At 39.0% G+C, this 143,324-nt stretch overlaps 1 protein-coding gene and 1 pseudogene across 1 annotated transcript; one reads left to right on the top strand and one right to left on the bottom strand.

Annotated features, from left to right (window-relative positions):
* Positions 1-56,532: 56,532 nt before the first annotated feature.
* Positions 56,533-141,044, bottom strand: ERICH1 (glutamate rich 1). The gene is made up of 7 exons (XM_063313895.1): positions 140,941-141,044; positions 126,381-126,539; positions 113,684-113,824; positions 74,765-75,130; positions 69,887-70,081; positions 60,403-60,504; positions 56,533-57,089 (listed from the first exon to the last, which is right to left on the bottom strand). The coding sequence occupies exons 1-6, from the start codon at positions 140,963-140,965 to the stop codon at positions 60,431-60,433; spliced, it is 960 nt and encodes a 319-aa protein (XP_063169965.1). The 5' UTR covers positions 140,966-141,044; the 3' UTR covers positions 56,533-57,089; positions 60,403-60,430.
* Positions 120,725-120,831, top strand: LOC134488734 (U2 spliceosomal RNA; annotated as a pseudogene).
* Positions 141,045-143,324: the final 2,280 nt, after the last annotated feature.

The raw sequence follows: 143,324 nt of genomic DNA, 5'->3' as shown, positions 1-143,324 counted from the left end.
TCCGTCCCGCCAATTAGCACCTCCTCGGGTATACTTCAGGCTTTAAAGAATGAGCCTCGCCTCGGCTTAAGCACGAGCCACGAAGACACACTTCAATATTTCGGAATGTATTTGCTTTGATAGCGGAGAGGAGCCACCTTGCCTTAGTTTTTAAAATGACACAGAATTTGGGAGTTGTGCTGCAAGAGGTTATAGTCCAATAAAGCTCATGCCATAATTTATTCGTAAAACTGAAATGCCACAAGACTTCTGTGTTGTTTTCGTGTGGATTGAGAGCCAGTTTGGTGTAGTGGTTTAAGGCACTAGGCTAGAAATTGTGAGTTCTAGTGCCTTGGGCACAAAGCCATCTGGGTAGCTTTGAGCCAGTCACTCTCTCTCAGCCCTAGGAAGAAGGTCATGGCAAACCACTTCCGAAAATGCTGCCAAGAAAACTGTGTGGATTTGCCTGGTCAGTTGCCAGGAGTCAAGACTGACTTGAGGACGCATGCATATATTTACTGTAATATGGTTTAAGGGGGCAGGGGTGGTGGTGTGAGATACACAGAAATTAAATATGTGCCTAGATGTAAGAGAAACTATACAGCTTGGGTTAGTTCCTCCAGTCATTGATAGCTATGGATTGTGTTTAGACCAAACTATGGTCATGTTATAACCATATTCTTTGAAGTTGTAATATTTCCATTAAAAAGTTTTAACAATTCTCAATGATACAAATACCATGGCAGAGGCCATTTCCTTACCAGTAATTGATAGCATCTTATATTGCCTTCCCAACACATGAGTTGAAGCACTCCTCACCTTTTTTGGATAGCAGAATACTATATAAGAATGAAATTTGCTGATCTCTATCCTGCCTCTGTTACCTCTCTTCTGACTTGCTGCCAAATTATATCCTGGTTCTCAGCTAGGGAAGCAGTTGGGCCACGAGCCCCCAAAGAAACAAAAGGGATGTTCAAGGAATGTAAGAAAATTGAATATGAACTGAAAGAATTCTTTGCATCGGTTCCTACTGCAGAAGATGTAGGACAGACACTTGAGCCAATTCCCTAATCAGGGAGGGAATTGGAACAAGTAAATCAAACTAAGGAAACAAGAGAAGATATTGTAGGACATCGTTACATTATATGCTGTTATATAACAAATCCCTGGGTCCTGATGGCATTCACTTGAGAATTCTTAACTCAAATGGGGAATGGCTGATCTAATGCATGCATACATACATACGTACATACATATGTATATTTACAAGTGCATTGCTGTTCCTTTTGAAACAAATTTACATGTACAGATACGATGGGGCTAAGAAAGTTACTTACTTACGACCCATCCTTGAAGTTACAACTGTCGTACCACTCCCACAGTCATGTGATTGCAATTTGGGTACTTGGCAACCGGCTCGCATTTATGACCGGTTGCAGCATCCTGCGGTCACATGATTGCAATTTGTGACCTTCCCAGCGGGCTTCTGACAAGCCAAATCAATAGGGAACCATAGATTCACTTAACAACCATAGTAAAGTGGTCATAACATCGGGTTCAGTCACAGGATGCCTCACTTAATGAATGCATCGCTTAGCTACCAAAATTCCAGTCCAAATTGCGGTCGTTAAGTGAACACTACATGTATAAAGTTAAACAGTACAGAGTTTAAAACACTAATAAAAATATAAGACAAAAAATACCAGTGTAATCATTACACTCCAAATTAAAGGAGACAGTAGCTCACAACATCCCCATCCCCAAGGCCTGCTGAAAAAGCTAGTTTTTTATGGCCTTTCTGAAACCCAGCAGGGTAGGGTCTCACTAGATCTTAGTGAAATGTTATTCCTAGGAATGGGGACAGCAATAGAAAGGCTCACTCCAAGGCATCTGAAGATGATAATCCTTAAACGAAGAGACCTGAAATTAGCTTTTTCTACAAGATCTTATCAGATGGACAGAGCCAACTGGGAGAAGGAGATCCCCAAAATATCCAGATTCTCTGATTCTTGAAATCTTGCTTCAACAATTTTATAGGTTTTTTTAAAAATATCAACAAGCACATGGATGGAGGACACCTGGATTCTCAAAAAAACTTTGATAAAATTTCTTGTCTAAAGCTCTTATGTAAATTTAGTGGTCACAGGATATTTTTAAAAATATTTTATTGATTTTTTTAAAAAACAGTAATAAAATACAAACTTATGAGAGAAAAATAAAAATAAAGAGAGAATAGAAAGCACAAAGAAAAAGAAATAAGAGGAAGAGGAAGAAATAAGAAAAGGAGAAAAGAAATAGTTAAAGAAGTGACTTCCTATCTTCATCACAACAAGTACAAACTTAGCAATTCTTCACCCCCCTTTAAGGTTTAATGCAAGTATCTCTTCTTCCCTTAAGTCATTCCTTATTCATATGCAAATCCATAAATCATTAACATTTCAGTCCTGTTGTCAGCAAAAAGTCCATGATGGGTTCCCAGAGCTTTATAGAAATATGTCTTGTTTTAACCTTGGTATAACAAACCAACTTTGTACTCCTTCCTTTTGCTTCTAACAGTCTTAGTCTTTAATTCATTCATATGTTGTAATCTCTCTTCAAATTTTCTTTTTCCCATTTCAAAGGCTTCTTCGAGGTTTAGCAAACCTCTTTTGTAAATCCAGGAAGAAGTCATTATCCAGGTTGTTCTCCTGGCTTATAATTTGTATTTCCACTTTAACCGTCATCTCTGTTTTATAATCTACACTTTTTTTTATTTTCCAGTATTTCAACAATTCATTTATATTCTAATATTTCTGCATCAGGTGAGGTTTGTTTCAGCTCTTTATCCAGTAGGTCTTCCAAGGTATTCTCTTTCACATCTGTCGTTTATTCTTTAACATCTTTCGAAAATAATCTATCCATAGAAGCAGACACCATTGCTGACATTATAGCTGCTGTTTTCTGACCGCATTCTTCAAAGATCTCCTGAAGTATTTCACATATCATACCATTTTCTGTCATTTTGTCCCAATGCTGACCAAAAACAAGAGGCAAGCCTTTCTCTCTCTTTTTTTTTTCTTTTTTCCTTTTCTGCCTGGAATCTTTAGTCCCCTCTAGTGTCCAATTTCTGAAATCACAAACTGTCAAATTTCTGTTATGATTTAAGATTAAACAATTTAGTTCCCACAAAGGTGCTATTTATTTATATAATTATTTCCAAAATCTTATAGCAAAAGTCCTAATATTCCAAATTTTTCTTATAACTTCTTAAGTTAAAATCTTATTTAACTTTTTGCCATTTATTTCAAATTCTTCAAATTCTTAAACTTATAGTTAATTTTTCTTTTATTCTGGAATGAAGGTAAACTCACCTGGTGGCCTTGCAGATTTGTCGTTTTGAAGTTCTCTACTAGCCTTAAGATAATTAAATAATTTCCGAAAATGATTAGAAGTGAGGTTAACAAACCCAGTATCCTTAAAAAGACTTGATGGCTTTTCTTTGTCTTCTCGGAGCTCAAACCTGCTGGAAACTGCTGTCCTGCAGTCTCCTCACAAGGAACAGCCATCTGGGGCACAAGTGGGCAATCTCCCATCCTTTCCTTTTCCAAAGAGGTTCTGTGGGACCGATTTACTCACCGGTCCTTCGGTCATGGCTGCAACGTCATCTCCACTCATTCAGAGATGTGTTAGTTTGCCATTTCTCACCAGGAGGTCATAGGATTTTATCTGTCCTTTAAAAACAGAAAGCAAATTGTAGAAATAAGTAGGCAATTTCCTAAGTGGACAGAAGTAAGAATTAGAATCCCTCAAGGATCTATATGGGGAATGGTGCTTTTTAACTTGTTTCATAAATGATCTTCACTTAATAGATAGTAGTATGCTGGCCACATTTGTGGAAGATGCTATGCAGAGTGTGAAAACCAAAAGCGATTGTGTAGAATCACTTTCAACTCTGAGCTGTGAAACTCCTCAACACTTTTAGCTTTTCAGAAGGCCATCAAGACCTGGAGTTGGCTGTGGAGCACCCAAGGGGATAATTGAGGTACTAGGTTTTATTTTGGTTTTATGTTTTATGATTTTTATAGTTCTAGGTTTAATTGTTGTTGTGAGCTGCCCAAAGTTGTATTTGTAGATGGGTAGCAATACTAATCTTTTAAACAAATAAATAAACACTGTGTGTGATGTGGACCCTTATGTAAGTGTACAGTGCTCTAGATGGCATGGCAGCATCTCTGCAAAGGCTGCTCCTGACAGAAGCTCACATTGAACATGGAAACATCCATGTATGGCCTATGTCATCAGTGCCACATTGGAGATAAACTTTATAGCCCCAGTTTATCTGTTCAGATTAATGAGAAGTCAAATACAGAACCGATCATCTTATTATCTCTATGCAGTGTATGTATGTATATGTATACTGTATACATGACATAAGTCTGTATCATTTATATGAGTCTGTATCATCTATAAGTATATATGTGTATATGTACTGTATATATACATGCACACATAAAATGCTTAAAGAATCTCCACAAAAATGTTACGTATGTAAGTCTTTAAAATGCTATAACTTAGTTATTTCTAATAGAACAGATTAACCTAACTATAATTCAGAAACTTTATTTTAAGGTATGCTTATTTATTCCTTTAAAAAAATTCCAAGAATTATCAGCTACTATTTTTCTATTGTGAAGTAATTAATTTTAAATGTATTTAACTCTGGCTGAGATTAATTCAGTGTTCATTATAGTAATTGTGTTTACATTAAACAGGTTGCTTCTCATGCTCTCATTAATGTAGACTTCAAAAGATTTTGATACTAATTACATTTTCACTTAGGATCATAAGAAAGTGACTTATACTGAGTTAGGCTATTGGTCTAACTCATTATTTACACTGTTCAGTTCCAGAATATTTCTGATTCTGATGGGGAGAGCACAGTGCAAGAGTTATTTTCACATTATGTAGATTACTTCCCAGTCTGCCCAGCATTTATACAGTGGGAGAGACAAGTGTATATGCCAGTCACATGGATTGCCACCTCAGCCATGCTCAGGAGCAGGCAATTCTCAGGATCTGCTCAATACTGTGTGTGGCTTTTTGGGACAAAACTTGCTTATCCCACTTACGCTGATGGTGAAATGGCATTCCAAGATTTTACACTGGAAACTTTCCCAACTCTAAACATATTAAGATTTGATATGTTGGGGACATTTTCCATACTTCAAGGAATGTATTCTGCCACAATTAATGGCCTTTATTTGTTCAGTATCAAATATAATATGGAAATATCTCACCATCTATTTGCTTTGATGAAATGGCCAGTTTTACTTATTATCATTATTATAGACTGCCTTAGTATTTTTTTTGCCTTGCTTGGGAATTGTCAGAATGGAGTCTGACTCTGACTTGGAGAAGGGGGAGTTGGAGTTGAACGTTGGTAATAATAAAGGTGGGAAATTTGAAGTGGAGCATGATTCAGCAAGGAGGCAGATCCACCATTGCCTAAGAGTACAAGAGAAAGGAGAGCTGAAAAGCGCGTCAAGCAGAGAGAAGCCTGATTGGTCTCTGATGAGAAACAGTGGGAAAGAAACAGAATAAAAGGGCACCAGCGCAACGAACGGGTTGCCAGAGGCAACCGTCCATTAGAATCGCCGTTGAAATCTGCATCCGTCGATCTCCAGTCTGCTCCTGAATCGGCGCCTTCAATCACCAAGACCCCGAACTCTGAGCTGGTCTGTACCGCTGAAGACTTAGAGCCTGTTGCTAAGCTCCACCTTCCTACACCGGACCACGTGCTTAGCACCACCTTGCTACATTCCTCAGCCAAGTCCTGTCCTGCTGTTTCACTGCTTTCTCCAGCCGAGCCTTGCCCTGCCGCTTCACTGTGTTCTTCCGCCGAGTCTTGTCTTGCTGCTTCACTGCGTTCTTCAGCCGAGTCTTGTTCTGCCACCTTGCCACAATCCACAGCCAAGCTTTGCCCTGCTGCCTTGCCACATTCTGCAGCCGAACCTTGCCTTGTTGCCTTGTCACAATCCGCAGCCGCACCTTGTCCTGCCACCTTGTTGCTATCTACAGCAGTCTCGCCTCATTGTCTTGCTGCATTCTGCAACAGAACCTAGCCTTGTCCAGTTTCCACGTGCTACAACAGAACTCTATCCATTGAGGCTCCAGAACCCTACAGTCAAGATCTGTTGTACCTTCTTGTCGGGGTGGAACCGATGGATTAAAAATACTGTTACCACTTGAATTAAGTTTTAACTGGTGTAAATAGTTGTAAATCTTGTAAATAAAACATTAAACTACCTCCTCCTGGTCGATTCACACTCAGAACAGTACAGGAATGGGCTTATGAAGCAGGGATTAGCGATCTTTGTACTGCTCCAGAATCAGCTCTGATACTTTCTCTTCTTGTGGCATTGTATATGTTAGGAACTAGATGGCTTATTTCTGGATGAGCTGTGGTATAATCCTAATTAAAAAAAAGAGACTTTTGTAGAACTTCTGGATAGGAGCTCTTACTTCAACTCATCTCCTGGCTCTTGAGCTTTAGCTGATGTTGCATTCTGTACTTAGCTCCTTAAATGGGAAAGATGCCATGATGGGTTGATAGTCATGCTCATAACAACCATTTGGATTGATTAAAAAAAGAAACTAGATAAATGCACACCACTCTCCAGAATTCACCTTCTCCTATGGGCAACCTGTGATGTGTGGGCCAAGTATAGTCCCTGCATCCCAAGGAATGAAAGGTAATTCCCAAGTAGTTAAAGCATTTAACTTGCTCAGTATTATTTATTTATTTATTTATTTATTTATTTATATATTCTTCAAATTTCTATCACTGCCCATCTCTCCCAAAAGGGGACTCTGGGCGATTAATATACCAATTATCAATTTTAGGTCTTTTGTTAAAGGTCAGAATTTTTTTTTTTTTTGGTAATTTATCATCAATTTTTCCTTTTCACAATATTGAGCAAGGGATCCAAGGGCTCTTTGCATCCCTACCATAGATAGTTTCAAAATAACCATGTTGTCATCATACAGGAGAACTGAAAGGTGTCTCTTGGCTAGTTTTGGTGGGTGAAAATTGCCTTTATTAAAGTGCTGTGTAACTGAGTTGATATAAAAATTAAAACACAATGGAGTAAGGATACAACCTTGCTTTATTCTTTATGCTGTTATAATTAGCTGCCCTTGGGGACCACATCTTAACCTCAGGTTGGTATTGTTGTAAAGTTTATATATTAATAAAAGTAATCATTTATCTATGTTGGTAGATAGCAGCTGCTTCCACAATAGTTCTCTCAATATGGAGTCAAATGCAGATTTGAGATCTACAAAACTGCATAATGAGAACCTTTAGATCCATAGATGTACTGTATTTCTCCACTAGGTGTTGTAATATTATCCCTTGGTCTATGGCAAATCTTCCTGGCCTAAAACCAGCCTGTTCTTCAGCTAGGATATTATTATCTTCAATCCAGTCATAGAATTCTCAAATAGGTGTTTACCATAGATTTTGCTAATTATAGTCAAAAGACTGATTGGACAGTAATTGGCCAGATTTTTCTTTTGTCCTTTTTTATAGATTGGAATTATGATGATTGTACCCCAATCTGCTGGGGTACAAGTGATGTTATCAATAAAACTGAAAAGTGCAGTGAGAACTTGGGCCCACCAGTCAATCTTATTTTTGAAGACTTCAGTGGGAGTAAAGCCACTACCTGAGGTTTTACTGGGCTTCAATTGCTCTATTAGTTGTCTTATTTCTCTAATCGATACAGAGGGCCAGTGTGGTAGCGCTTCAAGAACTATGACAGACTCCAGGAGACTGCTGGCATCTATGCCACTTTGTGGAGCATATAGAGACTGGAAATAGACTTCCCAGGTGGGGGCTGGAACATGGCATTCAAGCCTTATGCTTGGGTTTTGTGAGATATTGTGCCAGAAATGTATGTGAGTCGTTCAACCTCACTGCTTCAGTGACCTGAGGCCAGCTTTCTATGGTTGCTATCCCCTTTTTTATCTATGATTAAATGCTTCTATTGGCATTTTTTTTACAAGTGAATCTGGGGGTTCGTGGAGCTAATTTTATTCCCATATTAGTTGTAACTGTGGACAAGATCTATTTTTGCCTGTAAGCACTTTTTATTGAATCATGGTTTTGAGCTCTGTGTCCTAGGGTATCTACCTTTGCTCATTTGGTTCATTAGAACTCCCTGTAATTTGATGGTAAGATTTTCAAAGTCTAGCAATTTATTAGTCTCATTGGTCTCATCATCATAATTTTGCATCTAATTTGTTGCATCACTTCCAAATGTAATAATTGGGTAACAGCTTAGTTTATCTTATCAGCCCATTTTATTCTCCTGTTACATCTTTCATCTTCTAGGTCAGCTTAGTGTAATGTGCCATTGTGTATGTGAAGTTCAAACAGTTTTAAGTGTAAAGTTATTGGGAGATGGCCACTTTCTAGACTGCCAATCATCACCTGGAATGAAATTAACAAATCAATCATGTTATTTGACTATGATATAATCTATAGTGCTCATCCCTTTCTCCCAGTATATATAGGAGAGCCAGTTTGGTCTAGTGGTTAAGGTAATGGGTATCCTTTTTAGTTGATAGACTCTGAATTAGTTAATAACAATTCTTTATTAAGCTAATTTTACCTCAGTGGAAGGTCTAATAATAATTAACAGAAATTTATTATTTAAATTTTTGAAACTGAATTCAGTATGGAATTCTGAATAGGAAAAGAATGGATTCTACGTACAAGGTAATTAACTCTGAGGAAAATTGATTCTTAAAATTAAGGTATAAACAAAGAAAGTCATAGGCAACAGACAGAATACAATTGAGGAGTAAATGGATTGTTTCCACTGTACTGTTTTACCAATTGGTTGAAGATTGTAGAAGCCGTTGACTCTGAGGCATTAAACAGGGAGATTCCGAGGGAGTGGAATTAACACAGAAGCTGAGGTAGAGGAATCTGGTGATCTGAGTATTTAACAAGATGAATCGATGGTAGAACTGGAGAATTGAGACAGACTAAGGTGAGGCGGTGACAGTGGCTTTTCGAAGGAATCAAAGGTAAGTATACAATGCTGGGGCAAAAGGTATAGATATAATTACAACAGGGCTGAATTCAAGAGCTGACACTTGAATGATGATGTCAGAGGCCAACAGTTGAAGCCCCCCTGCACAAAGTGCTCTAAGGCAGAGAAACAGCAGTGACTGCTAAGGTAATTAAGTCCCTAAGTAAATGTGGAATTAGGAGCCAAGACAATTGGAGAGGCAGGCGGAAGAATGACAGACTCTGCAGGAAGATCAGGGTTATCAAGATCAAGGGTGCTTTCTGAATTCAAAGATGGCTCTGAACACACTAAGGAGAATTTGTGAGGCTGTAGAGAGGAACAGTTGTCTCTGACAACTGGCTTGGCTTCTGGTGCTCTTTATATCTTTGGCTTTCCCGCCTTTTTCGCGTACAGTAGGAGCCAATCGGGCTTCTCGTTGCTTGGCCCTCCTTGCTGCACACCAGTCTCGAGCGCTGATTGGTGGTGGCGAACTGGATTCACTTCCTGGCTCTTTCAGTTGTTCTGCTTCTTCCCACTCAAGGCTTTTCTTTAATTGTAAGTCTTCTTCACTCTTTTCCCTTGGCTTGGCTTAGCTGTTTTTCCCGGCTGTCCCCTTCATCTTCCGACTCAGTCTCTATTCTAACAACGGGCTAGAAACCAGGAGTCTGTGAATTCTAGTCCTGCCTTAGACATGAAAGCCAGCTGGGCGACCTTGGGCCAGTCACTCTCTCTCAGCCCAACTCACCTCACAGGGTTGTTGTGGGGAAAATAGGAGGAGGAAGAAGTACTAGGTATGTTCACCGCCTTGAGTTATTTATAAAAATAATAAAGGCAGGATAAAAAATTAAATAAATAAAATAAATGTATATTTTGCTGGACAGTGATTCAATATTGCCCCATTTAGGATATTCAGATTCAAACAATAAGTTAGCTGAGCTAGACAGTAGCCAATATAGTTAGTGATGTTATCTTTAAATTGATGCTGCAGCAATGAGGTCTCATCAATGTCAGGAGGGCACTGATTGATAACAGGTATGTATGTTAATATGTTTTCTACTACAGATTAAGGTTACTATGGTAACTAATCATTTTGGCCGGGTGAAGAGGTTGAATTAATTGTCCCCTTTTCATGTGTTAATGGTTGCATTGCCTAAGGGGAGGAACTTGCCTGGACTTGTTTTAGTTTCAGTTTGCCTTCTGTGTAGGCTTGCAGAGAATATGCAGCTGAGAGAAATCTCTCCTCTCAGCAAACAGCCTTTAAATACATTTGTTTTCTGTAAATAAAATTATTTTTATAGAAATGCCTGGTGTGTGACTTTTTTGATCTCTCCTGGGCCAAATGCTTTCTAGCACTCTGCCAACAATGTAACACCTTATCATTGGCATTGAAGTCCCCTCCAATTAGTGCATTTGCATTAAGGAAATTTAACATTCAGTCTCCAAGGACGTTTTTCAGTTTGTCATAGTTACCTTTACCTGAAGACTTGAATCACTGAGGCTGATGATAAATGTTAATAACTAAGAGCCTGGCGGTGCCCAGAGTGATAGATATGACCATTCCCAAATGGTCACAGGACTCCAGGGGTTGGATGGCAGCAGATAAGGAGATGGATAGCATAATAGCTAAACCATCCCTGGCTCTCCCTCCCTTTTGACTTGGTAGTGCACTTAATGTTTAAAAAGTTAATTAAAAATCTGTGAAGTCAGGATCAGTTCTCTTATTAGGCCAACCTGCAATGTTCCAGGTGTTGGAAATCCTGGCAAATCCAGCATGCCTCATTTGCATCTGAATTAACATGTAAATTAAGTTGTCCCACAATGCAACTTTGAGGAAGCTGTTTGTTGCCACTCCCACGTCTTCTCTCTCTCTTCCTTCTTCTCCACCAGAAGCAAGCACACGGATGTGTGCTGCTCTCCTCCATTCTGGGCACCATGCGGTGGGCCTGGAATTCCCCTTTCTTCCACACAGCTCTTGGCAGCTGTAGGGCTGAGAGTTTAGGGCAAAACTAAGTATTTAGAAAGGAAAGAAGAACAAAGGAACTTCATCTTTTCCACCAAGATGGATGTAACAGAAGCAACATTAAAGTCAGTAAGAAATTCTTTTGCTTATCTTAACCTAATATGTGTGTGATTCTTTATGCTTGGGAGGGCTGAGTGTGTAAGAGTAATAACCTTTGTTTCCCTGACATGCTCACTGAAGCTATCTAAGATAATAATCTTTTTCTGTGCCAGCTTCTCAGCTGGGTTATAAGCTCTGCTCCATTTCAGTGGTTCCAGCAGGCCACTGAATTGGCTTCATCAGGAAACAAGGAAGAGCACACTCTTTGAGGTAGATGTCCTTCTAACTGCCATGAGAACGCCTCAGCGGCTGGGACCTTTTCCTGAGTAAACCTGGTGAGTCTTATTATTTGTGGTGATCTCCTTGCTCTCTGAGTTATTATATATGTTTGGTAGTTGAGTAGTTTCCGGGAAGTTCCATAATTGGGATGCCACAGGTTAGCTTCAAATTGCTGCAAGAGGACCTGGGAAGTGGAAAAAATTCCATGTGAGGTTAAATTATTCTTCATTCTAGCTTATTACCCAGAATTAGAGAAACACAAAGTCAGCATTTAACTTTATTCTAAATTAAACCTTTACATTTTTAATGTTTTAATCCAAATATTAAGTTTTGTGTTTTTAGGGCTTCCTCTCATTTCTGCTCCCAGTGTTCCTTCTTCCCATACTGAATATTAGTCCTGTAAATGTCAAACATTCAGCATTCCTTCACATGGTCAAAGTTGTTTCACTGGGAGTGAAAATAATAGTGTTATATCTGGTTACAGTTTCATGTAAACTTACAAATTCTTTTCCCCTGTGTGTAAATATTTTGCCTTGGGAAATGCTTTTTGTTCTCTTGGATTTCACATACCTCTGGAGTGATGGCACAATCTAAGTAGCCGGATGTTTCCTCTCTGATGAATATCAGTGCTTCAGGCTGAGGAGATTCATGAGAGGAATGCATTTAAGGCAGGGTTGTTTTATTACCTTTCTACAAAGGATGAATGCAATTGAATGTTTGCCACTATTTTTCTTCACTGGAAGAGCTAACAGTCCAACTCCAGATTTCTTACTTTTTCACTATTAAAGGAAATAATAAATCTTAGGCATCACTCCAGTGGTGGAAGCCAAAACCCCTGCCAACTCTTTACTACCTTTGACAAGAACCATGTACTTCCATCACAAAAGATGGCTGAGACACCTCTCAATTCATAACATACATAACTAATAATAGTAAAACAATAAATTTTTCTGCTTCACCCTGGCTTACCAGTGGGACCCATGGCAGCTAGGAACTCACACTGCAGTTGGTCTACTGTCTCTGGACTCATCAACTGCCATACTCATCAGTACCTCCCACCACTATCCTCTTCTACATGGCCCAGTAATGGCAGCCCCCTCCCTACTTGGTCCTTCAGAGACAGACAGATAGACACCTCACCAGCTCTCTCTTTGACCATTTCTGCCTTGAGGCTGCTTATCACTATTCAGGGCTGCCTCATGATGTTTTCATACAGAGTCACTCTGGGCAGGCTCCCTCTGTAACTCACTGCCACACATCTTATTCCTTCCATTCATTTTCATCATCCTTCTTCTAGTTCCTCTCCCAATTTTTCTTTGACTTTCCTCCATATCTGATTCTACCCACTCCTTCTATTAGTCTCTTTGGCAGCTGCCTAAATTGAAAGTGATTATTTTCCAGTCACAATTTTCACAAAGTTCTCTTTATAGAGATTTATTGAGATGGATGGGATGGGGTTACTAGAATTCCAACAATTGGACTACTTCCCATTTTGAACTAAAATAAATAGGGCAGAAACTTTTTAATTTTCTTTCTAACATCCTTCCTATGATCCAGTGGGGAAGCAAGTCTTTTCACTGATAAGAAGCTTACAGCTGCCTGTTTACATCATAGCCTCCTGAATCAGTCCAGAAATTAACTATAATCCTTCCACTCTTCTACTGATTCTCTCCTTCAATGTCTTCCCAATTGTCCTTCCATGTTTTCCTCTTCCTTTATCTCCTTTTTCCATTACACTGCAGTCACCATCACCATCTGGCCTCTTGGTCAGTTCTCTTGGACCACCGCTGTGTGCAGTTCTGTTGCTCTGACAGTTGCCCAACACCTAAAGTGACTCTGCGTAAGCATAGCTCATAGTTCATGGCATAGTCCATGTACAATGGCTCCTTCCTCAATTGATTCAGTTTAATAATTCCTATCAATCACAGACCACAAAGTAACATGTTGCCATTTGGCATGTAGGGGCAAAATGATTAGGATAGCAAGATTATATCTGATTGGCAAGCTTTAGAAGCTCCCTTAGAAATGTTTCCTTGTTTATCACAAAACCTTTTTGATAATGCAGGCAAAGACAGCACAAATATTCTTTAGCTCAGGCGAGATTTGATTCTAGGAGAACTTCTTGGTACAAGTTAATATCATAACAACTGGAGCTGGTGATTGTTCATGGGACAGAGTTAATGAACTCATTTTAATGTTTAATTTCATGTAGATTGGAAATTTATCTAATCTCTCCCAAATAATCATTATTTTAACAATTCAAGGTAGAGCTAATTAAAAACCAGTTCAACTGAAAAATTATTGTCAAACAAAATATAAAGTTGGAATTCACACACATTTTAAAAGGAAATGAGGAATGGAATATGGAAAACTAGACAAGTCAGTTGAAGAAGCATCAGGAATGAATTGGAATTAGAATGAGGAATTGAAAAAAATCAGTTAGCAATTTACAGAAAGAACATGGTCACACACAGAACTACTCAAATTCTCAGTAAGTTTGGGTCATAAGCTCATGTTGATTAAACCCCTGTCCTTTGTATACACCACTCATCACTACTACCAATTGGATGGTTTAGTGAGGTTCTTAAATCAGCCTTGCTGGCATTGGCCTGAGTGGAGTGCCAAGAAGATGGTTGAACTTGACTATCTAGACTTGCAAGTGTTAGTCAGATTTGAGGACAGATTGTTGATTCCTGAAGCCCTACCTCTCATTCTCTCTCTCTCTCTTTTTCTCATTTTTTAAAAGCTACTTTTTTTTAAGGGTGTGTGTGTATAGCACTGTCCAGCACATTGAACCCTCAAATTACTTAACAGAAGTAGAGCTTTCTGGAGGAGTATGAACTAGAGTACGACATATTAGATTTCCTGCCCTTCCTTTAAAAATGCCCTGAATTTTATGAGCCCTTCCACATGATGTTTAGAATAATACTGAGTTGAAGCACAACAAAAATTTTGCTACATTTCCAAATTGAAGTTATTATTAATTGCCATCTGAGAAACATAGAAGAAGGAATAAATGTATGTTGTAGAACTGGGATCTGTCTCTTCTTCTTAGAGAAGAGTAGCAATGTGACAATCTATAGTGGCAGGATATCTGATTTCAAAGCCATAACATTTTTCTATACAGCAAAATGGTGGCTGGTAGAAGATTTACTCACACTCCACCTTAGCTTCAAATCAGTCTATATTTTTGAAAGATGTATAGAAAATGTGTTATCCTTTGAAATCTTGAAAAACTCAACAAAAACATTCAGAGATTTTAAATGCAATAATCTAAGACTGTGTATATTAATAGTCAGATGGCAAACATATATAGGACAAACTTACCTGTTTCTGAAAGATCTGGTTAGAGCAGTACAGTTTCTGATGTATTTGTTTTAAAATCCCAGATGGGGTTTGGAAGGTAAGTAGGATTCTCAGAGCTGGGATTTAAAGAAATATGAATATTGCCAAAGCCTTGAGGCAGAATCCTTTCTGGGATTCTGAATGAATTAAAAATTTAATGAATAAAAGCTATTTCTCATTGTTAGAAGAAAATCCAACTTAGCTATTCCTTTATTTAACATTTCTTATACCTGTAACACAGCAGAAAGAATAACTTACAAAAGTAAAATAAAACATGCCCCAAAGAGCTACAACTTCCTTTAGTCCCAACTAGCACAACCAGTAATCAGGAGTGATGGGATCTGGATTTTAGCATTGCCCATTCCTTACTTCTGCATTGAAGGAATTAAATCTATATGCACTTACAGCAAGAAGCCCCCGATTTACTTTAGGGAATATTCACATTATTATGATTAGCTGCTAATTGTGCCAGTTTATCACCACTGAAGAAAAGTAATTGAGCGCTGGGTCTTCATCACCACTGATGTAAAGTTTTCTCATCATGTCAGAATGATGGAGGCAATTTCACATATATCCATCAATGCTTATTAAAATAATAAACTGTAGCATATAAGCAATAAACTGTAGCATAGATTTCTATTTATAGTATTTTTATAGTATTTTATTGTATTTTATTTTTTGTATTATTCTGATGGTTTTAATCACTTGTTGTAAACCGCCCAGAGGCCTCCGATGGGAGGAGATGGGTGGGGATAAATTAGATAAATAAATAAATAAATAAAATATGGGATTGGCACAAAAATGATAAAATCTTACCAGGTTTATCAACAACGTGTGACACAAAGAGTTTTTGCTTTTGGGAAGAAGAGACTCGGCCTAAAAAACAGACTTAATATGGAATGCTGAGGACCTTGAAAGTATAATACAGTGTAATTTGCCAAAAGCCAACAATTGCAGTTAAAATTGGCATGCTCTTTTGTGTCATGATACTTTGACCCCTTCCTGAAAATCTCTACAGCTGGGAAATCATCACCTTATCTTCCAGCTACAGATTCAGACAACTTTCTACTCCAGATTTCTTTCTTTTTGGGAGGGTGGGTTGGGAGGATTGTATCCTGGGTGATGTTCCGTTTTTTAACTTGTGTTAAGATATATAATTTAAAGCAAAGGTTCCTATACTGCTTTTCCTGACAAAGGAAGCTGAAGTTAAAGCATGTGTTTTATACAACATAAATAGCAACACCACTAGTAATTACTAAGCCTACAAAGAACAAGAAACACACTCCAAGTATGGACTGTCAGCTCACAAATGTTTTGCACAGTGAACTTTTGTAAGGAAGCCATCTGCTAATAATGTTCAGCTTTATTTTTATCAAGTCAAAGTCAATGTCCAATACATAGTGTGTATGTATGTGTGTGTGTGTGTGTGTATACACATTTTGTGTATGTATACACACACACACAAACCTTAAATACTATACTTAACTGCCAGGCTCTGCTGAAAGTACTCATAGTGTTTTTGGAAGATTATTAGCAGAGCTAAAAAAGCTTGTGTGGAAAACTGTACATTGAATCAATTCACTTGTCATTTTTACTGCACAATAGTATGATAATTCAAACACAATGAAATGTGTTAGAACAGCTTCTTCTATGACAGCAGATGATTTTAACATGTGATAGCATTCTAAAGTCACATGAAAACATATAACAGTATTTAAGCTTGATTTGTGCTTCTTTCATGGCAATCTGCTTCACAGATAATTCAGTTTACTCTAACAGAATTGGAGAAGAGAGTACATATCCAGTTTTTCAATGTTTATTATACATAAGAAATAGTATCTGGTAAATCATCTCAGTTTCTTGTTACAATGAAGCATTCAGTTAAATACTACAGTAGTTGTACAGTATTTATACCACAAAACAAGGATTTTCCCCATTTTTAATGCGGAGCCTTTCCAAAAGATTATATTGGGGCAGAAGTTTCATTTCTTCCATAATCAAACTCTTTATAAAAGACAATGGGTTCCCTTCAGTACTGAACGCTTGGAAAAGTTCTGTAGAAAATCAAGCACAGAATTATTTGATCTGCATAAAGATCACTTTATGTAAATTAACTTTGTGCAGATTTGTTATTATGCAATTGATAATTTTTGTCCAAGAATTTGCTTTATGGGAAAAAAAAATCACTCTTATATGATTTGTGCCAGCATAGTCAATTTGCACCAAAGATCTGGAAACATGTCAAGACTTCTTCCTGCCAAAACCCCTTGAATGTTTCTTTTTGCCAAAACCCCTTTCTCTTCTTATTCATGCATTCACCATCATGTCATGCAGTTGCTCTAGTTGTGCATCCTGTCTCCCACTTACTTTTGTACCTGCAATAACTACTAAAGTTTCTATGAGGTCGAAATGGCCATCAATATCTTGTCCAACCATCTTATCCAAAAAGAAAAGGAAAAGGACCCTTCCAGTGTTAGAAACAAAGTTGGACAATCACATTGCAGTGACTCTAGTGAAGGATCCTCAGCTCTAGGAGGAGCTTTTAACCTGGGCAAATCTACTGTGTGCAACAATACAAAGAATGCTGATAAAATTCACAGTGCTGTGATGTATTCTACCACTTTGTCTGCCATGATAACCACACCATTAGAATTCCAGCTATAGAAAAGCTGGAAAAAATGCTTTCACTGTACATCAAACACAAGATAAGGAAAACATGTTGGAATAATATAGTGCTTAAGCATAAGGCTCTAAAAATTTATGAGCACATAAATGCATTTAGGCTACAAAATTTGACACCATACCCCACACTTCCTTTTCTGCCACTGGTTCAGCATCTTACATTATGTGAATTTGCTTTATGCAAGTTTTTGGGGGATGTAACTGTAGCATACAGTAAGGGAAGCCAATACTTCAATAAACTAAAGGCAATCCAAGATGCCAATAGCTGTGCATGCTTATAAACAAAAGTAATTGAAGAAGCAATAATGGGTGATATATTACCAGATCTATGATTAAGATATCAAATTCCAACCAAATGGCTGGCTACATAAAGTAAGTTCAAAGACATATGGAGAGAAAAAAAACATATTGAAATACTTTAACTTGGTACTGCACATAGGGAGGAAGAAAGAAATAACAACTGAAGTTCTTGGGTTTCAGGAATGTAGATGTTCTCTATCCCCCTGTACCCCATTCATTTATGTAACCAAAATAGACATGACTAAGTTAACATCAAAGTACAAAAGTCAACAAGGTGCTCATGAAAAAGAATGAATGGGGAATATCACTGAGAGAGAAAAAAAATAACAGTGTATATAATCAGATGGGAAATGGGGAAGAAACATGCCAACAGCCAAGACAGCAAAAGAGAAGCAAGAGAGATTCCATCAAAGCCAACAGTATCACATCCTGTTGTACAAAACTAAAGGAAGAAACCAAATGACCAACTAGAATCTACTTGTTTTACTTTCAAACCTTGCTAAAAATATACTGGAAAAGGTCTACTACATGAGGACTAGAGAATTCACAATTCCTTTATCTGAAGGTATATATTTTATTTAGTCTGCGGTCAGCCATTTAAAAGAGAAGAAATTGTTTTAGTTTTAATCAGATTTTATTTGAATTTTATCGTATATTTATTTGAATTTTTATTGTATATTTGTTCTATATTGTAAACCGCCCAGAGTCCCTCCAGTCGGAGGAGGTAGGCGGTGACAAATTTGATAAATAAATTAAATAAATAAATAAATAATGCAGTGAGCCATCATCTTTGGATAAATATATTTTCTGTTCTGATTATAATTCTGTAGGCCCTTGAAATGTGCTACATGTCACTTTATAGATCAATGCAATATAATTAACACAATTGAATTGTATTTTTTACTTTTGCGGTCTGGATCCCTATTCCATAGTCTCCTGAATCTTGGTAAATGTCTGTGCTACTGATTAGCATCAGCTTTTCCAATACCTAATTCATTTTCAAAGTGAAAAAAAAAATCAATAATACTTTACACTAAGTAGCTTGTCACTAATTAGCTTCTTACACTTTCAGAAGTATTTTGTAGATGGATAAAGTTACTTGAGAAGAGGATAACAAACTACAATCCCATGAGGCTGTAGAACAAATAGAGTATTGAATTACTTAGTGATCTTAATTCTGAGCTTATTTAGTCTGCGGTCAGCCATTTAAAGGAGAAGACAATAGTTTTCATAAAACAGCATTCTGCTTTTTGATTTTACATAGAATGGTACTTACCGTGTATGTTCTTTCCTATATTTATCTGAAAATCCAGGAATAAGAGAGTATAATTAACCTTGAAATAATTAACTAAACACCCTGGAAAGATATCACTTGTCACTGATGAAAATAATACTAGCTATAAATAACTGATGAAAATTAATGAATTGTTAGAGTACCTGAAGCTATAATTTACAACAAGGAAAGCCATTCTTGATTTTGGAATGTGATTCTATTTCCTTTAGGGTATTTGTTGTTGATAGTTACTTCTTTAAGTCTGATTCCCCTCTGCCCAACTTGTTGCTTTCCTGGCTACGACTACTGTGCACACTCTCTACCTAAATATATGAAAAATTAATTTTGTTTGCCTTTCTTCAAAAGTGGAATCCTATAGGTAAGTACTGAACCTAGCAAGGATATAGTGGTTAGAAAAGCCTTTCCTAAATTGTTGTCGTGTGTTAGATTATGCTGTCTGGAAATGATGGGAGCTGTAATCCAATATCTGGAGGGCCAAAGACAGCTGACTATTTAAATAAATAGCCATAAATCCTAAGCAGTGATTGAGGGTCAGTTACTCATGACCTAACCTCTCATATTGTTTGCAGATGAAGAATCACATTGCTTACTATATCAAGCATGATATGCTAAAAATTAAGGGTAGTAATGGCCAAAAACTCATGAGTTTGCCAAAGCATGCAAGATTTCAGTGATGATTCTCTCTTAAAAAATCTTGTAATCTCACACTCAAATCTTGACCATCTCATGCAAGAATATGGAGATTGTGTGGAACCTGGTATCTAGGAATTTGGCCACTTAAAAAATGGTTCATTAAAAGAAGGATTTCAAGCACCACTTAAAGAAGTGTCACAGGTACGTTGGCAGCTGCAAGCATGGATGTACATTGTCCTGAGGTTATCCTTGTATTGTGCTAAAGCCCAGGAGGCAATTATCTGTAACTGAAATATGTATGTTGCAAAACTCACAGATATAGTTTAGCTCCCCAAAAAAGAGTCCACCCAGTTCAGTTCACTGTGTTCCTGAAACACATGACTCTCTTTTCATCTTCACCGGAAACCCTGGTCCTGGGACAGGATAAAGGGAAGCAGTCTATTATAGGACAGCACCAAAGCCCCTGTTTACTTAAACTTTCCTAAAAGTTTGGAAATTTTAAAATAGAGCCTTTCCTGCATTTTTAAAATTAAAAGCCCTTACTGGCAGGATGAGCTGCAATCTGCTTGGCTAATACTGAAGGAAATTGGAACTGTAGTTTGCTATGGTTTATTTTAATTAAACAAAGCTCTGCCTTGAATTTGAATGATTTCCTTCTTTGTAGTAGAAAACAGTCCTGGTGAGCTTCTTGTACATGTTTGATTTTAAAGGGCAACTCTTGTTTTAGCATACTTGCAATGAACAGAGCAGCTATTGCTTCAGTCCAATCCAGCTCCACAAAACTATAATGAACAAAAGGAAATGTTTTGATGTTTTCCTTGACTTTGATATCTTGGCCTGGTGACCTGGTGCATGAAGATCGCACAAGGTTCCTTCAGACTGCACAGCATTCGAACTGCATCAGGAAAGCCAGCAGATAATGTGGTCTCTGTAGTAAGCATTTGTTTTTATATAATCAGCTCTCATATGTATTATTGGGAACACAAAGCACTGTGTACAAAATAGAACTTCTGCAGAATTGCTGGATGATCTCAGAACAAAATAGCTATATACTATTTTGTAATCTCTTGATTACAAAAACTTTAATTCACCTCACCAGATCTTAGTTCCAAAGTCTTAGTGAGATAGCCCTGATCAATTTCCTATTGATACACAAGGGTTTTGAACTTGTATATTGAAACAGCAAATGCCATGTTTAAAACAAAGATTTTACTCCTCACTGGTATATTATAATACAGAAGTATATTATAATACTGATCATTATGCCAGAGCTTTCTTCCCATAATCTTACTGCTCAGGAAACAGACTGAAGGGATATAATATAGTTGAAAGTTAGCAATGTTTTAGATGGACAATATAAGGCCACCGAAGAAACTCATGCAATCAAGCTTAAGGAGTGGCAAGAATTATTATAATTATTATAAAAGAATTATAATAAAAATTTAGACACACAGACATAGATTATAAAGAAATACTTCTCCTGCTCCTCCTCCTTTTTGATGCTTTGTGTTTGAAGTTCTAAACCAAAAATATAATTGTTTTTTACTTAAAACTTGACAGCCCAATTTCTAGGGCAATGAACAACTGTTTGGGAAATTGCTTGTTACCTTGACTATCCATCCCTGATATACAGTAATGTAATCAAGAATGTCTTAGGGTTCTTAATTGGAAATACTACTTTTATGCATTTCCACTGATTCCATATGGTATTTGAAATTTTTCTTACCAACTGCTTTCCTAATATAAAGAATGAAGGTAATTCCTTTTTAATGACACCTGTGATGGTATGGAATAAAATTACACCATCCATTTGTGCCATACCTAAAGCATCTTGTTTTATTTTCACACAAAAATATGAGTATTTTAAAGTCTGCCAGTAGGCATTCCCTACAATGCTTCTCAACATTGGTTGTGAGGAACCATTAAGAGGTGCTTTTGTGCTCCTGTCCTTGTTGTGGGCTCCTTTTAATGTAGGCTTCTGATTGGTCATGTGGGAATGCAGGACTGAGTCTGATCCACCAGTGCTCCTCTCATGCTTGTATGACTTATGGGTTATTTTCACTCCCCTGTTGCCCCATTGCCTGAATGGGCTGGCAACATCACTCTCTCTTAATCCCCATTTATCTTCAAAATGACTTCCAGGCATGTTTTTCTGTTCCACTTCCAAAGTATGTTTTTCTATGTTATGCCACCTCCAGTGCTTACGTCTGTTTCAGATAGTGCACTTCCAGTGGTTTCAGGCTAATCCCAGTAATTCATTACCTACTTCACAATGATAGGAATGACCACTCAACTAAGTCAATGGTTACCATGGTCTTTAATATTTTTTAGAGCTATCTTTACCATGAACTCTGTAATAGCATTCCTTGCTATTTATCTGATGTAAATAGAAGACTGCTGGTTTAACCACCCTCCCCGCAAAAAAGCACAGAAAAAGTAGGAAACTCAGGGAAAGAAAAAATAGTATTTTTAAAAAAGGTTCTGACAGGTTTCAACCAACCTTTTTATAAGATACGCTATAACCATTATACTATTATAGCATTCCTGGTAAAAGACTTTAGAGACCAACAGGGCAGTAAGAAAGGAACATTCATTTTAAAGCTGTCTGTTGTGCCCGCATGTATGTGCATATTGATGTTTTATATTTGCATATACTGTATACTTTCAGTTTAACCAGAGAGATAGATCAGAGAGATAGATGTCTATGTAGGTATATCCAGGAAGATCTGCCCATAGGAAGAAAATTGACTGGCAAATGATTTCCTGGAACAGAAAGATGGGAGGCCATAGTAACACGGGAATTATTCAATGGAAGGACATGGCAGCCTCCTTTCCCAAACCTTGCAAGCTATTGCTCTAGTTTCTCAGCCCAGAATTCTCTTAAACTGACTTAGAGTCAAGTCACCATGAGCATAAGAGCAGCTTAAGCTTGTGATAATTATGAATGGCTGTCAAAGAACTTACCTTCTTTTTCAGAAAGAATGTGTGAGTGCTGTCTGAAGTGGTAGTGGGGTTAATGAACACATCTAAAAGTTGTTATCTAGAAATTCATTCAGATAAGCTAGTTCTTTTAATGGGATATTAGTATTTAATAGGGGTCTGAGTTCCCAGAACCAGGTTCATAGCACAGTAACAAGGTTCATGCTTCTCCTTTCCCAGGAATATCAGCATAATCAAACTATTTGGCAGATAAAGTGGGGAAATGTCCTGCTGATACAAGAGGAGCAGAGAAGGGGCTTCAGACTCTGCAAGCAGTGATTTGGAATTTCTGAGAGTCAAATGTAATACCTTCTCAGTCCCAGGGGATAGGTGGATTGTAGACCTGAAGTCAAACCACCCCTAATGCATTTTTAAAAAAATAATTGTATTTTCTGCACCTTCTATTTTTTTCTTTTTATTCTTTTCTTTTTTAGTTTGTATTCATTTTTATTGTTGCAATTGTAATTTTTAATAAAATTAGTATAAAAAAATAAAAAAATAAAAACAGTAATAAAGGACAATACAAAGTAAACTCAGAAAAGAAAAGAAAAAGAGAGAATAGGAAGTACAAGAGAAAAGAAAAACAGGGGAAGAGAAAAAATAAGGAAAAGAGAAAAGAAATATTTAAAGAAGTGACTTCCTATCTTCATCACAACAAATACAAACTTAGTAATTCTTCACCCCCTACAAGGTTACATGCAAGTATCCCTTCTTCCCATAACTCATCCCTTATCCATACACAAATCCATAAATCATTAACATTTCAGAAACCACTCCTAATGCTAAGGGTCAGGTAGAAAAAAAGCTAACTAGAGATACAAGGATTTTTGATGGTGAAAAATGATGAGATAAAGAAGGGCTGTATATTCAGAAGCACAAGAATCTGCCATCAGCCACATTCATCCATACTCTTTTGAATGGGACAGGTAGTTTCCTTGTTATGATAACAGACTATTCTGGTTTCAGCCTGCTTACAGCTCACTTTGCCAGAGCTGCTCAACCATTAATACTTTATCAATTAATTGTTTGGATTTATGTCCCACTGTAATGGTATGTGGGAATGACCCTGGGAGACAGGTGGAAGAGCTGCAGACTAGACAATGGCAGCTGAGTTTGGAGAAGGAATGTGGGTGTGGCAAATATCTCAGAAGGGATCCTCCCTAGTTTCTGTATAGGCAAAGGGGGGAAAGATGTACATTCAGACTTGCAAGATTCTGTTAATGTAACCTTACAATAAAGTTAGAGCTAATACTTCTGGGTGTGCTTCTTTTTCTGGACTACCTGCAAGGCTGACATCAGCCTTTCATTCAGAAGCTCCTGGTAGCATCTATAAGCATTCCTTCCACCCATTTCCCTTCTGAGGTGGGCTGGTTTGGGAAAGAGTGACTGGCCCCAAATCACCCAGTGAGCTTTCATGGTTGAGGGAAGACTTAAATTGGACTTCCACCCATTAACCACGGCTGTAGTCCATACTACCCTTTAACCAGAGCAGCAGCAGGAATGGCAATGGAGCTCTGCTCTGCATTTCCCACAAAAATTTCAAATGAAGCAGCTACACTAGCAGCCCTCTTTTTTACCCCAGAATTAGCCATATGGTAATAATCAAGATGAAGAGGAGCCTTTCATTTGCCTTGGCATTTTCTATGCTGATGCCAGTCACGATGATAGCATGGAATTTCATTTAACAGGAAAATGTGAGGACAAATGATTGATGGTCATTTCAGTCTCCTTTCAGGATAATGCATAGTACAGTCCAGCTGTTTGTGTAGATGTCAGCCATAGAACAAATTGGTTGACTTCAAAAATATATATATTGCAGTATTTTCATGCTTCTATTTGTGTGTTTATCAAATAAAAAATGAAAAGGTAATGTATATTGCTGTAAAATTGTAATTATGCTGACATTTTACCACTGAGTTTCATAATAATATAATCACATGGCATAGCACATAGCATTCAGTTATTTGAATGCTATATTTAATAATAGAATTAAACTATAAAGTATAACATACATATCACTATGTTATTTCTTCCAGCTTCTTCTGATAAATCTCTGTAGCAATTTTACTGAAGGAGGGGAAGGGAGGGTTGCTGGTGGACCTAGTTTATTCTCATTCTCATAAAGCTACTGCTTTTCCTAAGTGAAGTTCTGTTGTAAGATCTGTATTACAGTTGATGTGCAGCATGCATTTATAATAATAAAAGAATAAGATAAAATAATTTAAAAATCAGTACATTTAAAAAAATACTTTTGTGAATCACTAACTCTGATACTTTAGTTTTAATGTTATTGCTCTCTTTGGAAAATACACTAATTTGTTAATCAAAAGACTGAGATTAAAGACCAATAACCAGGCTGTAGTCTAGACTGGGACGTTTAAAAAAATCCAGAAGAAGGTAATGACAAACCACTTCCATACTGTTACCAAGAAAACTTGGTAACTTCATGGAGTTATCCAAGAAGTCACCAAGCACTGAGGAGCTGCTGCTGCTGCTGCTGCTGCTGCTGCTGCTGCTGCTGCTGCTGCTGCTGCTGCTGCTGCTGCTGCTCCTCCTCCTCCTCCTCCTCCTCTTAATGCGAGGCTGGACCATTCCCCAACTACCAGCATCCATCTAAAGTCATCAGAAATTTATTATGAATCAAGGTGAATTTGTTTACACAGTGATGCTTACTAGTTCACTACTACCTGGGACAAAACTGATTTTGTTCTATTTTGGTGCAGACAAATGGCAATACCATTCTGAAATGTTGACACCTAGCCGTATTTCATTGTAAGATTTCTGAGGATAATTATAGCTACATTACAAGCCTCACCCAAAAGGTAGGATTTACAATAATTCTGAGTAAAGTTATTTATAATCTGGCTGTCAGAGCAGCTTGTGTCATTGGAAACAACATGCTTCTCTGCTTAAGAAAAGAACCATTTGAGTTTTCAAGTTAGACTAAAGTTCATGGCACCTATGATGTGAGGTTTAGCAAAGGCAATCAGTATTCAGTAAATATACTAGAACTGGATCAAGGATCTTATGAAAGGAAAAGCAAGTACACTGAAATTAAAACTAGGACCACTGGCAAAATCATTTTTGACAAGTTCTAATGTTTTCCAATCCTAGGAGTGAGGGTAATTATTCATCAAATAAAAGGCTTTAGAATCAACAAAAATGACCAAAACTAAGCTGTTTGTGCCAATTCCTTTTGTTGAAGCAATCAAGGTATGAGTTTTGGCAAACAGTGGAAGGTGATTGAAGCCTAACAAACAAGTCACATGTGGTAAGTGGTGGGTGGCTGGCTGGGTGGGGAATAAAGAACAAAGCTGCTGCTAAATTTGAGTTTGAAAAAATCCTCTATATTCCTCATATTTGGTGACTATTTGATCTACGAGCACAATCCAAATCTCCCAAGGAGCATTTAACTGAATGAATCACATTTTTTGTAAGAAGAAACCAAGCCACCGAAAACTTTATGTACTGGTTTCCTTTATGTGTATGGCTTACTTTTTTCCCTCAGCTGCTATAAATGCACATGAGAAAGAATTCACTGGGCAAAAGTCCTGCCTTTCATTTGCTGTTGCAACTTCTGACAGTCAACACAAATACAGAATGTGATTCATAACAAAATCTGCCTATTTACAGAACAGAGAAAATCTGAACAGGTTGACAAGTATATACTTAACATGTTTTAACATTTTGGCAGAGCTATTTTTGAAGGATGAATTTTAAACCTGCTTATTTCATGGGCTCAGACCTTGCAAGTAATTGTTTTATAAGGTCATATGAGAAATAGGTAATGTTTTCTTCTCTCATATACAGTATTTCTATCTCCACATGGAGAGGGCTTGAAACTTGGCATGCATCTGAAAAAAATCAACAATTTAAATGTCCCATATTCTCTGTTATATGATCTGCTTTGGAAAGTCAAAAAATTTATGGTTCTTTTCCTTTCATCTTTCAAGAAAACCCAAAATTCATTTATCTACGTAGTATAGCATCACTATTATTGAACAAGAAAGTAGATTTGGGGTGCAGAATTTTTGGCCTTTCATACACCATTGGATTACAATTCTATTAACGCTGATCACTTATTATATTGGCTAAGGCTAGTAGGAGCTGGAAAGGAAACAAAACCACATGTTCTCCACTCCTGCTACACGTGTGCGCACACGTGTACACACACACACATAAAGAATAAAAACAATACAATTTTTTTAAAAAGTAAGGAAAGTAAAGAAATAATAAATAAGTGAAAAAAGTACAAGGGAAGGGAAGAGAAGGGAAGGAAAGGGAAGGAAAGGGAACGGAAGATTACAAAGAAGCAGCTTCCAGTCTTCTTAACAGCAATTAGAAATACATTTATATTTTACTCTCTCTCTGTGAGGTTACGACATAATTTCCTTCTTTCCATAGTCTACCCTTTCTAAACATCAAACCCATAAATCACAAGTTCATTTTTTTTCTTTTTTCAGCAAAAAGTCCATAAAAAGTTTCCAGTCAGCAATAAATGTAGTTATTGTCCTTTCTCTAATCAAAGAAGTCAATTTTGCCATTCTCCACTCCTGCTATAAAAGAGTAGAAGATGAGACTAGAGAAGACTCAGGCCAACAGCATCCTATCAAATATAGAGCAGAATGAAAGTAAGCATCCATTTTCCATCTTCTTCATGGAATAGAAAACAGGAGGAATGGAGCAAAACATCCCTTCCTGCTCTGTCTCAAATTAGGTAAGAACCAGGCATTCCTTTCTCCTCACCTTTGTCCATAAAAGTTTGTGAAAGAGGGCAGCAGTTTTGATTGGGGAGTGTAACCCAAGCCACTTAGTCATTGAAGGTTACTATATGTTTACATTAAGATATTATTCTGAATATATGGAGAAAAGACTGTGATTCTTTGTCCCAAACTAACATACATTCAGTACTGCAACTGCAGATCAAAATAGATTCTGTAATATTTTACAAACAAGACTGCATATTAATTTGAAAGTGAGTAAAAAGATTCATTAAAGTGCCCACATGTACGTATGTACAGTATATACAAGGTGTATCAAAAGTCAGGCCCCACAGGCCAATCATAATGTGTTTTTTTTTTCCCAGAGACAATGTTACTATACTTAGGAATGTTCAAAGGTTATGCATCAAATGAGTAAGGAAGTGTTTAGAAGAAAATGGCAACCGATTCTAATATTTAATATGGTGTATGTAATGAATTGTCTCTCTAGGGACGTGGTGGCACTGTGGGTTAAACCGCTGAGCTGCTGAGCTTGCCGATCGGAAGGTTGGCGGTTCGAATCCGCGTGATGGGGTGAGCTCCCGTTGCTAGTCCCAACTCCTGCCAACCTAGCAGTTCGAAAACATGCAAATGTGAGTAGATTAATAGGTACCGCTTCGGCGGGAAGGTAACGGCGTTCTGTGTAGTCATGCCAGCCACATGACCACGGAAGTGTCTACGGACAAACGCCGACTCTTCGGCTTTGAAACGGAGATGAGCACCGCCCCCTAGAGTCGGACACGACTGGACTTAAGGTCAAGGGAAACCTTTACCTTTACCTAATGAATTGTCTATGAGGTGTGACTTTTGGTACATCCTGTGTAGATGTAGATGTAGATATTTTTGCTTTTTTTTTTTTTTATTGTATGGCATAGCAGTTCGGTGTTCATGCTGCTTTTTCTTGCTGGGAAATCCTTTTTGAGGTCCAGCAGCCAGATGTGTAGATGTGTAGACCAGATGTGCTGGTCCAAAAGTAGTGGGCTAACAGAAATTATTAGCGTTAGTTTCACTGTATTTTTGCTGTAATGTGGCAACACTGAGTTTTTATGAAATGTCTGAGACTAAATACAAAATATTTCCATTGACAGTGCCGTACAGATTGAATTCTTTCACTCTGCTAATGTTAGAATATTTACGAGCATTCTATAGCCTCAGAACAGATGGCTACCTGTATTTAGGTCACAATTTCTTTCCAAGGTCACTTTGTCCCCTCCCTATCCCTAGTTCAGTAGCAAAATGAAAACTCTCCCCAAAATTCTGCTCTCAACATTTTTTAGAACTCTATTGTGGGGACCACAGTAGAACTTCAGGTGAGGGAGAAACCTTGTAATATCCTTGGCAGTTTATCTGAGAAGTAGCAAAAGACTTACAGAAGCCTTTACTTCTCCTTTGCTGCTGCCATCTTCTTTTTCTGTAGAAGAACAACCTTTTCAGAACAGCAGGAGGGGAAGCCTGGATACCTGCTTGTCTTCTCCAGAATGATTTTTCCCTGCCACTCTGAAAATTGCAGAAAATGCCCTTTCTCACTTCCATGACCCACAAACAACCATGTGAAAATGGTAGAATATTTTCTGCAAAGAACTAAGTCAAACTTTTTACCCCTGAAAACCTAGGTTTTCTGTGTTTTGATTTGAAACTTAAGGGATATATCTAGATACAGCATAGACCATTTAATTCTGAAACCTACTTTATCTCCAGCATATGGAGCACACTGTAAGATCTAAAAAGGGAAGGGGAAAAAAAGATTATTTTAGAACATCTGCTCATACCAGCTTGACATTTCTTAAGAATCAAAACAGAGACATATCTCATCTGCACTTTGAATAAATGAATTGCTTGAGTGACAAGTTTAGCAGATGCTAAATCATCTAAGTTATGAATGTTGTAAAGAATTCCAAAAACAATTTCCAGAACTTCATATTGTTGCTGTTCAGTCACTCAGTCACTCCCAACTCTTCATTACAAATGGATATCATTTTACTAGGACTAGAAATTGCTTTTCTGTGCTCTTGTAAGTTCATGCTTGGATCATCAGTGATGATATCTAACCACCTTGTCTTATTTGAAATTGCCTTTAATTTTTCAAGCATCAGAGTCTTCTCCAATGACTCTTATTTTCACATTATGTGTAAAAAAGATTTAAGCTTTAGCTTCATTACTGGTGCTTCCAGTGAGCAGTCTACATTTGTTGGTTTGCTTGTTTAGTTATGGTTTTGCTTCATTTATGAATTATTTGTTGTTCTTATGGTCCAAGATATTTTCCACAGTTTTATCCAGGACCCCAAATCTAAGACATCAAGTTTTCGTCACTCATCCTTTCTTATAGCCCAGATTTCACAGCTATATATTACAACTGGGAAAACTACAAGAATAAAATAGAACTTAAGACATGAAAACATATTTCATTTTTATTGCTTGGCAGAATAGCAGCAGTTAAAATGACTGTTCAACCCAAAACACAAACAGTATTTCAAACAATTAAAATTTCATTGCCTATTATTTGATTTCATATAGGACAAAATTATTTCTTCATTTATAGATACTTATTAAACAAGATAGGCATGTATCTAGACAAGATTAATGTATGTGGAGATCCTGGCATATCATATTGTAACATTTTAATATTTTAAATTGACAATTAATCCATATTATTAAACATTCAATTAATACAGTATATGGTAGGCACTGATTGACAGTATTATCCTCATCTTCAAATTAGAACAATACCTGAAAATAAGAAATTAATAGCTGATATTTCTATTCTATATTTCAAATCCTTGTTAGAGTTTTGAAAAAAGTACAAACAATTTTTGGCTCCTGATGCATCTCCTTTTTTCCATTTCTATGATCATTTACATTCTGAGTAGGATAGGTTTGTTGAAAACAAGGAAACTCTAAAATTATTTATGGAACATAGTTTCTTTTAAATTTATGTTGGCAAGCCATCAAGAGCAATAAAAATAATCCATATGGGATTTATATTCTACTAATAACTATATACCTTGGGCCAGTCACTCTCTCTCAGCCCTAGGAAGAAGGCAGTGGCATACCGCTTCTGAAAAACCTTGCCAAGAAAACTGCAGGGACTTGTCCAGGTAGTCTCTGAGAATCGGACACTATTGAATGGATTAAAAAAAAAACTATATAAATTGTAACTCTTCTAGATTGTGGTGTTGGAGTGTAAACAAAGTGTTACATATTATCATCTTTGCCTAATTAGTCTTTTCCAAATAGTGCTTTTGTTTACAAGTTTTTGAAGAAACTTAGAAAATTGTCCAAAATCTTTTACAATGAATTCTGAGTTTTACTTACTATATATTTTAATGAATATAAATAAATTCAAATTGTTAGTCACTAGATTTGTTATTGCAAAATACTGGAAAATTACATTATTTATTTAATTGAATCACTGCTATTTAAAAGTGGGGGCAATTGCTTTAGGTGAAAAATTAACACAGCAGCAAAAATCTTTTTAAAACCATACAATGGAAGACAAATTAATGTCAGATTTGATCTTCATACTATACAAATATTGTAATTAATTTAATTCATATTATACATATTATTACACTATTACTATATTACTATATTATTATATATTAACCTATTCTCCAAATAGATTGTCCATGCAAATTTTGTTTTGCATAGAATATTGCATATGATTGTATAAATTGATTATAATTCTCCTCAGGAATACAGAAGTATGTCTCCCAATTAGATTTTACTTCAAATATGCTTTTTAGTTTGTCAGCTGTCTTCTTTTGTATTACTATTATTATAGGTTTTAGTATTCTTTTCTTGCAAATAAAAGGAAAAGATAAATAATACAAATAGTCAAATAAAATAGATGATTTCTACATACAGTTACAGCGAATTTCAAAACAGTATTTAAGTCTGACACCTACTTTTTGTTCAACATATGTAGCACACTATATATTTTTTAAAAAATATTATTACTTTAGAAGATCTACATATACAGGCTTGACATTTCAATTGGAATTTACATTGGTATTATAATCCCCATTAAGTCTCTGGTACTATAATGACTTCAACAGATCTAGTCTCAATATTTATGCTCTATAGTTTAATTAGTATTCAGATGCTTCATACATTATTGAAGATGGTTTCTGGTTCCAAACCACTCTACGCTGTCCCTCCAGATTCAGAAAACATTCCTATTGTATTTGCTTAACTCTTCCAGAATAATGTTTATTTTAAGGCAGACTACACATTTTAATATCCAAACTGGATTCTCTTTTGGGTCCAATACTAAACTAAAAGAAATAATAATATTGTGATGGGCTACATGCATGAGTTTGAGGATTCTGACTGAAAGAGTCAGGGCTATATGGCTTTCCAGTTTTTTTCCTTTTTCATTCATTTAAACGACAATGAGAAGCAACTTCAGCCAAACTTCACCAAAGAAGTCAAGTAATTTCCCTTTTCCAGCTTTGCATTTTTTTACAGACAGTCCCCTCTACAAACTGGATAGCCTGGCACAGCTTGATGAAAAATACAAAACAAGCATTTTCCCCCTCTGGTTTCCAACTTTTAGCCTCAGAACAACTCCAAGCAAGAATATCTTAGCAAGATATGATATGAGCTTAATACGTGTGTGTACCTAGTACATATGCACTGCTCTGTGTTGCTAAAAACTAGAACTGCTCCTATATAAATTTAAGAAAATTGCTTATAAGAAGCTAGTGGCAAGCTTTCCATCTCTCTCAGTCAGATGAATTAGCAGCTGATCTGGGTGTAGCTGAGGGTTGTCAGACAGATACATCCTTGATCTTTCTTTTGTCTGTTGTCTGGCATACCCCCTATCATCTGTATTGGTATCTCAAGTCCTATGGAACTTTTCCCCTTTGGTGGGTCTTTTTCTTCCTTCTTTGGTGGGTGTTGGTGGACTTCCCCCCACTCAGGAACAGAAGAGCCTTCAGCACAACAAAAACTGTCCAAACCATTTTAGGGTCACTAGCTACTCTTTCTCTGAATTAAGATTAATGGACCATAGTCAATAGCCACTAGAACCGTATGTCCATTCTAGCCACTGTAGCACCTCCCATCAGCTCCTTGACCAACCTAATTTTTTCCAGAATTCTCTCTGATGTTAACATGGATGTTCTGAGACTTCTCCCTTTTTTTCCAACCCCTTATTGGCTGCCCCTTCCTTCCTCTATGTCACAATGGAGTCTAACTCTGATTTGGAGGAGGGGGAGTTGGAGTTGAACATTGGTAATAATGACAAAGGCGGGAAATTTGAAATAAAGCATGATTCAGCAAGGCAGGAAAGTCCAGAGCTGCAGATTGGTGAGAGCCAGGAGGCAGATTCGCCACCACCTATGAGTACATGAGAAAGGTGAGCTGAAAAGCACACCAAGCAGAAAGAAGCTTGATTGGCCACTGATGAGAAATGGTGGGAAGGCAACAGAATAAAAGGGCACCAGTGCCAGGAATGGGTTGCCAGAGACAACCATTCGCTAGAAGCTCTGTTGAAGCCTGCATCCATCAATCTTCAGTCTGATCCTGCGCCTTCAACCTCCAAGTGCACGAACTCCAAGCTGGTCCGTATCTGCGAAGACTCGGGGGCTGCAACTGGGTCCTGCCTCCTGAATCCAGACTCTGTGCTTGGGGCCGCTTTGCTGCATTCTTCAGTCAAGATGCATCCTGTTGCTTCGCTATGTTCTTCAACCCAGTCTTGTCCTGCCGCTTCACTGCATTCTTCAATCAAGCTGCGTCCTGCTGCTTCGCTGCATCCCTCAGCCAAGTTTTGTCCTGTCACTTCATTGTGCTCTTCAGCCAAGTCGTGTCCTGCAACTTCGTTGCATTCTTCAGCCAAGTCTTGCCTTGCCGCTCCATTACATTCCTCAGCCGAGTCTTGCCATGTCGTCTTGCCTTGTTCCACAGCCGAGCTGAGCCTTGCAGTCTCATTGCGACCTCTAGCAGAATCTATTATTGCCACCTTGCCACGTTCTACAACTGAACCTAGCCTTGCCCAGTTACCGTGTGCTATGCCAGAACTTTATCCAGCGAGACTCCCAAACTCTGCAGCCCAGATCTGTGCTGCCTCCTTGCTGGGATGGAACTGAGAGATGAGTAATACTGTTGTTACCTGAATTAAGTTCTAACTGGTGTAAATAGTTGTGAATTTGTAAATAAAAAACAGTATTTTACCTCCTCCTGGTCAATTCATATTCAGAACAGAACACTCTATGACCACTATGTCCTATGACAATCTAAATTATCTTATATTCCCAGCTGCTTATCAGCAAAGCATAGTCCCAAAAGCTAATACAGATCTTGCTTGGGTGCTGGCATGGGTGAAGGATTATGTAAGGAGCCAGCAAGATAATATGGGAGAGAACAAGCTCATCACATGTCTCTGCAAGGAAGGAATTAAAACATTAAACTCAACATCTGCTCAACTAGTCTGCATCCTCATTCTTATTTCTGAAATCTTCTGAAGCTATTATCTTTCTTTTGCTTTTTTATTGATTCCCCTAGTATTCCATTTCCATTGATAGATTATTCAGGGACTTATACATGAACCACAGTACATTTTCATTCATTGGATAATTCTTTTGTGATTGTGGAATTGCCTACTTTAATTAATTCAACAGAAAAACCCTTTCAGGTCAGGAAATCCTGGAATGCTTATGGTACTGATGAGGAGCTAATGGAGTTAGGATCCAGGGTGCCAAGCAGGGCTAGGTCAAGACTTCCAACTTCTTGCTTATCTGTTTTACATTCAGCACTAAGATTTGGAATGGAATTTTGAATGATTGGATTTATTTACTTACTTACTTACTTACCTATCATGCTAAATTGCATGCTGTTTATTTTTCTTATTTAAACAAATTCCTAGAAAAGAATCATGTAGGAACACCTAATTTTAACATTTGCAAAAACCTATTGAATAGAAAGAGGGGAAAATAAATGCAAGAGGTATCTCTTTAGTACATATGCCAAGCTTATGTGCTGCATGTGTATGGATGTTTTAAAAGGGAATTTTATGAGAGGTAATGGGAAGTAAATTAAGCTGAAATTATAGTTTCTTCAGAAGCAGTGCCAGAAAAGTTATGAGTAACTTCAGCTTCTATTCTTCCAGGAAAAAGAGACACTGCTTGTAAAATAATGAATATTCCACTACTTGTTCTATCTAGCACTTACTTTGGGCTTCTCTCCTTCAAAATGAAGCATCAGGTGCACTAATTATGGTTTTCTGGAAACTTTATGCGAGGAAGCATCCTCTAATCCCTCTGTTTAGAATAGCTCATCTCCATAAAAATGAGCACTTTGGTAACTTAGCCAGGATGTATGAAATTCCATAGAACAGGTGGTGTCTTTGAATCATTCATGAACTTGGGTTTGTAGCATAGAGACCTTTTCAAAAATAAGGAGACTCCTGAATGACTTTGAACTACCATCAGAAACTGGATAATAAAGAGATTCACAAGTGCAGTAATACAACTTCAATAGAAAAAGTCATTATATGATTAGTTCTTAAAATAGGAAATATTCCCTCCTGAATAAGATCTGCACAAATACAGGATGCTGTCATTTTATACTAATGCAGCCTATAGGCTAGGAATATGCAAGATCCACATCATTAGAAATGTGTTCTTTGATATCTTATTTCTTTGCTATATTTATATAAAGCTACCCAGTAATATTGACCTGTGGGTGGCTTATATATTAAATGATTCAATATACTTAAGCACTCACTATCATTGAATAACAATTTGGAGCAAAGGGAATTCCAGCAATAACAACAAAAGTCAATCAATAACAAATATATACCACATAGAGTGGTCCAGAAATTTATTTATTTATTTATCTATTTATTGGATTTATATAGCCTCCCATCTCATAAATGTGACTCTTGGTGACATACAGTAAACAACCAGTTAAAACAATTAAAACAGCAGTTAAACACAGTTAAACACAAATACAAATAAAACCATGTGAGAATGGACCAGTATCTTACATACAGTGTAACCATCTTGCGGGGTCCCCATTTCTCTGGGATCCCATGTTTTTTCAAACATGTGTGATCTCTCCCCCCAAGGTTTTCCATTGGGAATGCAGTGATAATTTTAAAAAGCACCAGGAAGTGTGTTCCAAGTAATTCAATTGTCAGTCTTCCAAAAGAAGTTGGAGCCATTCTCTCCCTCAAAGAGGCATTTATTCCTTCTTCAGTCCAACTAACAATTTCCCCTTCTGTGCCAGGTTTCAGAAACCAGTAAGTGTTCAGAATCATCTAGAACATCATACCTAATCTCAACTCTGGCAACTAAAAGTGATTAATAAAACCTCACCTGTATTTTGTTTTGGATACTTTCACTGATGATAATGCTATAATTGAAGAGCTCAGGTCCTATTATATGTAAATATGTGATTTTATTCTTGTCATGACAAATGTGTCACTTCTAATTCCATTCAGTTTTTGGCTAGTACACCAAAGGCCTTGATACCTTGGTACAGTTTCACTAGGCAACACGGAGGGAAGTTGTGGGGGGGAACCCTTCATTGCCTTCATAATAAAAATCTCCATGAGTTTTTCTCCTTCCTAGTTGTCTGGGACAGATACTTGCTTCAGTGACTTTAGTTCAAGAGAATACTAAAGAATCACATAATTTATGGGTTACAGAAAGAGTACAATGGGGATTGCGATGGTTGCCTGAGTAATTTCTCCATACTAGACTATAGCTTTGACTTCAGTGACATTCATATTACCCAGAATCCATTCATACCTGAGCACAGACTATTTCAAGACATCCTCTGTCCTTGCAGAAGAATAAAGCCACTGAAAGCCCAAACCTCAGTGATCCAATAATGACAAAGGAAATGGAATAAGGTCCACCATTATCTGATTACCATCCTCTTATGGATGATAAAATCAGATCAACACTATGCTCTAATGAATGAGAAATTATGGCAGACCCATCATCATCATGGGAATCATGAAGTCTTACACGATTCCAGTTGGTATGATCTCCATTTGGATGCTGAAGCTTCCCAGGACATTTATCCAGGGTCCTTAAATTGGCTTAAAGATCAGTTCAAATATCTCAGGTTGGTCTGATTTCTTTGTTAACCACATCCAATGGCAGAATTCTGGCTTACATTTTTTGTGTAAATATAGCCATAGTCAACAGCCTGTTTCACACAACCTATGAAGCCAGAACACAATTTGTTTGATTTTGGCTTAGCATGTATGAACCTGGCCATTGTAAAGTGTAAACTACAGTGTGAACTAAATCAGCTATGCCTTATTTGTTATAACCTGGTTAAACAAGTTGATCCAGCAGACGTGAAACAAATATCTAAAAGTTGTTTGTTTTGTTGTTTATTTGTTTAGTCGCTTCCGACTCTTCGTGACTTCATGGACCAGCCCACGCCAGAACTTCCTGTCAGTCGTCGACACCCCCAGCTCCCCCAGGGACGAGTCCGTCACCTCTAGAATATCATCCATCCACCTTGCCCTTGGTCAGCCCCTCTTCCTTTTGCCTTCCACTCTCCCTAGCATCAGCACCTTCTCCAGGGTGTCCTGTCTTCTCATTATGGCAACATCTTTGTTTCTCTAAATATAGTTTTTAGTCTTAACCTTTCCCACAAAACCAAACTTGAAGGAAGACAGGGTTATCCCTGCATCTGATTTATGCCTGAATGACTAACATAAAAATAAAAACTGTATCAGATAAGAGAGTTATAGCTAGAAATGATGACCCCTTTCAGAATTGAAAGAAAGCACTTGCCAGTAATTGCAAACAAATCTGACAGATTTAGACCAATCATCTAACTTGCTGTAAGACCAGCTCCTAAGAAGAATGACTGAATTGGGTTCCAGCTTTGCTTATTCTTCAGTTCCATGCAATTTAAGGAAAAGTACAGAATAGTCATAAAACACGGTATCTGCCTTTCTTGATTCTTTCTTAAGAGTACAATATTGTTAGCCCCTTTATTATAAAAATATGCTTGAAAACATGAATAATATTTCCTGGGATCTTACAAGCCTGAGGGATTTCTAGCTTTTTTATTGAAGAGAGACTGTCTTTGAGAAAAACAAATACTGCATAGAACTGAACATTGCAACATCAATTTTATGAAAGAAAATCATTACACATTTGCTTATCTTATATAAGCTGCAGCATTCCCACTTTGCTTAGCACAGAATTTTCAGTTGTTGTGCCACAGAACTGTGTTTTCTGGTTTGCTTGCCTTTTAGCATAACACAAATAAAGCATAAAATGTGCTTCTTTATTAGACTTGGGGTTCCAATATTTTATGGCCCACAGACAATAATTCAGTGATTTTATAAGTCAGGGTCCTATTTGCATTGTCCACCATGGCTCTGCTGAATTACAATCTAATGGATGAGTTAACTGTGAATTATTTTTTTATATGCAACTGACCCTTCAATTCCTCCTCCTGTCTTTTTGCTTGGACTAGAATAAAGCATGCTGGAGGCCTGTGCTTAGCATCTAGCCAGGGGCTTCAGAAAAAGTCAAGTTAATAAGCTTGTAATACGCAGCCTATATTCAGAAGTGCAGCAACATTTAACAGATAACCTAATAATCAGATAGGAGGTGTTTCATACTGTAAAGAACGCTTGTTCCAGATTTAACTCTCTGAACTACACTATTACCTTCCAAAAGTTCCTTGTCCTTGTCCTTATTACGTGGATTCATTTATTTTCATAGATTTCCATAATAATGTTTGAATGCTCTTAAACTTCTGATAACTGCATATGTTCCTTCTTTATAACCTGGGGCTTAGTGTATAACTAAATATACAAACTTACAGCCCTCAAACATCTTCTATTAGAAAGGGCACCCCCACTTCTCTCTTTTGGGGTTCTTTGCCATATAAGGTATTGATTCTTCCTTCTCCTGTTCACTGATTAGGATCACAATTCACTATAATAAGAATATAAGGAAAATTGGGCCCCAATTTCCTGCTATCAGGCCTGTGCTCTTAAGAATGTAATAACAATCTGAGTCCTAATACCCCTTGGAAGGGGGAAAGATGAGTATGGGGAAGGGTGGAAATATCTGGCATTTTATTCATTCAGCTATCACATACCATGCTTCTGAATATTATCAGATTAAGAATCAAATTCTAAAAAAAAAAAAAAGGAGGGGGGAACCCTACAGGAAAGTTCAAGGCCCGTGGTTATGTTTTTAATCAGTAAGTAAATTAAAAGAGAAAAGAGAATCTGTGTTTGTTCAGTGTGAGATATGCCATGCTGCAGCTCAAATAAGAAAACAAACGGGCCTTTTGTTTTCAGAGTTAAGGATCTGCAGTGGACTAGGATTACAATTGTGACATTCTTCTCCTCACTTCTTCATCACCTATAATCTGATAGTCAAATGCTCTTTTGAACTTGGACTGAGCAAGCCTTCCTTCCTTTTTTTGGATTGATAACCCAGATCTGAACTTCATAGATACAGCCTCTTTCTGCACTAATGGCCAATGAATTATCACTGCACTATTCCCTTAAGGAGGACTAATTGTCCCTACTCCTCTGTCACTGATCTCTCTTGAATACGGAGACATCCAGCTGCAACCCTGTGTGTAGCAACCTACCAGAACAATATATATTCCTCCCCTGATTTAATAAAATTGCTCTAGTGTCAACATCTGTGCTGAATATGAGTCAGAAGTGAAGATTCAGCTGTGTTCAAATTGCATGAGATAATACAGCATTAATCTTTGAAGGGGGAAGCACGTGTGCAAGTACAGAAAGTTGTCAGGAATAGATAGGAAATGCCCAATGTTAAAGTTTTTTTAAGCCCTCGTTATTGACCTTTCCAACTTCCCCTTTCGTGTCCATCTTCCTCTAATTGCATCTCAAATATTAATCTTGTATTGCATAAACACACACACAGAGATTGATATTGCAAGAAGCTTATACATCATTCCATTGATAAACTTTGTGAATTATGTAATTAAGGACATGGGAAAAAAATCTTATGACCTAAAGAATATGAGCAGGTTTGCAAGGCAGATATTCATTATAGCAGGGGTCCCCAACCCCCAGGCCACGGACCAGTACCGGTCTTGGCCTATTAGGAACCAGACTGCACAGCAGGACGTGAGTGGTGGGCGAGCGAGCGAATTTACAGCCTGAGCATTTACAGCCGCTCCCCATCGCTTGCATTACCGCCTGAGCTCCGCCTCCTGTCAGAGAAAGCAAGCCCATTGGCTGCTATCTCCAAATGGTGTGAAGAAAAAAGAATAAAAGGTTGGGAAAAAGAGGAAGCGCTTGAATCATCCTGAAACCATCCCCCACCCCTGGTCTGTGGAAAAATTGTCTTCCATGAAACCGGTCTCTGGTGCCAAAAACATTGGGAACCTCTGTTTTATAGAACGGCCTCACCTATCTGGGCTTCAAAATGCAGACATCAAAGCAGGGTTAACCCAGATTTTTGTAATTTAAATATACGGTAGCTCTATTTTACTGTAATTTTTAAAATTAATATTATTTCACTCGTTTTTGAAAGCCTGTTACCTTTTGCTATTTTTATTTTGCTTTGCTTTTATCAACTCTATTGGTTTATTGTTTTGATAGCATTATTGCTTTCATGGTTATCCACTTTTTCCTTCAGAAAAACAAGATATTAATGCTTCAAAATAAATAAAATAAATATAAATAAAACTCCGTACAAATACAAAAATTCTTGGGCCACAAATGTAAATCTTGACACCACATGATTTTGCTGGTTCAGTTAGCTTTGGATAAAAATAAAAACAGCTTTTTTTGTGGGGTGGTGGTGGGGGAAGATGCATACTATGGCTCTGTCCTAAAATAATGCTGGACAAACTTCCAAAGTCTGTATAGTTTTGGCTTCTTTCTTGTACCAGTAAGATGCTTGTAACAATCCAACTGAGGGATTAGATAACACACATTCTATTAATTTATCACAGCCAGGTGCTGAGGAGGAAAGAAGAAAAACAGGGCAACAACTTGCGACAATCCTAATTAAAATCTGGTCCCTTTTAGGATGTCCAATTAAACACTCATCCTAAAGTTACCAGATTTCAGCTGCAAAATTCCACTTGACTACCATATGGCAACAAAGAGGGGCAGGGCTATAGAAAGGAATCCTCTCTTAGATTTTTGCAGCACAGTTCTGTATTCTTTTGAGCTTTATGTGAGCTTTATCAAGATTAAGCAAAATTTTAGCTGGACTTGGTGGGTGCTTCCATTTTCTGAGCAGTATCAATGAAATAACACAGAGAAGAAGTGAAAGGGTTGCTCTTTTCCTTTATTTCTTTAATGTGTTGTTTTGCTGCTGCTTTCTATTCTACACTTTAGCTTTTCACCCTGCAGCCCATAAAAACAGAAAAAGGTACAGATTCACAGTAGGAAACAAAGAGCTATAAAAACTTTCTACTTCTAAAGAGAGAATTATTTCAATAATTGGATGGAAGCAGCACACCCAAGGCCAGCCCAGAGGACAACCACAAAGCTAATTTTTCACAAGCCATACTCTGATTCTTCAATGGTGATGTAAATATCCTCAGCTTCAAGGATGATATTCCTCTAAAGCAGAGGCTCTCAGACAGTCATTTCAGAGACTGTGCAAGACAGCTGAAAAACAGTGACGCCAGCAAAATGCAGCCAGTTCCAGAGGATATGAATTATGAGACCACTGGCTTTAACAACAGTAACATTCAGAGTGAGTAATAAATATCAGCCTTTCAGTGCCTTTCTAACTTCTTCAGTACAACTTCAGATCATTTGCACTAACCAGTCCTTTGTCGTTAGATAGAATGCACCATGCATATAAATATAAATATAGAATTTATCAAAAAGGAGTATTATGCCTCTATTGTATATTCATCCGAATCTGTTTCCATTTTAGGTTAAATGATCTGGTTAAAAAAAAATCCTCCAATCTTCCATTCAGGTAAATGACATATTTGTCCCTTTTGGACAATTAGGCAATAAATGCCCTGGCAATTTGATCCATGCACTACTGATGTAAAACAACTCATTGTCCTGAATTCAGCAGAGCTTTCTATGGAAGTGACAAGGCCCAGGAAGGGAGATTCTCCTGCAGTAGAACTCCAGTAAATGTACAAACTCTGTGCCCAACTAAACAGGTCTCTGGGAAACATCAACATGTTCAGTGAATTGTTTCAAACCTCCCAAGCACGGAGAGGCGACGCTTGTACTTCATGTTAAATTATTGATGCGTTGCCAAGGATTTCAGAGTTAAACTAATGTCAGCTAAAAGGAAGAGGGTATTTCAGGTAAACATATTTCTAGCTCAAATTAGACAGGAAGTAAAACACACATACCGCCCACTGCATGCATGCATTTATTTATTTATTTGTTTGTTTGTTTGTTTGGCCATCCATCTCACTGAACCATGTAACTCTGGGTCGTGTACAACCAACAATTAAAAATAATGTTGAACTATTAAAACACTAAAAAAAATAAAAGAAAGATTGCAGGAGAAGAACACCCATCCAAACACAATAAAATCATCGTGCAGGCTCCCCATAGGATCCCCGGTGTTGCTGGAAGAACCACATTTTCAAGGCTAACAGGGATGGGGCTAACCTTACCTTGGGGGAGTGGGGAAATGTTCCAGGGGCAGGAGGCACAGCAGAAAAGGAATGTTGTCTGGGTCCCATCAGATGGAATTCTTGTAGGTAATAAGGCACACAACACACCTCTCTTGCTGGATCTGATGGGATGGGTAGATGTGATTGGGAAGAGACAGTCCATCAAATTTAGAGAGTGATAGGTTTGGATTTCTAAAGATCTTAGGTAATATTGTAATTCTTCTCTTTATTTCTGATATCCAGGCTATGAGTAATATGCCCCATGTGGTGAAAACTGCACATGCACAAGAGCGGAATCAGCAAGCTGAGGGGAGGAAGGTATATTTACTGGCTAGTGGGAGTAAATGCAGTGGTATACTTTTCTGCTTATTACTGTTACAACATTGGGTAAAATACATATACAGTATTCTATTCAGAAAACAAAAGTATATGTGTGTAGGATGATACTGCGTGAAGCACACTATTGGGAAATGAAGTGCCCCTGCAGATATCACTGTCATTTTTTTCCAATAAAGGACTGATTTGCAGCAGTCTACACCTGATGCCAGAGGGACAAGGTGGTGCTGCGGGTTAAACCGCTGAGCTGCTGAGCCTGCCAATCGGAAGGTCGGCGGTTCGAATCCGCGTGACGGGGTGAGCTCCCGTTGCTAGTCCCAGCTCCTGCCAACCTAGCAGGAGCAAACATGCAAATGTGAGTAGATTAATAGGTACCACTTTGGCAGGCAGGTAACGGCGTTCCGTTTAGTCATGCCGGCCACATGACCATGGAAGTGTCTATGGACAAACGCCAGCTCTTTGGCTTTGAAATGGAGATGAGCACCGCCCCCTAGAGTCGGACATGACTGGACTTAATGTCAAGGGAAACCTTTACCTGTACCTTACATTTGATGCCAGAATTATTGCATGGTGACCATACACTTGTACAGTTAACAAATACAATGAATATCCTCCCTTTATTGCCGAGCCCAGTGGACTTCTAAATGAATTTTCTAAGTCTTGTATAATGAAGCTGCTTGTTACCTACATTTAGGTGGCACGGAAGTAGGGACTTCTGGGGGCCACATTACAGCCTCAAGGGAGGCGATATGTTACCCATCCACACCCATTCAATCAGATGTCAGGTGCATGCTGAAGGCACTTTGATATAGTCTGAGGCCTACAGCTGCCGACAAGTCAAGGACTGTACAACTAGTGGCCAGTTGTAAGAACTGTAGATCAACTAATTATTAAATGTGATTATTTTTATATTTGGTTTTTGTGACTTCACCTGTCACTTATTCATCTGATGGTTCCTTTGCCTCATTGCCTTCCTTACCCTTTGCCCACCCTTGCTGAATAAATCATAATATTTAGTTATTAACATCCCAATTCCTACCATATGGGTATTTCTCCTACCCACTTTCAGAAAACTAGGGACCTGGTAGATTGGAGGTGGCTTGTGCTATTTTGAGGCATAGCATTTTTCCCATGACAATGAAGGTTCCATAATTTTGGTATTACTGTCAGATACATTATTGTCACTTCATGTCCAAAGGCAAAGTGTTACTTTAAGAAGAATGGAATGAGAATGTCTCTCATTCTCTTTGTGGGTGCTTTTGAATATGGTTCAAGAATGCTTGCTAGTTGCAGAATATAAAAGGAGATTAAGAATGCCAGTAATAGCTCCAATTTATTGGTGTAGCCAAGGCTGCAGAGTGCTTTGGATTTACTTCTAAAAAGATTTGGGGTTTAGTTTCTTTTTTAGTTGTAGGGGTATAAACAGCACACCTGTTGGCAGCTCTTTAAAGCAGCCATATCTTTTCCCAGGATTGCAGGATTATCTACTGCTATAAGGAATTGTTGGCAGAAAAAGTTGGGTTAAGTATACACTGATATGAAGCATAATTAAAGAAAGATTAGAAATAAAGACATTTATCATCCTTTTTAGGATCACAGGCATGCAAAAGGGCATCCCTCTTAAGCCATGTATAACCCAACTGTGTAATAGTCACAAAAGGTACCAGCCTGGGAAGAAAAATAATTGCTTATTTTCTAGGAATGATAAATGATTGACAGGGAGCGCCTCTGTGTTGAGTGCTTAGGGAGGGACTGTCCTTCTCTATCATCCTGCTTGTTTTCTAAGTGGAGCTCAGAGGGAGAAGGCTCATCCTATCCCTCCTCCACGAGGCACCTCATTTGCTTGCATGGGATTGTTCCATATATGCCCTACATGCCATACCTTGATCTCTATGGAGAGTACTCAACTACGGGTAATCCTCATTTAGTAACTGTACAGACTCGTACAGCGACCATTCGCAATTATGACAGTGATGGAAAACTAACTTTGCAAGCAATCCTTGCATGTATGACCTTCTCAGGTCTATAAAGCAAAGGAAAGCTGAGGTAAGATCATAAGCACAGTCACAGTTTCACTTAGTGACTGCTTTGCTTAATGAGCAAGTTGCCAGTTCCAATTGTTGTCGCTAAACAAGGACTACCTGTATAAAGTACATTACAAGAACCTGGGTTTATAAAAATGCACATACAGTGTTAAGCTGCTATCATGTTAGAGCATTTAGATTCTGGGCCCAATTCTCTGCTGATTTTGAGGATGAGACACGTGCTTCCATCTCTGTACTTCCCTTGCTGAATATAGAGTCAGAATAATTTTAAAACTATAATCATAACAATGTTGTTAATCAGTATCCTTAGTACATTTAATTATTCATCTACCAAGCTTCAGTCAAAATATCAGACCTATTCTGTAATTAGGAACTTTGTCCCAAAGGATTAGAACTTTAACTAAGTGAAACAAGTATACATTACCACAAGTCAACCTGCCACATGATGAAATATTAATTTGATTGCCTCTGAGGCTTGGAAGCAGATGAGGTGCAGAATTTGCTTCACCTACAGAAAATGTGTCTCTGTTCTAAATAAGAAATGACATTTCATGACTTCTTAAATCTTCACTTTTGCACCATTAAAATGTACATTAAATAAGACCCAACACAATGTAAGATCTGATCATCCTAATTCCAGACTGCAGGACACGAAGTAAGGAATTGAAGTTACAGGAAGGCAGATTCTGCTTGAATGATAGGGAAAAACTTCCTAACAAAATTTCACAGTGGAGCCAATGACCCAGAGAAATGATGTGCACTTCTTTCCAGTGGATGTGTTCAAATGGAACCCAAACAGCCATCTGTCTGAAATGCAAGCTAGGCACATGTGCAAGCACTTGGATTCTAGAACTGAGCAGGGGCTGAATCGATGGCCTAAATGGCCCCTGAGATTCTGACCAATTTGTAAAATCTGTGTACATTTGTTTAAGGAATAATAACGATCTGTCTCATATAACAAGATGCATTATTTCTCATTGTAAAGTATTCCAATATCCCCAGAAGATTTATTTACAGTTTGCTAACTTCCCTAAGAATGAAGGTTGAATAAAGAATTATTTGGCAAAGAATTACACATTGTAAACTGTGGCTTGGATGGGGAATTAAATTTAATGCATTAGATAATTTTCTTGAGAAGACTCTCTTAAAAACTTATTTTGTAATTTCTCTGAGTCCCCACAATTGTTCTCAGAAACGAAGAAAAAAATACTGCAGTGTGTAATGTCAAACCTGTTTATGATTTATAATAGTGCATTAAGCAATCCTATTTTTTTAAGAAAGAAAGATGTATACAGTGCCTCACAGTGGTTGAACATAAATGCTGTTTACAGAGAAATAATTTGTACCATTAACAGAGAAAAAGTTATTGTTGATCTGAGTACAACAATAAAGTACAAAAAACAATGCTTTTTTTTTCAGAAATCTTGTGATTAATCAAACTTTGCACAAGATATCTGATTGCTATCCTGCTTTGTTTCATATTGTAGTAAATGGGATGCAAAGAAAGGCTACTCCATTTCTCATTGACTCAAGACAAATGGTTAATTCTGCAGGTTACCTCAAAGGATGGTTATCTATCAAGCATGCTGCTCTCTTTGTTCTAAAGTAGAATCCTGAAACTAAATCATAACACCAACTTTCAGTTACAATTATCCCCAATCTTCCACATATCTGTTTGTGTCCATGGAAGGCTCTTCTTGTAGGGCAGCAGGCTGGATGAGCATGTTAGAGATGCACTCATGGATCCTGCACTGAGAAGGTGTAATGGGATATGAGAATAACCTTGGGAGACAGGAGGAAGAGCCACAGCCTAGACAATGGTTTCATAAACGAAATCTGAGTCCAAAGGATTGATGGGGTGGAGAAAGCATCTCAGAATGGACCCTCCCTAGTTCTCTAGAATGTAAAGGCAAGAGACGGGGGAAGTGCTTTTAGAATTGCAAGATTCTTACAATAAAGGTATTAGCACTCATGGTTTTGGTTTCCTGTCTGGACTACCTCAAAGAACTGGACTAGATGACCTCTAAGGTTTAGTCAACCCTATGCTTTCAACTCTCACAAAATGATTTTGCACTGGGAGTAGGGACAAGTTTTATGTCTGAGAACTATTATATATATGCCTGCGCAGCAGAGATGGTGTCAAAAACATATAGCACCGATTGACAATCCTGCCTTGAAGGCAATGTGTTTGCCAAAGCGTGGGGCCAACTATCTATTTGCATAGAACTGCCTGTTAGCTTATGGCCGTTCATTTGCGCAGAATGTTACACACGCATCCACCCATTTCACTACCCTCTGGCATTTGAGGTCTAGGCACACAGCTGAGCTGATACTGCCAAATCTGCAATTCATGTGTGCGGGGGGAGGGGGCATTCTTATCTGTCTTCAGACTTGAAGCTTTCCCCTTTTTCCTCCGTTAGTCTTTCTGCCTGAAATGATTTGGTGAAGTAATAACAAGGTGGCTCTACTTGGCAATCTTTCCATTTGCTCCAGCTCAGATTTTAATTAGTCTCTTTATATACAAATAGCTTTCTATATGTATTATGCTCAGCAAAAGAAATCGCCTTTTGTAGGAGCTCCACCTTGCCATAAAGTGTGATGCCTCCCTCCCTCCTTCTTTTAGCAGTCTTTTTTTTTTCTTTTCCTGAGGGGGGGGGATATTGAGGTTCTTCTTCCATCTTTGGCACCTTCCAAGAAATACTGTGGAATACAAAGCTAGAGGATTTGTATGCAGCGCAGAGGTTGACACGCTGCCCACCTCCACCCCTCTTTCAGCTGGTGGATTTGCCTCCTCGACGGAGCTCACTCTGAGGGTGACAGTGAAAATAAATGGGTGCTTCTCAGCCTTAGTCCTTTGGCCTGAAATCCAAAGTCTGATTAAAAAACCAGAGGCTGTCTTGTCTTCTGAGCGAGCTGAAGTGTGCTGTATGTAGAGAGGCTGGTTCCAAACACACCCAGGAACAAGGCTGCCTGATGCATTAGCGTGTCCACGGGGTTGATTGCTAACTTTCCAGCCACCTGGTTCTGCAAGAAAGCAAAGCAAATTCCCCACTGAAGCATTAAAGTGGGAGATGAAGCTAACAGATTAACTTGGAATACACAAACAGCCCCTGCAGGAGGTGGTTACGGACAATCCAGCCTCCTAACCCTCTGCTCGGGAATTCCTGCCAACAGGCCCTCCCAACAGCCACTTCTTCCCGCCAGTTTTCTATTTATCTTTTCCAATTAATATGCCATATTCCATGGCTACTGAGCATGCTCAGTCCTACCTCAGTTCCCAGTTTCAAAAAGAGAGGCATTGCCTCACCGGCTTTCCCCAAGCCCTGTGCAGATCGCTCCCTTTTAGTTTTCTGAGGTCCCAGTCTGTTCACTACATAATTCTTTGCTTCGGGAAGTGATTATTTCTACATAATCTGCTTTCAATGGCAGGAGCAGAATGGATTGCTTGTGACTTCAGTCTAATTTAAAGGGTGCCTTTAAATCACTGGACAAGAATGCATTGCCACAGATTAAGGTCAGCATCCTTTTTTTAAAAAAAAAAATCCCCATTATTGATGCAATCATATGAACATTATGGAATATCAGCTTTATTCCGATTTTCCAGGTGAGAAGCTGGACTGAATTTCCAGCATCACCAAGTGTTATAGCTGTGTTGCTGAGGTTTTAAGCTTTGCATTTTAAGATGCCCCCATCGCTTCGGTGCCGGGAAGGGCTTCTTCTTGTAAAGAGCTCTTTCTCCAGTTCATTCTTATTATTCCGGGTAAGCATAAGGAAGGAGAGTTCATGACTATAGCCTTGGTGAATGCCACTGATGCTTTAATATATTATAAACAGAAATTCATACAGACATTCAGAACAGAGACAACAGCATGAGAATTCCAGTTAATAAGAGACAGAGGCGTGCAAGGTGACCAGAAAGTCATTCTATATTAAATTGCCATAGAAACCACCGCTCTGCCATTTTGAGCATATGATCAACTCTCCTACTGGCACCTGTGGGACTTCCTGATTAAGAAATGGTAGGTGCCCTAAATGCCATGAAATGTACTGAATCACAATAAAAGCTGTCTTCATTCAAATTGTTCATGCTCCTATTATATTCTCCTGCATTGTTGTAGAACCGTATCTGTGGGAAACCTATAAAAATCAAGGATTTTCTCCGAGTCTCTGATTTTGTATATATTTTTAAATATTCAGATCATACTCCATTAAGACTGGAATATTTTACTACTTGTCTGTGTTAATGATTTAGGAGCCTCACCATATTAACATTATTAATATTTCCTTCACATTCTAATGGCACAGTGTTGCGTGTCATGGATATTGCTGAATAGATAATAGTATATGTTCTTGTACTCAGAACTAATTCCTATTAAATTTAATGGGGTTTATTCAGGGGTAAGTAGGTATCAGATTCAGCCTAAAAAAACATTTTACCATTTAAAACCTATAAGAAGGATAGATTTTTTTTAAAAAAATCTGAAAACACAGTAACAAAATACACATTTTTGCTGTGGGTAATGTAGAATGATGTCAATTATCCAGATTGATAACAAAAGCACTCCCCCTATAAATTTAATTAGACTCCCATGGATGGCTGGGAAATCAGCTGTACCAAATTTAATATTCTCTTGTTCTCTGAGCAAAACAGTAGCATTGCAGAAGTGTAAGTAAAAGCAAAAGATGAAAAATATCTTACCTGCAATAATCTTATATAACCTGGTGTGATCTTCCACAGGTAGATAACCATTTTTATCCAAGTTTTTCAGAGACTTTCAATTTCCAATTTCCTTTTTTTTAAGATGAGCTGGTAGACAACAACTTAATGAAAACAAAAGCCTACAAGAGAGGCCTATATTATTAGCTATCTGAACTCACTTTGCCTAGACTGTTCTGTACTGTATTGGGCCAACATGGATTTTGTTCAGATTGGAGCATGTTGTTCCCATTAAGATTTTTACATGCCAGTGTCCTACAAATATATAAAGCCCAAGCCTATTATATAAGCTGCCACATGTGATTTATCTGCAAAGCTTAAGTATTGGCAGAAGACCTTAACTCCCCAGCCTAGAGCAAGTTATGTCTACAATATCAGAAAACTCTTTTGGTATGTTCCAGGCTTATTGAGAAAGCAAATCAAGAGGTAGCTTGCTTTACAACAAAGGGATCTAAATCTTGCTTACTCTATACATAGGAAAAAAAAAAACCCAAATACAGACTATACTGAAAAAGACAGACTATACTGAAGTTGAAGAATGGAAGAGGACAGGGAAATTAGATTATTGAGAGGCTGTGATTATATTTTATTTCAATAAAATAAATTCATAATATATTTTATTGATTTAATACAGCTTCTGAGCATTGCAATTGTCTACCTATATGAGGAGCTAAGATGGATATTGGACACACATGGCTAGGTCTAGAAAGTTAAACATTTTCATTTCTGTTGGCTACACATATAGAAGATGCCAGTTTTCCTTTCTTCCTCCTTAGGTATTAATATCCTTGTGAGGCTGAGTGTTCCCTTGTGTTATCACTTCCCCAGCTCTTCTTCTGAAAAAGGAAGAGCAGCAAGGTAGACCCTCTCTTCCTTGAGTAATATCTTGCCACTTTGATATGCTCCCCCCTCATGAATCTGGCAACACCCACCATCAAAGAGACCATCTAAAGCCTATTCTCATGATAGTTACTTCAAAACAATAGTGGAAGGATGACTCGTCATTGGTTATGCCCTGAGAGGCACAACCAGATCCCCAAATCATGGCCAAAACTATAGAACATGCAAAGATATCTGGTTTCTAGTATAGCCTTCCATTAGGTGGCATGTTGCACTAAAGAATATGGCCAGTAGGCTTTAGCTGCCATGTCCCTGACTCTAATTCATGTCAGGACACAAAATAGAAAATTGCCACCAAGAATTGATTTCACTAAATTTACATATAAATAAAATTAATATCAGATGTAATTAAATATAGTTAACTTGAGTTCTCTCCTTATATTTAATAATTTCCCTCTTCCAGGTGGAAGGAAAGAGAAGACGATGACCACCAGCAAAGTGGATGGATTCAGTTACAGTGATGATGAGTGCACTGTTGGGGGACCTAAAAGACCCAGTTAGGGACAGATCATTATGGAGGAAATCTATCTATGTGGTAGCTAAGCGTCAACACCAACTTGATGACATATGCTCAGTCAAAGGCAGTTCTGGGGCCTTAAGCTGTGGTGTATTAGAGGTCCTCTTAAACAGGATTGTCATTTTATGATTTCAAACATTCTGGTATCTCTGGGACAACTCAGGGAGATGTAGGACTCTGGTAGGAACAGAGCCAAGAGCCAATAGTTGTTTTTTTTTCCTTTGATATTTCAGTGGCATTTGCTGGTAGATATAAGGTCTAAAATTGTACATGGCTTCCAGAATGGGAGAATAAAGCTCATAAGAATGGAAATATAAGAACCAGCCTCACCATGGCTCATTAGGGGAAGACACGTGTTGTATGCCCAGAGAGGCTTGAGAAAAAATGCTGTCTGACAACCCCAAGGATTTGTTTTAGATGGGCCTATGATCTTTTTTTCTTCCTATACTGAATTCCTGCATTGAGGTAAAACACTTTCTCTTTGGTCACAAAGCTCAAATGGTGACTCCCAATTACCAACTCTTGTTTAGCAAGCGGAGGTGTTGTTGTTGTTTTGACTACTGTAAAGTCTCTGCAGTTCAGACATTTATTTATTAGATTTCTATCCCTATTTATTTATTAATTTATGTACAGTTCAAGGTGGCATTCACAGCACTCTCTCCTACTTTCCTCACAATAACAACCCTGTGAAGTAAGTTGGGTTCAGCGGGAATGGCTGGCCCAAGGCTAGAACTCAGAGTTTTCTGGTTTCTCATCCAGCAACTTAACCAGTCAACCAAACTGGCCCTCTCTCATAGACTGGCCCTCCCTAAATTAAGCCAAGGTGGTTAGTTCTATTTTACTCAAAAAAAAAATCTGGCAAGCCGAACTTCAAATGTTGACTTACGTATTCAGGAACCATCACAACAATAACTCATGTATAGAACCTTTGTTAAGATTTTTATAGAAATAGAATATGCATTTAATTCTAAGCGATGGACTTCCTAAGACAGTAGTCATTTTTTTTCAGTTATATTCTGTCTTTGAACCTGACCCTTCAAAAAATATTGACATACTTAAATATTAACTATGCAAACTACAAAATTGCTTCTATAAAAGGAAATTATGCGTACACAACAAAGAAAGCAATAATACCTGGATGGCATTGCCTATCTAGTATATGGCAGGGATAGGCAGCATATTTATTTGCTTATGAATACATACATAGGAAGATTTATATACCACAACCACCCTTCCCACTCCAAGGACTCTGGGTGGCATATGTGAAATGCTCATTTATTTTGGAAGTAAGCGCCCCAGATTTTAACGGGAATCATTCCAAGATACTATTCCATCCAAGGGGAGACTACATTATTCCCCTTCAATAAGGATGACAGCAAGATATTCATTTTCTAATTCCAAGGGTAATATAATAGTCAGGTTGTCTGAATTAACTATTAATTTAACAGTATTGTGCCTGTGGCAGGCACAGCACATAGCTATGATGTATTGCTGTTTATCATCAGAGGGTAGAGTGGCACAACATAGAACCAGCATAATTCAGCACCATCCGGTGAAAACAGGAGGGCTTAGAAATATTTACAGATTATGCCCTCATTACAGGAAAGTCTTTTTTTTTTTCCTCTTCAAAAGATGGTGGAAAGAACATTCTGTTCTCTTAGCTTCAGGGTGACAACTTAACTTCCTTTGCTTTCCTTTTTTTTTTCTGGAACAACTTTCCTGATGCATTTTTTAAGATTTATGGCATGAAAAGGTAGCCTAGGTGATTCATTTTCCTTAAATGCTCAGTGATATAATGGCTACATGGCTGGAGCCCAAATATGATACCAGGTGGGGATACCAGCTTAATGTAGGTCATTTGTTAAGTGCCTTCTGGAACCTGAGTTAAAAGACACCATGTGAATAGCAATCAAAATTGCCAGCAGCTGTGGTGGGGTGGCTAAAAACTAATGAGTTGATAGATTTTCTTCTGGCTGTCTTATCAGAGCTATTCTGATAAGGCATGGTGCCTATAATGATAGTATTGGGTCTGTATTTTAAAGTGCCCTCCCAACTTCAGGACATCATTCAGCAAAGATAGAACATTTTTAAAATAACATTGATTTGGAAGAGACAACTAACATGTTGTCTCAACATTTATGCCACCAAAATTAATTGGACTGAAAGACACTTAACTTTGGCTGGATATGTGCCCAGAGTGAGGATCCTGAACTATGAATTATTTAGTGGTGGTAGATCCACATCTTTTCCTGGTGCTAAGGTAAACACTCACATATATTAATGATTAGTGATTAGAAATCTGAGTGCACAATAGCAGTATTCTTTGTACTCAGCCACCAGACTCTTGTATTGAAAAATATTTCATCCCATCTAAAAGACTTCTTAAAATTAATCTTACCAAGAATGTTTGGACATCATCATCACCATCACCATCACCATCATCATGAATGTCCATGTTATTTTCTTGGCAATAATACAGAAATAGCTTGCCATTACCTTCTTCTTAGATTTTTTCCCCCAAATTCTCAGTCCAGCCTATGGTTCTTCTCCCAACCTGCTTGGCTTTTCAGTATCAACCAAGGTCAGCTAGCTGCTGCCACCTAAATAGGCTTAAATAAGCTAACAAGCAATGCAGACAATTAGAAATAGAAATAAAACAAATGCTGTTTTTTTAAAAAACGAGTTTACAGTATATCCTTCCTGAAGGTCAATTGGTGATAATGACACTGGGAAAGGAATGTCAACTGAGCAAACTTCTGGGATGGTCTTGTCTGCCTTTTTCTGTTCTGATCTTTTCCAGGATCCCTTCAATAAAACTATTAGTGGTAATGGCGGGGTTAGGTGGGAGGGGAGGAGCAGGGGAGGATGGTGGAGACAGAGAAGGTAATATCTAGCTTATTTCTGTTTAATTTCATAGCCTTATCCACCAGCACGTTTCATGTTATTCATCTTGGAGATGACAGGCCAAATATGCTTAAGTATTCTCAGTTAAGAATAATTGTTTGAAAGGAACGATTGCTCTAACTTCCTTATGTCACACAAGTTCCTTTTGTGTGTGAGTCACTGTGGAAGTGGTAGTTTTGCAAAATGCAGTTGGTGCTTAATAGGTACATGACAAAGAATCTGAGGCAAAGTCCATTGATTTTAGAGTGTGAGCATCTTGTAACTGCAGGAGAAATAGGAGGTGCTAGAAAGCACTACTTGCAGCTGGGTTTATTTTACTCCAGTTTTCTGCCAGCAAACCTGCACAAGTTTTAACCACCATCCCTTTATTCTTGTGCATTAACATAGGATTGTAATTGTTTTTTAGCCAATCAATCCTTTCTCTTCTACCAGCCTTTTTGAGGAAGCAGAGAGACCCTCACTCTCATCATCCCTTGGTACCTTGTCTATTCTCCAGTCAATTTCAGAATTTATAGAGTACTTTTTAGAGAACCAACCCTCACTAGTCTTGATTTTCCATTCTTATAGATGAAACACAGATTTGAAAATGCCAAGTGAGTCTGCCTTCAATCCTGAACAAGCAAAATTTTTATTCATAAGCTTAAGAATTTAAAGAATCTGAAATAAACAGCAAAAAGCTAAATAAGATTTTGATCTTAGAAAGTTATAAAGTGACTAAGGGTCCAGATAAAATTAGAATATTGAAACTTTTACATAAGATTTTAGAATTAATTATAAAGAACAAACAGCTACTCATGGGAAATAGATCCTATTTTGGTTTTTACAAGATAAGCAATTTCATGATTTCAAAAACTGGACACCAGAGGGGAGTTAAATATTTAGGTGGAGGAAAGATCTACAAATTTATAAAATGATAAAAAATGTTATAACAATAAAAATACTGGAGATTTTTGAAGAATGGAATCAGAAAATAGTAGCCACAATATCAACAATGTCAGTAATGACATCTGCTTCTGTGGATAGACTATGTCCAAAAGATGATATTGAAGATATGACAACTGTAGAATAAATTTTATCTGACAAGATAGAGATGGTATCAAAAGCAGATTTACAACTGACAGGCCAAAAGAATGACTTATAAAAGGATGTTTCACTGGATCTAAAAAAGAAATTGGCTGAGGTTTTAAAATTTAAAAGGGAAATACAAATGACAAACCAAACCAGTGACCCAGATAATTTTTTCCTATTGGATTTACAAAAGAGGCTTGTTAAAGTCTTGAAGAACTCTGTGTGATGGGACAGAGAAGAAATGAAGAGAAATCAAATTCTCTGACAATATTTGAATGAAGATTTTTACTTCTAAGAAAGGAATATAAAGTTGGTTTGTTTTATTAAGGTTAAAACAAGATTATCTTGTTATATCTGGCAACCGTTTATGAATTTTATGCAGACACCAGGACTGAAAAGATGTTTTATGGATGTTTATACTGTAGGTAAGAGATGGGATATGGGATGAAGAGATAAATGTTGGTAAAGTTAGAGGGGGGTGAAGGATCACTAAATTTGTTTATAGTTGTGATGAAGGTTGGAAGTCACTTCTTTATATACTCTTCATTATATTCTTACTTTTCTCTTTTCTTTTTCCTTGCACTTTTTCCTCCTTTCTATTCTTTTTTCTTTCAAGTTTAGTTTGTATTAGATTTTACTATTATAATCACAATTCTTAATACAAACACACACACACGCACGTACCTTTCTGCATTTCTTCTTGTTCATCCATCTTGTACTGCAGCCCAACATTGTTGCTTGTACTCCAGTTAATTCTGCATTGCTTTCATTTTTTTTCCTTATGAAAACTGCCCTATTTTTAAAAGCCAACTACAAACCAGTTGGCATTTTAATTCTGCACAGTGTTGTCAATTTCTTCTTGTCTAGAGGCACCCAACTTTGATTAGTGAACAAGTTTATTTCATGTTACAGGTAATTTATAAAGCTATCAGGCAACATTGACCTCACTTGGCTTATCTTTCTCATTTTTTGTCTGTGATAAACAAAATTCAAATATTTTAGTGAGCTGACTGCACAGTCATGTTTTCCTAATAGTACTTTTGCTAGGAATGCTGCAAAGATTTGTCCACATTTAAAGCAAATTAACCTATTTCATTTCTCTGATTACTTTGTGGAATGGAATACATCTTCTGGATAACACTTCTTAAACTTGGTAATGCAGCCCTCAGTTAAAAGAAATACATGTTCATTTTAAAATGTGTATAAAAACATTAGGGAAAGTTTAGGAAATATGTATCTTTTGGGGTAAATGCATATAACGTAAAGGTGTATTTGTGTTTTAAAATAATACAAAACAATGATTTATTCTGTCCATCCCTAATTTTAGTACCAACCAACATGGTATGAAAGAAATAGAGTCCATCTTTTCCCCACACCAAGAATCCTGTTTCTAGGAAGATCCTTTTGTTGCCAGGTTTGCGGGGATAAACTGCTTCTGAAGATGTGGATTCTAATTAGCTCTTATGGCCAAGGAGGCAGATATAAGTTGAACATCAGGAGGAATTTCCCTATGGTAAGAGCTGTCAGCATATTCAGCTGATAGTACTTTCTGCAACGAGACCAGTTATCAAGCCTAAATCTCTTTCATAAGTATAGTCTGGGTGATGTTAGTCTGATAGAGGTCTTAAGATGATGATCACAGGCTACTCTACAGGAGTGGCTTCTCACTTCTGCTTGCCGAACAAATCTGCATGTAGTAATGGCTTCTGTTAGGTAGGGAGAGTTCTCTTCCAATACATATCCTGGTGTCTTGACAATGATCAAGGCCAAAGGCCTTGCCACTTTTCTCCATGCCCCCCTTTCATTTTTAGCGCAATGTGTTCCCACTCTGACACTGCCACATTAGCTTCTAAATGTTTTTGGATTGTTGGTTATATGGATCTAAAAACATCCCCCAAATATGTGCACTATAATTATGACCTACACTTTTTTATGGTTTTCCTTTTTTTCTTACACAGCCTGTGGGTGATGAAGCTAGAAAACGTAGGCTGGAAGAAGCACTTCTGGGAGTTGCTTGTGCAGATGGATCTTGTAAGACTAACTAAATCTGTATTCCCAATCTTGCATACAGACACTTTGTTTAGTTCCCCCCCATCCCAGAGAAGTTACAGGGAGCACTGATCTTGTGTACTGTGTACAGATCCCTTCTCCCATTCTTGTTTGGCATATGGGATCTTATTGCCTTGACCGATCACAAGTTCCCTTTTATGCTCTCCCTACGCTTTGAGGTTGTTGTTGAACTTCATGTCCTTTTGACTTCCTGTATATCTGAGTTGATTCTGTGGCAGACACGTGTGAGTTCTTCAACCCCTCCTCTAGTTGGCTGTGCCTGGTGACCTTGCCCTCCACTTCACCTGACCCAGTAGGAACTTGGTCCCATTGAATACCATCTGAGTCTATGCTATGGAAAACTCCAAGTCTACATGCTTTTTTTTTCCAAGAAGATTTTGCTGTTGGCCAAGGACCATACCTGGAAACACTGCAGCCTAGAATAAACTATTCTTGCTAGACACACTTGCTTTATGTTTTGAGTGTACTTCATCTTGCAGAATATACATGCACATGGGGAATTGGTTCTCCATGTGTATCGTTGAACTAAATGCCCCCACTCCACAATCTGCATCCCTGGTTGCTCTCGTTTCCGAAAAACTTCCTGCAGAGAAAAAACAGAACGCTATAGGAAACATGGCCTTACTTGCCAAGAGTCTCAAATCTCACTTGACTTCTTTTAAATAAGATTACTTTTTATCCTATGACATTCATTGCTAATGCCAATGATGAAAAATGAAATTTATATCACCCCCCTCAAAAAAAAAGAAAAGAAAGAGAACACCTACCACCATCACAAGCACAAAAGAGTCTCCTATCTTCTAATTAGACACATTTTAAAATCTTAGCACAGTGAATTAGAGCTGGTAACCATCTCTACTGATGAATATAATCATCTCAGAATTTTTGGCAGAATTCGCACACTCAGTGGTGGCATCAGGGAACATAAAGGATATAGCACGTGGATAGTCCCTTTTTTCTGTTCATGACCAACCAATTTTCCAAGTTTGTTGGGTGGAAATGTAATATTCCCATTGCCTGTAGTCTGTTATCTGGATCTCTGAATGTTACAATGTCTGAACAAGACAGCTGCAATGCATTAAGTGACATGGAAGAAATTGGGAGATTATGTCTTCTTTTTCAGGATGAAATTAGATCCCAGACTGTTATATACACAATAAACCAATTAGAGTTAAGGTCTAGTGATGACTGTATTCAGCGCTATGTAAGCTTGAACTGGGAGATTACATATGATCTGAAGTTTTTCCATACAATGACATTATTCCACATATAAATCTGAAAGGCACAGAAGAGTTTTATTTAGCATTTTCCTTTCATGCTGATTTTTACATGTACAGGCAATGGTCCTATGTCCAGGAACACTCGATCATGTGACCTCCCCCACCTGCACACCCAAGCCATACCACCTAAACACAGATCGACTGTCTTAGTCACAAGGCCTGAATTACTCCTGCAGAAATCCATAATCAGAGTTACACAGAAAAATCTTTCCTACCAGGAAGGAACTACTTCGAGGTAGCATTCCTTTCCATATATTTCCAGTCATGATTTGAGAGATAGGCATATAGCACATGTAGGGCCCTGAAACAAAATATTGCAGTGTATGCCTGGCTCCTATGAGTTATCTGACTGTGCTATTTTGGAACTGTGCTATTTTTTTTTTTTTTTTACAATAAAGAGTTTTATACTAGATAAGCACAATTAGAAAAAGCAGAAATGTTTTTGGCCGAGTATGTGGATGCTGGTGCCCAATGTCAGTTGAATGAAACTCTTTCACTTTTCCTTTTTCTTTTTTTTAAAGGAACACCTCTCAACCTTTTGTATTTGTATTCTGAAACGTATTTTTAATGTTGAGTTTCATCATCTCTTTTGTAGAGTTCCAGAGGAAGAAGCACAGAGAGATTAATGGAGAAACAGACTGAACAATAAATACCCACCAGTCACTGTTCTCTTTACCATCTCTCTCATCTGGGGGCAGACCCTTGTACAATTAATTTATTTCCCTCCCTAGTTTACTTGTTCAAGGTTACTGAGCATGCTCAGTCTTCCTTAGGCTATTTGGAGCGGGGGGAGGGGTAATTTTGGTATTTCTGCACACACAGATATAGTTCCACGTCTGCATAGAGCTCCTCTCTGTTTTGGTTACATAATGGGTGGCATTCAGTGTGAGTTTTGCATACAGGGGAGATATATAATATAGCTAATTTCTGTGCCTCAGATTATATGAAAACATCTGTGAAGGCAGTGTCATGGAGGGCAACCTTCCAACACTCCAGACTTCAGTTCCTAGAATTCACAACAGTGAAGGATTCTGAGTCTGGGGCAGGCTGGTATGGGGAGCTCAATGGAGCTCTCATATGGGGACTCCCCAGATGATCCCATTATCTATTACCAAAGCAGTTTCAAAGAATGAATTGCACTCTTTTAAGAACAAGGAACAGAGGAGGTGATCATAGCGAGCCAGGTTATATTGAAGATGAAGAAGAGGAGGGACGAACAACAGACATCCTGCAGGCTTAATGTGAATGCATAATAAAGTCACACAACTCACAGAAGCAACTGGATTTAAAGTGTTAAGGAGAGAGGTGGGCATTTCTGGGTGGAATTAAATAGTATACAGTCAGATATGCAATGTCAAGGATAGAGAGCCTGTGGCCCTTCAGAAGCTGTTGAACTAAGCATTAGCTATGCTTCTTAGGGGTGATGGGTTCTGAGGCTCGGCAACATTGGGAGAACAGAAGCATTCTCCGTCCTGTGCTGTACAGACAGGCCAAACAGAAGGAAGGCATGCTAGTATGGGATTTATTAAATGTTAAGAGTACTGATGTTGTCATTGTACTTTAACCAGAAATTAATAAACTCATACTCAGGAGCAGATTTTCTTCTGTACATAGTCCAGAGACAGAGAAGCACAAGGAAGCTGGCTTTGGATATATGCTTACAAATGGAGTTTAAGAAATGATATTTATTCTGCATAGTTTCTCTGCATAATTTATTTTTATTTCCCTTAGGGATGCTGTTCTCTCTAGTATCTTTAAACCTTACATAAAGAGCACATTTTGGCAGGTGAAGCTGCTATTGTGCAGGTACTATAAAAGCTGTGCCTGCTAGATTTCTCTCTTCAAAGCCAGAAACACCTCTCCCAACAATTAGAGTCATTTGGTGAAGGCTGCAATTCTAAGAGGAACTAACAGATGAGCTCATCAAGAACACCCCACATAAAAAAATGATTTAAAAAAACGTTAGTCTGCCAGAAACTGACTGTGCTGTAATTCAAAATGAAGTCTATGCATTTTATCATCCCATGTCAAGTCAACGCAAATAAAGGATTTAGGAAAAATGTTCACCTTTTATTCTGCTCCTATAATGAATATTTAAAAATAGTGTTACGAAGGGGAAGACCAAACTTCCCAAGTTCTCCTATCATTGCACACCAGTCAGTGTGTTTCTCTCCGCTGCTTGGAAATTGATTTGCAAAGTTTCTCAGCTTGCAGATGGAACAATCAATCAAAAGAGTTTCTGAGCTTTGTTCAAAGTGAGTTAGGCTTAAAAAAGAACACGGGACTTCTCTCCAAGCCACAGCTGTTTCAATCTATGTTGTAGCCAACATCTTAAATCAGTGCAGGAGCTTGCTGGCTTGTAATGTGGCAACTCCAAATGTCTTGGAAGAAAAAAAAAGTGAGATGGAATTCACTGATGCCATTGTCTGAGCATCCCTGGGTGCCTATGGGTTTACTAAAAATGAAAGGCCCTTGCAGATACAGCCAGTAGCAAAACAAAAAATAAGCAAAAGAAAACATCAGTGGTGTTTCAGTGAACCTGTATTCTGTTCAAGGACTTTTTTCCCCTGAATATTCTCAGATTCAATTTAGAGTTTTATATATTTAGATCTTAACTCTGTACAGATGGATATTCTCATTCAGCTCATTTCCTGTTCTTTCCAGGAAGGATATCTGTAATCCAGTAGAGAAACAAAGAAGAGATTGCTGTGACTTGATCTGCAAAAGAGAAAACAAATTCTTCACAAAATGTCACATATTTTGCAGTAACAGTGTCTTATGATAGAACTAAAAATCTTTGCAATTCCATTTATGAAGCATTTTAAGAATCTTGATAATTGTTTAAAAAAAACCCTGAACCAATCCATCTCCTATACGAATTTCTTCTAGCAAAGATGTCTCCAGACTTATACCATGACGCACTGTACTTTCTCATACTACCAGTTTGATCTAGTAATTAAGGTATTGGAATCTAAGAGGGGAAACCTGGCTTCTAGTCCTGTCTTAGGCAGAGAAGGCGGGTGACCTGGGGCCACTCACTCTCTTTCAGTCCCAAGAAGGCAATGGCAAACCACCTCCAAAAATGCTGCTTAGATAACTACACAGACTTGTCTATGTAGTCACCAGGAGTCAAGACTGATTGGAATACTAAAAAATAAAAAACCTACACCCTTCCTTCCAATGCACTGCTTTCCATAAAGCTCAGTTAACATCTTAAATGTACATGTCTATACCCTATGCTACTAATTGTACTGGCCTTGCTGCTTTTCATTTTCTTCCTTTTCCTTTCAATCCTCAGTTCTGCAGCCAATCTTGCCCCCTTCTCCTCTTTGGGCTAAACATTTCCTCTGCAGTCCTCCACCCCCTGGCCTTGCCTGCCAGTCCATGGTTTTTGTAGATGCTGTCTTATTTAAGGCCCAGGGTTCTCTTTTCTCCCTCCCTGCCTCTGCTTCGTCATTTCTTCCTAAGTGCCTTCTCATTCTTTATGCCTCCAATGCAATTCTTAGTCTAATTTCAAAAGCTTTCCGGAAGACCAGACCCTCTCAGTTCAAGCTGTGGTCCCACTGCTAGCAGAAGGCTCCTTAAAACATTATTTATGAGGGACTGAGGTCTTTGACAACACCACCTCCAGTAACAATCTCATCCCTACTTTAACCTTTGCTTAAACTGAACTTCTAGTTAGGACTCCTAGTTATTTAATACTTACACAGCTTCAGTTCTTTTGTTTTCGTTTCTTTTCTTACTCGTAAATCTCTCTCTTAATATCCGTATTTCCTATTATCTCTTATCTGCTACTCCTCTTTGAATCTTTAGCTCAAAATCCCCTCTTTTTGCATTTCATTGGTGTTTTTTACATTCTTGTTTATTTAAAATCATGTGGTTTCCAGATATGCAAATATGTGCAAATCATAACTTCTTATTTTTGGTAATAGGGCAGAGAAAAAACATATTTCCACATATTATATATAAACTTTGTAACTGGAAATAACTCAGAAATGTTGAATATGTGATGGAAAGCCATGTGCATCAAAAATGTGGGTACTTGCATCCCAGGCCCATAATAGACCCCATGTTAACTTAGAAGCCAGTCTCATATACATAATTAGCTTTTCATCCTGGTAAGTATGCATAGGCTTGGAGCCTATGTGTATTGCAGAAGCTATACAGCACAAGCATAAATTAAACACAAAAATATAAAGCATGTCTCAAAGGCTCTTCATGTAACTTTTCACATGAGTCAAAGTGCTGCTAGCAATTTTTAGTAGATTCACCAACTTGTTTCTTTAAGTACGCTGATTTCATATCCCAAATCTATAGTCCTTGTGGCTCATCAGATATTACATATATTCACATGGAATTTAATTGGAATATTACAACTGTGGGCACAGAGGAAGGTCTAATATTGATAGATAACCTCTACCTCTGGCATACATGCAATTAGTGTAATTTAAATTCTTAAGACAAGTGGCTGTACTTGGCTAATCTTGTGTTGACTCAGACTAGTTAGTACTTGGATGAGGGACCAAAAGGGAGTATCAGAGCTGTAGGACAGAACTGAACAATAGAAAAAAACACCATCACCATATCCTGGAAGAAGATAAAACCGAGCCACTTCCATATTGGTGCTAAGAAAAATTATTTGGACATGTCTACAAAGTCACCAGGAACCAAATTTGACTTGAGGTCACCTTTACTTTTGAAGAGTAGAATCTAAATTTAATAAAGCCAGCCTTTGTTACCCCCCGTCTCATTATCCCTAGTTTTGCATATCCAGACTTTGGTACGTGCATAAATGTTTTGCATACTCATAGTTAGGGGCTTGTGTTTTGTTATTTTTTTGTGCAAAATTTCATATGCAAATGTATTAATTTATTTTTAAGGGTTAAGGCTAGGTTATCTGTACCTGTATTTGTTCCTCCTTTTCACTTGGTCATAGTAGATTGTGTTGGGTCAGCCTAGTCATGAGATTCCACACAAGTAGTCTGTGGGCAGCACTAGCCCCCAAAAGAGTGATCAAGAGCCCCCTTTGCCAAGATCATGAAAAAGTAATGTGGAGCAGAGAAGCCAGCATGAGCCAGTTGTTCTGAAGAAGGCCAGTTGCTACAACAAAGTCATGTGGAACCTCACCCAGTGAGATCCATTGGGAGCATAAAGAAAAAGATGATACCTTGCAGGTAACAGCTCCAGGAGGACCTAATCTCCCAATTCCAACAGACACAAAATCTCATCTGTCACAATTCTGTTCTCTATAGTTTTATGCTGGGCTGGAATGCCCACAAAGAATGAGAGCCACTTGTATTAGTATAACTGCAGCCACTTATCTATCTAGTGCTGTTTGTTAAATACTAGACATCTTCTACAGTAGTCATTAGCTGCATGATTAAACTTTTAAGGTAGCACCTATTTAGATATGATTTCTATTACATGAAATGAAATGAGGAATCCAAATTGTGCATGGAAGATAGAATGTAAACGTCTACTTGTCTACAGAATTCATAGATATATGGAGGAGAATTATTAGAGGACAGTTCGATAGTTTCTTTTTTGTTAAGTGCTCAGAAGACATTTTTAGCTCTTTAGTGGGTGATAATTTCCTAGGCAACACAAGAGAAGACTATTTTTGACTTGATGCTTGCTGACAAGAAAGAAAGAGAAAGTGTTAACAGTCTGGCTTAAAAGAAGGGGGGATCTTGAGGCCAGAGAAATGGTTATCTGAAAGGAGGTGGACTTATTATCCTCTTGAGATGATGACATTCCAAACTTAAGAATTTTGGTTATCCCTCCTCTACTTTCTGGATAAGCATATCTCAAATGTACATGTGAAATGCTGTTCTTGCCAGTAGCTTCATTATTTCCTGGTTTCCAGATGTGCTAAAAACCATGAAGGGCCCGCCATCTAGCTCATTACTCCCATATTCCAGACAATCTGCTTTATTTGGTCAAGTGTATGAATGGAAGCAGCTGCCTAACAAAGATTTTATACAACCTCAAAACCTTTTTCCTTGCTGAGAGCAAGGAAAATCCCACTTGTACTTGGGAAACAATATATTTTCCAGTACAATATGTTTATTACAAAAGGGTCCAATTGGTTCAGTGCTTGCCTTGATATCCAGAGGATAGACCTGCCTCCCACCCACACAACACTTAAAATCTTCAGATGGAGTCAGATCAAGTGATGGTCATGATTTTTTCCATTTTGATGGTTCAAAAAGTGCCATCAATTTTCTGTGACTTCAGAAGTAGGGAAGTACTAAATCTTTTGGGGTGTACAACATGTAGTTGCCTTTCAACCTGTTGTTTGGCTGTCAACTGCTTCCTGCTACTAAACATTCAAGGAACTAGTACATAATTCTCTCTCTCTCACTCCCTGAAGTTGCTGAAATCCAGAAGCAGATACTTATTCCAACTGTAAAAACAACCCTACTGTATTCCCAACACACTGAAAATTTCATGGGGAAAACCATATACCATTGGACGCAGACACACTGCAATTGGATTAGTGGTATGCGGATTGCCAAGATCCTCAGTATTGACCTAAATAACATGAGCAAGTAGAACCCCAATAGAATCTTTGCCCAGAAAGCAACCAACCATTATAGAGAACCCCTTTATTTTTTTACCTCCAAGAAGCATGACAGCCTATAAGGTATAGGTTATCAATCATGAACAGGGGTGCTACATATAGTGGAGGGAATTAAAGTTTGTTGACTGTCTGGGCAAGAGACACTGAATATATGACTCAGGACCATAGAGTACTTTTAGCTGTGCCTGTACTTTTAGCTGTGCCAAGCTGCTGCCTGGTCTTTGTCTCAGGAGACCAAAAGTAACAAAGAAACAGGAAAAGGCATATGATGCATGTATGTGCACTTGTTTTGCAGGGAAAATGGCACCCATGCTACTCTAAACCTAATTTATATCATACTGATTTAGGAATGCAGACTTATGCCTGGGTTTGTTTTACAGCACTGAAGATAGCTTGATATATTTTTTTAACAGCTTGTTTCATAAAGTTAAAAAGGAATGGCTTTCCTGTGGCTTTATGTTCTATAAAACAAAGAAACAAAATAGAGGCAAGACAATTACATTCATCATTCAAGTAGGACATGTGGTTAAGATCACTGTAGAAAATGCATTCCAAGCAGTCATTCCCCACTGAACAGCTGGAGATTCAGGAGCAATAAGCTTGGAGAACTGCTATGTTATATAAAAGGCTGCAACTTTAGCACCTCTCAGTTGTCAGATTAGATTAGGGCTGCTTAGAATGACTAAAAATAAAAATCCTATCCACCAAAAAGGAAATTACTAGTTCATTCCAGAAGCAAATTCTCAAGCTGCAATCCTATACCCAATTCTTTGTAAGTCTACCATGCCTAAGCTACAAAACTCCAGATGATCACTAGATGCCAGCAAATAATGCAGAGAACTCCCTTTGTTGTTATCTTCTGGTCATCTAGATTTCTGCAGCCTATATGTAGTAGTTATTAATGAGTAAGATACCCTCTGCTTTTATTCAAGTACAAGTCCCAAGACTGCACTGTGCATGCATTCTGTACCTAATAAGGGATTGATATTTTCTCTCTCACCATACCAGTGTTTCTATTCTACTGTAGTAGGTAGGAAAGATTTATATGGTTAGGCTCATTCATGTTATTGATGCAGACTGTATTTACAAGAAGGGGAAGCCTTGAATATGAAGCCTTGAAAATAAATACTATAAAATATCAGTGAGACTTAGTTCTGAATAAATATGTCTAGCTTCACCAAATAAAACACAGGCACAGAACTTTTTATTTTTAAAAAAAGCATCTCCAACTTTAATTACATGTTTATATAAAGTTTGTAGGTGAGTTTGTTATTTTTTTTAACTGTATTTAGGCTTTTCTCCAATGAACTCAGTGCCACATATTTCAATAAAATCCAATCACTGATTAAGCTGATAGACTTGGGCAGAGCATATATGATCAGCCTTCCAAGGTAAACCAAACTTGGAAACCAAAACCACACAAGCTAATACTACTTTTATTTTAAGGTTCTAGTAGGAGAATCTTGTAAGTCTGAATCCTTTCATCTTCATAAGCACTATGGAGGGTCATGTCTGAGATACTTTCTCAAATTATATTTCTTCCCTGGACTCAGATTTATCTGACCGTGTCTTGGTTGTGGCTCTTCCTCCTGTTCCTCAAGGTTGTTCCTTCTATCCATTACATAGACTCTGCATTCCCAAACTCTCAGATTCAAGCCCTGCCCTCTTGGAGCAGATCTGTCTGAATGAAAGCTGGAATCATACTACAACCAATATAGTTACCGAGACAGATGGGCCAATAATCTTAAGGCAGAGTCCTTTGTTCCTAAATATATATTTTAATTCCTTACGTACATAAGAATAGCCTGTTGGATCCGGCTAAGGTCCATCTTATATCAGCATTTTGTTCTTCACAGATTCCTTTAACTGCAACTTCTTGAACCAAAGTATGAAATATATAAAAGCAACAAAATAAACTTATACATTACATAACAATCATTTGGAAATCTTTCCTTTCACTGTTGAAATGTTGAATGCCTTATATGTGACTCTTTCTTTTAATCCACTTATAAAAGGAATGTATTCTGAGATTTAAAATAACTAAAATGTCATCAATTAGCTCAAAGGCAATGATTAAATGCTTTAAAATGGAGGAATGAATACATTTTTTGCAGGTTATAAGTTTACCCATATGATTTACTTTGCATATTTTGACTGATATGTCATGGTCATAAAGAAAGCTTGTGTCTGTCCATGGTTTTAGATGACAGAACCTTTGAAAGAATTGTTAAATTATGAAAAATCAACAACATATAGTAAGACTTTCCAATTATTTTGGTCTTATTTGGAAGTCTCTGACAGGATTCTTACACTCTATCTGGTTGGAAAGTGTTATGGAATCTGAATCTCAAGATGACATTTTTTTAAAAAAAGGGTATTTTGCAGTACAACACATGACTCATCAGAATATAAGAACAGTCTCTGGATGAGAACAGAGTATATCAACTTCAACATTGCTTGAGATGTTATGGTACCACTTGTTACTTCTCTATCAAAGAGATTTTTGTCAGATTACACTGGTACATATGTTGCTTTACAACATAACCAGGACTTTCACATAGGCATACACAAGAAAAATTAAAAAAAAAACTTTACAAAAGTTTGAATTAGAAAATATATTTCCACAAGATTAATTGATGGGTTGGAGATTGGTTCAATACAAAATCTTTACATGCATATGAAATTAAAGGAGGCCATGTATTATCTCTCTGATCATCTCCAAACACACGGATCTACAGAATCTGTTTTATCAGAATGATGAAACAAGCATGGCAATGTCATGACACAAACCCCACCTGTTTTTATATGCATGGGATATCACACTGCACATACAAAAGTATGGAGTTTATATCATAAAGCTCATTTTATCACTTGCCTCCCTTTTCTCCCCATGGATGACAATGACTCCAAAGTATGTATCTGTGTGTGTGTGTATACACATACAGTGTGTGTGTGTGTGTGTGTGTGTGTGTGTGTGCGTGCGTATATTTATTTCAGTTGGTGCAATAATCCATACTCTGGCTATTCTGAGGTAAAGACCGTGTTTGATTTCTACATTTCCAAAATTGCCATACTAAGCACACCAGAATGTTATGAATTCCTTATTCCACTGGCAACAGCTATTGTCATCAAAGATAAAAGGACAAAGCTGTACTTTAGAGAAGGTAATATACTGTCCTATAATCCCTGAAGTAAACTGTAAGACCACTGATCAAAAATCTTTGCTCACAGGAACAAATAGCCAAATATGGAACAAAGTCCCTTGTGTCTCTTTCAGTGTTCAGTATCTTTCAGATGGCAATAAATGTTAAATAAACAGAATTGAAATCTGTGTGCAAATTAAATTAATGATCATTAATTAATGATTCATAGGTAATTCCTCCCCAAATGTTTGTTAATCTCACAGATATAGCATATTTTATTGCTAACATCACTTGATATATTGGGTCAATATATTTCTAGTTAGCTGGATAGCTAGCTCAGGATTTAGATCATTCTCTCTTACAAATTAAACTTGGAACAAACTTCTGTTTTTGCTGAACTGAACCCATGAGGGCTTAATTGTATCTAAAACAGCTTTTAATTTACTATCATCAAGGGGAGTTCTATCAAGAAATAAATCTCTAACTTTAACACCTTTCTGCTACTAATTATTAACTGCAAGAATTTATCCCAGTGGTAAAGTAAGGTAAAGGTAAAGGTTTCCCTTGACGTAAAGTCCAGTCGTGTCCGACTCTAGGGGGCGGTGCTCATCTCCGTTTCTAAGCCTTAGAGCTGGCGTTGTCCATAGGACATTTCTGGGTCATGTGGCCAGCATGACGACTCGGAACGCCGTTACCTTCCCGCCGAAGCGGTACCTATTGTTCTACTCACATTTGCATGATTTCGAACTGCTAGGTGAGCAGGAGCTGGGACGAGCAACGGGAGCTCACCCCGCCGCGTGGTTTCGAACCGCGGTAAAGTAAAGGCTGGTATAAAAGAGGACAACTAGAGGATGACTAAATACCAGAAATTGTCCCCATTTTTTCTAAGCAAGCTATTCTATATAGTTTATATAGTATATAATCTCTTTATATAGTATATAATTGATTCAAAATAGATTCAGTAACTTTCCTTGGCAACAGATTGAAAGGATAGTGCTCCTTCCAAAAAAAGAAAAAAGAAAGAAAAGAAAAGAAAAAGAAAAGAACTCCAGTTTCAATTGCTGGCCACGGCCCAGCTACTTGTTGCAGATCACAGCCATCATAAAAAAAGCTTTAAATATAACTATATATTGGAAAAAGCCTTTGCTCCATTTACTTGCTTTATTCCTAGGGCTGAGAGAGGGGGACAAGTCATCCAGCTGGCTTTAGGCCTAAAAGGGAACTAGAACTCACAATCTCCTGGTTTCTAACCTGGTGCCTTAAACCACTACACCAAACTGGCTCTCATAAATCTATTGATCAATTTTGCAATCATAGAGGCCAGGATATTATTTTGATTTAGCAAAGCAATTAGAGTACGTGAAGTTACTAAAAGATGGTTCTCATATTGTTTTCTTACCCATGTGTAGTTGCTTACTGGATGCAATGAATGAATTTCCCACAAGGTGAAAGTATCAATATATTAACTAGAACTATAGGTACAGACATACCTCTAATGTTTAATAGAAGACAATTAGGACTCTTTGTGATTATACAGAAGATTACTTCCTTCTTCTTTGCTACTAGATATAGTACCCACTTGATATACTTTGTTTATACTATTTCTAAAGCAGTGCACTAAGAAAATAACTACAATGTTTTATTCTCCTTAAACATTAATCTCTTATTCTCATTGCACCAAGCAAAGCTTTCTCACTTCTGATGGGGTTTTCTTCCATTTCAATGCTAGGAATCAAGCATTCCATGAACTGGATCTTAATATATGCCAACTAAAGAAATTCTGGCAATGATGCTGCTCCATATAGTGAAGACATAATATGACATTAAGCAAAAGCTTGTACACCCATATACTTAAAGCAGATCTGCACATTTTTTCCTGGGCTAAGGGCCTCTCCATAAAGTAAGGGGTGAGACCAGGATTAAATTTGATTTGATTTCATTTAAACTAAACTAAATTAAATGTACTTGAGATGATTATTCTCCTGTCACATATTTAATAAATATCTCTCATCCGTCACAATACAATACAAATTACATTTGGGAACTGTTTTTAGAGGTGTCTGGCAGTTGCACAGACACTGTGCAAAAGATCACAGAATACCACGGCTGACCAGAAACATATATCAAGATTTAAATTCTCTTTTTCTGTACAAGGAACTTATTTCAAGTTAGAAAAAAATCTATATGCAGAAGAGAGCATTTTGTCATGCAAGGACCCATTGATTAAAACCCTCTGTATTTGTACAAACATTGATTATTAAAAAAGAAGAAATTAAAATACTTGCAATGAATAGTTTTGATCTTATATAGGAAATCTTCATCCTAGTTCACAAGGAGAAATCTCATATAACAAGTTTGGGTGCACTCAACATACCTGGAGGCATCTCTGAATGTGTGCGGAAGTCTTTCATGGCAATATTTAGTTCCTCAACATTCTGCAGAACAACAAATGATTTCATCTGACATAGACAGGTGACATCTGATGACGACAGGGTGTGGGATTCAAGACTCTTTAAAACCTCATGGATGCTTTTGGAGCTCTCAGCTGACTCCGCACATTTTGCCAGCTCTTAAGGAAAAGAAAAAGTAGCAGTTAGCAAGGTTTCTCTTATTTACAGCGTATGTAATGGATCACACACACTTTTGATGTTTATTGTTTGCTTTTGACAAACTTATTTAAAAAAATATAGGAGAAACATTTACCAAATCTGAGACTGTGAGAGACCCATAGCACTATGTTTCTGAATCCTGACACCTTAAATTTTGCCAGGTCCATCCTGGTCTGATGAGTCTATATGAAACCCATAAGGTCTATATAAGGTCACATGTCCTAAGTCCAGTCTGGATGAACATCAAATGAGCTTATGCTGAGAAGACACAGGGATGACATGCAGAGGGTGACTTCACTCTGATATTTATATGAAGAGTGCCGTGCCGCACAATTTTTAAAGGCTGAGGTCCACCTTCACATGCATAAGTAATGAGTGGATCCCAAATTATGAACTCACTCCATTTAAAAGGATTATGGGGTGAAATGGCAACTTTGTCTCATGGAGCTTCCATATATGTCAACCAATCACTTGGTGCCACAGCCTCAAAAGAGTTTGTGGTTGAATTGCCTACAAACCCCCATGAAAAAAAACCCAAGCATGCCCTCTGAAACCAGTCAGGGTCTATCAGATGCCTGGGATGGGCTGCTGTAAGATACAAGCTCCTTGTGGAAGAGGAGGGGGACAGCACCAGCAAGCTGAAAATCAACCAGAGAGTGATCCAACCATGACAAAGTACTGATTCTAATGTTCTCTACCTTCAACTGCCCCAAGCCAAATCTGAAATCTAACATGTTACCACCCAGTGTGACTTGGGCCTTTAATAATCTGGGAAAAGCCAATAGTTGCCATCAGTTTTTCCTTTTTTTAAATAGAGATTTTATTAAAAATTACGAATACAATACAAACTAATACAAACTAAAAAAAAGCAAAAGAAAAAACAGAAGGTGCAGAAAAGAAAAAAACAGAAAAATAGAAAAGACAGAAAAAAAAAGAAAAAAAAAAGAAAAGAAATCGAGTGGTGACTTCCCCCTTCATCACAAATATAAACAATTTTAGTAATTTATCACCTCCTCTTAAAATACAACAAATGATCTCTCCTTCCCATATTCCATCTCCTATCTATAAACAAACCCTTAAAGCCTTGTCATTTCAGTCATGATGCCAGCAAAAGTCCATTAAGGGTAAATATGGAAAAAGATGTTACTCTGGATATACAAATGAAACTGGCTGATGTCTTAATAATTAAAAGGGATATACAAATAACAAACCAGAAGAGTGACTTGGATAACTTTTTTATTTTGGATTTATAAAAGAGACTTATTAAAGTTTTGAAGGATTTTCTGAGAACAGACAAAGAAAAAATGAAAATAAATTAAGTTCTGGGACATTATTGAAAGGGATTTAAGATCAAGATTGTTAAGACCAAAGGGAAGGAATACAACGTTGGTTTATTTGATCAAGGTTAAAATGCATATGTTATTGTTTCTAGTAACCCTTAATGGACTTTTGTTGACAGGACTGAATGACAAGGCTTTATAGATTTGTTTGAAGAGATTTGTTGTTGTATTTTTAGAGAAGATTGTAAGTTACTGAGATTTTTTTTTTACTTGTTGTGATGAAGGGGCAAATCATTTCTTTATATATTTCTTTTCTTTTCTGCACTATCTTCTCTTTTCATTCTTTTATACTTTGTTTAGTTTGTGTTAGTTTTTTATGTTTGTAATTGTAAACTTTAATAAAAATTATTATAAAAAACAAGAACATCCCCATCTGAGTACACGAGGCCTTGGCAAAAATGCCAGGTTGGCCACTCTTCCAGAATAAGATCATGGATGATGGAAGCTTTACTACAGACCAACCTGGGGTTCAGCAGCAACAGCCAGAGGTCAGAGCTACTGAGGATACAGACTTTGCACTGGGGCTAAAAAGTGGAAGTGATTTTAAGCACTGACTCTGCTTTCCCATGAATAGCCCACTTCCAGATTCCCACTGTATTCTTCTTCTGCTGCATGAGTGGCACAGGTTGCCAGTAAGCTTGTATGACTGATAAAGTCCTTCATGGCATACGGCCTGGCTATCTGAGTGTCCACCTCTCTCCCATTGTTTCTGCTCAGAAAGATCTGACAGAGTCTTGGTCCCATCTTTAAAAAAGTATTGTTGGATAGGACCTAAAAGTATACCTTCTCTGTTGCAGCACATGTCCTCTAGAATGATATTATCCAGGAGGTTTGAGTGAACCCATCCCTGCTGTCCTCTAAACAGATCCTGGTCTTTTCTCAGACAGTGAGTTAAGGAAGTATGTGCCTTTTGAGGGAATTGTATGAATGTGTTACCTATGCTGGTCCCCGGGTTACTGCCTTCTTTTTCTTATATCAGCTGTGTTTTTAGCTGGTACAGTTGTAATCGAAATTATTCAACCCCCATTGCAAATCAGGTTGATTGTCAAAATGTACAGACTTTCAGCTGTTTGCAATGAACAAATCAAACAAAAGCAATTGAAATAGCTCAACACAACAGATGCTTCAAGTGGTGTCCCCAAAGTCAACTGAAAATGCAACTTATCATGACTTCTCCAGTCTCAAAATTATTCAACCCCTTCATGGCAAGCATCTTCAGTACTTAGTGGAGCACCCTTTTGCTGTTATGACCTGCTGCAAAAGAGAACCAGACACCAGCTTCTGCAAGCATTCCTGAGGAATCTTAGCCCATTCCTCATGAGCAATGGCCTCCAGTTCAGTAATATTCTTGGGTTTGCGTGCTACAACCGCCTTCTTCAAATCCCACCAGAGATTTTCTATGGGGTTCAAGTCAGGTGACTGTGATGGCCACTGTAGAATCTTCCAGGACTTCTTCTGCATCCAAGCCTTAGTGGAATTTGAGGTATGCTTGGGATCGTTGTCCTGTTGGAAGGTCCAGTGACGCCCAAGCTTCAGCTTCCTTACAGACAGCATGACGTTTTCTCCTAGGATTTCCTGATACTTCAGTGAATCTATCTTGCCGTCCACACGCTGCAGGTTTCCAGTGCCAGAGGATGCAAAGCGGCCCCAGAGCATCACTGAGCCACCACCATGCTTAACTGTAGGCAGTGTTCTTTTCAGTGTATGCTTCATTCTTCTTCCTCCAGACGTACTGCTGATCCATTGGGCCAAAAAGTTCCAGTTTTGTTTCATTGCTCCACAGAACAGAATCCCAAAACTTCTGTGGCTTATTGATATGTTTTTGAGCATATTGGAGCTGACTTTTCTTGTGCTTTTGGGTCAGTAGTGGTGTACATCTTGGAGTTCTGGCATGGAAACCTTCTGTGTTTAGTATGCGCCTTACTGTGCTCACTGAAACCTCAGTGCCTGTTGCCACCAAGCCTTGCTGCAGGTCTTTTGCAGTCACTCGAGGGTTTCTCTCCACCTGCCTTCTCAGAAATCTGGTTGCAGCCATTGACAGCTTCCTTTTTCTGCCTCGTCATGGTGATGTAACCACTGTTCCTTTAACTTAGAACTTGCGAACTATGCTTCCAGAGGTGTCTCTAGGAACATTCAGTGCCTTTGCTATCTTTTTGTATCCTGTTCCTTGTTTGTGAAGGGCAGTGATCTCTTCTCTTACCTTTCTGGACCATTCTTTTGACTTAGCCATACTGTATTTCTAACATGCAGTCAAATGTGACACTCAACAAACCCCTAGCCACTTCAGGTATTTCATGTGTTCCAGCTCAAGCACACCTGGTGCAACTAACGAAGCCCTTGATTAGTTGCATCAGGTGTGCTTGAGACAACACCTGTTTTGCATACTGTATATGTGCTGTTGTGACGGATTCTATTTGGGGGGGTTGAATAATTTTGAGACTGGAAAAGCTATGATAAGTTGCATTTTCAGTTGACTTTGGGGACACCACTGTGTGACTTCACTGAAGCATTTGTTGTGTTATTTCTATTTTCTCAGAGAAAATTGTTTTGTTTGATTTGTTCATTGCAAACAGCTGAAAGTCTGTACATTTTGACAATCAACCTGATTTGCAATGGGAGTTGAATAATTTCGATTACAACTGTATGTCATTATGAGTTGGGTGACCTTATAAATTTGATAAATAAATGAATAAGTCCTTATTACCAAGGACAGTGGAAAAGCCTTCTTGTTCCTGAGTACAGGAGCTAGGGTTGGGCAAATCTTCAGAGGTGGGGGGGTTGAGCTTCAAAACAGTTTTGAGCAAAACATCCCCTCAAAGCTGCTTTACAAAGCAATGTGGCCCCTTCCTTTCTTAGAGGAAAGCACTGTGGAAGGAGGCTGAAAGAGAAGTCTCCTCCTGCAGTCCTGGCTGAAGTGGTTCTAGGTTGGGTGGCTTTGCCAAACAGGGCAGAAATCCCCACAGTACTGGCTGAACTGACCCATCTGGGAGTCTTCAGTTCACACTTGGGGAAAAGGCTGACAGGACATTCCTCCGCTGGCTCTGGCCCCAACCAGTTCAAGGTGACCTAAAAGGCTTTGTTAAGGCAAATCACCCTTCAGTGGAGAGTATCATGTTGCCTTAAGCTGCAAAGGGAATCTAAGTCACTTTGCACAGGCCCAATAGGAATGTATGTATGTATATCCTTTCTTTCTCAAATTCAGACCATAAACAATAAGTCTTTCTCCCTCCCTGCGTTTGACAGAGAAAAATAATTGGTTTCCCTTACTACAGGTTACTGACATACACGATGAAATATACCTACTGTCAGAAAAATAGATTTCCTGTGTTGCTTGCAAAAAATCCAAAATGTCATCTACTTTATCTGCAACTTCAGTCTCCCTTTCTCTCTTTTCTTCAGGCATATATGTGAAATCAGTACCAACAGGTTTTCTTAGCAAGCCAGCTGCTTTCATCTTTTCTTTTCGCCGCTTCTTTTTCATTTTCCTCTTTTTGTTTTGACTCAAGTTTGGGCTGTCTCTGTGTTGCAGCTGCAAGTCATCTCCAATCAGACTTTCATGCACTCCACATTTTGCTGGACTTCCATGTATATCAGCAGGAGTTTGAAAAACATTCTTCAGCTTCTTCTTCCGGCGCCTCTTTCTTGGGAGTTGTCCTTTATCATTCTCCTCTGTACATTTAAAGAAAACATAATGGGCTGTAAATATAATAGGCGGCATGAAGCAATTCGGCTATCTGAATAAAAACATCCCTTTTCTCCATGATAGTGATGCTTAAGAATCTCTGATAAGTTAGAGAGAGAGAGGGTTCAATTTGGCTATAACTACTTTTATTCTTTATTTAGCATAATACATTCATCGTTATTGAGCAGCATGAGCTCACACACACAAACACACACACAAAGACAAATTGGTACCATAAGGAGCCTAAGTTTTGATGCGGGAGGTAGGCAGCACAGAAAGGGGAGGATGAAGTGATATGAGAGCAGATGCTGGGTGTTACTATTTGGTTTGGTTGGGGATGAGGGCTAAAGGGCTAAAGTGGAAGAACTGGAAGGAAGAAACTATTACAATAACACCAATTTTATGTGTCTTCCTCTTAATTAAACAAACCACAGCTTAGTAGAAGAGTGCATGGTTTGCATGCAAGAAGCTTTAAGGTCAACTTGCAACATCTTGTCATGTTCACTGTTCCAATGTGCACTGTACATCATAACGTTTCACATGCCATGTTACTGACCTTGTGCCAAGCTCTGTATCTATGTTCATTTAATGGAACGTATTTGGGTTATGTGCTCAGCTCAAGGACTTTTCCACCGCAACGTCAAGAGCCGTTAGGAGCACCTGGGATTGTGAGCCTGGGAAGATTCTACGGGGGGAGGGATCTCGTTTGTACCGAGGGGTTTTTAGTTTGCATTTGGCGCACTTTTCTCATTCTCAGCTTTCTTTGTACTTGCATACTATTCCTAAATAAACCAGATTTTATTAAGCTTTTGCTTGTGAGTCTGAGAGTGTTTTAGGATAGGCAACCATTACACATCTCCAGTTAAATAGGAATAAATAGTAAGGAACATGCGAGATCCCTCCGAGGTATCACCAGTCAGAGATTAGATCGACCACTGGTCTTATTTATAAGGCAGCTTGCTATGTTCTCAAATACAAATATTTTTGATGGCATCCCATTTTTGATGCATAGTTTTCTACTTCTTAGTGTCCTCTGGATATTCATTCATTCACTTATTCATTCATTCATTCTCTCCCCCCCCATCAAATTTATATGGCCACCCATCTCACAAAAAGTGACTCTGGGTGGCATACAGCAAAATAGGACTGTAACTCAGAACTCTGGGAAGCTTGATTATTAGTCATAGTGGTTGGCAATTCTAAGAGTCAAAATTCCAATAATTCTGGAGTGGGGCTACCATGCCTGGGCTGCAGAAATCAGTTCCTTAGAACAGTGTTTCTCAACCTTGGCAACTTTAAGATATGTGGACTTCAACTCCCAGAATTCCCGAGTCAGCATGCTGGCTGGGGAATTCTGGGAGTTGAAGTCCACATATCTTGAAGTTGCCGAAGTTGAGAAACACTGTCTTAGAAGATAGAGCAAGGAAGCATACTTATATCCCATGCTCTCTGACACACCCACACCTCTGCAGATACTACATAAGCCTGTTTTCAACGAATGCCAACAGGAATGATAACAATGTTTCCAGTACGCATTTTATTTTGCTGCTCAGTTCACTCAATTGTGAATGTTGCACTGTTTTTATCAGTCAGTGCTAGCTTTGCCTTGATTTTATTATGTACAGTATTACCTTTGTCAGTGTTTAGTGTATCCCATTTCACATTTTTAATCTGTCTCTATACTGCCCAGGAGATGCCCTTCACTGGGAGGTTTACCAGCAGAATTAACGTGCGCATATACCTGCTGAAAAATCAGTGATAAAAACGTACGAAAAAGCTTATGTTTTTGGTTTCTAAATGCTTTATTTTCACTAGCTTGGCTTCTGACACCCAATACTCATCTGGCGCCTTAGCTATAATTCATCCCCAGCCTTTATACTAATAAATTTGCTCTAAAGATGAGAACTGCAATTTCATTGTTGTAACCTCTCTGTTCTTGTGCTTTGTTATCTCTGAAACACTTCCTCTCTTTTCATAATATCAGCATCAGAGTTCCAAGTTCTTCTTTAACTGACAGATGAGTGACTCACTGCAGAGCAGTTCTGATACCTTTTAAGGAGGAGGAGGAGGAATAAAAATGCATTTGCAATTCAATGCTGCTGCAGCACAACAAAGGCTAAAATAATTTGCACCAGGTACCTACATTTAACAGCATTTTACATGTATAACAATTGAAATAAACATATTTCAGAAGAATATGGGCAGATAAGGGAAAGAACAAATGATAAATAAGTTCCAGCACTGCAAGGGCTGGGCATAAAATAGCACAGATGTCAAGCTATCATTGGTTAAGCTTTTTTAAAAAAAATGAAGAGAGAGGTGATGCTTGAGCAAAGAGTCATTATGAGTTTTTTCTATGCTGATGGAAAACCATAATCCTATACATGTTTATCTAGAAGTCCAATTGAAACTCACATTTAACTCACGTAGTTAAATAAACATTGCAACCTTTGTTCAAATTCGGCATCCCTTACGTGAGCACACCAAAAACTACATCTGTGTACATCTATGAAGAATGTATGAATCATTTAGAATTGGTCGTATAAAGCACCTCATGCAAGTGCTCTTTTATGGTAGTCTAGCAATCTCAACAATAAAACTACTTTCTAAACAGGAATATATGAAGGGTTTCTGTAGGAAGCATATCCAACGTAGTATTTATTTACAGCACATATCTCTTCCTTTCTATTATGGAATTCCTAATAATGTACTGTAAGGAGGATTCTCTGGTATTTTCTCATCCAAGTTACGGATTCAAACCAGGCATTAGTTTCAGCAAAATAGTTATATTGTGTGTCCTCTGGTTATGTCCTGCACAGGAGTAAGGTAACAGCTACTCTATTTATAGGTTTGTCCATCTTCATGGGAATATAGCTTTCAAGAGAGTAGAAGTTTAATCTTGAAGAAAACAGTGTACTACAGCTCTAGCTGTTTACCAACATTAGATATTCAATATCTTTAATATATGGTTGCAAAGGAGTGGGCTGCTAAGAAAGACAGTTCTTAGAATAAACAAGGGTTCTTTGTGAGCAACTGTGATGTTATGAATTATAGCTATGCAATTAGGCTTGCTCATAGATCTTCAGCCACTGAAAATAATTAGTCCTGTGCTCACATCTGTGTGATGGCAAAGTTACAGCAAAGAGACAATTGTTTGCAAGTAACCATGAACACAGAAGGTGGCTGCTTAAAGACTATTATCTACAATTCCTCTCACCAAGCTGCTACCCTGAGACATGAATGGCTGACTGTATGTCATTTTGCACATTTTGGAGCGGTGGGGGAGGGGGGAATTGTGCTGAAATACGGAATTCCTGATAATTCTTTTACTGGGATCATTAGCACTGCAAGTGACCTTCAGGAAGCTCTTGGGAATTCAGCTCCAACACCAAGACAGAGGAATTTCAGGTAGAACCTAATATTAGGACAGTTGTGCAGCTGAAAACACACACAATCATATGTATAGTTTTTATTATTATTACATTTCTGTATCACCTATTGCTTGAATATATCACCAGCAACATTCCCCACCAAATGAAACAATTTAAAATAAGAACAAAACTCTGAATATAGCTAAACAATTAAAAATCAGTATTAACTAAAAGCCTGGCCACTGACATCTACTGTTAAAGCCTCCTTCAAGCAACCAAAGACTAAGGAACATATTCTAAATCTCAGAGGTCATTACAGAGAAGGGCTGACCTTGAATTTCTGCTAGGAGAATCAGCAGCTATTGAAGCATTTGATAGCCTGGGCCCAAAGTGTCCAAAGCTTTAAATAACCATCAGTGCTTCTGTATTTTGCCAAGAAACTAAGTGGCAGCCTTTGAATCAACCAGGCTGCCAAATTTTGAGCCGACTGATTTTTTTCTACAACCTCTACACTCAGGGACGCGGTGGCGCTGCGGGTTAAACCGCTGAGCTGTCGATCGGAAGGTCGGCGGTTCGAAACCGCGCGGCGGGGTGAGCTCCCGTTGTTAATCCCAGCTCCTGCTCACCTAGCAGTTCGAAAACATGCAAATGTGAGTAGATCAATAGGTACCACTTCGGCGGGAAGGTAACGGCGTTCCGAGTCGTCATGCTGGCCACATGACCCGGAAGTGTCTATGACAACGCCGGCTCCAAGGCTTAGAAACGGAGATGAGCACCACCCCCTAGAGTCGGATTCGACTGGACTTTACGTCAAGGGAAACCTTTACCTTTATCTACACTCAGACTCATGCACAACAGGTTGCAGTCCGCCAGTAACTTGAAGTCCATCAACTGAGGTTGTTGCCTCAGTTTGAGGTACCAGAGAAAGACCTGGATCCAGAATGCATACCTGTGATTTCTGAAGATGTATAACCCTATCAATAGCAGGAAGGTTTATCACATTTCCAGAATCATGATTCCACACAATCAGCACCACAATCTTGTTTTGAGCTAGCTTCAATTTATTCTCCTTAAGCCAGCTGATAGCCGCCAGAAGTGGTCATCTCAGAAAACTGCACCACTCTTTAAAAAAGTTGTTGTGGCACACTGGATGTAATCAGTACTGTATAGCGATCACACTCTGTACCAAAAATCCTGAAGAACTCCCTCAATAATTTCATGTAGATGTAAAAACTAATGAAGAAAGAATGGAGATCCAGGAGCTGTGTATAAGCTTCCCCAAATACCAGCATCGAAAATCAGTCCAAGAGATCAGAATGGAACAGCTACAAAGCAAATGCCGATCCATTTCTGTGTCTCTGAGACAATACAGAATAATATGGTTGATGGCTGATAAAAACAAGTCACACTCCCTCTGTGTGACAAAAATTCATCAAGCCATCCGAAGCAATTTTAAGCCATAGCCCTCTTCCTAAAAATATGTTGTGAAATATGCCATGTGACATAATACCATCATACTGAGTTTTCCCATTACCTTTTCTCATCCCTGGTAGTGGCAGTTGCTGCTAGAACACACAGCAGGGATGCAGATTTTGGCAGCCACCCATGTTTTCTTTAACTTCTATTTTCACCCTCATTCTGCAGAACTGAAACACAATGTTCAAGATGCCTTCTTTCAAAGAATGTATTTTACATCCTTTCCAGCCTGTCCCAGCTGGTGTTCTGAACATGCCCAACAATCCAACTTTTCATGGACACGGCAAAGATTCCAATGTATGTTTAGGAGGGCTGCATCTTTGAAAAAGCTAACTGTGTCATGCAAGAATGGGCAGTGACCTGCATTATATTCCCCAAATTTACAGCTGCTAGCTTTTCAAACTGAAGGAAAACAATGTGCCATATCCTTATCCAAGTAACACTATACGAAGTAGAAAGAGAGATAGTATTTAAAACAGTATACTTCATAATATTAATTTCATGGAAAGGCAACTTATTATAGTAAAACATAAATATTATAATACCCCAAATGCCCTAATAAAAGCACTGCTGGAGAAAGGAAGGCAGATTCTTGTTCCAGCTGGCTTTTTCCCTCTCTGCCCCACTGGAAGGAAGCTGATGAGTTTTAATATTTCTACTAATTATTTAAATTATTTTTAGTGATTATGTGACATCAAGTTGTTTTCGACACCTAGTGACCACATAGATATTTTAATTACATTTTTTTGTTTTTATTTTTAAACCGTTCTGAAATGATCTGTAAGCAAGTATAATAAATATTATATAAAACAATCTTCCAGATTAGGTTTTACAATCTGAATCAATATTTGTTTCTACTTTTTAATGACTGATAGAAGAATTTGATAGTCCTTGGATTATGACAGCAATTGGGACCAGAATTTCTGTCACTAAGCGATGTGGTCATAAAGTGTGATGTCATGTGACCACATTGCTTAGCAACAGCAATCCCAGCAGTCCTGGTTGCCATCGTAACCCCAGGACCATGCAGGTTGTTAAGCAGGAAGAGGTTGGAATCCCAGGCAAGGGGGGGGGGTACATGGATCCCACAGGGGTGCTGTGGGCAGATGCTACAGAGTGGGGGGGAGTTCACAGGGAGTACTGCGGGCAGCCACTATGGAGCATGGGTGGGTAGGTGGGAGCTGCTATGGAGTGTGGGCAGGCAGTACTATGTAATTTGAGATCCCTGGGATCTCATACCCTGTAGTGGGACTCTTTGGAGAAAAAGCAGAGGGAACAACTTGTGATCTGACCTGCCAGCTTCCCCACTGACTTTGCTTGTGGGAAGTTGGCAGGCAAATGGCCATCACATGACTGCAGCTTGTTGTGACGTAATAGTGAGCTGGGCATCTGAGCACCTGGATTGTGATCATGTGACCACGGGGACACTGCAATGGCCACAACTTTGCAGTCTGGTCGTAAGTCCCCCTCATTCAGCACTGTCATAACTTTGAATGGTCGCTGAACGAGTGGTCATAAATTGAGGACTACCTGTAATGGAATTGCCTTTTGTTTATTTTTAGTTTTCTGAAACTTTAGCATGGAATGGACTGAATGAACATCATATTATTTTTCAAGCTAATCTTCTGTTCCCCTTCTGACTGAGATAGGAGTACCCTAAATGACAAATAATAGGGCTATCTAGAGATCCTTCAAGGAGTAAAAGGTGATTTGGCACAAGTGAGCGTGCATACACTGCATCTGTTGGCATCTTTTGAAATCAAGTGTGTATTTTTCTGGGATCATGCAGCGACCACCATCTAACCCTAGGAAAAGACATAATCATCTGTAGGAAGTTGCTAACAGGTGCAATGTGTATAGCCACGTATACCTCAAATCACTGTTTCCTGCTCAAATCCAGATCTCTGCACAACTGAGATCTCCCTCAAGTGTAACAAGCAACATCTCATTAAGGACAAAGTGTTATTCATGGGGACGGTATCTGTACCACAGCTCAGAGCTGTATCTGCTCATAACTTTGGCACCAGGATGCTTCCACTTTCTATTTCAGATATATTGGAAGGAACTAGCATTCTGTGTCATACAGTGAGCAACAAGATGAATTCAGGAAGCTCACACACATGGAAATAAACCATATTTCATTGCTGCGAATTAAGGTAGCCACTTGTAGCCCAATTCTCCATGACACTGTCTTGACCCTTTTCAAAACTGTCAATTAGTGTCCATCATTCCATTTCATGATAATAAATCCCAGTTTAACTATCTCCAGTCTGCTTCCTCATCATTCCTGGCTTGGGTTTATAGTCTCTGGATTTTTGCCAAGCAAGAAAATGCTGGACAAAACATACAAAGCATTTCCCAGGATGTTTTGCAGCAGTACCAGGATCATAAGAACATTAGAGACCTTGTACTCAGCTGTTAAGAAGGGAACAGTGCAGCCTGCAGAAGTTACATAATTTGTGACACTTAAAAATACTGGTTTGAGATGCAGTAATGATTCTTGGGAGCATGAGACCATTTTAGACAACCATACATCCTTAATAATTTATCTCCCCCTTTATTTTTTGCAATTCTGTCTTCCTTAATCTGGCACACCAAGGGTAGAGGTAGCATTTGGTTTATGAATGGGACATCCAAGGAGCCTCAAACATTAATTCTTTTCCCCATTTTTTTTAATGCAGTATATTAGACTTGATGGAGTAACTGTATTAATATGGATGTCACAGCATCTTCTATCCCTTCAACTGAATTTTTAAAAGTGGGTTTCTCTCCAAATATAATCTTAAACTGTTATTTTATCCAATGAACTACTGTGGAAGTAGTTTCCAAGAAGTGTTTTTGAGAGAGAAAGCCCATCCCACTGTGATTCATCAACTTGAAGTGACCTGTCTCTTAAAAGTTGTAATGCTTGTATCTGTTATTATTATTATTAGATTTATATCCCACATTTCATCCAGGACCTCAAGACAACATACTCTTTCCTTTATTATTGATTTTATAATGGGAAGCTACTGCTGTATTGACCTTGCCTGCTGTGAACCCTGGCTCCAATCACAGCTGTTTTCTTGCAAAGGTAGAGTAAAACATCTGCAATCCTAGAACCTTTTTCCTTTTAGCAGAATGTTTCCTTTAATGCATCATTTCATACATGGATAGTCTGAGAATGGCATGCTTTGAATCTTGAGATACCTTTTGGCAAAGAGCACCTTGGGCCAAATCAGATGTTGTGTCCTGTGCTATTCAGTATGGGCTTTGTGAAAATTTAACATTGGTTAAAGAGTTTAGGAAGGGAGGAAAGGAAAAAGAGAGTACCACATTTCTGATTTATTTTTATTTTACTTCAGGAGGGGGCTTAAAAGGAGAAAATGGAAGGAATGGCTTTGAATATGTGTAATTGAATGATGACTATCTTGATGCATTAAGACAGCAGAGTAGAATGTTTTTTCAAGCAATTATATCCATCAGTTCTTTCAGATTATAGTAGTGGATTAGAGAATCACTGGCCAGCAACATGATTGCCAAAGTCCATTATTTTGAAGGAATAAAGCTTTTGCTTTCAGTATCTAATAGAAAACCATGGATGGTACAAAGATATTTTCAATACAAAGGAAAATAGAAAGAAAAACCAGACAGTGTTTTCAGAAATATTCACTAATCTAGGTCCAAAATTATCCCTACTCCATATATTCATTTTAATATTCCATGTATTTTCTTTTACACCAAAGCCTAAACCTGGTGAACAAGAATTTATGACTGCCTTATAACAGCCTGCAAAATTATTATGTAGAGTAGCTTTTATTTTGTTTTGATCAACAATATTGATGGTGCTTAAAGGTTTGAGAAATTGCCTTAATTTGACATCCATCTATTTATCAGTTAGCAGAATTAAGCATTTAAGCTGCAGCTTTTGGGATAGATGTTACATACCAGCCAGGTAGCAACATAAACATAATCAAACATCTGAATGTTAGTTGCACTATGGTTTACAACATTGAAGACATTTCCATTTTGCCCAATGAATCTAAAACCCTTACAATATATAAGAGTGTACTGTTATTTATTGTACAGAGTTTTAATTATTTTGATAATAGTAGCAAGACTGAATACTTCATGGCTATCCAAAGGATAATATAGATGCAAATATCAGGGTAAACTCTCCTAGTTGATCAGAAACTTCTAAAATCCAGAGTTGGATTTTATAGGGGAATCAATGAAAAAGCAAAATTAAAGAGGGAGAACTTCTCCCTGCCCCCTTTCCCAGATGTAGAACTCTTATGTATCTGAGACCTGGCTTAGTATTTTGTGATAATTCAGTTAGGCCCATTAAAGTATTGTCCAACTATCAGTAATCAAACAAGTTGATAATTGAGATGTTATCCTTCAGCAAACTATAAATACAGGTGGTTCAAAATTCTATGTCACTTCTGATACAAAATCACTGACATATAATGCAGACTGTCTAAATTACAGTATATCTGCACAGTAATGCTTTTTGCAATTCTTTGAAAGGACTAGATGAACACTCTTAAAAGATTCCCACTTCAGCAATGGAAAAGAAGGAGTAAGGAATGTATGTATGTATGTATGTATGTATGTATTCATTTCCTTACAACAGCATCCCTACCCTCCAGGGAAAGTGTCACTAGAAAGAAACGTCAGGGTTTCATTATGTTTTGTGCACAGCATCTCTCTAACTTAATTTTCAGTGAAGCTGAAATGTTCTGAATGGTCGTAGGGTTACAAATTGCATTACTGATGTACTATACTATTTGTTGTGGATGATTGCCAGACTATTAATCTGAAAGCCTTCAAAGATTTGCCCACTTCACTTCATTCTGTTGTGTTTCAGCCTCACCCTTATAATGTGAGTGACACAGGTGATTGGGGCCACATTCATTCAAATGGCACTTAAAAAATTTCAGAGAAGCCATTATCAACAGAGATTTAAATTTTACACCAAGAACTCTAAACAACCAGCCAATAAGTAATCAAAATACTTACAGTATACAAAGATTTAGCCTGGAGAATGATATTCTAAAATTCCATCTTTTTTGTTTAATTGTAACTGAAGACATCAACTAATGTTAACTTGCCTGGTTATATTTATTGCCATTTATCAATATTGCTTCAAAGCAAGCTTCAAGATTTATGCAGAGCGCCCACATTAACTGGTTCCATATTAATTTTAAATGGAAAGGACAATTGTGGCTGTCCAAAAAAGTGTCCGTGCAAAACGCCCTTCCAATGGAGACATTCAGGGAGCTCCAAATTTGTGACTGAATTCTTGGATGTATAAGAATTTGTGTAGCCTACTCTTGCCTTCATAAGGAGGCATTATAAATAAACCAATCCCATTATCACCATGGCTTTAGGATAATATTTATTTCATAAAAGGAACCTAATGCAAACATTGCAGCCTACAATATCCTCAAAAACATTAAAATACCAGTTTGGTCATTGATTCTTTGGTGGCAAAGGTGAATGAGTGCTTTCGTTCAGATAAGACCCCCCCAAAAAAGTCTGCACAACCTTCGGTTTCATATTTTCAACAGCACACTAAAGGGCCAAATTGGCATTGTTGGTGTCAGCATTTGCAGATCCCAAACAACCCCCAGAGACCAGTGATGACAGTGGGATGTTCTACTGGCCAGCTGATAAAGCCTGCAGGGGAAGCACTGAATAAAAGTGGCAGGCAGTTAAGTTTATCTGAAGTTCTCCTTCTGAATGTTAGTTCAGTGAGCACCCTGCACTTGATAGGTTCAGTCCTTTGTCATTCAAACCTCACTGGCTGTTATGACCCCAGAGATGGCATAGCTGGGAGGCACAAACTCCACTAATATTTTGTAGCAGCTCTTTTGTGCTGTACCAGAATGAGTTTCTTGCAAGCACCTGGATTTATGCTGTCCTTGGTGGAGTAGCTTTAGTATAATTCATTTGTTTTTATAAACAAAATAACCAGCATTAGGCAAGCATGGTATCTAGTGTGATCAATTCAATTTGGATCTGGGTAGGTGGAATTAGGGTAAAAGCTTTAACGTGTTTCATTTCTTCAGATATCCAGAAATGAGGAATCTGAACAAATAGGGATGATAGATTTGAGCTACTGAGTTTTGAATTTAAGTAAAGAATACATGATGAATTCAGATGAGATTGTTTAGGTAAATAGTATTAGAATTTTTTTTCTCTTTTACTCTATATGTAATAAAGAAGGAGCAGGATTTTAATGCAAAATCTAAAACTGTTGACACTGAACATACTTATTAGTCTCTACTGGACATTTGTTTAACTGTGATAGAAACATTTTAATGCCAGTACACAACATACAAAAACAACTCTGGAGAAAAAGCATAACACAGTTGCATAAAATAACCCAGGCATAATATGGACTATTCTGTAAATGGCAACTGGCATCATGTTTTTGAACATTTCCTGATCATCAAAATATTAAATATATGACCCAGCTACTTGAAATCAAACTTTTCCTTTAAAAAAATCAAGTTCTCAGAGTTGCTGAAGCTTTTCCTTAAAATTCCTGAAGACCGCTATATTGCATTTTGGTATTAGACAGCATTACCATCTACAGTTGAAAGAAACGTCCTACCAGCTTCAACTGAGTTTTCATACTGTATTACTAGGTCACACAGACAATTGCCTTGTGCAAAGCTGTCAGTCTAAATCAGTGCATTCTGCTGACCGCCAATCTGATCCACGTCACCCTTGAGAAAATACTCCATTCATAACACAAGACAGGTTAATATCAGTGTTAAGTATGTGACTGTTACATGCAAGAGGAACAGCTTGAATCAACAGGGCAGTGTGAGACTGCCCTTGATTAACCCTGCCCTCTGTAGGAACAACATTGAAGATGAACGCCATCTTGCGGCTGTGGAAAATAGATACACTTACAATCCACCTATTTTTAATATATTAGAAAGAAATGGAAGTTATTAATATTCCATGCTTGCTGCAGAAAAGGGATATATGTAGCATTGTGTAGGTGACTTGCATTCTCTTTTGCCTATGTGCTCAGGATTATGGAAAGAAATTGAAATAAGAATGCATTTTGTCTTGTCAGGAAGCAAAACCGAAATAAGAGTGGTTCAATGCAAATTAAATGATGTCATTAAAACTATACGACTGAGTCTTTAAGTCTTCATATACTAAAATGTTATAGCAATGTAAGAAAAGAAACCAATCACTTTGATGAATCTGGGATCATGCTGGTCCAGCTCAGAAGTGGGCAACATTTTGGTGGCTGGAGGCCACACTTCTCTTTTTTGGGGACAAGAGAGGGCTGCAATGAGAAGGATCATGGATGGGGACTAGATGTTTTGTTCTCTTAATTTTTTAGAGGAATTTAAAAAAGAGTATGTTAAGATTATTTTAGGTTTCACATTACAGTTTTTATATGTGTCCATGTTAAAATGGTGGTAAATTATCCTTTTTGTTTTGGTTTTGCACTTGTGCTTGGAGAAAATCTGAGGGTTGAAAACAATGGGATTTTTTGGGTACCAGGTGGTCATAGGCCATTCCTGGAAGAAAATTACTATAAAGGGCATTTTCATACAAGTTTAAATTGCACAGGTTTATAGTAGAATTTAACAAGAACCATTTCAAATAATTTTGGGCAGAGCTCTGTCTAAATAGTATTTCCATAGAGCTGCTACAGTAAAATATAACTGCTTAGAAGCTTGCTGTGTAGATGTCCCAGAGACATCAAACCACATCATGATCGGAAGTGACTATTCCCTGAAATAAGCAAAAATAATAATAATAATAACAATATAAATCAGCTTTTTGCTAAACCATCCATTGGATTATAGTTTTTCTGATTATCACACCAATAAGGAGCAAAAACTTATCCATACCTTGTTTCTCCTTGATTTATTGAGTAATGTTTGACCATCCGAAGACAAATTGTGAAAAAGTAACAAACGGAGTGAAATTCCTAGAGTTGAAAATGTTAGTCCATGATAAGATGCCATCAACCTTACTATGAAAAAGAGACATCGTCCATCACATCAGAGGTCATGTAAGAGGTAGGGGACCATATATACATCCATGTACTCTTCAAGGAATCAGGGACAGAGGCTTGTAATCCTCTTCCTGATCAGTAATCTAAATTGGGATGGTTTTCTTTTCCTTACTTGACATTATATAGAGCAGCTTTTCTCAACCTTTTGACCCTGGAGGAACCCTTCAAATGTTTTTCAGGCCTCGGGGAACCCCTGCACATTCAGGCTCAAATATAGGCCACAAGTTAAAAATTATATTTGTTTCATGTGTTGGCCTATATATATGCATTAACAGTGTTCTTAAACTAAAAATAAAGAATGAAACTTACCTCTTTAACGTGAAGTTGCCCGAATTTGAAATAATTTTTTAAATAAATTGTGATCTCCCAGGGAACCCCTAGTGACCTCTTGCGGAACCCTACTGTTCCACAGAAACCTGGTTGAGAAACCCTGATATAGAAAGAAGGATAAAAAATAATGCTTGTTTGATTAAGTCCAGTCTATTTCACCTGGAATATACCATCCATTCTCTTCCTATGTTTTCAGGTGGATATCTGAAAATGCAAAGTAGAGAATGAGCACTGTGCTTGCTGGCCTTTTCCATCTTTATTCAGCTACTGAGCAGAAACTTTATCAAACAAAGACTTTAGTGAACATCAAGATCACTGACTCTTCCCACTGCTAATTTTCTTATCATCCTAAAATGGTTCTTATAAATTATATTTTCAATCTGATTGTTCATTATTATAGCTATTGTTTTCAAAACACAAGCATGCAAGCAGAACATACTGTGTGAAACACAGGGGCACAGAGATACAAAGATTTCAAATGAATAAATAAAAGCCAGTGTGTTGTAGCAGTTAAAATGCTGAAATCAGTCTGGAGAGACCAAGATCCAAGTTCCCGCTCAGCCATCGAAGCACCCTGGGTGACTGAGGACTGGTCACTCTCTTTCAACCCAACCCACTTCACAGAATTGTTGTGGAGATAAAAGAAAGATTCTCAAAGAAAGCTGCCTTGAGCTTCTGGGGGAAAGACAGCAAATAAAAGCTAACAAGCAAACCAACCAAATTTACAGCTCAGAGTAAAGAGCTGTGCTCCAGAACAACATTGCTTGAAGTAGTCTAATCTTCACTATGAAATATTAAATAATGCTGACAAATGTTGCGTAATATATTGCTAACAGATATATTTTACTAAGCATTTACATGGGCATTTTTTATAACTTTTAGCATACACACATATCCACACATATACAAAATATAAAAAGGCTTAACGTTCTAAAAAAACTACAATTATTTAAACCCATCCTAGTGATTTTAAGTAGTACAACAATGTGGTTACATCTCATTTCATAAAGCCTTAGGGATGCAAGTTGCTGCTCTTCAGATTTTTGGATCAATAGTCTCATAATGTTCAGCCATTGGACTGCTAGCTGAAACTCACACATCTTGGGATGCCCCCCAAGCCCCAGTGGTAGACAGGCATTTAGGAAAGCTTTTGCCAGCTCGGTGTTTTGGTTAATCCATAAAGGTTTTGTTGGACTCTTAGGTCTGGTTTATTCGTCATGCTAAACTATAATTTGTTTGCCAATGTTTGACAGCATGAGGTATCACCTCTCCCCTACCTCCATGTTGGTTGGTTTGACAAATGGTTAACATTCCTATGAATTCTATTTATTCATTTAAAACACATGAGATACTTATTTTTCAGTTCCTTTAGCAAAGCTGAACTGAGGGTTATTTTTAAAAAAACAAAAAACAATACTTCTCAGTTCTCTAGAATGATTATAGGCCAGAGCTGTACAACCATTTGGTTTTCCTTCCCTCTTCCAAAGCTGAAGTAATGGTCTTTTTTGTGACATATTGATTTTATCTGTCTCCTGTCTCTCTTCAAGGAACTGAAGACGGAAAGTAGTACTGTTTTTGTTATCTCCCAACAACCCATGTGAAGTAGATTAGGCTGCCAGTGGATGCGAGCAGCTCAGATTCCCAATGTGTTGAATGGGGATTTGAGGCCAGTACGACTCTTGAGTCTGGCCCTCTAGAGTTAATTCACTGGATTCTGAGGAGTTTGTTTGTCTGAAATTGGCTGCAAATAACCAAGGTGAAGTAAAGGTCATTTAAATTTAGCATTTGCAAAAATGTAGAATACACAAACATTAAATACACAAACATTAAATTAGCAAGATAATAGTGCTTAAATCTTAATGCCTAAGATGTATGGTATCCAACTGTTTACTAATGACCGTATTTGGTAAGTAATTCTCAGTTTCTGACCTCTATTTATTAAATGCTCCCTTAACAATGGCTAGGGACGCGGTGGTGCTGCGGGTTAAACCGCTGAGCTGCCGATCGGAAGGTCGGCGGTTCGAAACCGCGCGGCGGAGTGAGCTCCCGTTGCTCGTCCCAGCTCCTGCACACCAAGCAGTTCGAAAACATGCAAATGTGAGTAGATTAATTGGTACCGCTTCGGCGGGAAGGTAACGGCGTTCCGTGAGTCATGCTGGCCACATGACCCGGAAGTGTCTATGACAACGCCGGCTCCAAGGCTTTGAAACGGAGATGAGCACCGCCCCCTAGAGTCGGACACGACTGGACTTTACGTCAAGGGAAACCTTTACCTTTACCTTTACCTAACAATGGCTATGCGTGTAGTTTTATTATTACAGGAAACTGTTGTAGTATCGGCTGAGGCAGTTGCAGAAAATCCCAGGGTGTTGCAGAAAATCCCAGGGTGTTAGCAGCAAACAGTAATGCACATAGATAGCAAGCAAAGTATTGGCTAAGATATAACTTCCTTGTATCATTATCCCTCCCTATGATGTCACTTCCTTGCCTGTTCAATAAAAGGGAGGTGCGCAATTGTTCTGGGCTCTCTCCCGCCTAAACGAACCGTTGTGCCAGTGTCATTCTTCCCGTGAGGAGCCCGCCCGGTCGGACCAGGCCGGTTGCGCCATCACCTGTTGGCAACACATCCCGCAGAGGACCCGCAACGCCACAACTGGTGACCCCGACGTGATCAATTCCAAATACACGGCGTGACCCCTGTCTAGGGGTGCGCTGCCTTCACTCTCATACTACGCACCTGGCACAGGCTCGCGCATCGTAAGTATGGGCTCCGCACTCTCTCAAGTTCAACGCAAACATAGGGATGAACTTCTCTCATTAGTGAAGAAGGCGAATTGTTTACAAAAGGTTAACGGCACAACTGTATACCCCGTGTCAAAGAAAAATCTGACCCTCTTTTTACAATATCTCGATAAGCATTGTCCAGCTTATCCGGCAGAGGGGACTTTTAAACGTTCCACATGGGAACGTATGGGAGTTTGGCTTCATAAATCGCCTAGAGCTCCACCCGACTTCCTTTGTGTGTGGCGTGCCCTTATGGCAGCCCTCACGACTATATACCCCGACCCTTCCACCCTGCCCCTATTAGACCACGGGACCTCATTGCCACCGCCCGACTCCTTGTCTTCGGCTGAAGCCTCAAAGGCAGTCACCCCCAACCCTCCACCCCCTTATGACCCTTCGGCCTCAAGCCCCTCCACTCTTTATCCGTCGCTACCGCCAGAGCCGGCGACAACACCCACTGCTCCTACCCCAACCCCGTGTCCGCCTCTAGATCGCCACCCCCCCCCTGGTGTAGAACACCCCCCAGGAGGGCACATCTTACAAGCCTTGCAGGCCGCTCACTTGGCGGGCGAACTCGACCCCGATGAGTTCGAGACGTGTGCCGCTTTTCCTGTCACTTGGGGGCCTGCCGGGCAGCCGGCCCATTCCCCCTTGAATTGGAAGCAGATTAAGGATCTTAAAGAAGCGGTCCGGAATTATGGTCTTCAGTCCAGATATTCTTCCGGCCTCCTTATGTCAATGTCTTCCCACAACCGAGAGCTTTGTTTGGGGGATTGGCAGATGCTTTTTAACATGATTTTGACCCCTGCCCAGTATGTTCTATGGGAGTCGGAATATGGCAAACAGGTCATTATTCACGTCAACGCTGGCCTGCCCCCCTATGTTACCGTTGACGACCTTAAAGGGACTGGTAACCGGTCCACGATAGCCCAACAGCTTATGTCTGCCAGGGCCTCTTTCCCGCTCATAAAGGAGTGTGTCATGGCGGCACTGCGGAAAGTGGATGACGTGCAGTCACGGCCCGTTCAGACCTTTTCCAAAATCATCCAGGCCCCGACAGAAGATTACTCCTCCTTTGTCTCTCGTCTGCAAACAGCTCTCGAGAGGCAAATTGACAACGTGGAGGCCCGCCATGAGCTGCTTTTAAAGTTGGCTTACGAAAATGCCAACTCCGATTGCCAAAAGGTCTTGCAGCCTATCGCTACCAAACCGGGCGTGACCCTGGCCGAATTTTTGCAGGCTTGCAGAATTGTTGGAACTACCGACCACAAAATGGCCGCCCTCGCCTCCGCCATTACCACCACCCTGCACCCGCCTTCATTTCCGGCCGCTAACGCGGCGGAAACGTATCCGGTGGCCCGCCCTCCAGGAAATTGTTTCAACTGTGGCAAACCTGGCCACTTCAAGGCGCAATGCAGAGCGCCAGGAGGGGGAGCCAACACACAAGCCCCTAGACAGCCTCTCAAGCCGAAAACAGTTTGCCCGCGGTGCAGGAAGGGCTTTCATTGGGCGAGCCAATGCCGCGCAGCCCCCCCTTCGCCGAGTCAGCCGGAAAACTATTAAAGGGGCGTTCAACCAGCCCCGCCTCCAAGGTTGACCCACTAGAGGGCGCTGTGGTCCCATCCTCCGTAGAGATGGTTGCTAACGATACCGTCACTTATTCCTTGCCCGCTCATGTCTATCACCTTTTTATTTCGCCCCGCTCGCCTCTCACATTGCCTCCGGGCCTACCAGTCCTCATATTCCCCAACTTGGACCTTGTATCTCAAGGAGTACTTGCCGCGCCGTTTTTGCGCAGCTCTGACTCCTTTTCTGATTTGGCTTTAGCAATTATGATAAATTCCCCGATAACTATCACTCAAGGCGAAGCAGTAGCCACTATGCTAGTACTTGATCGCCCCACAGATTGTCTGGCTTTAGAGCAAAATCTGAGACCCACCCGACCTACGGCGACCTTTCAGCTCAACGGCCGCTCTTTTTCTGGTCTTTTAGATACTGGAGCGGATGTTTCGGTTGTTTGCTCGGCTGAATGGCCCGCTGACTGGCCTACCGACCCCGCCCCGGCAGTTCGAGGGGTAGGCGGCACCCAGACTGCCCTTATTAGCACTAACTGGATTGCGGTCACTTCTCCTTCTACCACTGCCACTGCCTTCACCAAACCCGTTGTGTTGCCACTACACACCAACTTATGGGGAAGGGACTTGATGTCCCAATTTCAGGCTAGACTCATTCTAAAATAGTCTCCCCGTCATGCCTGCCCCCTTTGTGCTCCGCTTGGACCTATTATCTCAGGCGCCCGTTTGGGTAGACCAATGGCCCCTGACTGCCGACAAACTGCAGGCCCTTAAGCAAATGGTCCAAGAACAACTGGATAAAGGCCACATAGAGCCTTCTACAAGCCCCTATAACACCCCCGTGTTTTTATTAAAAAAGAAGTCGGGGAGTTGGAGATTGCTGCACGACTTACGAGCCATTAACGCCATCATCAAACCTATGGGAGCGCTTCAATGCGGCCTCCCTAACCCGAATTTAATCCCCCACTCTTATGATATGATGATCATCGATTTGAAAGACTGTTTCTTCTCTATTCCATTGCACCCTAAGGATACCCACATATTTGCCTTTACTGTACCAGCCCTTAACTATTCCCGCCCCACTTCTCGCTTTCAATGGAAAGTCTTGCCGCAAGGGATGTTAAACAGCCCCACCATGTGTCAACACTTTGTGTCTCAGGTATTACAGCCTTACAGGGATGCTTATCCCGCTTTTTTAGTCTATCATTATATGGATGATATCCTGGTCGCCGCACCGGGACCAAAGGGCACTGTTTTTAAGACCTTGCCTCACCTACAACACATATTACGCCAAGGGGGCCTATTCATTGCCCCAGATAAGATTCAAATTGCCCCCCCCTTTAATTATTTGGGGCATAAGGTCCTTGCGTCACATGCCACTCCGTGGCTGCCGGACATTCAATTACCTGCCACCCCAACCTTATTACAATTGCAACAATATTTGGGATCCATCAATTGGATACGACCCTACTTAGGCCTCTCTACCAGCCAACTCTCCCCACTTTTTGCAGCGTTAACAGGAGGCAAACACCCAGCAGATGTTGTTCCATTGCAATCTACCCAATTGGAAGTTGTTAAATTGATTAATCAGGCCCTGCTTACCAAATGGGTAGACCGCATCGAGGACAACGTCCCGTTTTCTTTATTATTAATCAACACCCTCACATTACCAACTGCAGCTTTGGTTCAAGTGACCTCGTCTCTGTTGATCCTTGAATGGATCCACCTTTCGCACACGCCACGGGCGACCTTGACACCCAAGTCCTCTCAGTTTGCCTTTCTTATTCATAAAGGCCGTCAAAGGTCAAAAGCCTTGGCGGGCGTGGAACCCTCCGCGCTTTATGTGCCATGTTCGCTTGCAACGTGGGAGCTTTTATTCGCCTCCAGTGAGCAACTTCAATTTGCTCTTGTTGACTGGCCTGGCATTGTCTCTTGCCATCCCCCCCCTGACCCACGTCTCCAACTATTGAAGACCACGCCTTTTGTGTGGCGCTCGCCTTTTTCTTCATTACCCCTTTTGGATGCTGTTACGGTTTTCGCCGATGGCGGCAAGACCTATGGCGCGTGCGCCTGGCGGCAGGACGGCCGTTGGCACACCCAACTCACACCCCCTCAACCCTCTGCCCAACGTGCAGAGCTTTATGCCTCTCTACTTGTTTTCCAAGAATTTTCTGACCAGCCCTTTAACCTCATATTGGACAGTCTTTATGTCTCTCAAATTCTTTCTCACCTTTATGAGGCTTATTTGTCCCCCTCTATTGAACCCACCCTCATGTCCTTATTTTTGTCATTGCAACACTTTATCTCCGCCCGCATCCACCCTTTTCATGCTTCCCACATTAGAAGCCACCAGCCCTTTCCTGGGCCTATCCAGGAGGGCAATGATGTTGCTGATGCTGCGGCTGCGGCTGCATCCTCCCTTTTTTGCCTTTCCCTGACCACGGTTACACCATGGGAAAGTCACTCGTATTTCCATCAGAACAAGAAAGCCCTTATTAAACAATTTCAGATCTCTCCAGGAGAAGCGACGGCCATTGTCCAACAATGTCCAGCCTGTAGCAAACAAGCACATTCAATTCCCATGGGGGTCAACCCTCGTGGAACTGAATGTTGCCAACTCTGGCAGATGGATATAACCCAATATGCTTCCTTTTCCCCTTGGAAGTATTTGCATGTTTCCATCGACACATTTTCAGGGTTCATCATGGCCACCCCCCAGAGAGGTGAGGCCGCTAAACATGTGATCAATCACTCTATTCGGACTTTTGCGACGCTGGGATGCCCAAAGCAATTAAAAACAGACAATGGGCCCGCCTATACGGGCGGTGCTTTTGCTGCCTTTTGTCAAAAATGGGGAATCACTCATAAACTTGGTATTCCATACAACAGTCAAGGCCAAGCCATAGTGGAAAGAGCAAATCAGACCTTGAAACATGCTCTTGATAGATATATTGACAACAAGGGGAAAGGACCCCCCAGCCTCCCAGCGGTGCAAGATATTCTCAATCTCTGTCTCTATACTATCAATTTTCTCAACCTAACCGGACAGCCAGCGGCCTCTGCCGCTTCTCGTCACTTTGCATCGCAACCCACTGCTGACCGCCAACGACCATCTGTCTATTATCGACAGCTTCCTGACCTGACGTGGAGAGGTCCGGTGCAACTCATCACTTGGGGCAGAGGTTACGCTGCTGTTCAACTTCCAGACCGTGTTCTCTGGGTCCCTGGACGTCACATTCGACCGTACTTGGTGAAGTCCGCCCCTCAACCACTTCCAACCCCCGACCTTGCCTCTGAGGTTAACACAGGTAACCTCGCCTTTCAAGATGCTCAAGAGGAGTGATAGCCTTGTGTTTGGCCTTGTGTTTCTTTCCCTTCCTTTGTCCGCCTTGGCGCGACCCCCCGCTCATGAGGCCCACCGACCTGTCAACTATACATGGACTGTGCGAGACTTCCAGGGTGTGTCCCTATTCAGTATTTCAAATCGAACTCTTTGGCCGTGGTTCCCTGTTCTTCATTTTGATTTTGCGGAAATGGGCTCTGGTTCCACTGCCTTTATAGATAAAAGCTCCTGTACCCCATCGCCAAAAGAGGTGTCTCAAGTACCTCTTTATTTTTGCCCTGAGCAGCCTGCAACGCCAGCCCGGTCCAACCAGTGCGGAGGCGCAGGCCATTATTTTTGTCGACAGTGGTCCTGCGTTTCCACCGGTGACATATATTGGGACCCCCCAACAAAACGGGACTATATAGCGATAACGCGAAGCCATGGTAGACCCACCATGTCTTGCTGGAATTGGCACTGTTGTGGTCAACGAAAAAATCCAATGAACATTACCTTCACGTCCATTGGTCAAGCGGTTCCTCAAGCAACATGGCTTGCTGGCATGCGATGGGGCGGCAGAAGATGGAACGGCGATGGTGATCCCGGACAGATCTTTTCAATTCAACTTTCTATCACTCCTAGGTTTTCGCGACCCATTGGCTCAAACAAAGCCTCTCCTTCCAACCCCCTTATTGTTCCGGATGATCCCCGACGAAACACCCTTTATAAACTTCTCGATGCCTCTTACCACATGCTTAACACCTCCCGACCTAGTCTCACTAATTCATGCTGGCTTTGTCTCACTGCTACCCCTCCCTTTTATGAGGCCTCCGGATCTTCAGAAGAGATCACCACTAGTACTCAGGACACTGGCTGTCGCTGGGGCAACACCTCCCAAACGATTGCTGGCCTGTCGGGCCGCGGGTGCTGTCTCGGCCTCATACCTGCCAACCTCACTCAATATTGCTCCAACTCCTCACGCTGCGATATGTATACATGCTTCTCACCCCGCTTCGAAAACTTCAAACCTGTCTGTGGTTGGGCCTCGCCCTGGCAATCCGCCCAGTCAACTGCCAATTTTTCCTCTGCGTTTGCTAACCAATTCTTTATACCAGGCAATGACTCTATGTGGGCATGTTCATTCGGCTTGTCGGCGTGTGTATTTGCACCAAAATTCGTGACTGACAATCATTATTGTATACAGGTTTATCTCTTACCCAAGATTTCATATCATACTGACTCTAACATGCTTTCCTTTTTTGCCTCACCTAATCCTACTGTTAAGCGTGAGGTAGTCACCACATTAACACTGTCTGTCCTGATTGGGTTTGGGGGTGGCTGGGGCAGCCACAGGCATCGCCGGTATTGTGGCTGGTCAACAAAGCTACCAATCTCTTCGTCTCAGCATAGATGAAGACCTGGAGAAGATCGAGACCTCCATCCTGCATTTACAGACATCCCTCACCTCCCTCTCGGAAGTGGTGCTCCAGAACCGTCGCGGCTTGGACTTGTTATTTTTAAAGAATGGAGGGTTATGTGTGGCCCTTCAGGAAGAATGTTGTTTTTATGCTGACCATTCTAGGGTAGTCCTAGATTCTATGAAGGAGCTCAAAAAAAGGCTCACTGATAGGAAAAGGGAACGCGAGGTACAGCAATCTTGGTTTGAGGGATGGTTTAATATCTCCCCTTGGCTCACCACACTTATTTCGGCTATTGTTGGCCCTTTGATTTTGATTCTTATTATCTGTGCTATTGGTCCTTGTATATTTGGGAAACTTATAGCATTTTTGAAACGTCGCCTGCTGGCCATAGACACCGACATTACAAAGATCAATTTGCTGCTCAAAATCGAGGCTGATGCGAGGCTCTCCTCGGAAAAACAATCCCTACTGGCGCTCTCCTCTGATTCGGATGATTCAGGGGAAGAGTTTCCGCTCAAAGACGAAGGACCTCAAGATCCCATGTGTCACCGAGCCCTGGACTCGGAGGAGGTTTAGCCCCCGGAGACACAGGAATCAAAGGTCTGTAAACAAATAAAAACAGAGGAGATGTTGTAGTATCGGCTGAGGCAGTTGCAGAAAATCCCAGGGTGTTGCAGAAAATCCCAGGGTGTTGCAGAAAATCCCAGGGTGTTAGCAGCAAACAGTAATGCACATAGATAGCAAGCAAAGTATTGGCTAAGATATAACTTCCTTGTATCATTATCCCTCCCTATGATGTCACTTCCTTGCCTGTTCAATAAAAGGGAGGTGCGCAATTGTTCTGGGCTCTCTCCCGCCTAAACGAACCGTTGTGCCAGTGTCATTCTTCCCGTGAGGAGCCCGCCCGGTCGGACCAGGCCGGTTGCGCCATCACCTGTTGGCAACACATCCCGCAGAGGACCCGCAACGCCACAGGAAACTAACAGAAAAAAGTGTACAGTGCAATATAACAATAATGTTAAAGGAAGAAAGGGCCTGGAAATCTGTATCATAAAACAACTCTTTTAAAAAGTTGACCAAATTGCTCAAAAGTCATCTTTGACCATTTTTCTAAAAATGACTAATTAAAATATTGACAAACAATATCAACAATCCATTGCTACAAACTACCATATATACTTGTGTATAAGCCTATTCATGGATAAGCCGGCCCTTGAATGTTTAAGTAAAATACCATGAAAAGTGTGCAAAACTTTTAAAATTTAAAAATTTGAGGATCTGCTATCAGTGGATGGGCTTATCTGCGAGGATATACAGGGAATATAAGTACTTTTAAAAAGTATTACTGTATATAGTAGTGGATAAGCCTAAATGTAGAATCTGTAGATAAGCCGAACCCCATTTTTGGGGTGTATTTTGGCACCTAAAATTCTCAGCTTATCCATGAATATATATAGTAAATATATATTTGCCTTTCACTTTTGTATAATAATTCTTTTGGCCTTTCCCCCATATTCCATAGTTCTTGATGTTTTGATAGATCTGATAGAGACATGAATTTATGGAGATCTGTCTTGGTACAGGTAGTCCTTTCTTAACAATGATAATTGGGACCAGCAGCTCTGTCGCTAAATGATGCAGTTGTAAAGCATCCTGCAGTCACATGATCGCTATTTGTGACCTCCTGCCAGCTTCCTGATTGACTTTGCATGTTGAAGCTGCCAGTGAAGGTCGCAAATGGTGATAGCGTGACCACAGGACGCTGTGACCATCATAACTGCAAGCTGGTTGCCAAATGCCCGAATCGCAATCACATGACCGCGGAGATGCTGTGATGGCCGTAACTGCGAGGAACAGTCTTAAGTTTCCCTTGTTCAGTGCTGTTGTAACTTCAAACACTCACTGAACCCGATTTTGGGGGTGTATTTTGGCACCTCATTCAATGAGGACTACCTGTAGTATGTGATAAATGTCTGTATGTCTAGAAACTAAAAACCTGGTAGGTAAAGGTAAAGGTTTCCCTTGACGTAAAGTCCAGTCGAATCCGACCCTAGGGGGCGGTGCTCATCTCCGTTTCTAAGCCTTGGAGCCGGCGTTATCATAGATGGGAAGACGTAGATAATATGAACTGAACCAAAATTCAGTACCCTCATTAACTCTGTATTATTTCTGCTTATTTGCTTTTTTAAAAAAGAACAATATAAAGAACGTTGGAATGCTTTAATTACATGTAATGCCTACAGCTTGTGGCTCAAAATTCTTCCTATTTCTATATAAGGCTTTTACAGCTCCATTTCTCCTTGAATAATTTTTCAAGCTCCTGCTTGAACTTTTGTACTACTTTCAGCTATCCTGTTCATAAATGTAACACTTACAAACTAGAAAACTCAAAGTTCAGCTTAGTTCAAGTTATATAATGACTGATGGTACGAAGAATCTTGACAGGAAAGCTACAAATCCGTCAGGCTGCTAGAGATGCTTAGCAAAGTAACTAAGCACATGTTCTACCTTAAAGTCATAGACTTCTACATTTTCACATTTCAGAGGGGAAAGTCACAGCCAAAATGCTGCTCAAACAGAAGATGGTGAAGCCAAACCTGATTGTCCCAATTTTGCAAACATTTTGCATCTTAAACCATGACTGTCTGGATGACAGATTTTAGTTACGGACTTCAATCTAGTATAGCCATAGAGAAGAATGTGGCGCTGAAATGGTTGTACTACTTTCAATTGCAGATAAGGAATATAATTTTATTTTTTGTTAATTTGTCTGTATATCCTGCCTTTTCTCCTGGTTAAATCTTCATGCCAAAAACCTTTTGCAAGTAAAAACAAGAGAAGATTAGTGTATCATAACAAAGGTTCTGGCCATGCTCGTCTTTTATTGGAGGGTGGTTTTTCAGTAGTGCACATTTCATGTATTGTTTGAAAAGATGCAATCTATTTTATCACTTTGGCTATCTCATTTTTATGTTACTGTGCTGTGCCAGTTACATTAAAAAATACAGTATTATTGTGCTCTGATCTTTCCAATTTTTGTCTTTCAATTTTTTAACGTGGCTAGGATTTGTGCATGTCTTTTGAAGTACCTTAATTAGGATATCACTATATAATGGTATATTCTTGCCCAAACAAATTTATAATACAAGGATCACCAAAGCATATTTACAAATGTAAATGAATATTTCTGTCATCTTTGTCTTCCATTTCTAGCTGGTAAACAATTTGATTAACTGCCCTACTACCCAGTGGACTGAACAAGATGACACTACTCATTTTTATCAAATGTGCCAAAGACAGCTGAAATTGCCTACTGCTTAACAGTAATTTATTTGCTTCTATTTGCAGTACATTGGTGTCAGAGGAATTCATTTGTTTATCCTATGAAAATGACTTGTGGAATGAGATCTTAAGAATCATTAAGTATTGGGATAGAAGAGCAACGAACCCTCCATTGTTCACTTCCGAAACCAGTATGTCCAATTTCCAAGTACCGTATTATGATTATCACAGATTCCATAAAACCAAAGATTCTGAAGCCAAACCTGACTATTCCAATTTTGCAAACATCTCATTGACTCTAGAATACGCCTCATCAAATCTATACGGCAAAATCATGCATTCAAATGTTTATATGTTTTTAAATCAAGTCAGGTTGAGAATCCATTCATGTATCAATCTAACTTTTAGGGTACATTTAAAAGTGCATCAGGAATAGGCAATCTGATGTCCTCCTGTTGCCAGGATCCTGAGATGCCGTGGCAGGATCCAAGATGTGGACAAGATGGAGAAGGGAGGACGCAGAATAGAGAAGATTTACTCCTGTGAAGCCTTCTGCCAAAGTAACCAATTACCTCCAGCTTAATTAGCCACTTCTTTCTATTACACAACTTTCCTTCCAAGTGCTATCAAACCATCTCAAAGTTAATCCACTTTCTTCATCGGATGGAGTCAAAATGTTCAATGTAAAAAGCATCCAATCAACCTGAGGAATCAGGCTGTGGATACGGCATGATGTGAGTAGAGGAATATGTGCATCTTCATGGCTTTTTATGGGGACCTTTGGAAAACCAACAATATTCTGCCTGCAACCCCTCATTGTTTCCCCTTTTTGCAAGTGGTCTGCTGTTGCTACGACAACAGGAAGCCTGCAGCAAATCTACAGGGGAGAAAAGGAATATGAGGCAAAAAAGACGAAGGTGGTGGCAGCTGGTGGATGAGAAGGGCAGGGAGAAGAAAAAGTGAGGGAAGAATTGAAAGGTATCTTTAGGAAAAGCACACATACCATATTTCTTGCAATGATGTCATGAACTTTGTACTGCTCATAAAGGACACAGACATAGACACACATGAATCTACCTTTTGGGGCAAAACATCACAATGTGAAACAGTCAATGAATTTTCTCCTAGTGAAACCCTGAGGTTTATTATATATAGGGCTGCATCCATACAAGATTTCCAGCATGTATTCCAGATATCCCTGTCCCTGTCCCTTCCTCATATGCATGGTCAGAAGTAGAGGAAACAAATGACTCTGTATACCTTAAAAGAATGTTTACTGGAAATGGAAAAAGGAATTGGGAAATTTTAAGACATGCAAATGTTGGCAGAAAGATAGTAGAGGATCTGTTGCGAATATTTGTTGGGAAAAAAAGGCTCTTTATAAGAACAAAGTTCTGCCCATTTTGTGATATAGCAGTGAGATGTGGATATATCAGGAAAAACACAGAACTACGTTGAATGCTATGGGAATTAAAAAGCATGTATAGTAAATCAAAAAGAAATAGAATCAAGAATGAATGGGTGATAAATGAACATGGGCTGAATTTAAAGTGAGTGACTAGCAAAGTACGCTGAAGAGGTTCTGTCATATAGAGAGAGTAAATGAGGACCAAATAGCAAATCAACAGCAATAACAAAAGAAATATTTTTTAAAAAGAAGTTTGAATGGGTTAAGAGGAAGATGAAGAACAAGAAAGGCATGGCTCTATGGGATTGATGGTATCCTCAAAAACACAGAGGTAAGAATTTTGAGAAACAAAATGCAATATATGAATCAGAGTACTGTATGGATGTAGCAGAAACAACAATGGCTTGCAAGGGTGGAATGGTATGAAGAGATATTGTATAGTGAATGGCATTGGCATAAATCAGTTTTCACTGTGTTTCCTTTCCTTTTTCTTATCTCTTGTCTTTAACTTCTTTGTTTTACTATTCTTACTCTTTTTCTGGACTCTGCATAAACATTGCTTACAAAAGGGATGGCACAATGAATATGTTTGTATATATGCATGCGTGAATAACAACAACAAAAAGGTTCAATTCAGGTGTTGTAGAAATGAAGACTAGGACGCTAGGGTCTTCATTCAGGAAAAGAGTTTAATATGCGCATAGGTTCAGACAAGCTCATGCTTCAAATTCTGAACCCCGAAGGTACGGGGTCCTACTTCTTTTATACCCCCCCATTGGGTGATTATACAGCATAGACTAAGTGTCAACTTAGAGATATATGATATAACTTCAAAAGCAAGCCGTGTGAAACAAGCCTGGAGGAGCTGGTGAGCTTCCTCCCCGTTCCTTATCTTTTCTCACCTAGTTGCTACAGAATACACATACATTCTTGTTTCTTATCTGCCCTTTCGGCTCTTCCCCACATACCACGCTTGCAACAGATAGCTTACTTGCAATAGACAATTGCCTGATGAAAGGGCTTTAGTTCTTTGTTGTTTCCTTGACCCTAATTCCAATTCCACCTCACAGGCATTAATCAATAAAAGGAAATGTAGGGGAATCAACTACTAAAAACTAACACTTGTCTTTAAATACCACTGCAGTGAGTAGAAAGCAGGGAAGTTGCTTAGACTACCAAATTTAAGTTAACATTTAATTGAAATTACATTCACTGGAAGTTCTTGAATTGAAAATGAAAATATTTTTATTGAAAATATCTCTCTTTCTCTCATGCCACACCACACCCATTTTATAGCTTTAAAGTGGATTATGGAGCAATCAATGATAAAATAGATTATACCGTTTAAACATATGACTTAGCAGTCATGACTAGCGGAGCAGAAGCATAATGAGATGTCAAACATCAGGATGAATAAAAATGTTCTCAGTATGTGCTTAAAATGAAATAAAGCTCTCATGTGCTTCATTTTTTAGGAGGAAGGTATTTTATAGAGCAAGGAGCAAACAGAAAAAGGTCTTCCTCCTGGCTGAGACTAAATTAAAATCAACAGAATGTGGCACCATCAGAAGAGCCTGTGCTAATAATTGATGGAAATTGAGCCAATCTATTCAGGAGGAGGGATTCTCTTAAATACCTTGCTCCCAAGTTGTTTTGGACCTTAGGGGTTAATACTGAAGTTGTAACTAGGCCCAACAGCAAATCTACACTGGGCCAGTTCTTTCAGCAATAGTGTTATACAGCAGTTAGTTAGGTACAGCTCATTAAGTGACTGCTGAATTTCGTTTTACTGGCAGCTTCTGGATCATGCATATGGGCAGTCCCCCATCAAAGCACATTAAGGCAACTATTGGTTTCTAGCCCCAAACTACTAATGTCTATATTAGACTAGCCTTACATTTAGAGGAACAACAAAGCATTTCACCCCACATTCTCTCCCTCCCTCCCTCCCTCTCTATATATGAAAAAGAATTTTGTACAGGATTAAAAACTACAGAAACGTAAAGAGAAAATTGAAAAGATAAAAAAAGTAAAAAATGATAAAAGAGAAAGAGAAAACGAAAGAGAAGAAAAAGAAAAACATTTAAAGAAGCAACTTCCGATCTTCTTTGCAGCAGTTACAAACATGGTTATTACCATATTTCATCACATATTCTCAATTAAAAAGTAGCTTGGAAGACAAATCAATTTCTGGTAGACTGTCTTAGTAGCACTTTAAATGTTTAAATGATTTTATATTTTTCTGCTATTGTTTTAATTTCATTTTGCTGTAGTACTAGGTATGATTTTGTACGATATTTGGTAAGTGCATTATTGTTTTCTTGAATAGTATTCCAAGTAATTCAGAAAACTAAAGAAATGACAGATCCAAGTCTTGGTAGACACAGTTAACATTATCTAACATTAACAATTTGCTCTTTTAGAAACCCTGAACGTCATAAACAATATTTTTAGGGTTTGGAATACCAAGCCTTGTGCATTCTGGTTAGTGGACCCTGTAATCAACTGGTTGCTAGGGAGCATTTATTTCCGGACACATATTTGTCTGTAGGATGCCATTAAGTGTTCCTTGTGCTGTAATCTTTCAGGAAGAGATCACTCACTGACTACTTATAAACTACTGAACTTCAGAGTTGATCTGCAGTAATGGATTTTCCTACTTGTCACTCTCACACTGTGGTGTATTTAAAGTTCTAGAATTCTCAGACCCAATATTTCGTTTTTATTCAAATGGATTAGCATTAGAGTTAGCATTGCAAACAGCAGCAACTTGATTTATTTTTAGTAAAACACATAGTATGTATAGCAGTAAGTCTGTGCAGAGCTTTCAGAAGGGATAACCTACAAAACATGTTGTGCAAGCAAAGGATCCCTCCTTGAAGTAATAAAGCAATCACATCCTCAGACGACTCAGAACAGCTACTCTAAAAGCTGTTCCCAGTTGCTTCTGCGTGTACGTACATGTACGGACAACACTTTTGCTGGAATCCTGTATTTTTAATCAACCCTGTATTTTTAATCAGACATTACATAATAAGTACAAATAGCAAGGTCAATACTCTGAAAACATTCATGCCTCTCCTTGATTTACTGAAATACTGTATTCTACCATAGCCATGACTACTAAGGCAGAAACTTTTTTAACTACAGCACCATCCATATTTTAAAAACACTTAGAGTCGTATTCCTATAAAATACCATCTCCAGATTTCTGTGCTGGCCTGGCATTACTTCTATTTTATGCACAGACTGAGCACACAGCTAATGCTATATAAATGCGAAACATCAGATGGAATAATAGCAGCAATCACTGTATACAATTGGCTCAGTCTTATTTGAATGCTGAAAAGACACAGTGCACACTGTGTTATGAGTAGACATTAGAACAGTAAGAGTCAAAATTCTATCAAGAAGAAAGCAAAAAGTAAAATAATAACTACTAACAATAAAGGACAAAATAATTAAGGAAACTTTGTACAATGGTAGGATAAACCACACGCAAACAAGGGGAAAGAAGGGGAACTGCTGAATGATAATTAATATTTTAGAACAGAGAAAATAGCAATTTTTTTTGCACAGACTGCTAACATTTATATGTAATCACATGTACATTTTAAATCTTTTAAAAGTAGAAACCATAAACGGCAACAAGAATCCAAAGATAGTGGTTCAGAAAATAATGCCAAAGATTTCATAAATAACATTAAATTTAGCACCAGCAAAATTATTCACTGCAGTTCTCTGCATATACGTGAGAATCCAGTAATGAGGTACAAATCAAAGTTTTAAAAAATATGTATAATTACTTGGAAGTGACTAATCAAAATATGAGATTCAAGTAAGGTGATTTTGTATTCTTCACCAAAACTTCCAAAACAATTTACTAAATTAAGGTGAATGTACTGGTTGATGCATTTATTTATTTAAATTTTATCCAGCTGCAGTCTCATGACTCTCTGTGATTATAATATCACAATGAAAACAACAGAATTAAAACAATATACTATCCAATCACAAAAACAAAAACAAAGCAGGAGAGAAAAATAATCAAAGGAGGTGGTACAGGTAATGTTAGTGAAAAACTCTTCAAAAAACTCTTCAAAAAATAGTTGTAGCTGTAATCTCTATCCCTAAATATCTGACTTTTTTAACACTAGAGAATCCTGATTTATTTTCTAATATATTCTGAATATTTTGTGACGTATTTATCATTTTCGTTTTTTGTTTATTTATTTTGAAACCAGCTAATTCTCCATATTCTTGTAGCGTTTTTAATAAGTAGTCAAGAGATGTTAGTGGATTTTGTAGGGTAATAACTAAATCATCTGCGAACGCTCTTAATTTATATATTTCTTGTTTTACCTTTATTCCCTCAATCTGATTTTCCTTTCTAATATTCTCTGTTAAGACTTCCAAAACCAATATGAATAGTAAGGGGGAGAGTGGACAACTCTGCCTGGTACCTTTTTCTATTACGCATTCTTGTGTTGTATCTTCGTTTATCACAATTTTGGCTTTTTGGAATGTATAGATTGCTTTGACTGCCTTTATAAATGAGTTGCCGAAATCCATAAATTCCAAGGTTTTAAGCATAAAATTCCAGTTTAAATTGTCAAAGGCTTTTTCTGTGTCTAAAAAGAGTAGCATAATCTGTTTTTCATTATGAATTTGGGCAACTCTATTGTATTTATGATAGTCCTTATGTTATCTTTTGTGTGTCTTCGGGGTAGGAATCCACTTTGGTCATGATCAGTTATTTCTTGTAATATAATTTTTAATCTTTCAGTTAGAATTAATGTAAATATTTTGTAGTCATTATTCAGTAGCGAAATAGGCCTATAATTTCTACATAGTGTCGGATCCTGTTTCTCTTTCGGAATCAATATAATATTCGTCTCAGACCAAGATTGAGGTATTGGATTTCCTGATACAATCATATTCAATAAATCCTTAGATGGTAGTAGTATTTGATCTTGGAAATATTTATAGTATACTGCAGAAAAACCATCTGGTCCTGGGGCTTTGCCTGTTTTCAGTTTTCTAATAGCATCTATAATTTCCTGTGTTGTAATGGGGTTGTTAATTGTTGCTTTTTGTTCTTTAGTTAGTTTCTTTAAATGGTGTTTTAGCAAATAGTTTTCAATTTTGTCAATTGATATTTGTTTCTTATATAAATTTGTAAAAAAGTTATAAAATGCCTTAATTTTTTCATTGTCAACTAATTCTTCCTCATTTTCTCGAATTTTGGTAATGGTTTTTTTTCCCTTATCTTTTCTGAATTTATATGCCAACCATTTACCCGCTTTATTAGCATGTTCGAAGTTTCTTTGTTTGATATATCTCAGTTTCCTTTCAACTTCATCTGTTGTAAGTATTTTTAATTGTTGCAAAATTTTTATTTGGCGATTTATTTCCTCATCAGATGGCTTTAATTGGAGCTCTTTTTCTTTTAACTTAATTTGATCTGAAATTATTTGAGTTTTTTGTTGTGCTTTCCTTTTCAAACACCTGTTTTGATACATAAAGAACCCTCTCATATAGGCCTTACTAGTATCCCACACAGTACCAATACTTACTTCTTTATTTAGATTCCATTCAAAGAATTCCTTTAGTTTCTTTCTGCAATCTTCTACAAATTCTTTATTTCTCAGCAAAGTTTCATTTAATCTCCACCTATAATTTTTTGGGTGGAGTTTTATGCTCAATTGAATTGGGTTATGGTCTGAGAAGGATCTGGGGAGGGTTGTTACATCAGAGATTTTATTTGCCAGATTTTTAGATAGCCATATCATATCAGTCCTGGAGAATGATTTGAATCTATCTGAGTAGAAGGTATAATCTCTGGCCAAGCCATTTTTATGTCTCCAGGCATCTACAATTGCCAAATTTTCAGTCATATCAAAAAAAGACTGAGGTAATTTTCCTTGATTTTTTAAAATTTGTTGTTCAGACTTTCTATCAATGATAGGTAAAGTAACCCCATTCCAATCTCCCATCATAATCCAATTATTATAGGGGAGTTCAGAAAGCACATTAAGTAAATTTTGATAAAAAATTTTCTGATTATCATTCGGGGCATATACTCCAAACACTAATACTTTAAGGCTTGGCAGTTCCACTTCTAATATTATATATCTTCCATTTTTGTCAGCACTTATCAATTTAGAGTTTAAATGAGACTTTGCATATATTACAATTCCATTTGGGTTTTTTTTCACTTGCTGCTATAAATTCATTTCCTAATTTCTTGTTTATCATATTTATCATCTTTTTTAGCAATGTGTGTTTCCTGAAGACATATAATATCTTGTTTCAATTTATATAAATAATGAAAAACTTTTTTCCTTTTAACTGGGGAGTTGACTCCATTTATGTTCCAGGAGAGGCATTTTAGTTCATTCATTTGAGAGAAGTATTGTAAACTCTTTAGAGCTAGAAGCTAATTCTTCTACACTGGGGTCTTCAGAACCTAGACACTTTCCTTTACTTTCTTTACTTTTAAATCTGTCACTCCCCTCTGCATCTGTTTCCAGATCTTTATGTTTTTTAAGAAATTCCTGCGCGTTTGAGATAGTATTCAATTTGTATCTTCGTTGTTTAAACATAACATTAACTCCCTCCAGAATTTCCCATCTGAAGGGAATTTTATTTCTTTTTAAGACATCAGTAAGAAAAAAGTATTATCTTCTCTTTTTAAGTATTTTCAGTGGTATGTCCTTCAGTATCATGATTTCCTCTCCTTCAGTATTAATTTTTTTACCATAAGAGGCCTGTATTATCAATTCTTTTGTCCTCTTGCAAATTCAATTATTATGTCTCTTGGTTTCCTATGAACCTTTGCATATTTCGAGTTAACTCTATATATTTTTTCTATATTTTCTTCTAATTTTTCTTCATCCCAGTCAATTAAATTGGCAAGCATTTGAATCACTATTTCTCTAATTTCTGGCTTTTTTTTTTCTGGTACTCCTCTAAGCCTAATACAGTATTCTTTTTCTTTTAACTCTAACAAAGTTAAACGGTCTAATTCAGTGTCCTTTTCCCATTCTAATTTCTCCACTCTTTCTTTTACTTCTTGGATATCTGCTTTTATAATTTCGTCCATTGTCTCTAACTTATGGTCTAATCTTTTCTCAAAGCCATCAATTTTCTCCTCCAATAAATGAGTTAAATTTTGAGTGATGTTTTGAATTGTTTTCTGTGTAAAGTCTTCAAACATGGCTTTCAACCATTCACCTTCCCTCGCTTCTGAGCCTCTCCTAATCTGTCTTCTTGTATTCATTTTGTTTGTAAATATCCTTAATTTTTTAGCTTATCTTAACTATTAATCCTAATACACTATTTGTTTATATGTTACAATATACAATATCTATTTCTACTTACACAGTACAAAATATGCTTAAGTATTTATATAAAGCTATAGTATATTACAATATGGTGTGAATTAATTAAATAAATCAGTTTTCCCCTTATCGCAGCAAGGACTTATAATAAAGATTTTCCCCCACAATCGTAAAGTTTTTTTTTTCTCCCCTACTTAGGAAGTTTCTTCTTTTTTCTTTATTTAGTCAGTAATTATTGTTCCTTTCATCGAAGTGAAGGGGGCAGCAGAATTGCCTAGAAAGCTAGGCTACTCACGCAGGCTCTACAGTTCTTGCTTCCTGGCTTCCCGACTGCTCTTTTACGGCGAAAGTGAAAGTGACAAGAAGAAAGTTAAAGCTTTCGCCTGCCGCTCCAAAGCTGCTGAAGCTTTTCGTCGGCAGAGCTCTTCTTCCAGTGCTGCCTCCGTGGTTTGCCTGTCTCTCCGACTCCGCAAAGCCACCTTCGTCCTGTGTTGTAGATGAGAATATTCTCGAGCTCTCACATCGCTCATCCTGCCACCATACTCCTTCACCCCCCACGCAAAGAAACGGTTCTTGAGTAGATGCATGTTAAGAATCACTTCAGCAAGGAAGATTTTGCTAATGCATCTCACGGAGAAATGCTCTTTTAATCACTCTCTACTATGATTTTAAAGGAGCATTGCCTAATCCTCCAGCTGTTTTGCATTACTACTCCCAATATTCTCAGCCAGCCCTCTGGGGAATCCTCCATGGGTGCACAGAGCCAGGAATTTACTTCTCAATTTGTAAAATGTTGACTAAAGAAATTAAGAGAACACCGGAACTCTATTTATTGGGCATCATGGACAAGGATTTGGAACATGAACATGGAAAACTTTTACGATATTTGATCACCGCAGCTAGAATTACGTATGCATCAAAGTGGAAGGAAGAACTGACCCTCTCAGTGGAAGAATGGACATTTAAATCCCTGGATCTGGCGCAGATGGCAAAACTTACGGACCAGCTAAATGATAAAAATGTGGAAGATTTTCAAAATGACTGGACCCCCTTCTTCAACTATGTAGAATCGACCCAAAAATTAACATAAATGTGTAAAACATATGAATATAATACAAGATGTAAATATTATGTATTTGACTTATATAATCTCAATAGAACTGTAGAATTATTGTAACCAAATTAGTGAATTGTGAAAAGAAATTATTTAGTTAAGGTATAAATTTGTATTTCTTAGGGGGTTAGAAATCCATTTTTCTTTTAAACCTCTTCTTCTCTTTCTTCTTTCCCCTTTCCTTTTTTCTTTCTCTTGTTTTTGCATTTTATGTTTATTGTTGATTTGTCATTTTATGTTTGTATTATTTGTGTAAATAATTTAATAAAGACTATTTAAAAAAACATAGGGCATTTTTTAAATAATTTCCTAAAAATTATCAGGGCAGGGGCCAATCTGATCCCAGGGAGGAACCCCTTCTAAAGTGTCAATGCTGTGCTGGAGAAGTGGTGCCTTCTACCTTCTGCTTCTGTGACTTCCCAGAAACGTAGACTACAAGGAGCCCCCACCCCTGCCCCTGTGTGATCTAACAGGCTGGGCAAAATCCAGTTGGAGGAGGTTGTCCTGGAGGTCCCACATTAGATGTAAAGTTTCACTTTCTCCATTATACAGCTCTGTTCTGGGGCAGGCAACCTTTTTAAAGTTCTTCTTGAGAAGTTTACAACTCCAATGGTGAGTGGGAACAATCAAACAGTACATTATACCTTAATCAAGGAACTATTAACTCAGTCAATCAACCAAACAGCAAACAACAACCCAAACGAGGAACTCCCAAGGAGAGAACAACACCTCCACCAACACAAGCAGGACAAACCAAGGTATATAAACAGAGAGCAAGTCCCACTCCCTTTTCACACTGAAGATGTTGCCTACTCTGGCAATGAAACGTCTGCAAGAAAACAACAAGGCTCAGAGAGCACCAAGGACTCCACAGTTCAACTCTGAGCTACAAATATTCTCTTTGATTGGTGCTAATTCCTTTGTCAAATTCTTCACTTCTCATTTCATAAACCAGAGAGTATGCCTTTATCCTAAAAAAAAAACTTATAATGAACAGAGAACCAAAATACATTGAAACAGCCAGAGTCCAGAATTAAACAGCTTGAAGTGATAAGTTATTGATTTAACTATCTGCATTAGATGGCCAATTTGTTAAATGCTGCCCAGATACTGAATCTCAGAGAAAAAACATCAGTGGACTTACTAAAATGTTTTAAAAAGATGCTAATGAAAATGAGGATCCTAATTTTTCTTTTAAATTAAGCAAATTATTCTAATGTTTCTTGCAACCCTGCTATTATTTCTTTCACTATCTATGACATGTTTTAAAGCAGCCTTTTCAACATGGTGCCTTCCATAAGTGCTGCACTACAGCAACACAGCAATAAAATACAAATTATAAGCCAGGCCAAACAAGACTTAATGCCAAGATTAAAGAAATAAACAATCTCCTCATAATTATAATGTTAATTATAATCTTCTCTACTAACGTAATAATAAAATTGGAAAAAATGGAAAATCCTAGGAAAATGTGCAGCCAGATAATACCGAAATTAATTCCCTTTGATGTTCCTTTTCTTCTTGGCCTCCAGTTAGGCAATCTGACATCTGACAGTTAGGCAGTCTGAATGAATCTTCCATTCTGTCTGACCTATAAAAACTTGCCCATGTAAAATGGTAACCAACTGGGTGCAGAGATGTGCAATATCCAGTCTTGCAACATGTTCCTATAGTTTTAGCTATATACGTAGTTATATACATGCCATAACACTGGCACCTATTTATTTACCTATCTGGCATTTTTCTTAAGAGTACCTACCCAGAGGCAGTCACAATATGATGCGGGTCTTCCTAGCATGAGAAACCTCCTCCCTACAAAGTTTCATGGTGCCCAAAAGGTCATGGCTGAACTGAACACCACATAGTTACCATTCAAAGGGGTACTCACCTTCCACAAACTGTTTCTTTCATAAAATTCTATGAGGAGAGAGAGACTGATGTAGACTTATTTGCCCATAAGCAATCCTTAAATGGGGAAAGGTAACTGCTACATATGCATAAAATATATTTAATTTCCACTAGAGTTGACAGGAGTTTACATGCCTATTGCATTGAAACTGCGCTTCTTAAAGGAATTCTTGGAGTTTTGATAAAGTTAACACCTATCTTTCTATATAGATTGTTAAGAATGTTAACACAAATAATATATTTTTTCTGCTGTTCAGTCAGTCTCTTCTTAATACAAATAGGAAAACATATCACATTAATTTGTATTATGAAACGTAGAGGAATGCGTCACACCTATTTGAAACTCTATGTATGGAATTAAGCTTCATACTGAATCCAAATTATTTAATGTTTTGATTTCCCCCAAATCCACTCTTTCCATTCTTATGCAAACAATTATTTAGTTAAGGATACCTCATTTGATATATTTGAAATGCTTGTAGCATGTAGATTCACCCTTTGTTAATATTTACAGCAGTACAAAGAACAAAATGAGCAGTGGCTTCATTTCCCTCCCTCCAAAATCAAAATTCAACTAAATTTAAGCCCAGTAATGCTTAATTAAGCTGATAACAGTAACCAAAGACTGCTAAAAATAAGAATCAACTCAAATTAATAGACATTATGAATACATTTCCTGTATTGAACTGTCCCTGAGATATGTAGTTTTCTGTGTACCAAGAATGAAATTCATTTGGATATTCAGAAATATGACACAAGCATATATAAAAAATACTTGACAATAAATCCTAGAAATACACAAGAGGCTTGTAGAACTGGAGCTTCTAACACAGCCCCCCAAAACACACCTGTTTAACATGTATTGTGGTCTGCCAACTCACAAAACTTGTTACTTTTTACTATTAAAGCACTATAATGAGCTTCCTGCATGTACAAAGTTAACATACCATGAAAAACATTTCACTGTCCAAACAATTATTCAGAGAGCTGCGCATCTGTCTGGGATGTTTCAGTCTGGATTCCTGCACTGATTTTAGGATGATTTTCTGTTCATATGATTGTACATCTAAGCAAACACTTACTTCACACATGGTTGTACATGCTTGTAAACTGATGTAGCTCTCCATTTACCTGGAGCTTACACATTTAAGCACTGACCGCTTTTGTCTTACCTGGAGCACTAGTGTTACTGTCCTCAGGACCACTTTCAGAGTTTCTTGTACTGTTTTCATTAGTAGTGACCGGAACATAATCTTCAGGAGGCAGAGCCACGGTGTACATTCTTCTTGAAGGCAGAATCACACTTGTTTTATCTAGGAGAGCATAAATAGAAAAATGAGGAAGGGGAGTTGTGCTATGGTACAGAAGACTTACGGGAGCTGTCTACTAGAGCTATGCAGTGAACTGGATTCTAAGAACAGTTTGCAAGTAGCCACACTTACTGCATTACTCAGCAACTCACTAAAGAAGCCTGTGTGTCTGCTCCTTTTAGGTAGCCTAGACCAGGAAGCAGACTCCACAAGGACTACTGGAACTCTATCTTATTGTTGCAAGGTATAACAACAGAATCTTAAAAGCTTGACAAAGTTTCTCTCTTCCCCCTCTTACGCCAAACAGAATCAAGGCAGGGCAATCTTGAGTTTCTTCCTCACCCCCTCCTCTCTTTCAGGGCTAAAATGATGTTGATACAACCAACCTTGCATTCCTTCTTCAAGGTTATGTCTGTACTCTTTTACACCATGTGGCTGCCACTCTGCTATACCAGAAAAAGGCCTCTTTTAATGTAAAGAGATGCTGGCAGGTCCAACACAAATGCCATACATCTTCTAAATCACCTTTTTCACTTTGAATCTAAATCGCTCCATGGCCCTATTGTCTACTTTGTTTTGAAGAACAGAGGGGTGTTTTGCCCTTACCTACAATAAGAACTGAATGGAGCAGCAGGTAGGCTGACTGACTACCAACTCTTCTGTTCACAGAAGATGAATAGATTCCCTTCTTGATGGTATTTTTTATTAATTTTATTTAAATGATTTATATGGCAACCCATCTCAGCACAGTGACTCTCTGGTGCCCAACAATACATAAAAACATGTCAAAAACATAACACAAAAGTAAAAGCAATAACCTAAATATCTAGATACCATCCCCCAAAGCATAACAGACATATACAATACAATGCAACTGAAGTTCCTAATAACGTGTCTGGGGGGAAAAATAATCAGCCGTACACACTGGACTCAACTACCATCTTGCCCAAAGCTTAAAGGAAAAACCAGGTCCAAGGCTCTATGGAAGGCAAAGAGGGTTGGAGCCATCCAAATCTCAGGAAGATGTTGTTCCAGATCCTGAAACAAAGAAAGCATGCCTCCTGGTCCCTTTTAGATGATGTTGTTTCATGTATGGGACCTGGAGTATGTTGATTCTGCTCAATCTGGTGGAAGAAGCAGATTAGAGACAGGCAGTCCTGCAAACAACCTGGCTGTGTGCCATGCAGGACTTTACAGGTGATAACCAGGATCTTGAATTACACCTAGAAGCCTAGTGGGAGCCACAGCAGCTCATGAAACAATGGTGCACTAAGAACTGTGTGTGTCGCTGCATTGTGGACCAGTGGCCGCCCCATGTAGGGTGCATCATAGCAGCCCAACCAGGAAATGATTAAGACATGAGTGACCATGAGCAGAGCCTCCCAATCTGGGAAAGGGCACAATTGGTGCACAAAATGGATTTGTGCAAAAGTCTTCCTGTTCCTCAAGCAGGTGCCATGAGTCCGACAGAACCCCCAAATTGTGCACCAACTCAGTCTAGTGGAATGTCACCCATCTAGAGTTAAAGATGGAAAAACTCCAGATCCAGGGATCCTAAAACCCACAGCCGCTCAGTCTTGCTGGAGTTAAGCTAAAGCCTGTTCATCCCCTTTTCTATTCAAATGTTTTTAATAGTGAATGGCATTTTGGAGAAGCACTGTAAGTTGTAGAGGTCCATCAAGTATCAGTCCATATGGATATCTTTATGCAATGTGGAAGCTACATCAATTTAATATCTGCCAAGATGCATCCTTCCCCAGTTCTATGTTGAGGTGGAAGGCAAACTATGGATACATGCAATCTAATATGCAAAACCTTGCAGATATGTAAGGCTGAACAAATCCTTCAAAAAAGTGATTTGCAACAAACAGGAGCACTTGCAAATCAATAAAGCAGCATCACCTTTTGCATTTTGTATGCTGTTCCTATTTTGCTCTGCTAGGGGAAAAAAGTGAAGAAAGATGGCTGTGTAACCCTTTGGGTTCAATTCCAAAAAAGTGTTTGTGTATGTGTCTTTTCCCAAGATCATATAGCAACCTCCAAACTGATTTTCCCACATCTTAGGAAAATATATGGTTGCTTTAAAGAGTTCCAGATAGGTACTATATGCAACTCCCACCCCAGACACATCAATGGAACTGAAGTACCTCATAGCCTTAGCATGCATGCACATGTATGCAGAGACAACTGTGGATAACTTAGGAAGCAGCCTCAGAAGCCTGGATGTGGCTGCTTTAATGATTCAAAGAGTGGTGCTTTGTATGCACTGTTGCACATCATGAAGCATCTATAAAGATTTGTAGGCAGAGCCGTACAATCATTATGGTTATTTTAGTGTGTATATAACCATCATCAGTATTTTTATCAATAATTATTCACCTGATCTTCAGCCCACTTACAGTGCATTAGTGATTTCCCTGCTTTTGACAATGCTGGAGTTTACACTGAAAGCCACTGGGGTTAGCGGTTAAGGTCCTAGTTTAGGAGCAGGGAAACCTAGTCCTGCCTTAAACACAAAAGCCAGCTGGGTAACCTTAAGGCCATTCATTCTCCATTAGCCCTAGGCAAGGGCAAATCACTTTTGAAAATACTGCCTGGGAATCTATGCGGTTGTCAGGATTCACCTCTTACTCAACACTCACCCCTCCCCCGCCAAAGTTTAAACTACTACCCTATGATCTGTAGGATAAATTCATTAAAAAGTGGAATAATTCTCACAGAGCAAAAGAGGAAACAGAAGCAGCATTGCTCATAAGCAATTATATGGTATTACTGAAAAGCCTTTTGATAAACTTTAATAGAACTTGACTACACTTGCCAATGCAATCATGGCATTATCTTGATTTTCAATATGAGAAATTTAATGTAGACTAATGAACAGCTATTCCCACATGTATTATTGTGACAGGCTCCACACGGGGTTGGTGTCCACTGGCTTTTTAAAGAAAAATACTGATGTTCCTGAATATAGATCCTATAGATTACTAAGGGAACTCTATTATTTCAGCCCACTTTCTTGAGCACATAAGAAGAAATCAGGATATTTCATGAGAAACAGAGGCTCTTCTCAGCTTTTTTTTTAAAAAAAGCACCAACCAATTTCCCTTTTCTCCAAATACTTTTAATTACTAATGGAAAGCATTCCCTTGTTAGAGGTCAAAGAGAACAGAGAAAAATAATGCAGTAAGATGCAACTGATTAATCATGCAATCTGAACAGACAGACATCAAGCTAAAAATTAATTGAAACTATTCAGGAAATTCATTTCCCTCAATTCAGGCTAAACTGTCCCTCAAACTGTCAAGTCCTGAGGTTGATTTCTCCTTCCACTGTTGATTAATAATGAGGTGTTAATCAGTGCTGGAATTAATGAGAAGAAATGTGAAAGATGCTCAGGGAGTTAAAAGCTCTTGGACAATACTGGGATTTTTTCTAAAAAAAAAATGTAACTCTTACATGGGCCATCTTAATTTCCTGCAGAAATTCTTATTCATAAATGTAAATGTAAAAAGTTTGCAGGAGACATACTGCAAACTCCCCATAGCCTTGACACAGTTTTCCAAATTATTAATGTGGTGCTCTTATACAGGGGTAAACAACGATGTCCCAGGGCCTCATGTAGCCCTCAAAACTTTCCATAAGCTGGAATCAATATGGCTACTGAATAGTTAATTTTATTTTTAAGTATGTTTGCATGTCAGTTACATTAAGTTTAGTTTTTGCTTGGTCCTGCCTTCCTCAACTTCCAAAACGTTGAGCTTGCTTGCTGTTGTGCTTGGAGAGGTTTACAGATGAAGTAATTCCCATTCTTGAAGACTTTACGTTCCAGATTTCCAGATGTGCTTTTGCAGAGGGCAGATTGTCCTGCTGTGTCATTTGCATAAGGAATAAATAATACACTGCAGAAATGCAGTCATGTTCCTGGTTCAGAAAGCATTTCCATGTGTCCTGCTTCAAAGAATGCAACATTCTCTGTGAAGGGATGCCACTCAACATCCCAGTTCCAAGACAAGAGTCATGATGAGGAAGGACAGAGTCTTGAAGATACCCATCCATAGCACCTACTAGGACAGTGTTTCTCAACTTTGGCAAATTTAAGATACGTGGATATGTGGACTGCAACTCCGAATTCCCCAGCCACCATGCTGGTTGGGGAATTCTGGGAGTTGAAGTCCATACAAGTTGCCAAGGTTGAAAAACACTGTAGGAGATTGAAATGCATATTACTCATTAAGTTCCTATTAGAGTACATATGTACAGAAATTATATAATTTTTTTAAAATTTGCAGTAACATATAAACTAGCAAGTGCAATCCTGACCTATCCTGCTCTTTGATTATTCGTTTTTTTTTTCTTTTTGAGTGTTTGGCAACTCAACCCAGCTTTGATTAAGGGTTCCATTTGTGTGTCTACTAGGGTAACAGTAGGAGTAAGTACTGGTGCAGCAAGTCAAAAGCAGGTTATCAGCAGACCCAGCTCTAGCTAGCAAATAATTTCTTGCTGGACCAGACCAAAATAAGAGCCTGCTCCCTGCATTCCCAGCTTATTAATCCTAAAACGCTGTGGTGCCTTTTAAGCCTGCTATCCACTGTGCGTGATCACATTTTGCTACATACTAGGTCTGGCAAAGCATTTGAAAGAAGTACTCTGCAATGAGTGGGAGGGCAAACAAAGCACTTCTTCTTTGTTTGCCCTCCCACTCATTGCAGAGTACTTCTTCTAAGATTATAGGACTTTGCAGAGTCCTATAATCACAAACAAAGCTTTATTATGGCCTTTAAGCCAGAAAACACTATACAGAAACACATACACCTAAAATATAGATATGAATAAAATGTAGGCATAAAATACAGTAAAATAGCATTATTAATATAATACAAATAATACAAATACTAGTGGCAATCACCAAGATTAGCACTAATCTTCAGTCATAGGTAGCACAAATAAAACAAATAAAGGCACAGAATTGGGCAACCTGAGAAGATACAGCACTTCAGAGTTGTGGTCAGATAGAAGAAGCAACAAATAAGGATCGTACTCTTTACCAAGGTATTGGAAAGGGATAGATGACTTTCAATCATTCTCCCCAAGAAAACAACAGAGGAGCACGTGGCTCAGGGACTCCACAGGTCCATCTCCATATGGGCATATGTGCTGCTATACAGGGATATTTTATGAGGCCCCCACAGGATTGTGGAGGGTAAAGCATCCAACCTGGCCAAGGTGAAGGCTCAGTGAAACTTCAGAGTTAGAATGGAGGAGAGATAGGACAAATGGCACATGCCTATTTGAAAAAAAATCACAGACTATGGGGTTGGATACTAGGTTTAGACTGGTCTGGAAATCAATATTCCAGATATACTGCTTAAGATGATTCCTGGCATTTTCAAACCGTAATGGACAAAGGCTATCCAAAGAGAGACCTAAAGACTGGAGTTTGCTATTAGCTCTTGTAACCAGGTTGATTTAAAATGGTCTCTGAGAACCAGTAGGGCCAGACACCCATGGAAACCGTTAACCAGAAAATAATGAGATAGTACCAGTCTCTGGCACCCACAGAAACCAAACCTTTCTCTAATCATAAGACAGCATTCTTCATGCACCAGGAAATGCAAGGACGGCTCTTATAAACTTGGACGGGACAGCTTCCAGGGGATTAAATTTTGTAAAAGTATGGAACTGAACACCATAAAGAAGCTGAGAAATAACCTTAGCAAGAAAGACCGTGCAAGTTGCAGAAATAAATTGTGCTCCTTTTGAATAGAAAAATCTCCAAACAGCTGAAGAACTATGTTGAGCAACACTGGCCCAATAGGAGAAATGTGTGTTCCAAGATAAGGAAGGCTGGAATTGCACCCCAATATATTCATAAATATGCACCTACTCTATGGGGGCCCTGTTAATTTGCCATTTATGCATCCTATAGTTATGCTGTACAAAAACTAACCCGTTAGTTATTTGATAATTTATTACAAATTGTTCTTTTAGGCAAAAGGAAGCCAGTGCCTTCTCATTTACACCTGTGAGACAGACAAGATTATTATATTGTCTGCATATGAGCAGACTGACAGCCTGATCTGTTGAAATAATATAAGTAGGAGGCTAGAATGCAACCTTGCCTTACCCCACTTTGGGTGATAACAGCTCCAGAAAGATACCCCCAGGAGAAACATCTGACTCTCAACTAAATGTTAGAATAAAGACTCTGGATAAGAAGGAGCAACCTTTTATCCACTGAGGATCCCTGAAGTTTTCCCCATAGTCTCTCCATTGGAATCAAATCGAGAGATGATTTGAAATCCAAAATGGCTACAGAAAGGGTTCCTTTGGAAAGTAAGGTATATTTTATGCTGCAGAACTGCACAATGATCCAAGGTTGAATGGTCCCCTCTAAATCCTGCCTGCTCCCCAGCAAGGAGTTTCACTTTGGACCCAATCCAATACTTTTAAATAAATGTATTTTGCATATAGCTTGCTTATTGTACTAAGCAAGCTAATAGGCCTGTAACTAGCAGGTTCTAGACTATTTCCTTTATTCTTTCAGAAAGGGGTGACAATGGCCTCATTCTACTCAGACAGAAAACAAGCTGTGCTGTGAATATAACTAAATAAATCAACCAGCACTGGAGCCCACCAATCTTTATTCTCCTTTAGTAACTCTGGGGGATGAAATCACCTCCAAGAGCTTTCCCAGGTTTCAGTTGCATGATGAGATCCTTAGTCTTAGCTAAAGACAGAGGTGGCCATTTGGGAGGTACATTACAATGGGGAACCACCAATGAGTTATTTGGTAGTTCTAAGTGGAATGTTGTCTGAAAGCAATTCTCCCAAATATCTGCAGGTATTTAAAAGTTAGGACATGAACATCTACCCATAGAAGAGCAGTTGACAAGGCACCAGAACCAGGCATCTTGGCCTTTTGGCTAAGATCAAGTGTAGTATCTGTTCTTAAAATGTATAACTTGTTGCTAATACAATTTGTATTAGGGCTATGATTGATGTTATCCATTTTTTGATTGGCTACATAGGTACTATGTTTTTCTAGCCTTTTACTCTTTTCCACTTTTTTTCATTAGTGTTTTTTGTCACCACTGTCTCTCATGAAACAGAAGTTCAAAGATATGGGGTTATAGACCTGATCCTCTAAGGGGCTGATGTGACAACCATGACCTTGATGTATGGCATCAACTTGTGCTGTCTGTGAACGATGAGATTATTGTTCCACACATCCTCACAGTTGCCCTTTGTCACCAGAAACTAGACTTTTGTCTTCATACAATGGTAAATATTTATAAAGAGAAGAACTGGTCAGACACCAGAAATGCATAATTTGAGAAAACAGAAGGCTTGGGCTATAATCTTTGCACATATACCTCAGAATAAATACTATTGAACTAAGGCTTACTTCCAGGAGAAAATGCCTTTGCTAATTTCTCATGGCACATAGTGTAGAAATTGTTAAACCTATGTATAAATGAGAATCAAGTAGCTCTACTCCCCCATCCCTTACTGACTCAAGAGATTTTGCCTAGATTATCATCTGACAATGCTTAGGAAGATCTACGCAACAGAAACTGAAAGTTAAAAGCAGCAGTTCATTGATCCAAACCATAAAATTATGGCTTCAGAAGATAATGAATAATCAACAGTCATATTGATAGTTATGTCATGTTAACATAATCATCCAACAGAAGACAAATTCTTGATGGAAAGGCATTTAAAATGTCATATTCTACTGTGCAAAGTAATAATTACAGTCTGTTGCTCCTTCTTGCCACAGTAATTAACTGCTAAAATGAATTGTTTAATCAGTCTGCAGAAGTTGTTTATTCCAATATTGCACTGCCAAAGAGTGTCTCATGAATATGTATAGACAATATTTGCTTTGCTTGCCAATGTATCTCCAACACTCAGTCCTTAAAATCACAGACATTTTTAATACAAGACAAGCAAAATTTTGTTAAGGCAGTGTGTGCAAATGGTAGCTTTAAACTGCTAGCATTCCTGAACTGGCAAAGAAGTACATCTGTTCTTATAAATCAACACAAGTAAAGGAATTTAGAAAGAACCCACATTACATTTAAAATACCACATTAAAAACAAACAAGAGTTTATTGCAACCTCAGATTATTGATTCTAGCAATGTATCTGCCACTTTAGAGAAATATTACTAATATAAGGTATGTAAAAGAAGATATTACTCTTTCTCACCAATTCTGAATTATTATCTAGTAATAAATTATGATCCTTCTACCTATTCATTATGGGGCACATTTCAGATTTTATAGTAAATATGCTCCTTTTCTATGTTGAATGTGCATTACTGTCATGTCCACTGTTTCAATGTGCACTGTACATCGTAACATTTCACATGCCATGGTGCTGACGCGTGTTTCTGTTGGGAGGGAGCTGCTGTGAAACCTCGTGCCAAGCTCTGTATCTATGTTCATTACAATGGAATGTGTTTGGGTTATGTGCTCGGCTCAAGGACTTTTCCCGCGGACCATCAGAAGCCGTTAGGAGCACCTGGGATTGTGAGCCTGGGAAGATTCTATGGGGGGAGGGATCTCATTTGTACCGAGGGTTTTTTAGTTTGCATTTGGCATGCTTTTTTCATTCTCAGCTTTCTTTGTGATCCTTCATACTATTCTTTAATAAATCAGATATCTTTGTGATCCTGCTTATGAGTCTGATGGTGTTTAGAATAGGCAATCTTTACAATTACAGACTCCCAACACTGTTCTCATACCTTAAGTAATAATTACGTAATTGCAGGACTACAGACTGTTCATTCCTTTGCTCTCCAATCTCCTTAAATGCTGCTTTTCAATAAACACTTTGCTATAAGCCTTACAGCTTTAGGAGACAAGAGAAGACGTCATTTTATATAGCCTGAAGAAGATCCAGTCACTTTGATATTGTTGCTGATATCAAAGTGGCTGGGTCTTCTTCAGGTTACATAAATATTGTTGCCAATTCCCTAGATATGTCCATGAAGTCATCAGGAATAAGCTTGACCCAAAGTAGACTAGCTTTTATGGTTAAAAAGAATTATCAAAGTACTTGAGAAAGACAGAGCAGCTTGGGGCATAAAAAAATAACCAATGAATTAAACATACAGCAGCCTATTTAAATCAAAGGATTTAATTTCACTTAGTTTTGATCAGATTTTCCCACTGAAATTAATTCCCTGTTGGAACTAGAAATCCCCAGATTCCAAGGCAGCAAAGCTGAACACATCCTGAAGTTGAGGAAAGCTGTATTAGACTGATATATCGAGCAGGGCAATGAAACACTTCCAAGTTCTAAGGCAAAAAGGTAAACCTGTCTGCAACTCCTCAAACTAAATGCATCTTTTTGTGAGATCGCGGTACAGCTGCCTTCAAATCCAGAGACATGAACCCCTAATATCAAGTGATACATACACACACACACACACATATACATACACGCATGACAGTCCATTTTATTAGGATATTCCAAACTGTGAATATACCCTCTTTTTTTAAAAAAAAATGCATTTTTAATATTAGGAGGGCCATATAGCATAATTACCAGTTCTGTTTATTCTTTGGGTTCATGTCAGGAATTGTGCAATTTTATATCTTTTGAAAATACTTCCTAGAGCATACAGTAGCAACTACAACTGGGACTGGCAATCCAGTTGTTAAGTGAAGTGGTCACTAAGTGAAACCATGACTGTGCTTATGTTCTTACTTCAGCTTTCCTTTGCTTTACAGACCTGTAAAGGTTGTAAATGTGAGGACTGGTCATAAAGTTACTTTTTCATCACTGTCGTAACTGTGAACAGGAACTGAGAACGGAAACTGCGAACGGTAACTGCAAACTGTGGACAGTCACTAAACAAGGCAGTCACTAAACAAGGACTACCTGTATAGGACACCAATGTGTTAACCATTCAAATAAATTTGAGTGAATTTGATTAGAATGCTTGATTGTGTCATGCCTCTTATATGTTTCTCAAATAATAACATCAAGCATTGTATCCAATTTGAAAATTGCAAATGATACCTCAGACCAACAGGATGCACGCTTTCCATAAGTGATGGGATTTCTTAAGGGAGCACGTTCCAGGAAAAATCTTAATTCAGTGCATGGCTGTTCTGAATGTGAAATAAGTTTAACCAATCTGCATCTACTATTCTTTTCAACTGAATTTTAAAGAGAAATTCCCGAGCGTCCACCCATCAGAATTTTAAAGATGATAGTTTACAACTCACAGATGTGTTGCTGTTTTAGTGGCAAATTATCAAAGGTTATTTTTGTTTTGCAACTGCTGGCTGAATATTTATGATAATATGCTTTTAGCAGCTTCTGAAGTTAAGTTTTGCACTTGCTAATATTTCTTAAAAATGCTAGTTGCTCATAGCCATTGTTCTCTCAGTGAAGTACCAATAATGTTTTAAAAATATGACTTGTAATACAGTAACTCAATACTCAGATCCAACATAAAGGGCAAAAATCATCAACCACAGCCCGTACACTGATACTCCTGAAGCCAAGAGCCTTACTGCACCCCATGGTCTTGCATGTATCTTTGCAGCAAGGATGAAATTAAACCAAACAAACCATTTTGAGTTCATCCAACATCCTTTTCAGGTTATGAAGACTGAGGGCTCATCCAGACACCCTGCTTGCTGTGGCATGAAGATCACCCATCAGCTATTTGTTGGGGATACGAATGCATGATGTTGTCCTTAGTCTGTCTCCAGCCCACCAGGATGGCACCTGTCTGCTCCACTTCAAAAGAGGTTTTTTAGTTTCTGCCAGCACAAACTGGGCCAAAGGGTCATTCTGCAGCAATTCAATCTGGAGTACGTTTAGAGGCAGGTGCTGGCCCTGCTGCTAGAGGATACCTAAGGCTACTACAGATACGCCCCCCAGTCCCTGGCTACTTATTGTCAGAGCCATTTGCCTTTTAATAGCAAAAGGCTTAGGGTTCTTGCCAACTCATCCGTGCCAGAAGAAGGGGTGCTGGAAGAAGGGAAATGTCTTTTGGAGCCCAATTCCCTTCTATCAGCAAACCCTGGTACATCTGCTTGCCCCTTCCCTCAGTTTTGATGCTTGACACATGTCCTGAGATCAAGACCACTGGACGTGGGCGTAAAAACACCCCTCACAGCTTCAGCGGTACAGTGCCAAAGTTGCAGGAAACTGGGCAGATGTACTGTGGTATGGCTGGCAGAACAGTTGAGGCTGGGCAACCAGCAGCCCAGCAGAGAAGCTCTCCATGGGGCTTTGCTGTCAGCATCCCCAGAATCAAAACAGATTGGGGTGCCCTATACTGTACATTTCACAGATCCAAGTACTGTTGCATCAAGCCAACACTGTTGACACTGATTGGATTTGGTTATCATCCCAAAGTAAAATGGAACTGATTGGGTATTACAGGTAGTCCTTGCTAACAACTATTCATTCAGCAAACCATTCGAAGTTACAGCGGCGCTGAACAAATGATACTTAAGCTTGGTCCCCAAAGTTACAATGCCCCCCGTCATGTGATCAAAATTCAGACACCTGGCAGCCCACCCACACATCTGCAAGGGTGCTTCAACTCCCCCCCGCCTTCCCCCCCCATCTCTGCCCTTTTGGCAGCCCTGCACAGCAGCACTCCTCAGTGGCAGCAGAGCTGGGGCTGAAATAGAGGCCCAGGGCCTTCAGCAGTCTCAGCCAGCTGCCACCACCCCAGACCTCTACTTTAGGGCCGGTGCCGCCACTGCTAAGGAGTGCTGCCTCAAGCCCCATGCTGCGGCCAGCCGGCCCCACTGCCCTGTGCTCTGCAGTCTCTGCAGAGGCACGTGCGGCTTGGCCATATGCGAGGCAACTGCTGGCCGCGCCAGGCCTTCTTCCCGAGGCTGCTCACACTGTTCTCCAAATAATGCACACCATTCCCACAATGGTTTGGAAGGCCTCAGAAGCTTTCCAAAGGCTGTCTGAAGCACTGTGAGAATGGCACAAACAATTTGAAGAATGCTGCAAGCGGCCTTGGGAAGAAGACCTAGCACAGTCAGCAGCTGCCCCGCACAGGGTCAGGCCGGGTGTGCCTCGTCATCAGGAGGAAGATGGCGAAAGTCATCTGGGCGCAGCAGGGACAGCAGAGCAAAGGGCGGCGGGGGCTTATCTTACTGAGGCTCAGAACTGGGAGGGACCAATGGCTTGATTGGTGGGATCTGGCTAACAATGGCTACGGGGACTGCCAGGATTGCTGTTGCTAAGCGATGCGGTCACGTGACATCACACTTTACAACCGCATCGCTTAGTGAACATAATTATGGTCCCAATTACCGTCATAACTCGAGGACTACAGTACTTGTATCTTAATATAAAATATGAAACCAACAATTGTGGCTAAGTCAACAAACAGTGATTAAAAGAAACTGTTCCTTTGATTAATATGTGGAACCTACTATTGATTAGGCAAATCTGTCCCAGTTTTTAGGCAGGAGTTTCGCCAGCTCCTAGAGATGCTGAGGATTAGCATAAGCATGCATTTATATTTATTATATTTATATACACGCCCCCCACATGCACACATTACCTTGCACATTGGAATCTCCTTCCAAAATTGCCACATTCTTCGGCTCTTCCTGAGTTGAAATTGCACCCTTCAGAACAGCAGTGCTCTCTACGCTTGAAGAAACTACATCGGGAGATACAGGAGCAGGAAAGAGTTTTTCCAGGACTTTCTTTCTGAACACTAAAAAGATTACAATAAAATAAATACGTTATATTCTCAATAATGCAAGATAAAGCTTAGATACTCAAGCTTCCTGTCTCAAAAGCCTTCTTTAAGCAAGGAGCCGTCATTTTCAAGTGGGAGAGCCCACAAAAGAAAGAGCTGACATAGCAAGATTTGGGAAACAGTGACATCTGGTAGAAACAGAGGACAGCGGTGGCTCCCGAGCTGTTGGGGGTGGGGGTGACAGTGGAACTATTACAAAGGACCAGAGATTCTGCAAGCATGCAAAGAAATGGTTTCCTCATCCAAAACCTTGGGGGGGAGGGGCGGGACACAAAACAAATCTTTCTAGTTTTGAATCCTTTTACTGTACATACCTTTCTTATTATTATTAAGGCTGTGGCTAGGGAAAATTGAACAGAAGGGGATGTCTTGTCACCATCTTTTTGGACTCTTTTAGCTGATTGTCAAAGGGTTTCCTCCCCAAACAGGAGCATTTCTGTATGTGTATGTGTATGTATATGCATATGTTTAGGAACTGTATATATCCCTATTTTTTAAGTTGTATGCATATGCTGCTGTGATTAATAAAATACAAACCCAAGCATTATTCATGATTATGAATACATATTAGCTTTTTGTCACATTATATTTCCGTCAACAGCCCCTAAACATAGAACTACTGTCCTGTGGGTTCTGCCAAATTTCTTAGCATAAAAAAGGGGTCCTTTTGTTCAAACAGCTTGGGTACCAGCAGGATACAGGATCTCTGCTGATCAGAACAGGCCCCATGACACCTTTCACTAACCTCCTAAGACAACTAAGCCTATAGATATCAGTTTCGACACACTTGGAGGACCTCAACTGCGGAAGGTTACTTTACAGACTACAAAAGTATTGGACTAAGACCAGGAAGGTCCAGGTTCAAATTCACCTGAACTATGGAAGTTTACCGGGTGACCTGGAGCCAGTCAATCTCTTTTTCTTAGGAAATGAAAAATTGGAAAAGGGAGCACTATATACAGTGTGTCACTTGGAGCTCCTGAAAGAAATGCAATCTAACAAACTTTACTTACAATTTCATTAAAAGTAACCTAATGCTGGTTGTCAATTTGTGCTCATGGGTGAGTTGTGAATTTTCCTCTACATATGCCCATTAAAGAGCCAGCCAATCTTTCTATGATTTGGTTCTGGGAACTAAAGTTGCTCCAAAGAAAACTATTCATTATGAAATGTACCCACTGATGATAAATATGGGGACAATTGACCAAAGAGGACTTGGACCTAGAGAAAAGTTATTGATTAGCAGACATGGCATTTTATTAGTGCTATGATGAAAGGTTCTAGCAAGGGATTGAAAATATATATACATACACACACACACACACACACATCCCCTTTTCAATAATTAATTAAATGAAATTTGTTGCTTTGTTATTCACTGTTATTACTGGAATTGGTTCAAAATCAATTAAAAATAGTTCTAAAAAAAAACAAGCACAACATTTTATGTGTTCCTCTTCTTGATTCAAAGATTCATCCCAGAGGAAGAGCAAGCTGTTTTAGACAATGCTGATTCAATCCTGATCACTGACTTTATTGATTTCAAGGCAGCTATTCATTCAGTATCACACAGTTTATTATGGCCCAAGATGAGTAAGTCAACAATTGATAAACTCCTTCCATTGCTCATACAGTAGTTAAACTGCATGATGGATCATCCTTACAGGGCAGATACCATCAAATAGGTCTCCCATCTATTAATTATTTAATCCACCAATTAAAAACCACACACATTCATGGCCCTAAATTGGCAAATAGGCATTTCCCACTTCTTCTATATGCAGATGATACCATTATTCTAACCCTGACATGGCAGGGTCCAAAGAACTATTACTGGTCTGACTCAACACTGCTAAGAGGAACTATTGATAATCAGTTACCAAAAAACTCAAGATAATAGTCTGACCTAAAAGACAACAGCCCACAAGTGCACGATCAGCAACTGAACTAGAGAACACCTTTAAATAAATAATTTGTGGTTGTATTTAAAGCCAATGCGAGGAGAGCTGCCCATGTAACCTGCATCGCCAATCTTGCACAAAATAGTATCTTAGCTGTTTTGCAATTGCATCACCTGCAAGAAAACTGTTTTCAGCTTGCTGCCATCAAACTCTTTCAGGCAAAGACTCTGGTACAACTTCTATTTGGGGCAACACTTGGCTCATATACAGTAATAACTTCAAGCCACTTGACATTATACAATTTAGGCCTTGAGTTACATGTCTGGTGGCTAAACAACCATTTAATAGAACAAGTTAAGACCTTCAAATACCTAGGGATTGTTTTCCTTGCCACGGGCAACTGCACATCCCATGCCGTCTATGTCAGCTTAAATGTGCAGAAAATAGCTTCAGCTCTACAAACTTTCTTCTTCTCCAAAGGAGCCCGGCATATACCCGCAGTGCTCAAAGTCTTCTTGGCCAAGATCTGAGCTCAGTTCCTTTTTGGAGTCCAGTTGGGCCCTTACAGGTCATTTCTTCCCCTTGAAAGGGTTCAATCTAAGTTCTTGAGATCTATCTTCCAAGTACCCTGTGTTCCAAATGTGGTGCTTCGCCGTGAAGCAGGCCAACTCAAAATGGAAACTTCCACCTGGATTCACATCCTTTCCTACTGACTTCAGCTTATTTTCTTTCCAGCTAGCTTGGCCCCTTTAATTATAACTAACAGTTTCCAGTCTCTCTGGTGTCAAGCAATACATGAAAAATAAAACTTTATGGTTTCTCATGGGCAGCCTCACCCTGATGGGCTACGAACGTGCACTGGCCAATCTTAAACGATGTACCATCGACTTAGAGCTGCAATCAGCTTTGCCGGTCTTACCCAGAAACATCTTTGAGTCACTCTGCACATTTACTTCACCGAGCCAGATACCTCAGTTTAACAACCCTCAAATTCATAAGGGTTTTGCCCTTGGCTAGATTCAATGCCCTCCCAACAGCAGTTACTGAAGAGAGATACCGAAACATTCCTTTTTAATGGAGATTGTGCCCATGTGGTGAAGGAGCAGTTGAAATGCTGGAACATGTTACACTGAATTGCTCCCTCTATGATGATGCTCACCAGGAATTACTATTTCCACTCATCACCCAACATTTGGTCATTCTGATTCTTTCCATCTCAAGTTGCTACTGTCAGACCAATCTCATTCCACTTTAATGATTACAGCCAAATACTGTTCCATAGTTTGTACAATACCCTGTAATTTCTCTTCAAACACATCCCAGATATTTTCTGTTTGGAAACATTTCAAATGCAGTTATCCATTTAGTTTCTACTTTTTATTAATGTTTTCTGTCTTTACTGTTAATTTAATTCTATTTCTGTCTTAATTTCATTAGCTCCCAGAGTTATTTTAACAATATAGTCACTATAATTGGACTCTAACTTTTAGTTTTGAAACCATAATCACTTATGTATTATCCTTCCTTACACATTACATCACTACATTTTTTCAAGATATAATATTAATTACAACTTTTCCATAGCTTTTAGTATTATAATTGGTTCTACATATTTCAAATCAATAGTTTTACTATTCTATTATTCTCAACAATTTAGTTCCCTTATATAAATTGTATCATATTTCACTATATTAATTTTTGTGCCCCAAATTCTTTAACTTACAATTTTACTTGTAATGTTATATGATTTTACAGCTTGTTTTACTCTAATCAATTGTGATCCTTTTGTTTTGTTTTGCTGGTCAATGAGCAAAACAAAATGACTGACTACAATCTAGGTTTTTCAGAACTGTATTTGACACTCCCAGATGTGTTAACACTGGCTTTAGGTTAGAGTCCAGAGTAGAAAACAGAGTTTAGATAGCAGAATAAATTTAACTAGCCTCCATCTAGGCTGTTCCACCTCACTTTGAATGGTAATTTCCAATCCCAGCTGGAAGAAGGCCCTTATCCAGAAAATAACATCTATTCCCAGCTGATTTATGTACATTAAACAGGGACCAGGCCAGAGATCACACAATGCTTCCTGGATCTAGAGCTGCAGTTCAGTCTATATCACATACATGTTTTCTGTGGAATCCCAATTACATTTCATGGGAGAGTTATGGCATCTTATTTTTATACTTTTCTACCTATCAATGGACCTTTATAAGGGCACTCTTTCTTCTGGGCTGCTGCAGGGCAGGTATCTCAAAACTTCTATACTCTTCTGCTTGTGCCCTTGTGGTATGGAATAAATTAAAAGAGTATATACGTGCTTTTACTTTGTAGATTTTATTTGGCCTTATGCAGAATTTTATTTATCATGTTTTAGTAACAATGGCAAGGAAATCCTATTGATTATCATGTAGCCTTCCTATTAGCCAACAAGAATGCTTAGGTCATGTAAGTTTTGCAAACTTTTGTTACCTAGCTTCAAAAATTTATCAGATGATATCAGCGCTTGCAAGGTAGTCCAGACAAGAAGCACACCAGAATGCCACCTCAGCTATTTCATACTTGAACTGAAAAGTAAAATTGAGCCACCTTAGCCATACATTTTCAAATCATAAAAGAAATGCTAAGTTCGGCTGAGGAAGCAGCAGCCCTCAAGATGTCACCGGACTACAACTTCCACACCCTTAGCAAAAATGACCATTGGTGAGGGACTCTGGGGCTAGAGTTCACCAACAACTGAAGGGGGACATTTTCCCAGTCCTTGATGCACCTTAAAGGCAGGAAAAATATGCTTCATTATGAGCCTAGATCTACGCCAGATGAAATCTTCATTTCCAACACTATTTGGAGGCATGAATAGCAGGCATAACTTATGTGGAACTAGGTAATTTTTATTGTAAAATCATACTTGTTTGAAGACCCATGCAAGCCCTTTTGAAACCACAGGTTTTATGAACTGTCACCTATTTCATGTATCTGGGCAAATGCTTTGTGTTCCCCTTAGCCCTCTCTATGGGAAGGTTTTGCTTTAGTATGGTCTTCTTTTGTCACTTGATTTTTTTTTAATGGTGAAATACCCAAAGTTGTTACTTGTTCATTGATACCCCAGGTAGATTCATGCACAGAAGTCACCACACTCAGAAAACATCAATAATGCCATCTTTATCAGAAAAAGCTGAGAAGAAAATGATATCTGTGCAATAAGGATAGCTACTATAACCCCAAAGAAAATAATTATTACATTCCTAAAGAAACAAAATCTTTTCAGATTTTTTTTTTTATTTCAGGCAAATGAAAAGCTGGAAAATGTAGCTCTGCTCTCTTTTAAATCATAGACTGTATTCTGAATAAGGCACCTGAAAGAACAGTAACGACTGTGAACAGCAACCATATTTAAACTGCTTTTGTAGGGAAAAATTATATTCAATGTGCATGGGGAGATTTTTGCCTATTACTATTAATTTAGATATGCCTGTAGGCAAGCTTCTGCATATTCCACTATAAAGAAGATATATCACAGGGAAAGTAAGGCTGCCAGCTTTCAAGAGAGAGGACGTTTAACAACTTCTATAACTTTTCTAAGAAAAACACCTGGACATATAGTTGTACAGTATGAAGAAACATCTGACGCAAACACACATGCAGGAGAACACAGCAGTAAGAATACAGTTTAGCAACTGAAGGCAAGGATGGCATTCTCTATGCTTAAAGAGGCTCCATCATATTTGTCCATGGCCCAGAAATGCAGTCTCCAGATCCCTAAAGTTTTCCTATCAACCACCTGCAGCATATACACACCACTGTACACACAAATTGCCATCTTGCACTGAAAGAATACACTCAAGGTTCTCTATTACACTATTCCAATTCCAAAGGAACACTGGCCAAGTACATCATCTGTTTTCACAGGCAGGAACCAGATGTTAACAGCATTTGCCATAAGACCACATTAAACGTGGCCTACAGCAGGGATGGACAACCTCATTCCTCGGGGTCTCTTGTACCCTCCCAGTCCAGTTTTTGCAACATCTAGAACCCTCTCCCCCTATTGAAAATCACTGGGCATAGCCTCTGCTATTTTAAGGCAGGAAACATACATGAGCATTGGTGTGAACTCTAAAACAGACCTAATGCAATTCAGAAAAGCAAACTACAGCCCCTTCAAATCCAGGAATCAATCCAACAAGTGCCTTAACCAATATGTACCATTATGCTGTCCACTGCAGCTCTTGCCTTCCAAAAACCGTAGTCTTTCACTATTCCTGCCTTACAATTATCTCTGCTAGTATTAAAACACCTAACATACTGTCTCGGAATCTGTCCGGTGTTTTATATCTCATCACACCCCAACAGTTTGAAAAAAATAAAAAGTAACTATGAAAACATCAATTAGCCTACTTCAGGCACTTGAAAAGCTAGGCTTTGTCTTATCACTTGTCCTTTTAATTGTTTCCAATCCAATGCTATGTTGGAAAGAAATGATGTAATAGGACTGGGACTCTTATCAGGACAACTCTCTGAAAACTGACAAAAATGGGACTAAATTTGGTGTGGCAGGAGAAGCCAGCAGAGAAAAGAAAATTCTCACAATGCATCCCTATGGGAGAGGCCATTAGGCAGTGATTTGGAACACTGCCAACAGCTCTGTTCTTAAGCTGCCCTCCCTCCTGGTTGTGTGACCCAGAACAGAACTATTAACAACAGGATGGAAAGAATCCCTGAATCCATGCTCTGCATGTGTTCCCTACCTTGTTTTAAGCTCCGCTTCCCATCACCTCAATATCCAGTTAATCCATTTTCAGTGACTCCATTTCACATTTTCTGAAGATCAGATCAGATCAAATCATATATCTCACTTTTATATGGCCACCTATCTCACACAAGGCGACTCCGCACAGTGTACAACTATATTAACAGTTCAAAAACTTAAATACAAATAAAGATGGGGGAAGAGAAATACAATAGTGATATCTAATGGCACATTTAGAGATGAAATTGCAGTACAGGCTGACCTAGGATATATCCAGAAACTGATTACAAAAAATGTGACATCATCATAGGAGGTGCAGAATGCATGAAGAGAAAATTAGCCCTCTGTTTTGCATTTTCATTAGAACCAATTACACAGTACACCAAATTGCAAAGTGGAAAACCAGCAACATCTGCTTGTTTTTCTTTTTCTATTCAAAAAAGATGCTTGATAAAGAGAACCTTTAGAAACAATCTTGTCAATGGATAGTACTTTATTACTATATTTATATAACTACAGTTATCCATTGAGATGAATTGCTGGCAGCTTATAAATGCACTAGTAAAATACCAAAGCAGATAGTTCAAACAGACAGAATTTTATACAGAAAGCCTTCCAAACAAGAAGATAAATGCTGTAAATATAAATGATTGAAAATTGCTGCATGAAAAAGGCCTTCATTGGGCATGTAAAAGATCAGAAGGATAATACTTAGTAAATGTCTCTGCAGATGCCATTTTGGTGTCATTATAAAAAGAAGATGAGAGGGACTTCTGGTGGGGACATGGCTGACTGAACAGCTGTGTCTGCAAGCTCCGCAGACAGAACTGACAGCAGGTTTTGTTTTCTGGGGCATGGGCAGGTCTTTTCCCAAAGCCCAGAGAATTTTCACGAACTAAGAAAACATTCAGAATCATCCCATCTGTCATCCAGAACGAGACTTGCAGCCTGAGAATTGCAAACAGCATTTGTATCGATCAGGTAAGAGTTGCCGGGAGGCTGGGACATCATCATTTCCAAGCCACGCTATAGCCTTAAGGGACACTAGGTCGAGCCACCCCATTTCTAAATCACCCAATTTATATATTTTTTAAAGTTATATACCCTTTCTACAGCAAGGAGAAAGAATCTCTCTTGGTGCTTGTCATTATTTCTGGTATTAATTTTCAAAAATCTTTTTAAGCTTTGGCTTGTTTTCCCATTTGGATATTGAGGAGGATTGAAAATAAATAATTGTCTCCCTGAATTTGAAGGATTTAACATTTTCCTACACATTGAATTGGCTGTTTTGAATCTTCAGTTTTCTGCTCGCTTTCTCTGAGAGCTGCTTGTTGGTATACTTTCTCCTGTGTCAACAGCTTTTGGAGATCTTCTATTAACTCATTAACTCCTACATCTGCCAGTCCAGTATCTAGGGGGCGCCATAATCTACTGCCTGAAACATGGAGGATTTCAAGGAGCCTTTCTCAGAGTTCCGTTGTGACTTTCGCTGTGAGTTTAAACAGATCTTTTATGATACCTTTCAAGCTATTCTGCAAGATATTCGGGACATTGCAGAAAATATCAGCTTTAAAATGTTTCATCTGGCTGAGGAGGTTGTGGAAGAAGTTGATTCTAATGAAGTAGATGTTTCTACTGACAGCGAAATTGAAGCACTTGTTGTGCCAGATGACGAGATTTTGGTGTTGAAGAAGTTAAAAGAACAGACTGAATTGCAAATCACAATGCAGTTGTTTTTTTGATGGAATGTTATGAGAAAGAAGAGGCTCTGTTCTGTGGGAGGTTTTTTTCTTTTACCGAGAAGTCTGTTTCCAAGGGGGGCAGTTAGGCTGTTTGTTTTCTGTATGAAAAATGCCTTGTGTGTAATATGGAGATTTGTAAATGTTTTAGTATATTTTGAATTGGGGTAAAAAATTAAGAATTTTTTTTGATTGATATTAAGGCTTGTATGATTTCATCTTTAATGATTTGGATTAAGATTTACTGAATTCCTTTTAGATTTGTTCAATTTTTAAGATTTGTAAGATATAATATTCACTTAGTTTTAGGTTTAATAGGGTTAGGATTGTTATAGTGTTAATTATAAAAGTAAACAATTAAAATGTTTTTATAATTTGATTTCTATTATAGTGGACAAAAATATATAGATTACTGGTAGGAAGAAAAAAATTAAATAAATGTTTTTGGGGAGGAACGATTCGGAGGTTTATATATTTCTTTTTCTTTTAATATAAGGGGAAAGAGCAATTGTGTTTAGTCATTTTTATAATGTGCTAATAGAATGAAGTATAGAAATAATGTGATTTTGGTTTGATATAGAGTAAGGAATTGATTATGGAAACTGCTGTATATTCTTGTTGAAAGTCAGAAGTCACCTCCTATGTAACCTTCAAAATTCTTTTTTCTTGTTTTTTACACTTTTAGTTTTTTTCTTTTCTTTTTGTAGTTTTTTTGCTTTTTCGTAGTTTTATCTTTGTTTCAAACTTAATAAAATTCTTATAAAAAAATAAAAAGAAGAGGAGAGCTCTGCTCATTAGTGATCAGCCTCATCTCATTTGGCATGAGTACTTACAATAGATATGTATGAGAAAAGGCAGATCCTAAGCTATTTTGGATTTCAAACAGCTCTTTGAATTGGACCTAGAAAAAAGCTACAGCTACTTTCAGATGGACCTCTTGATGTGTGCAATTCATTATCAGAGTTTCACAGGGCATTCCATATGAAACTCCCAACACTGAATCATCAGCCCACATTGATTTTCATTTTCTCTATTTTCTCTCTTAATGAGAACAATACCTTTAGTAAAAAGATCCAGATGTGCAATGCAGATCTCCAAAGGGGTGGATCTTCCATAACATTTCACTCCCATAAATTTGAGTGTTTAACTTTAATATCAATGACACTCACTGCTGAACTACTTCCCTTGAACACCTGAGAGGTTGTGAGCATTTTCACATACATACCTGCGAATACATCTTTTTAAAAGTATTTTTTTTAAATAACAAGATGTTTAAGCTTCTTTCTTTTAAAAATAGCTCTGCATCTCTATTTTTTCTACATTTTGAATAAAAAATATTTTCCCGTATATGGTCAGTGCCCAGGAGAGCACCTTCATAGCTCCCTTTTTTAAAATGGATCTACAGGTATACAAAATTCTGGGCTATAAAGTATGCTGGCAGAAATAACTAAATATGTAGTAATATTAATAAAAAATTCAGACAGGTACATTTTTCACAAACAAGCTATGTAAAAACAAATGTGGTATTAATGATTTTAAATCAGAGATCTTCCTTGTCATCTCTGGATTACTACTTATTAAGAAAACTGCCCCTGGAAATTGATAAGAATTGAAAGCCAGTATAGGATAGCTCCATTTTTCTATTATATTTTATTATACCCCTCAACAGTAAAAACTAAGCTATCATCTATATCATATATTTAACAAGAAAAATCAGATTAGGATTGAAAGCTTATGCTAACCAAGATCTTCTGTTTTATATCCAAATAAAGTATTTTTCAGCTAAAGCATAAGATAGAAAAATAAACAATACCTAATTTGATGAAGTTTAAAGGAATATGTGATGACAAGCAAAGTGCTTTAATCTTTTGTTACTTTAGATTCTGCTCTAAATTATGACTTTACTAATGCTTAATGCATTATTGTCTTTTCAAGTAAAAGCAAATAAAATTCTAGAATGAAAAAGAAAAAAGGCACAACTTACACCAATTGTGTAAGAGTTTTTTGATCTGTGTAGACTTTTGATGAACTGATTTCAGACAAATTAAAGTTGAATCTGTTCCAATCTCCCTGGAGAAAGGAGCCAAGAATTATAATGCCATAGGATTTTTTTTAAGTTGGAAAATGAATTAAAAGTGCAGTTGAGAGACAGAAGTGTGAAGCATGCAGAAAAGATGGATGACATAGAATGTACAGAACTAGCAAGAGAAAATAAAGACCACTTGAAGTTTAAATTGGCTCCAGTATGCCCCAGCAATCCATACTCCTTTTTTATTTCATTATGCTAGATTTACCTAGTTCCCAGCCCAGTATTAAACCAGTCTCTACTCACTGTGTTGCAGATTAAAAGTAGCTTTTCCTTCTCAAGGTGACCAGGACCCATTAGAGCAACAAATCATATCCAATTACTTTGTTTAGATTTCGTCTGTAAAATCAACGTGGTTCTATGGCAGCTAGGGCAAGGAGAGAGCCAGTTTAGTGGTTAAGGCACCAGGCTAGAAAGCAGGAGACCATGAGTTCTAGTCCCATGCAGCTGAGTGACCTTGGGCCAGTCACTGTCTCTTAGCCTTAGGAAGAAGGCAAGGGCAAACAATTTCTGAAAAAAATGTTGCCAGGAAAAGATCAGCCAATGTCCAGGCAGTTTCCAGGAGTCAAGACTGACTTGAAGGCCACAAACAAAAAACAAAAAGGGCAAAGCACCTGCCTCTGGGTGTTGCACCAGGTGTGTAAGGTTTCATCTCCTTTCCTCTGGTGAATGGCTAGCATCTGCTGCTTCTGATGTCTCAGTTAGGACTTTACTCTCCACCTCCTTTTCAAAATGAACCTGTAAAGACATCTAGCTTATATAAGCCTGGATGGTTCTTCCAGCCTACCTCTTGCTCTCCCCAACCAGTTACCTACCACACTTAAGCATGATATCCCACTTCCTTATACCATTGAAAAGATGTGGCTTTGCAAAACCATGCAAAGAACGGAGAGAAAAGTATCTCCAAATCCCAAACACTCCTTGTCAGTTTCCTTAATGTAATCTAGTCAATTTTCTCTTCCAGCTCCATCAGTTAGGATCACATAATTTGGCCTGAGCAGCTATAAAGGAAGAGTGGAATTAACAATCTGGATAACCAAAATTATGTTTTTTGCTGACCCAAAGGATAGCTGTTCCTTTAAGTCAGAAGTTCCAATGGTAAGTGTCTGTACTCTTTTACAGCCACTTGAAGAACCCTTGTCTGCATTTTTAAGTAGTGAAAGATCCAGCTCTCTCCATGTAAGATACTCTTTGCCATGTAAGATACTCTTTCACTGGAGTAACTAAATGACACAAGAAATCTTTTAATAGATTTAATAGATAACCACAACTAATGTTTTGGCTGCATTCACACCCATTATGAATGCACATTATGCTCCTGCCTTCTGTCCAATTGCTATTCTTCAGCTGCTCCCACAAGCAGAACTGGTTGAACAAATAAACTTATTACTCATAATGTTAACATTATTTACAAACCAGGACTTATTCCTCTAACAAGCAACCCATCAGCTATTGCCTACCTTCTCTGGCTGGGCTCACACATACACATACAAAGTCACAGTGTTTAAAACCATGGTTTTTAAAGAAATTATATTAGTCGTGTTCACATATATCTCCATAAAGTTTCTTTGGAAATAATATGAAGAGGTCGGCTACTGCCTTCTTCCAGGATTTATTTATTTATTTTCACCTTCCAAATCTAGCCTAAAGCCACTGGATTTCCTTTGCATGATCTCCCATACAAACACTAACCAACCCTGATTACTTTTTAAAGATCAGCCAAGGTCAGCTAGGTGCTGCCATCTAGCTGAGCCTACACTTCATACAATAGTTGGAATTACACAAACACATTGAGGCAAAATCAGGCAAGGCATTTTATAGCACGCCCTGGGGTATGAATCTAGCCATTCTTATCTTCCCTCTGTGCTCAAGAAGCTTTTTCATGGCACATAAAAGTCTGGCACCAGACATCCCAAGTTCTGGATTGCTCCAGGGCAGATATCTTGGCTGTGATTTTGTGGTGACTAGTCAGGTGATGTTTCCTGATTATTTTTTTTTAATGAATACTCTTAGGGAAAAAAACCCAAAGAGCTAGGTCAGAATCAACATGGTTGGGGTGGCTCCATGTCTCCTATATATCTCATTTCACACCACATTCTGATCATCAACAAGGTAGAGTACTCAAAAGCAAACAAAGAGCAGTGGAGTTATAATAGCCATATTTTATGGCTTGCTATCTTTTGGTTTGAGAGCCAGAAGGCAGGGTTAACCACAGATTACCCTTTCCTTCTGGTTAACACAGAGCTGAGGTTAAGGCAAATTAAGCTATAACTAACCTTGCTCCCCCTCAAAAAACCCCCACTTTGGATAAGTTTCTCCGCTTTAACAACAGTTTGATTCATGGTCAGGCTCCACCCAAGATATTAGAGCCAGTGGTAATTTAGTTTATGTGTTTCAGGGAAATGCAGCCACACTCACTTCACTCCATTATGCGCCTGTCAGAATATAGTTTCTGCAACCTTCTCACTTGTACAGGAATAATGACCAATGCCCTAGACATTTCTGCCTCTTTCGCATTAGGGTTTCATTCTGACAGCAGATATGATGAATGCCAGCCCATCATATCAAGGTAAAAAGTAGAGACATAGATACTAGTCAAGAATGCATTTTGGCCTATGTTAGGCTAATTGTTATTTATTGCTGTTTCCCTCTGAATCCAGCCAGAAGGATTCTAAACTTCCAAGATTTACTACACAAATCTTCCCAATAGAATTACAAGTGTAATTTCAGCATAATGTAACTTCATTAGTAGGTAGTACACTGGCCACTCTATTTTATTACTCAGGTTTAGTCACAGGGCTGGTGCAAGTCATTTGCAGCCTGAAGAATAAGTTGTCAACCTTTCCAGTTTCAAGTACAAAATCCCACTGTTCTCTTATTTCAACATTGACAATAGGATAGGTTATTTTACTATATCTGAAAACTGTAAAATAATTTAGGGGGGACTGGGAGACCATGTGACACTATACACTTTATCCCCAAAAATCTTGTCCTTGGTCAGTCACTACCCACTCCCTCCTACCCACTCTGGATGAGGCTGCCTCACTGTGTAATAATAGGTCCATCTCTGTAAGTAGACATTATCTATTTCAAAATTGTGGTTCACTGCATTCCTGGCAAATTAGTTTTTTCAGTTATATAGGCCAATTCACCCCAAGGTCCTAGGCACTCTGTTAAAAATATTAACCGCACCTTAATTTTCATCAGTACGTGATACAATATTAGAAAAATAAAAATAATACATGATTTCATCAACCACTCATTGAAACATTTTTCAGCACTCAGTTAACTCTCAGCTAAGATTTTCCAACATACTTTCTTTAACAATTGCAGGGACCTTTTCCAGCCCAGTTGACATTTGGCATTAGCCCAAATTTTGGGATCTTAGGAATGAGACTTCTTAGTAACAGAGTCCAGCCTTTCCTGGTATGGCATTCCTCAGATGTGCTGGACTGCACATTGGCCATGCCTCCTGGCCATGGTGTGAATTACCTGTAGGTGAAGCTGAAACAGATAACCCTTATTTATTGTTTCACCTGTTGGCTTCACTACTATAGCTTACTTTGCCCACCAACCCAGGTGAAAGGCATTATGAGCAAACCTAATAGCACTCTCTCATCCACGCTATTTGATGCCCTCTTTCCATAGGCTTCTTCAGATCTTCTCACTCCTTAACATCAGGAGAGACTTGAGGCTCTTCCTGTTAGCCGCTGGTGCCTTGTCTATGCCCAAGACACAAACAAAGCCTTCTCCACCGAGCGCAGCAAACTCCACTACTGTACTCAGGGGCCGATTAGTCCAGCCCACTCCCGGTTGGTCTCCATGCTTCCTGCACAGCGACGTCCTTGTTCGCCTGCTTCCCCAGCTCGCCCCGCCGCCTCACCTTCTCTCCTCTTGTTCAGGGCCATGTGTCCCAGAGAGGTGCACAAAAGCAGCAAAAGCTCACGCCCCTCACAAGGGAAGAACCACAGCGCCCAGCTGAAACAAACCCTCCACGTTCTCCCACTGCTCCGACCCACTCCCGGCTTCCTCTTTCCATTCGGGCGTATCTATCCTCAGAGGCCCTGGCCTCCCATTGGCTCTTGCGGTAAAGGGGGCGGTTCCGACGCAAGCGTTCCAAGGGCGGGGAAGACTTCCCCTCTAGGGCCGCTTGGCCGGGGACTGAACGGCGCCACGCCTGCTGAGCTCTGGAGGGGAGGGTGTGGGAGGCCGTGTGCGGCTGCGCCGGACGTGAGAATACCGCCTCGAGAGTGGTTTTGACAGCGGCAGCAGCGAGCAAACCAGCTTGCTCAGCGCACAGCCGCTTTTACGAAGCAGCAGTAAGAGCCCCGGCAGCGCCTGGACCGCGAGAAGGGAAATATCCAGCGGTGCAGTTATCTGAATGTGTGGCGTGCGCGCGCGAGTGTATGAGACAAATATACAAGGGAGATAATGTTATGCATACTTCTCTGCCTCTTTTCTTCTTCTTCTTCTTCTTCACCTTCACTACCACCACTGTTGTTACCACTATTATCTCCTCCTGCCCCGGCTTCTCCTTCACCTGACTCGTTGAATGCAGCATGCAACCCACTATATGCTAAATGAATAATGCACTAGAATGTCCGCGCTGAAAAAGGTAAGCGGGCAGCCAATGACCAGATAGCCCAAGAACCTTGTGGGGTGGGGGGAGACAGGAAGGGGCAGCTGAGCTCACCCCCCACTTCCAGGATATCTTTTGCCGAAGATTTAAAACGAGCAACAGCGAGCAAACATCCTTGGCCAGCGGCGAATTAGCGCTGCAAACTCTCTCCTGGAGTGTGTGTATGGAGGGGGGGGGTGTCCGAGGTCGAGGAGGAGATGGAAAGAACTGGTAGGATTCCAGCTGCTGCTGGGATTCAGTCATGGGGGCACGAAGAGGGAGCTATGCAATTGCTGGTGTGGAGATTTGCCTTAGCGTGGTTGTTCCGTGAGGGGTTTATAATAGTTACTGGGGGACAGAGGGGTCCCCCTTGGGCTGTTGGAGTCAAAAGCCTGGAGGGGGGGTACTTTGGCTTGGTTTCTCTCTGGGTCTTTCGACATGGCACTGATGGTGAGACGGTGCTTGTGGGCTGGAGTAGCATCTGTTGCGGGGGCTGTTTCTCTCGGGTGGGGTACCGTGGCTGGGGAGAACAGGCGTTTCAGCGACAGCTGCGGTTATTTCGGTCACGGAGGGGGAGTATTGCGTGGGGATAGAGCCACTACCAGCGTTGCTGCTGCTGAGAAGTGGGGTACAGTGGCCATTCCAGGTGGGGTGGGGGTCTTAAAGCAACTAGAATTGATACTGAGGATGACTGAGAAGCATTGGGGTGACAGTATGTGTGTCTTAAGTTCCCCTTCTGTTCCTTGACGGGATTGAAGGCACAATGCTATAGCTGCTTGTATATGTGTGTGAGAGAAATCATCAAGAATGAATTGGGGTGACTGGTTGAGAGAGCGACGATAGAGCTACATGTGGAGTCTCTGTTAGAAAGCGTGTGAGTGAGGAAACTCGGGAGGGGGGCCTTTACAAGGGAATGATTGAAGGGGCAGACGCGACAGTCCTCTCAAAACCCGGGCTCAGTTTGGGCAATCGAAGGTCTTGAAACGACAGCGTCTCTTTTGGGCGAGGGAATACTTTTTCGAAAATAATTGGGAAGATGAAGATGCTCTCCTGTTTGTGGGGTGGCCTCTATCGTCCAGATGTAACACTGAGGAATGACTGGGACTGCGGCGAGTGTCTTCCGAACAAAAATGGGAGAATGACTGAGGATGCGCCTGGGGAGTCGGAACATGTGTACGGCGCTTCTGGAGAATCTAGAGGAAGAGGCGAGGATCCCGCTGCCGCTGAAAGTGTTGGGGCGAGAGGGATGTGTGTGCGGGCGCGATCCCTGTTCTTTTGGCTCGGACGGCCGCTGCCCAGCGGCCCCTTGTTGGAGCTCTGCGCCCGTTGCTGCTCCGCCGAGTTCCGTTCCAGTAGTGCTGCGCCGTCCACTGCTGTGGGGCTGCGGTCTGGCGCTCGCTTCACCCGCTCATTCCCGGGGTCTGAGGTGGCGGAAGCTTTCTAAGCAGCAAAAAAGCCTGGGACGGCGGTGGGGTGGTTTCTCCAACGAGGCTCAGTCCGGCCTCTTATAGAGAGCTTGCAAACGCTCAGCGGGAATGGGGGGGCCCTCTGGGCCCCCATTTGCCAAGCTGTGACTGGTGCAGCTCAGCTGAGCTGCGGGTAAGGGGGCGGGTTATACTGCGCGCTTCGACTCAAGCGGTCGGAGCCCG

The sequence above is a fragment of the Candoia aspera genome, chromosome 1 (assembly GCF_035149785.1).
Source record: "Candoia aspera isolate rCanAsp1 chromosome 1, rCanAsp1.hap2, whole genome shotgun sequence".
NCBI classification, from domain to species: domain Eukaryota; kingdom Metazoa; phylum Chordata; class Lepidosauria; order Squamata; family Boidae; genus Candoia; species Candoia aspera.
The sequence above is the reverse complement of the archived record's forward strand: the minus strand, read 5'-3'. Positions and strand labels throughout refer to the sequence as shown.

What these genes read in the sequence shown, in the direction of transcription:
- ERICH1 (XM_063313895.1), bottom strand. Translation starts at nt 140,965, where the DNA reads ATGGCCCTGAACAAGAGGAGAGAAG. An exon ending in AGGAGATTCCAATGTGCAAG is followed by an intron (nt 113,825 to 126,380) that starts GTAATGTGTGCA and finishes ATGCTCTCCTAG; the next exon opens with ATAAAACAAGTGTGATTCTG. An exon ending in CAGTAACACTAGTGCTCCAG is followed by an intron (nt 75,131 to 113,683) that starts GTAAGACAAAAG and finishes TTAAATGTACAG; the next exon opens with AGGAGAATGATAAAGGACAA.